At 43.6% G+C, this 121,896-nt stretch overlaps 4 protein-coding genes across 10 annotated transcripts; 3 read left to right on the top strand and 1 right to left on the bottom strand.

Moving 5' to 3' along the window:
• The first annotated feature begins 2,583 nt into the window (after nucleotides 1-2,583).
• RCOR3 (REST corepressor 3) lies at nucleotides 2,584-27,203 on the top strand. Of its 7 annotated transcripts, none has more exons than XM_067293101.1 (12): nucleotides 2,584-2,752; nucleotides 3,394-3,450; nucleotides 7,874-7,951; nucleotides 8,573-8,625; nucleotides 10,357-10,518; nucleotides 10,881-11,005; nucleotides 12,625-12,703; nucleotides 15,434-15,652; nucleotides 17,355-17,432; nucleotides 18,051-18,108; nucleotides 23,625-23,866; nucleotides 24,308-27,203. In XM_067293101.1, the coding sequence occupies exons 1-12, from the start codon at nucleotides 2,611-2,613 to the stop codon at nucleotides 24,650-24,652; spliced, it is 1,638 nt and encodes a 545-aa protein (XP_067149202.1). In that variant the 5' UTR covers nucleotides 2,584-2,610; the 3' UTR covers nucleotides 24,653-27,203. The 7 variants fall into 7 exon arrangements, with proteins under 7 accessions (XP_067149202.1, XP_067149201.1, XP_067149207.1 ...); XM_067293100.1 differs by having other exon boundaries at nucleotides 12,625-12,721; XM_067293106.1 differs by lacking the exon at nucleotides 23,625-23,866 and having other exon boundaries at nucleotides 24,308-24,637.
• Nucleotides 27,204-30,289: 3,086 nt separating this feature from the next.
• TRAF5 (TNF receptor associated factor 5) lies at nucleotides 30,290-57,777 on the top strand. The gene is made up of 11 exons (XM_013949917.2): nucleotides 30,290-30,566; nucleotides 43,482-43,706; nucleotides 45,753-45,810; nucleotides 47,068-47,169; nucleotides 48,784-48,948; nucleotides 49,388-49,465; nucleotides 49,853-49,927; nucleotides 50,203-50,295; nucleotides 51,868-52,008; nucleotides 52,531-52,699; nucleotides 54,102-57,777. The coding sequence occupies exons 2-11, from the start codon at nucleotides 43,492-43,494 to the stop codon at nucleotides 54,677-54,679; spliced, it is 1,674 nt and encodes a 557-aa protein (XP_013805371.1). The 5' UTR covers nucleotides 30,290-30,566; nucleotides 43,482-43,491; the 3' UTR covers nucleotides 54,680-57,777.
• Nucleotides 57,778-58,580: 803 nt separating this feature from the next.
• On the top strand, nucleotides 58,581-68,384 carry LOC106490457 (RNA-binding protein with serine-rich domain 1-like). The gene is made up of 7 exons (XM_067293099.1): nucleotides 58,581-58,637; nucleotides 59,168-59,239; nucleotides 59,477-59,614; nucleotides 63,541-63,593; nucleotides 64,226-64,309; nucleotides 64,532-64,624; nucleotides 66,190-68,384. The coding sequence occupies exons 2-7, from the start codon at nucleotides 59,170-59,172 to the stop codon at nucleotides 66,238-66,240; spliced, it is 489 nt and encodes a 162-aa protein (XP_067149200.1). The 5' UTR covers nucleotides 58,581-58,637; nucleotides 59,168-59,169; the 3' UTR covers nucleotides 66,241-68,384.
• Nucleotides 68,385-73,164: 4,780 nt separating this feature from the next.
• On the bottom strand, nucleotides 73,165-93,424 carry RD3 (RD3 regulator of GUCY2D). Its single transcript, XM_067293098.1, has 3 exons — nucleotides 93,334-93,424; nucleotides 83,534-83,842; nucleotides 73,165-77,288 (listed from the first exon to the last, which is right to left on the bottom strand). The coding sequence occupies exons 2-3, from the start codon at nucleotides 83,827-83,829 to the stop codon at nucleotides 76,991-76,993; spliced, it is 594 nt and encodes a 197-aa protein (XP_067149199.1). The 5' UTR covers nucleotides 83,830-83,842; nucleotides 93,334-93,424; the 3' UTR covers nucleotides 73,165-76,990.
• Nucleotides 93,425-121,896: the final 28,472 nt, after the last annotated feature.

Raw genomic sequence — 121,896 nt, 5'->3', positions numbered from 1 at the left:
AGTTTAGAAAGAAAATTAAGAGTAAAACTATAATTAATCCTGTATTTCCTTAACTGTATTTTTCCTTATACGTCTATTTCCTTATATGTACTTTTACAGCAAATGAAGGACCAATCTCATAAGTAATGTCTACTTTAGCATACAACATGTAATCCAGGAGCACCCAGATACTGAATGTGACAGGGAACCTACAGGAAAAAAAAACTGGAAGACTTCCATACAATTAAAAGCATATTCTGAGGCAAGACAACTTTAAGACTGCATGGGAAAAAAAATCTTACTTACAGGCATTTGCTAACTTTAAGTGCTTGATTTAGTGCATCTATGCTCTTTTAACGTAACCTTCTGAAAACGTAATTTTAACAGTAGCCCTGTGAATAACAAACTAAAACAGGCAAGCTCATAATGCAGACCTCTTCCAAGCTGTATTGACAGGAAATCTTTCTTTCTTTCAGATGCTTACCTTCACAAGGCTTGTTAACAACTTAGTATTCCTGAGAGCTATATTATTAAAATTTCCAGTGGCTTTATCAGTTAAGAGAACAGCGGACAGACCTATGCAATCATAATGCTACATGTATGCCCAAATTTTGCATCCTTAGAAAACGAAGCTAGAAAGCCACAGATTGTTGGTTTTAGTGCTCCCAGAGCTAACCAAGCCAAACTTCCTGCAAGTTTTCTTATTGTGTCTAAAAAGTGCAAACTCTTGTTGCAGATTTTTCTGTGGTTATGGTAAGCGTACTCTCTTACATGAATTCTTTGGTGTCTGTCATAAAGATGCAAGGTCATGTTGCAGGTTTTTTCTCGCTTGCAGAAGCACCTTACAGGTAGTCAGCTACTTTCACAAAGCTTGTAGGAACTTAGTTATCTTTGAGACCTCTCTACCTCTTTGTTACATTTGGGTGAAACAATAAATTCAAAGATTTCTGGGATAAGAAGGGAATCAGACAAGCATACAGGGGGAGATCAGAAATCTTCCACAAGAAACTAGTCTTGAAGAAAAAAATCACATCTTGAATCATCAGCAAAATTCAATCCTTAAATCCACAGTACAGGCCTTTCTTCACTTCAGTTAGTTTTTCCTTGGTAGTAATTGGTTTGTCCATGTAATGAAGAATAGCTAGTGTGTGATGAGGCAAATGGCTTTTTCCCCATCTTTGGGTTTCTGCAGTCTCTTCTCCATATTCCTTACATGCACAATTCTGCAGGGGCTTCCTACGTGTCCTTACTAGTCCTTCCACTCTTTGGGATAGAGGGCAGCAAGCATACAAGAGTCAGTGCTTGTGTTCTCTCATTTTTGATGCTCAGAAAAAAACAGTGCTTCTGAGTTGGGAATATTCTCAGTGCAGAAAGAATGGGGAAGATATATTTTTTTTGCCATATTCTAACAAGCATATGTAAACCAGAGTTTTTCAAAGGTTTAGAATTTGATTATATTTGGGCTGATTTTAAGACAAGTGTCAAAAGGCAGTTCCCTGCAAATGTGGCAATCCACATCAGATTTCAGTCCTGCCATAGAGCACTAGGGACGCTTAAGTGGTCATTCTTCCTTAATCTTACTGTAAGAAGACAGCTGTACCATTCTAGCTAAAACTGTTCAAAAAACCCCCTCAAATTGGGGCAGATGGCCACCAGGACAAGTTCAGAAAGAATAGCTGTATTGTGACAAAGTCAAGTAAAATGGGTTTTGTCAAATACTTAGAACATGAGACTTGACTACAATATATATAGCAATGCTAGCTTTAACAGCTATGTTTATGCTTTTTTCCCTACTTCAGGAAATCAGACAGTCAAGTTATCGCTATATCATTAAAAATACCTTTTAGTAGCTATTTAAAGTATAAACACAACATCATTACATGCATTTGTGTAGTGACAAAACCAAACTAAAGCATTTCAGGTACCATGAGTGTTATCATAGCGGTGACTCAACCTCTATCTGGTGCCCGCCTCAGCGTTTTATCCTGAAACGTGGGTACCGTGACAGGAAATGGGTGGGCACACCTGAGCGCTCAGGAATACAAAGGAGTTGGTTAAAAAGAAAAAAAAATCAGTTCAGTTTAAAACGGCAGAAGCAGCGCAGCGCCCCGCACGCAGCTCCTGTCTCTCGAAGTCCCTGCAGAGCGACCCGCGGCGGGCACCGCCCGCCGGCCTCTCGCCCACCCCCGCCCGCCGCCCCGCTCCAAGGTCACCCGCCGCCCGGCCGCCCGGCGGACCCCACCGCGGACGGACCCCACCGCGCCGCCCCCTCCGCCGGCAGCGGCACCGCTAGCGGCGGCCGCCGGGATCCCTGCGCGGCCGGGGGGGAAATAGTCCCCGCGCCCCTCGCCCCCGCCCGCCGGGAGACCTCCCGCCGCGCCCCGGTGCCCCCGGGGAAGGGATCCTTCCGCCGCCGGCGGCATCCCCGCCTTCTCGGGTAGATCCGGCCGGGCCGGCGCGGAGGGATCCCCGCGGGCCGCGCCGCGCCGGGGGAGGGGGAGGTGCCGGCGCCGCGGCGGCCGGAGGGGAGGGGGGGCGGGAAGGGGGCAACATGGCGGCTCCGTATTAACTTCCCCCCCTGAGCCGCCAGCGCCGCTGCCGCTCTCCCCCGCCCGCCCCCCCAGCCCCGCCATGCCGGGCATGATGGAGAAGGGAGCGGAGTTCTTGGGGGGCAGGAGCCGGGCCGCCACCGGCGGCGCCAAGAGCAGCAGCCCCTCCAACGGGCACTACTCGGAGCCGGAGAGCGGCGGCGGCGACAGTGGCGACGAGCACGGTGCGAGCCTGGCGCCGGCCCCGGGCAGCCCCGCCAGCGGGGGAGGGGGCCGGGCGGGGGGGGAGGGGGCGAGCCGCCTCCCCTCCCCCCCCCCGCCGGCGGGGCGGGGGCGGCGCGGGCGCTGCTGCAGCTGCCGCCGCCGCCGCCGCTGCTCCAGCGCCGGCGGGAGGCGGCGGCGGCTGCCGCTGGCGCGCGTGTGTGCTGCGGCCGGGCCGCTCTGCTCTGCTCTGCTCCGCTCCGCGCGGCGCGGCGCGGGGGGAGGGAGCAGGGCGGGAACGCGCGGCGCGGCCCCGCGGCTGCCGGGCGGCCCCGCGGTGCCTAACGATGGGGAGTGTCTCCCGGGAGCCGCCGCCGCCGTCCCCATTGTTCTGCCGACACGGGCTGCCCCCTCCCCCCCGCCGCCCCCCCCGCCGCCGCCAGCGGCGCGCTTAATCCGCGGCGGGCGGCGGGGAGGCGGCTCGCGAGGCGGCGGCGGCGGCGGCGGGGCTGGTGCGGGGCGGGCGGGCGGGCGGCGGAGCCGGGGCAGCGCCGCGCGGGGCCGCGCCGCGCCGCAGCGCGCCTGAGCCGCTAACCGCCGCGCGCCTTCCTCCCCTGCCCTGCCGTGCCCTGCCCTGCCCTGCCGTGCCCGGCGTGTGCTGCAGATGTAGGAATGAGGGTCGGAGCGGAATACCAGGCGCGCATCCCCGACTTCGAGCCCGGTGAGTGCCGCCGCGGCCCCGCGCCGCGCCCGCCGCCCCGCGCTGCCGGCGGGGGGGGGACGGGGGGGCGGGGGGGTGCTGCCGGCGCCGCCTTTGCTAAGGTTAAAGCTTTTTTTTCCTTTTTTTCCTCATTTTTTTCCTTTTCTTTCTCCCCCCCCTTCCCCTCGAGCCTTTGTGCTCGCCGTTTGGCGCGGTCGCTGGGGGCTCGCAGGGGCAGCATCTGCTCCGTGTGAACTCACGGGGGGAGGCAGGGTGGGAGCATCGCAGCGGGGAAGCTCAGTTGCCAGCACTGGTGTGTGTGTGTGAGCGGCGGGAGGCGGTGAGGCACAACAAGGCGGGATTCTGTCGGTTAATGTTCTTGTCTCTTTCTTTTTTTATTATTCTTTCTTTTTTTTCCTCCTTCCCCCTAATGCATATCATAGCTAGCAAGGTGATTTTTAACGGTATCTTATAGGGGGCGATGGGTGCCCTCAGGAAAGGGTGCGAAGTGACGCGTCCTTCCGGCAGCAGCGCAGGCCTGCCTGCACGTAGAGGTGCTCCGGGAGAAATGTGCCTGGCTGGAAACTCCAGCACCTCCTTTTGCCTGCTGGAGTAGCCGCGGTAGCCCGACTGTTGCAGACAGAGCTGCTCTCCTCCTCCTCCCTCTCCCCCCGCTGCCCCGAGGAATACTGGGTATACTTGCACAGCCTCACTTTTAGTAAGTTAATTGCTAGAGTACTCCTTGGTGTTACTACACTGAGCAGTAAGATTTCTTAGGAGCATTTATCCACCTTGTTATAGTGGTTAGATGAAGCCTATCTACTTTCCTGTTCTCCAAACAGGCTCCAATGGTGTCAGATGGTTTCCTACCGGAAGAGGACTGGGCCAGAGCTCCTCACATAATGCCTCCTAAAGCTGGAGTCCCTGTTGATGGGCACAGGTCCCCACAGGCCACAGAAAAGGCCAGGGGAAAAGAAGGGGGCAGGGTGGGATTAAATGGGCACGTATCTTTGCAGATTTGGCATAAGGGAATGCCTCTCCCCTAGAAAGGAGTGTGCATAGTTTATTACTTTGTACTATTACAAACCATTTCCATATTTTTTTTTTACATTGCCTAAATAAAAATAAACAAATAAAAATGGTAACTTTCAGCATGCAGCCTGGGCTTGTTTTTCCTAAGGGCCACTTAGATTAGAAAAATGCTTAGTATTTCTTTTTCTCTTGATTAAAAGAACACTTTTCAGCCCTTGCAGGCCAGCAGAGCTTCCATAGTCTCAAATTTTGTAAGCTAGGTATGCATCAGTATCATTGCAGTTGTAACTACAGAGCTAATTTTATGCTCTCTTATTTAGAGAGACTTTTTAGAGCTTGTAAGTGTACTCTGGGGAGGAGAAAAACTATTGATGCTCCCCTCTTTCTCTAGTTACTGAGACTAATATATGCTCCTTTACCCTATCAGTACAGTTCCTTAATGGTGGAAGTCTTTCTTTAGGAAGTCTTATTGTATTGTCCTTATTAGTGTGCATATTTTGACTTACTAAGACAAGGTAATAATAACTTTCTATAACAGCTAGATCTTAAAATATGGCTCCATAAAGTGTAAAAATATGTACTGACCATGTTAGTAGGTTGGTTATCTAAGGAGATCTCAGCAAGTAAATGCTTTCATTTGTTTTCTTTCTGATGAACCTTGAGGCATCATCTGTTAGTGTTGGACAGAAAGTGTTCTCCTGTGGTCTTATCACAGACGCACTTAAAAGTTTTTGTAATAAATTATGTAATAGACATTCCATCATGCTTCTAAGTTTACATATGTGGACATAGGCACTATCTGTAATACACTAACTTTAATGTTGCCTGTTGTTTCTTGAAATTGTTCTAGTGCCCCTTTTACCAGATACACTCGAATGGGTGTTTAATTACAGTACTGCAAATACTTTGCAATGGATACTTTATAAGCCCCTTAAAACAAACGGGTGGGAGAAGGGAATCAGTAATGGATGAAACTAGATAGAAGTCTATGATACAAAATCTTCCCTCTGGTACCCATACGGAATAATAAAATGAGTAGAATAAATACTTGTAGGACAAGCCTTTGGTCTCGCTTGGCCGGTGTTTATTGCAGTGAGCAAGGCTCTGCAGTGATACATTGAGGAATAAAATGTTCATGATTAAAGTTGTGACAATAGTAAACTTTAATCTGAACTTGTCTATGAAATAAATTGTTTAAAGAAATGTCAATTGACTTTGTGTCTCTTGGGGGGGGAATGGATTTGGGGTCAAAGCAACAACTAGGAGAAGTTAGTTTAAACATTCTTCTCCCCACCATCTCTTCCACCTTGAACCCCATTTTACAGGCAACTCTTGAGGTGGAGCTTAGTGGAGATAGAATTTTTAATTGCAACTTTATCTTATAGCTATGAGACAAACTTGTTTGCTGTGAAAATGGTTTTAATAAAATAGTCCTAAATCTTCTTAAGTAATTTACCAAGTTAATAGACCATCTCCTGCTTTCCAGATTTTTGTCTCTTCCTGTGTTTTTTTTGTTTGTTTGGTTTTTTAGTGGTACCTTATATTCTTTATTCTTGAGGTGAAAGTGTTTCTCCTTCTGCTTTCTGGCTGTTTGAGCCACTTACAGATGTGGCAGGATGTTACAATATCTGTACCATACTTGTGTGATGCACGCAAGATGACTGCTAGAGAAGTTTTACTGTAGTTGAAATAAAGGAAGAATACAGTCCTAACTCTGGCAGGTCATAGTAGATTTGGAGTTTCCAAAGGCTTTAATGTGAATTTGGCCTATTTAAATGCTTGTTTTCCATTCACTCACTTCTTGGAAGGGGTGGTCAAGAAGAATGTGTTATACTATTTAAGGTCGCTTATGGATTCCATTTCTTTGGGTCCTTTTAATTTTTTTTCTCTCTCTAATCTTCCTACATAAAAATAGGCTTTCCTATATTGAAGTTATTAAATTGTGTGGTAAAGAATTTAATTTTCTTTTCCCCCCACACCATCTGTCCTCGTATTCCTTGATTTTCTCCCCCCTTCCCCCCCCCCAGACTTCCAGTCCTTTATTTTCAAAGTTTAGTTCTTTTTCCTGTTGGTTTCTGTGGTTCTGTTCTTATTCTGAAAGATTCTGGTTAAGCGGAGGACAGGACTTTGTATGTGGGCAACCAACATATTTTTAAATTGCCATTTCTCCCTTTTAAGTCTTAGGCTTCCAGATTTTCATTTTATTCTCAGTACTTTTTATATTTGTATACAGAACAGCATCTTCCCAGCCTACCTAACTTCTTCTAATGTGTAGCCAAAACTTAAAAAGTGTCCATTTGTCATTGCAGTTATTCCATTATGGAAGCAGTTAAGAATGCTTATAAATTATGGGTCATCTTCAGTTAGCCCCACTTTCTAAGTGGTATTGGCAGAGGAGTGAGTGCTGCAGCTGAAGTACGGAAACCCTTTCCTAAGTGGTTCAAAGGTGTATGGCGGGGTGGTGGTGGGAGTCTTGCTATATTTGAGATCTAGCTAATGGTCTTCCTCTTCCTTCCTGGCTTACAGCTCTGCTTTTTTCACATGCTTTAGTTACTATATTGCCTAGTATTTCCAACCACTGGCTCCTATCTGCTGTCCATAATGAGAATGGATTTTGCGGATAAAGATCATGTTGACTTTGAGATACAGGTTTTTTGTTTGTTTGGAGGGTGGGGGAGGGCTGCTGCTGCCCCCTTGAATACCTGGGGCAGGGAGAACAAGAAACGGTTCTCATAAAGATATATCGTGGATCCTACATACGGAGATGGAGGGATCCCTGTAGCTATGGATGCTCCGTGTTGAGGGTAGGATGTTGTCTTACAAGCACACACTTGCCTGTATGCATCCCATCTGTGCTTCGTCACCCTTACTTTCCTTTTAGCCATATGGAGATTCCATCTGAAATGTAATAGTTGTCTGATTCCTGCTGGAAAAATAGGGCTGCTTTGTAAAGGGCTCTTCTGATGGGAGTTGCTTTTGTTAGTGATGTGAACGTGGCACATCATAGAAGAGTGTTGTCACTAAACATAGTAGATCCAGATACTCCTATGGTAGTCATAGTAGTGTTAGAGTACTAACAGACTCTCATAACTGTCTAAGAACTGTTCTAACTCAAGTACACAAATACCTGTAACTTGGCATCCTTGCCAACTTTAGAAATGAACTTTAATGCTCAAATTACAGTAACTAGGATCCTATTTAATGTCAGGTTGCGGTTGTCCCTCATGAGACATCGAATGGCCAAACCTGAACACTACTCTTAAGGAATTATTTATTTATTTATTTATTTTCTCCTCCCTCACCTTATTGATTGGGCTGACCTTCTTAATGTGGCTGACCTTTACTTACTGTCCTGTGAATAGCTGTTCTCTAGGACATATATATAAATACTAAGAATTAACTTTTCTTACAGGTGCTACAAAATACACTGATAAAGATAATGGAGGGATGCTTGTATGGTCTCCATATCATAATATTCCAGATGCCAAGTGTAAGTCTGCTTAGGAGTTTGAATGCTTAAATATAACTGTGAATAATTGCTTCTGATATCTGTTAACTGTTTATTTTACACACAGAGAAGTTGCAAATTAGTAAATTAAAGAACAAAGCTTCCCTTGCATTTATTTTTCATTTAGAGAACTACCGGGAAAGGAAAAGACTACCTTCTCTTATTTTGCAGTTGAAGCGTTTGTTTCAAATCACACAGGCCATGTTGTGTGATTACCAGTGTCTATGAAACCTTTTGGTATTAATAGGAGAACAACACATTTAAACAACGAACACTGTTTAAACACTGTTTAAGAAAAAGCACAAAATCAACTTTTTTCTTTTTTTATAAATGAACCTTTATGGCTTTGATGCAGTAAAACTTTGGAAGAAAACATCCTTTTCACTGAGAATTAACTTGTGTATAAAGTTTATAAGTTTAAACATTGCATTAAAGTCATTGGGCTTATTTACTATGAATACAGCTATGGATATGTTAGACCTAGACCTATGCAATATATTAAGAGAGTGGGAAGACCGTGTCTTCCCATGTTAGATGGCTAATTCTGTGTGACCTTATAGCAGAACAGTACTAAATAATAATTCTGACATTGCTCTGTTACAGTGGATGAATATATTGCAATAGCAAAGGAAAAACATGGATACAATGTGGAACAGGTAAGTGCTATGAAATGAGAGTGCTGATTTGAAGGATTTTTTTTAATGTAAAAGTATAACACAACTCTTTTTTTCCCTTGGTTACCATTAATTAACGCTGTTTCTCTTCAGGCACGGCAGCAAACACTGCAATTAAATGGATCTGCATACAGTTGTGGTCTGGATTCTCTGCAAAAGATTGAGCTCTTTGTTTTCATGACATGCTCAGCTTGTAATGTGCACTTTTGAAAGGTTTGGTATGTTTCTTGGTACACTGGGCATGTCATGCAATTGTGTGTGTATACTTGGCTAAACAATTTCTCAGGCAAGAAGCTTACAAATTTAATATTTAATACTAGAATTCAAATATGGAACAATATTGAACCATTAAGTGCAATAAGGGACAGCATTGGTCTCTTGCATATTAAAAAAAAAAAAAAGCAAGCCAACTTTAAATGACTTTTTTTTTCTCCCCAAAGGTAGAAAAACATTATCAAGATTCTAGGTTTGAGAGTAACAAAAAATCAGAAGTTCACAATTTGTTTTATAACCTTAGTCACCATCCCATAAAAAGCAAAGGGTAAAACTCTACTGGTCTACACTGACTTAGTTCTGTTGCAATCTTTATAATTTAACCAATTTATGTAAAAGTGAGGTTACCTATTCCAAACAATGTTGTTGTGTGATCTTGTTTTGGAGGATGAAAGCTCATAATAGCAAAGACTTACTAGTCAGGTGCTATCGGAGGGAGAGGCTGCCAACATTGACATCTAGAATACCTGCAGTTTGGTGATGTTGGTTTGTGGCTTGGCTTCTGTTAGGGGATAAAGGGAATTGGGACATCTCCCACAAAAAGACTAATTTTCAAAGCAACTTGTGGTAGAAAATATTTGTAGACAGTTCACAGTGGAATAGAAAATATCTCTGCAAGAAGTGCTGCTTGTTTCTTGCCCTTTTAACAAGAGAATAGGTTTGCTGTGTCCAGGTTATTAGAAGATCTGTAATCAGGGGTCTGGAGAGCTGATGAACAACTGGTGATCATGTCCGCACTGCATGGTTGAAACTGAGTGGATTACATTTCCCAATTCCCATGCCAGACTTGGCATCAAATCTGTCATTGATTCCCTGGCAGTAAGTCTAATTAGTCTAAAATTCTTTTAAGAATATTGAGAAATGAAATGATGTAAGAAAATATACTTAAATTTCCATTCCTTATTAGGTACACATGACATGGAAGTGGCCGTGCTGTTATTTGTGGATTGGAGAGTTGTAGAAAGACCACTCTCACTTTGAACTTTCAAACTTGCATTTTGGATGACCCCCTGGCTGCTGAAAAGTATTTTTTTTTCTTTTTTTGAGTGGGCTGATAGTATAGGCCTGAAGGCCTGTAAGGAACTGTGTAGACAATGTATATTTGTAAAGGAAGAAAACAGGTCAGATTTGTGCCTACCAACCTAGTTTATGCTAGTTCAGAAATGCTGCTGCCATGCCAACCTTAAATTGTCTAGATATCATAGCTTTAATAGAGTACAAATGTGCCCACTCTTCATACAGTCCTCAAAGAGAATTTTGTATCCTATAGTACATAGAGACAATGGAGGAAGTCCTAAAATTGTAAATACTTTTTGAGAAGGGATTCTGATAGTCAATCTTAAAAAAAAAAAAAAAAAAAAAAGCTTTTTTCATAATGTAACTTGTTTCAGCATTTTAGAAAGCTGACTAAAAACAAAAAGGGATTATTTCTTTTCAAAGGCTCTCGGCATGTTGTTCTGGCATAAACACAATATTGAGAAGTCCCTTGCGGATCTTCCTAACTTCACTCCTTTCCCTGATGAGTGGACAGTCGAAGATAAGGTCCTATTTGAGCAAGCCTTTAGCTTCCATGGAAAGAGCTTTCACAGGATCCAGCAAATGGTAAAGTAATACTTTGTTTCGAAGCATTAAGCAGTTCAGATGCACTTGGGTCAAAGGTTCCTGTTGGACTAAAGTTTCAATGTTGATTTCTGTGGAAAAGCTTCAGGAAAAATCTAGAATGTAAGACTTAAGTTCATTTCTTCATTTCCTGCAGCTATAGCTTTTCCCCTCTAATGAAAAACCTTCCCCTCCTCTTTTTTCCCCCCTTTTAAATGTGTGTGTGTAATGCATGCTTTTCTCCTTTCTCAGTTATCCACACATTTAAGATATTTGGGTAACGGTGGCTGTAAATAGAGCAGAATTATAATCTTGGATAGAATTTTAATAAAAAATTGTATTAATATGTTAATGAATTCTTCTAGCTTCCAGACAAAACTATTGCAAGCCTTGTAAAATATTACTATTCTTGGAAAAAAACTCGCTCTAGGACAAGTTTGATGGATCGTCAGGCTCGAAAACTAGCTAATAGAAATAATCAAGGTGACAGGTAAGGTTTATGTTCTTAAGCAGCTCTCTCTGCTAGAGACTGAAGTCTTTTTAGGTAGAGATGTTTGAGTAATTTCCAGCCATTATGCTTCAGCATGAACTATGCTTTTTGGTTTGAGCATCTGTGATGTTGTCTTTGCTTTCAGCAGGTGATCTCTGATACGCCTGCTTTAGGAACTATATCTCTCTGGTCAGTATCAGTTGTAATAACACACTAGGCTTTAGTGGATAACTCCAAAAACAAGGGTTTAAAAAACCTGAAATTTGGGGATGTGGCTTAGTTTTATTTGGGAAGTCCAATCCTATATGATTGTGTTGAGTTAGAATGGAGTGTTGCATATTCTCTTAACAGAAACTGCAGTGGGTAGGGTGCGGGGAGGGGAGTGTTTTTGTTATTAGAACTAGAATAGAACTATAACTAAAAGGTCAACCAATATGAAGAGCCGTAGCAATGAAAACGCTAAAATACTGCCTTATAGTGAAACTTTAAGGCACATCTTTATGTAAATCTTATTTTGAGCACATTTAGAACTAATATCTGTCAAAGAGAATGAGAGTTCAAAATAGTGCTAAATTGTCTTGGATAGAAGGGAATGAAGCTTTCCCCTTATTACTGTGAAACTAAAATTATACTGCACTCAGTATACTGGAATATTATCTTAAATGATTCAATGTTTTGAATGTATAAGTAGCATGTTCTTGTTTATATGAGCAGATATGATCTATTTCACATCTACGGAAAACTGCCTAGCCAGAGGAAAAGGGTCTATTTAATTATATGTTACTGAAAAGACAAACTCCTGTAGTCTAAAATTTATATGCTTATTTAGTGACCCTATAATTGGAAAATAATGGAAGAAAATCACTTTGCTTCTAATACAGCTTTTTGGTTTTTGTAATAGCTAGAACTTTTTGACTTTTTTTTTTTTTTTTTTTTTACATTATAGTTAGTCAGAATTACATTGTGTGAATGATTAGATTGGACTAGGCTAAATTAATTCTTCTCTCTTTTTATCTTTTCCTCTGAATTAATTCAGCAGATGATTTCCCTTCTTGCTCTCCCCCTTCCCAATGCTGTAGTTCTTGAGCACTCTAAACTGGTAAAAAAAAAAAACGCAGTCCTGAATTTTCCCATCACGTGTTGTCCCCTTCTGCACCCTGCAGACTGACACAAGGGGTTATTCTGACACCTGGTGCAGTGGTTGAGAATTGGTCTGTTAACAAACTAACCTGGCAAATGTAAGCTTAATTCTAGCCCTGTTCTAGTTGACCATGTAAATGCTCATGCTGGTGCAAGTGGCTGAATTAAAGAAAAGCGAAAATTTTTTCGGTAACAATAGCAGCTATACTGACTTCAGGTGTTTTTAAAACTCCATTTTAGGACTCTTGACTTGTCATAGTAATTGTAAGAATTTAATAAAGGAAATAAGTTTTTTGCAGTTTTCAAGACAGAGCTGCCACAAAAATAGATGTCAAATAGTATAACCATAAAATTTGACTACTTAGAATAGATACTTTAGATACAGATATCTGTATCTTGCCTAGATACATTTATGTTTGGGTTTTTAAAAAAATATAATGACAAAGTAAAATGACCGGCTTATTGTCATTTGTCCTTAGTGATGATGATGTAGAAGAAGCTCATCCAATGGATGGAAATGATAGTGATTATGATCCCAAAAAAGAAGCCAAAAAGGAGGTAACAGATAATTTAATGGTGAATGTCAGTTTGTTTGTTTTCTGTGAATGTATTACTGTGAATAATATAACTTGTAGTAGAAGAGGCTTAACATACACCTATTTGCAGTCTGCTGAAATCACAGGATTCTTAGTTGATCAAGATTTTGACAACTTTTGAATGAAACTAAATTTTACCCTTTATTTTTGCCATTCAGTGTGCATAAATGCATCTCTCATTACTTTTGCTATCTCATAAAAGATCTTAATGCTTTCTAAGAGATGTATGCTATCTCTACCTGGTAAAAATAACATTCCCTCCACCCCTACTGAGTGGGAATTAATGGAAACTGACTTCTTTATACATTTAAAATTTAAATGACATTTTTTTCCAAGTATAACTTATTTTGTTCTTCCAAAGCCATATTGAGGTTTTGCTTTTTAACTCATTTGTGGCTTTATTCGGATGCTTTCTAGTAATAACAATGTACATAAAAACACTTTGCTGTCCTCAGTAGAGCACTTACTGTTAGTTTTACAGATAAGCGCTGTGTTTCAGGTATGTTCAGAGTTTGAGGTTGTTTTTTGTTTGTTTGTTTGGTAAACATTAAGTTATTTATGATCAAGACTAGAAGAACACAGTTTAATGTCCAAATGTTTCATTATTTTCTTAATCGACTTAATACATTTGGGTTTTTCCTAAAATGGAAGAGTTAATGTTCCTTGAAAATGTGAGAGGAGAGATGGTGCAGTTTCAACATCTCTTTATGATCATGAAATGGTATCTAGGATTATTAATACAACTTTGGACTTCTGCCAAAAATGATGCTGAGTAAGAGATTGATAGTATTAGATTCCATTCCCAGTTTTGCAGTGACCTTCAGCATATCACTTTAACTGCCCTAGGAGAGGAAAAAGGACCCCTCTTTTACAAAGAGCTTGAGATTTTTCTTGTTGGGATATGTTGTTTAGAACTTGAAATGGCACAAACTCCAATATGAACCTTTTTACTCCTCCCCCCTCCCCCCCTCAATTCCATGACTGTAACAGTCTTGTAATCTGTTGATTTAATTTGGTGCCTAGCCATTTCTAAGTAATGGCTACCTTTCTCAACTTACTTTCCTTAGTTGTGTGAATCATTACACACAGTCCAGAATGAAAGTAGCATGTTCGTAAACTTCTAGGAACAGGACAAATAGGTTTGCAGTTTCTGACAAGCTATTTGGATCCACATGATATTGTTTTGTGGTCTGATATTTCTGGTAGGTTTTGCATACTTTCACTTCCTAGGCAAAATATAAACTGACTAGGTTACTTGAATGTGTAGCGCAATGGAAACTTTCTCTCACAGGGAAGACTAAAACAAGCCAAACACTAGCCTGGCAAGCTCAAAGCTTGAGAGGATGAGTTCTCTTTAAATCCAGATTGAACAGACAGGAACTGCAGTTTCACACTAAAAAACAATGTCGACCCAAAATACAAATGGTGTAAATAGGCCAGAAGTAAACTTAACCTTGGGATTTTTAGATGTAAAAGATGTAAGGCTCTATATCAACTTTCCACGCAGGAGCAGTAGGAGCAAGTGTCCTAAATGCTTTTAAGATAGCCTTCATGAAGTCTATGGACCGGATTAAGATGTTACATTAGCTGAGAAGAGGATGTGGCAGAAGGTCAAGCTTAGTAGATTAAAATACTGTTTGCTAATCTGTACTAATGCTACAAAACATAATAATAATAATAGCTGCTGCAGTTTGTTTTCTCTTCACTGTGATCAGATGACCACCTCCTCTTAACCTGCATGGATGCCAGGCAGGGAGGAGCAGTAGGGGGGGCTGCTTGAAAAGCAGAGAGCCTGAATCTCATCTCTGTTCTGGTACTTAACAGTGCATTGAACTGAAAAATCCTTATAGGGAAAGTCTTTTGCTTCTCTACTCCTAGTCTCTAGGTAGCCTTCCCAGTTGCTCTACCAGAATCATGTACATGCACACTGAAGACAAAGCTGAAACTTTGAGCGAGGATTTGTCAGGTGTCTGAGATATCAAAAGAGTGTTTATAATGATTTTCTCTCCTCTTTGCTATCCTTTTTCCATTTTGAAAAAGCAAACAACCAAGACTTAACTTTGCTAAATTAGACGGATTTTTATAGGGACTGCAAAAATAAATCTGTGCTATTTCTTCCAAATCTCCAGTCTCCTCCCAAAGCAAATGGCACTTAGCTTTTCAAGGTAGAATGCTTGCAGCAGTGGAAGGTGTCATTTTGCACTCTTGCCACTCTTGACTTTCTCTTTTTTTTTTTTTTCCCTCCCCTGACCTTCACCTGCCCTCTTCTTATTTGACCTGAAATAAATGTGTTAGTTCAAAGTACTGTCAAATCAAGTCATTACTTGGTTTAAAGATGCTGTGTATGTATATTCTTTACCCTCTCAGTACCTCAGAGTTTACTGGTTCCTGCCTTCTTTCATAGTATTCAGACCATGATTTCTGTACCATTGATTGTGTCTTCAGCTATGTTCAAGAAAAAAATTTCTGAAGTTTGGAAAATTTACCTTCCTAGGACTAATGCAGGCCTGCCCAGAGTTGTGTGCTACATCATGTCATCTGTGAGGATTAGTTTGGATCCTACATGGAGAGAAGGATGTTAGCTTAGGTTTTCTTGATTGTAAATATGACATTACAATGCAATGTGATACTTTAATGAAGTTATATGTAAGATCCTGTTATTCTTTAACGGTTTATTTCTTGTGAATTAAAGGGCAGTAATGAGCAGCCTGTTCAGACCAGCAAAATAGGGCTGGGTAGAAGAGATTATCAGAGCTTACAGCATCGCCACCATTCTCAGCGTTCCAAATGCCGTCCACCAAAAGGCATGTACCTGACCCAGGAAGATGTGATAGCAGTTTCCTGTAGTCCCAATGCAGCCAACACAATTCTTAGACAGCTGGATATGGAACTAATCTCATTAAAGCGACAGGTACCATGGGTTATTGGTCTTGTTTTGTTTTCATCTCAGATTGCTCTTGTAAAGTTTTTGAAGCTTTTCTGTGAAGATTCTGAAACTTCTTTAACATGAGTCTTTCTAATTTTGTTCCACAGTGATCACCAAAAATGCTGGACATTAGCTGTTCTTCAGTTTTGTTGTTATATTTGTTCAACTCTTCATCACTCAAAATGACTTCCTTTTAAAAAAAAAATTGTTGAGAGGAGTGTATGATATGAAAACAATGTTGATTTGGGGACAGGGGAAAACTGAGGTCATTTGAGTGTGGTTTTTGTTTGGTTGGTTTTTTACTTTGTGAAAGTATTTACATGAAAAGTGAGAGTGAGACCAATGAAGCAACGGAAGATTTTTATGCTTACAGTTGTAGCTGTTTTCAGGATGGGTTGTCCTATCCTGTGGGATAGGACATCCAGGAAAGCCTGGAGAGGGGAAGAAGAGGGCGCGGGGAAATATGGAGCTAATTATTTCTCTGCTTAAAATGTTGAGCATTCTTACTACATTTAGGAGAACTGCTTTATAGTCTTCACCTTTAAGAGGACTATAACCTGCTTCCTTTGCATAAAGAAGTTAACCTGCGGCACTGGCACTTAAAGTTGAAGCGTAGAATCTGTTCAGCTTCTCAGGACACTGCAGTACATGCATGCTTGCTTTCTAGGAGGGATGTGGCAACAAATTCAAGGCTTATCTGCTGGAATTTCTGCCTCATTATAGACTACTAAGAGCTGCTGTGTTGCAAAATCATGGAATGCACAAAGGATTTCATGGGCTTTTTGCTCCCTTGTATTCTTTTGCAGGAGAAATACGCTTCTTTCTATCACAGCAGGACTTTGGGGCTAAATAGCATAGGTGGGTTTCACTCTTTAGCCTAAGTGTAGGTGAGTTACATCCTTGAGGGTGTGGGAGTGGTTTTTTTGTTTTGTTTTGTTTTTTTCTCTCTCTCCTTTCAGTGATCTCGGAGATGCAGCCTCTAGAATCTCCCACTGAATTGTCTGCTTTTATGTCCATACTTAAAGAACCCTTGTAATAGCTGTGCACCATAGTATGCAAAATTTTCTCACGTGTGTTACCTTATGTGCATTACTTAGCTTTAAATGGTTAATAAATATATTTATGTGCGAGTTAAAAGTTCACTCCTTCTTGTAGACTAAAATATTTTATCTACATATATTACACTATTTCAAGGAAACCCTTTATGGAAATTGCGGTGATATAAGGTCAATAAAAAGTGGTCTGTCAGAAGAAGCTAACTGGAAATAGCTTATAAGTCTTCTCCTCCATCTCCCCCCCCCCCAAGTACTTTTTGGAGAAGGTAGAAGTTTATTTATACAGTACATATCACTTAGAAAGCTAAGAACCAAGCTTTTCTCTAGAGTATTCTGCATTCTTCTTCCAGAATATATATAACATTGTCAAAACTTGCTTTGTATGTCCTTTTAATATTCCTGCAGATAAACTGTTCTTTTGAAAGGCTGGCTTAAATACTTTTTTCTCTCCATAGTAAACTGTGTGTATCTTTTTTTTTTTTTTTTTAACAGTTAAAAGTAGAGAAGCCTTAAACCATAATGTTTCTCTTTCTAACTTAGGAGGTACACTTGTGGCAATCCTAGTGAAGATATATGTGTAAAGTGACCAACTTTCTTTGTGGAGCTGATTAACTTTGTTGTTTTTGACCAAGGTTCAAAATGCTAAGCAAGTAAACAGTGCACTTAAACAGAAAATGGAAGGCGGGATTGAAGAATTCAAACCTCCTGAGGTAAATCAGAATAAATATTAGAACTTGTGGCCTTGCACTTACATTAGTGGGAAACTACAGAAATGTCTTTTGCTGCTGCATAGTGCTTGCATTTCAGCAGCAATTTAAACAGGATCCATTCAAATGTATGCAGTGGTGAGTCTGGCCTCTTTATAAAAAATTAGTAGTAGGTTTTTGTTTTGTCTTATGTTAACTGGATGAGTAAAGAAATGGAGGAAACCATTTGTTTGTTTTAAAGGATTGAATATGAAACATAACAAAAACGCAAAGCACTCCAGACATCAAATTCTAATAGTTTAGATAAATTTAACTATAAATTCAAATTCTGTCTGCATAAAGATCATTAGCTTGTGCATAAGTTAGGATATAGGTGAAACTGAAAAACTGCAATAAAGCAGAGGGGAAAAATATCACTTTAGTTCTAAACTGAAATCCTCTGAATACTACTTCCTCTTCATGAAAGCAGCCCTAAACTTTATGAATTCATGGTTTATTGAGCAAGAGGTTTTTACCTATGTTACAAACTGTAGTGCAACTAAAACACATTCTGATGCTCAGATATTTTACAGCTGTTGAAACATTTTAATGATCTTTGTGCCATTTTTCTAATTTTAATAGTCTAATCAGAAAATCAATGCCCGTTGGACCACAGAAGAGCAGCTTCTTGCAGTACAAGGTATGTTAATAGTAGTAGTGACTTGAAACCTGATGCAAAGGATTTTGAGAGGTGTTCAGGAATGTGTTTACACTTTCCTATAAAATGAAAGCTAAATTTTATCTGGTCTCACAAGAAAGTCACTGGGAAGGCAACAACAAAAAAAAAAAATGGTGAGAATATGTAGCATATAAATTCAAGCAAAATGATATTGGTCTTTCAATTGCTCCTATTAAATCTTAAATAGAGAAGCTAAGCTGGGTTTAACAGCTCTACATAGTACCAAAAAGCCCCTTCATTCATATTCTAAATGACATTAAAAGAATTTCTCTAAAGTGGAAGACTGAAGTAATAGTCGAAATCATAATTTTCAACACTTGTTAAGACACCTCTATATATCCTTAAAGTAGGAAAAAGCAGAAATAACTTTTACAGTTATTTTTCTCTGTTCATGAGGGAATAATAGAGCAGATATCTAGCCAGTGGAGGCCTTTGAGTCTGAAGCCAGATATGGACACTGTACTAATGGTATTATTGGATAAAAATAAAATTTTCCAGGTTATTGATACAGCGAACTTGCAGTTACTCATTTATTTGAAGGAAAACTGACTTTTGTCTTGCCTTAACATGCACTACCTAATCAAGGAAAGCATAAGGGAAATATTTATGAGTCCATTACTGTCTTGAAGTCACTATATGTTGATTTGTTTTTATGGATAATCTTCTCTAAGATAATATAAATCAGCTCTAAGATAATATTAATCATTCACATCTTTATTTTCCTCTATTCTTCACCTGCTTTAAAATTGAAGACTGAATTTTAGTACAAAACCTTCAGTTGGATCAGGGTATCAGTGCAAAATTGTCAAGTGTGTCATACCTGGTAGTTATTAGCCAAGTGACCTATACTTAACCTAAAGTTAGGTTTATTTTGAAGTGTGAAAGGAGATGCTAAAGAAAAGGGTGACTCTGGAATCATGCCTCTTGAATTTGCATGCCTCTGAGACTGGGATCACATCTCCAAACTGTTTGCAGTCTTTCTCTCAGGATGGCTAACTAGCTCACTCTTTTTCAAATGCATCTGAAAGAGGTTTCTACCTTTAGTATCTAGTCTAGTAGATAGACTGCTTGCTGGAGAAGTGGGAATACCCAGCTTCCTTGTGCCTGCCTTAGGATCGAAGGATTCAAACTATCTTGCATCTCCATAGTTTGATTATCAGAGCTGTAACCAAGGATCGGGTTGGGAGGTGATAAGAATGCATTGAGCTCTTGTTAAACTTGTTGAGCTTGTTGTATGCTTGTTAAACTTGTTGTGTAATCAACAAGGTAAATAACAAAACTGGAGAATGGGCAGAAGAGCATGAGGGGTTGGTAATGACTCCCTGGAAAGGAGTTCTAGCTCCTGGTCCCTCCTCTAGGGAATGCTTTCTATTTTGCATAGGTAGTCAGCTTTGGTTCTTAAGGGTGGAATGGGAAGTCAAGACTACTAGAAGACTACTGTTTTCACTGAATTACATGTGCTTCTTACGTGTTTTGGGGTTGGTTTTTTTTTTTTAGTCCCTTTCCTTTGCCACTGCATAAAAGGGGAGAAGCCTTAATACAAGGGACAAAGTGTTCTTATTATCCCTCTCTTACCTATTGTCTGGTCATGGAGTCTCTCTCCTGGATTGTGAGAGTCATAGGTTTAAGCCTCCTGTCCCTCAGGCTGAGGAACACCATGGACTCGGATCTCTCACTTCCAAATATTGCTTGAGCTACTAGGCTAATGTATGAAAGGTCCACAGTGCTTTTTTTTTTTTTTTTTTTTTTGTTCTGACTCTGCTTTTAAAGGAAAGTAGCCATGGTGGCTATGCTGAAGGTCACCATAGTGTTTGTTAGGCTTGAGCATGGGGACATTTAGTTTGTACATTTAAAGTAGGTTTAGTACATCAAATATATTGATACAACCTGGCACATACTTTTAGATACTTGACAATTTTACTGAAATCATAAGCACTAAGCAGGTAGGTTGCGCTTCCATGATTTGTTCACTTGAATTTAAGCATTAAATCCTACTGTGGAATCAGAAAAATTATCTGCAGTAAAATGATTTTGGTGCTCTTTTTTCTAAAATGAAATAATTCTTGTAGTTTCTGCGTGGGTTAATGTGATCTCAGGAGTTTAGTAACTAAAGAGGAGGTAATAAACAAAAATACTAAAATGAAGATGAGTATGTCAAAATTAGTGTGGCTGCCTGCAACAGGGTTATGGACTCAGAGTTGAAGAAGATCACTGGGCCAATCTTTTGCAGTATATTTCACCAGGTTACTGTTAAATTTTATGCCTGAATAGTTACTGAATGTAATGGGCCAGTGTGTCATGTGAGGTGTTTGTGTATAGAAATGTGTACACGCAATCATGTTTTCAAACTAAAATCTCAGCCACATCAAAATTGTAACTGCAAAAGTGTTTCAAGACTTGTTCAAAACAACCAAATTTGAATTGAAAAGCAGTATATTGCTTTCAATTCATTGCAGTGGAAAACAGTTGAGAAATCCAGAGTCTAACACTGTGTGAGCTAGTTGCCAGGAGCACTGTAATCCCATCACAGTGGAGCTGCAGTCATAATCCAGAGGTTGGGGTTAAATAACTATTTCTGTGTCATTGTGGTGCTGCATTATATTGCTTTGTGAACCAGGCTAATGTTTTTGTGTGCGTGTCAGTGTTGGCTGTGCTGCACAGCATTAGACAGGGTAGGCAGTACTATACTTGGATTTATGAGTTTCAGAGTTAGACATCTAAGATGAAACACTGTAATACTGAGCATGCCTGTGTTCAAGTGCACCTCTTACCTGGGCAGAGGTTTGAAGAGCTTGAAGAATCCCCATGATCAGTGCTGGCTTCAAACAAGCTGGGCGAAGCATTCATACATGTGAAATGAGGCTGTGCAGTGTTCTTTTGAACTTCATTGTCAACAACCTAATAAAATTATTCTTATCGATTAGCAGATTAAGCACTTTGGAAATAATTTGGGTAGTGTTCAGCACAGGATTTATGTAAGGATGTGTAATGTGCACCAATTTGAGTTAAAGGGATGATGTGTCCTCTTGCAGATGTGCCAGCACCTTATATATAAAACTTTCATAGACATATATGGAACTTCCTCTGTGTTTCCAATGCAGGTTAAAAGTGTTTTACTACAGTATTGTGTGGAAGTCATTGTGATGATGCTATAGCAGTACTAAACCCTCTGAAAAGAATCCAAAATGAGTAGTGCTGTGTATAGCTGAACTAATGAAGTTTGGTTTTGTCTCGATGTTTCTCATTGTTGGGTTCTCAGTGAAGGCATGATACACTGTCTTCAACCTGTCTGCCTGGAAATAGGCTTAAGACCTTGTCTCTGTCAACTTTAGATGGATTTAGCCATCAGCTTCAGTTGTTTTGCAGGTTAAGGGGAAGAGGGGAGTATAGGCAGAATAATAACAGAAAAGATTGAAATCACTAAAAGTCTGAACTACATTTTTTGAAACAGTGTGCTTTGTTTTGTTGGGCATTTTGTTCATTTGATGAATTCTGCAGGATGGTAGATATGTTGCAGTGGACCCTTAATGATCATTATAAATTAGTGAGGATGGTAATGGTGTGACAATCAAAGGATATTAAAACACTGGAGGGAATGTTCTGTGGGGGCATGCCGCTTTAGAAGAGTATAGCTAGCACTTTGCATGACTGATAATGTGTAGAACCAGACGCCTGTCTCTGCTCTTCCTAGATGTGCTCCCTCCCTCGTGGCACTGTTAGGTCCCTTTGTTTTCTTTCCAAGGTTCTTGCAGTCAGGATGGTTGAATGCCTTTATAGGTGCTAGGAAAAGAGCTAAAGCAATGTAGCCAGCCGTAATTAATCTCTTGATGGTTGAAACATCAGCTTCAGCTACAGAAACTGTTACTATCCTAGAGCTGAATTTTTCTTAAATTGCATGTGTGCATACCACATCATAAGTACCTATTAATGAAGAAAGTAGAAAAGAGCAGAACAAGATGAAGGCCATACTCTTCACAATTCAGTTGAAAAGAAACATGCCTTTCAGATTTGAAATGGCTTTCACCTTCTGAATCCTTTGCTTCACCTTCTTGAAGTGAGGGATGAAATCAGGCATAAATTCCTGCTCCTGTAGTGAAATGGAATGCTTGTCCTCTAAGCTCTATAATATGTCCTGAATGGCTTTAGTCATCAGGAGCTTCGCATAACAAGTCAAATCTTAGTTCACTCATGAATAGCTGAGAGCAAAAAGGAGTCTTCTGTTTATGGAATCTGGAGTGTGTCTTACAGCACTGTAAAATAAATTCATTTAATGTTCTATTTCTTTTAAGCTCCAAACTTTTGGACATTTGTGATGAAAAATGTATTTAGTGTAGCTAAAAGCTGTGTTCTAGGATGCTGGAGAATATGAGAATTATTTTTCTCGTGAGCAGGAGAGGAGGAAATAGACATATACCCTAAATAAAGCTAAGAGAGAACTGATAAATCTAAGGTTGGACTTATAAACTGAAGTTTAATATTACAGAGTTCTGTACTCATTTTTTTCAGTGTTATCATCCACAAAGTTCATTTTGAAATTCCAGAAAGCCCACATTGAGATTTTTGTAAAGGACCAGCAGCGTTTCCTTGTGAAGTGCTTGTAAACAACTGACCTATTGATATCAACATGAAAATGGACAAAAAGAATTATGTAAAGATCTTCTGTCATGCAATTTCTTGCTGGAGAATTCAATTCCTGGAGGCTTGTGCTGGGAACTGTATTGTAAACGGACACCAGTAGCTTATGTTTATTTTCCCCAGGCAGTTGTCCCAAAAAAAAGTTTCATCTACCAAATTTGAATGGTGAATGAAAGCTTTAAAAAGACTTTGGTGAATGGCAGACCCTTTGTAGCCTCAGTACCGCATGTCATAAACGGAGGAGGGAGCAGTACACAGTGACGTACAAAGTGTCCCCCTTGTTCTGCACTTGCTTAGTCCAGCAGCTACTGAACTCTACCAGTCCCACTGACCAGCTGTCATACAGGCTGTTGGCAAAGAAACCATCTCAGCTATGCACAGCTGGCACAGAGGGAACCTGTGGAAGCTGTCAACATCTGTCACTTGACACTTGTAGCATTAGCCCCTGCTACACCTATACACACATGCTCACTCACCTTCCCACTCCCTTCCTGAACTTGTTTCAGGCTTCTGCCCTTTCTCCAAGCACGCTGAAGGATTTTATTTTATGCATTATAGGCCAGATCTGTGTGGTTTTTGGTTGGGAGTCTTGGCGAGTAAGCCAGAATCTTTAAGAAGAGTGGGTAATGACCTTTTAATAAAGTTCTTGATTTGTATGTTGATGGCTATGCAATAAAAAATTATTTTGCTTTAAGGGAAATTGAGGCCTTCTCCTAATTGAGAAGTCCTCCTAATTAGCGAGTCCTTGGTTTGCAGGTCCCATAGGTTCTCTCTATAAATACATCACACGTAGCTGTGTCTGACTGATTCTTCACAGCTATGTTATTTACTTTGCCTTCCAGGTGTCCGCAAATATGGTAAAGATTTTCAAGCTATTGCAGATGTAATTGGCAACAAGACTGTTGGCCAAGTGAAGAACTTCTTTGTAAACTACAGGCGTCGGTTTAACTTAGAGGAGGTATTGCAGGAATGGGAAGCGGAACAAGGAACCCTGGCTTCTAATGGTGATGCTTCTGCTTTAGGGGAGGACACAAAAAATACTTCTAATGTGCCATCAGGAAAGAGCACTGATGAAGAAGATGAGGTGTGTTTTTGTGTACCAGATATAAGTAAGCATGGATTGAGGAATAGCATTGTATTTAGTGATTATAATGTAAGGTTAACAACTGGTGTGGAGTGGCAAAGCACATTCTAAAGAATGATGATGAGCTTGCATAGAGCTTCAGCCAATGTCATTAACCAACTGGGAAAAGGACTGCACCTTTCATAGTGAATAGCTTGTTACTGTTTTATTGTTAAAATACAGTTCTTACTCTAGAAAGAAGACTCTTGCTTCATAAATATTTTTAGTTCTGCTGTCTATAATATTTTGGTTGGTGATTTCTTTTCAGTAACTTCTCAGTTTTTTGGTTTTGTTTTTTTTTTTTAAATACTGTTTCCTGCATAGTGGACAGTGGCAACCCAACTGCATTGTGTTGCGGCTAGGACGGCTGTTTATGCAATCTTGTCTTTGTCCTTCGTGCAGGCACAAAGCACTCCGGCCACTCAGTGTTTAGGCCCTTCACCTCCAGCACAGGCATCTGCTCCAGCACCTACCGCTCCCATGGCAACTTTAAACCAGCCGCCCCCGTTACTTCGTCCAGCGCTTCCTGCTGCTCCTGCTCTCCATCGTCAGCCCCCACCACTTCAACAGCAGGCTCGATTTATCCAGCCAAGGCCAACTCTAAACCAACCCCCCCCGCCTCTCATCCGCCCAGCTAATTCCATGCCTCCTCGTCTAAATCCAAGGCCAGTGTTAACCACAGTTAGTGGCCAGCAGCCACCCTCACTTATTGGAATTCAGACAGAATCGCAGTCCACTCTGCACTGAAGAAATAAAGCAGAATTATGCTAACTCCTACATTTTAATAATTGTATCAATGTCTACTTTTTTTCCAAATAATGAAGGGGAGAAAAGAGCAAGCCTTCACAGGTATCAGACCAGTTTTACAGAGGAGCAAGCTAATAACTAGAAATGGAACCACATCAACAACCATCTGTATAAAAATATTTTTGTGTAGAAGACTTGTACAGCAGAACAATGCCTACAATACAGCTCTCCTCTATATGAATAACTGTTGAAGGAAGCTAACTTCTTAAATGAATAAATGTTCAACACACCAAGATTTTGTTTAACTGATTTTTACTCTATTTATTTTATTACAGTTCTTCGTAGTCAAGTATCTAACTACAGAAAAGTAGTTTGGCAAATCTAGGATTAGATATTTGTAGGAGACCTAAATGTAGGGGGGTTTTTTTGTTTGGTGGTTTTTTGTTGTGTTTTTTTTGTTTGTTTTACTTTCTAGTGCAAAAAATCTAATGGCCTTAGGTTCAGAATTTTGGCCCTGTTTAAATAACAGTAGAAGCATTTCATGCACTTGTAAAATGTAGGTGTTTCTTCATGTTTTTTTCCCAGAACACCTTTTCTTTTTTAGAAAGGTACTTTCTTACTAAATACTCCTCTGAAAGAGTATTCTGAAGACATGATGAGCTATTGTACCAAACATGTTAAATATCTCACATGTGCTCTAATGGTGTAAGTTAACTGAAAACAGGAGTCCAGTTTCCTGCCACAAAACCTCTTGCAGGCTGGGGTGGAGAGAGAGGCAGCAACTTGTGGCACCTGGGGGATGGCAGGCGAGGAACAGTAGCGAGAACCATTATTCTTAAGTACAGCAGAATTTTATTTCTCTGTAAATGACTGTCTACAGTTCATATAGATATTGACAGATCATTGATATCTTGCCTAAGAAGTCATGATAAAAACATAGATGCTGGTGGTGGTAGTAGAATATTGTGGCAATAGGGGCTATCTGCTGCCAACCCAATTTTAGCGTGTTAAATGAGTGTCTGATTTCTGCTATTTCTAGGTGAGTTGATTAGCTGGGTTGAGGTTTTCTGGGCTTTTATTTTTTTAATTTACTAAGTTAAATCTGCATTTGGGTATTAATCATTGCTTCCAATTTTAGAAAATTTAAAGGTTTTTCACTGTATTCATTAAATTGTTCTTGTCTGAAACTTTAATTGTTTAAAAAAAAAAGTTTGATCTGGATCAAGGTTTTGAAAAATACTGCATTTTCAACTGTGTAATAACATTCAGGTTGACTGCCATGCTATTCTAAAAAGTTATTTTTATTTATACCTGAAAGTGTTTGAAAAACATTTTAGATGCATTCTGTTGTTAACTGGATTTGCCCTTGACTAAAACAAGCCCTTATTTGAAGAAGGAATGTGCTGTCCCTAGTCTTTTTCACAGATAAAGTAAACAGTCTAATGATCAGTTTAACAGTTGGCTAAGATACTTCATCTGTGCAAAGGGAAGCTCTCATACCATCAGATGCTATTTCATTTGTAAATCTAAAGTTTGATACTCATGGCCTAAATTGCAGTTAAGGTGTTGACACTGTGTAGTTCAGTTCTTCATTCGGACATATCCTCAAAATCATAAACCTGAGAGATTTTCTTTCCAAACAGCTGACTTTACTGATGTGCTGAAGTCTCATACAAAAAGGTCCTTCTTAAGAGTTTTCTCTTGCATCAAAGTAGATCCTTAGCCGCTATGTAAGCATCAGATGACCTCTCGTCTAAGAAAAGCAGCATTGTAAAACACAAACTGAGAAATTTGTGATCACTGAAACTTGTGTTCTGGGAGTCATGAGTGTCCCCTCAACAACTACGTACAAATCTGGCTGCTCTCCAGACTTTAAAACTGCTGTGAAACCCATCTGGTACATTTTGACATCCTGTCTGAGTATCTCATTTTAATTGTTGACAGTGATAGGATACATCTTCAGTAATTTTTTTTTCTAGCATTGAGTCTCCCAGGTGTGTGTATTGTACCTTTGCTAATTTTTGTCTTGTCTCTTGTCAATAGACTTCAGTATGCACAATGTTGGGTGTTGCAGTAGAGTTGGCCACCACCAACTGCTATAAAACTGTTCAGTACATTGTAATTCAGTTTAATCTTGTTTAAATATTCTATAATTGGGCAAAGGTGCTGTATTTGAAGGGGGGAGGGAGGGTCAAAGATGGGTAGTATTTCTTAATTTACAGACACTGTAGCACACAGTAGGGAACTCCTAGCATTTGTAGTACTAAATAAGTATGTACATAGCAAAATGTCTTTATTGTGTGCTTTGCAGAATATGTGCATACGGTTTGCACGTCCTGTTTTTGGAGGTAGGATTTGTTTTAAGCAGTGTTTGCCTGGAGAGTGATATGCTTGCTGCTTAATCAAAGGATTAAAGTTTTAAAGGAATCTGTGTCTTCTATTTTTATGTACCTTGTAATGGTCTAAAATGTTAGGGCCCTTATACTGTGATTCTCTTCTAAATTCATTTATTTTTTTAAGAATTAGAAATAAAATTATACAATGGTGTTAATTTCAGTGGGGAATTTCTTTTGACATATCTAGTCTCCAGTTTTTGTAATGTAGTAATGAACTCTGACTTCAAAGTTGGCTTAATTTTGTCACTTTAAGAAATGTAAAATGTTTGCACACTAAAGTTTGGCAGAGGACGTGTATCCTACATTGTTAAAAGCTAATGTAACTTTACAGCTTTTTGTACAGTTTATTTTAGTTAATAAAGCAAAACATACTAAAAAAATGGCAGATTTTACAAATGCAAGGCATAACTTGAACTACATGTCTTCTAGGAACAATACTGCAAAACATGGATGTACAAAAAGAAAGTATCAGACTTAATTGTTGCACTTTAAATCAGAATGGGTATGAACTTAAGCAGATATTTCTGCATTAATAAAACAATCACTAAACATTGCACACCACAGTAAAGCAGTTTAATTTGTTTTACAGTTGATCATGAGCAAAAGGAACTATAGTTCTCTCTGTCTGTAGTCTGTTTGTTTTTATACTGTTGGGATTTTTTTTTTAATGATACGGTTTGTATTGTAGAAACTTTGCAGTCCATAGAAAACAAAATGCAAACCAGTAGCTTATATGTGGGGGAATTTATGTATGACTAGATCAGAACTGCAAAGTTTAGGGAAGAGTTTAGGATGAAAGTTACTAGAACAATGTCATGCCTCTTGCTAGGAAAAGAGGGGAATAGACTAAGTTACAAATGGTGGTAGCAGAAATATAGTTGGAGCCAAAAAAAAAAAAAAAAAACCCAAGGCAAAGACAGACTTCTTGAAATTGATAGCTTGCTAGATCTGGATTTCAAAGTGGAAGATGCCATTCAAAAAGGAATGCTATAGAGGAGTTAGCAGTTGTCCCAGCTACACTACAACAGGGCTATCTAAATGCAACTTCATAGTTACAGCAGGAGTGGTAAACCTCCAGCTTCTCCTGAGGCTGAAATAGCTATGCTTCAGCATTTACCTTTCTCTGAGTGAGTTAAAAGCAGGCACTGCCATGACAGATACCTGCTTTAAGATCACAGGAAGTTTTATGTGAGATAAAAAGGAAAAATATATAAACTCTCTAATGCCATTTGTGGCCTGCTGTAGACTTATACTGATGAATACAGATTTTTGATCCCTGATTCAAGCAGAGAGGAGAGAGAAAAGAAAAAATACAGCCAACAGTATCTGGACTATGTAAAAAGGTAGTGCACCTTTCATAAAGGACAACTTTTAAATTGATACTAAAGTAGAACTCCTAAATTTGTCTTCATTTTCATATTCACTGTTAGTGAAGGCTGCCGTTTTTACTTGCCTAAAATCTTTAATCTTAAAGCCCTTTTTTTCTTTAGTACACTGAAATAATCATAGCAGCAAAACCAGTCCACATCTTTTGCTCACTTGAAGTTTTCTCTGGGACTGTCACAGAAATAACCATTGGGACTTAGGTATCATGACTGCTGCTGCTTCAGGGGTATGACTTCATCTTAATACAAAATGTCTTTTGTTATACTCAATCTTGAGAGTCAAATTAAGAGTAAGGTCTCAACCCTGATATTTGATAATCTTTTTGAGCAATCCTCTCCATCACGAAGCTCTGTTCCAGGGGAATTATAATGTTCCTCGATAGAAAGAGGTTCATGAGTACAGAAAATCTCTGTCTTGGGAACTAGATCCCAACTCCAAATAAAATATTCACTTAAAATATTCACTTAAAAGTGGATAAAGTAAATATTTTTAAGTGGAAAGTCTGTTGTTCTGACTGGCGCTCCCCCCTTGTCTTCTCATGCAGGTGGAACCTGGGCTTACCAGGATGTTCCTGAAGACTTAAAGACTTAGAAAGACTCTTTTTGCAAGAGAGAGCGTCTGGAAAGTCGTTTGTTTTAGTCATTGCCCCTAGACTCGCGTTGGACTCCCTAACTCTTAATGCAACATGAACTTACGTGCATGTGAGTGGCAAGTCATTTTACAGAGAGCAAAAGTCAGGTCTTTCCAAAACCATCTTTTTTTTTCAGAGGTCATCTTAAACCAGTTCAGATAATTCTGCCTGTTTCTTTGCGGTCAACCTTACTGCTTTTGTTCATGGGCTAACACGGTGTTTTCCTCAGGGACTGGCATTCCTGGAAGCGGCTTCCCGGAGAAGGCCGGGAGCGAAGCGCAGCGCCAGGTGACGGAGGCGAGCGCTGGAAGAGCGCTGCATCACTGCTGTTGCTGAAGGACCGCCGCGCCGTCTTAGGGTGCTTGGGTCAGAAAATTCCTTCTGTGTGTCAGGAGTCATTAACAAATAACACTGGCCCGTGGTGATCCCCGTGGGACTATCGTCCTGGCAAATTAACGTGACCGGCTGGTTTGGGGAGGGCTTTCGTGCTGGTGTGGCTCACGTCGCCCAAGGCCTGCGGTGAAGGCGAAGGGAGAGGGTCGCTCCCAGCCAGTTTGCCGTGTTCACCAAAGCGGCGGCGGCGGCGCCGCCGGGGACTCCCCGGCCCGGCCCCGCCCCGCCCCGGGGGCTGCCGCGAAACCGAAAGCGCCTCCCGGCGGCGCTGCTGGCGCCGGCGCTTCCCCTCGCCGCGGCCCCCACCCGCCGCCGCCGCGGCCGCGCACGCAGCCGCGCCCCGCGCAGCCGGCGGCGGCCGCAGACCTCCCGCGCCCGGCGGCGGCGGCGGCGGCGGCGGCCAGCCCGGCCCGGCCCGGCCCGGCCCGGAGGCAGCGAGCGCCGGCGCAGGTGCGGCGGCGGCGGCGGGAAACGCCCCCCCGGGCCGGGCCGGGCCGGGCCGGGAGGCGGCGGCGGGGCCGGGGGCGGCGGGAGCGCGGCCAGGCGGGCTGAGGCCGGGGCCGGGGCCGCTTCGCGTGTGAAACCTTTTCCCCCCCGCGCCCTTGCCGCGCCGGTGATGCGCGCGCTGCGCTGCGCTGCGGCGCGCTCTTTTCCCTGAAAAAATGAGGCCTGTGTTTAAAAAAAAAAAAGGGGACCCCCCCCCAGCCCCCCCAGAAACCCCCCTCTGAACTCCGTGCGCCGAGGAGTTTTCTCTTTACGCGTTTTCTTTTCACGCGCCCGCCGTCGCCGTGCTGGCCCACTGCGTGTACAAAGCGGCGTTTGGGTGCGCGGGGCAGGCGCAGGCACAAGCTCTCCCTGCAGCGCCAACGCTGCCCTTTCCCGGCAGCGCTGCGGGGAATGTAGGCCGGCAGCGGGCCCTGAAGGTTTGCGGAGCTGAAATTTGGGAAGATGAGAAGCAAAACCGAGCAAAACAACAGAGGCGGCTCTGATGAACGTCTTTGCAGCTGCTCTGATCCTTCCAAATTGCAGGGAAGCCGTAACAACCATCGCTGCTGGTGGCGACTGGATTCTGCTGCGGGGGAGGAAATCGCTCATCTGCATGTGTGCAGTAAGGCACAAGCAGTTCACCGACTTTTCCCTGATTAACGGCATACTGGGATGGTACTGAGACACCAGGCTTTGACCAAATACTTTCAACACTCTAAGATTTATAAGGGAAAACGGAGAGCTTGCGTTGTTGCACTTCTTGAATTGCTTTGCTAGTGTTAATTCGGCTGCTCATTCCTGATGTCAGCCAAGAACAACTTTCCTCACAATTTCCGTTTTATAAATATGGGATGACTGAAAGATTGCAATGATGCACTAAAAATAACTCACTTGGTGTATTCAGGTCAGGCACGTCTCTAGAATGGCAGCAATTGTATTTTTAAACCATTCTAGCTAACTCTACACAGTGCACCCAGATTTAATGATAAGCAAAAAATTTCCATCCAAAGTGTCCATCACTCTGTTACGCTAGAGTACTGACCTGGATGATGTTTTGCTTGAGTTTGTTCTTCTGTAGACCACGTTGCATTATTGCTTTTTATCTTAGGGTGAGTAATGGTGTTCATGTGTTACGGTGAAGCCAAACCCACAGAGTAACTTCCTTTGCTGTTAGCCTTAATTACGTTTTGTATTGTTGTCACATGGAGGAGTCTTTGTCATGGGTCAGGGCCCCGGTATGCTAAGGGCTGTGCAAAGGCAGAGCAAACCCGCTGTCCTTGGCTGAAGGAGCGTGTAGTTCCCATCGGGAGGGGGAGATATGGATGGACAGAAGAGCAGTAGGAAGCAACAGGACCCTCTGGACCACTGTAACAGTCAGTGGTCATAGCTTATAGGAAGCCCGTTATTTCCAGAGCTTGGCAAAAGAGATCTTAAAGAAGAGATTTGAGTAGAATAGCTTGCTAATATCCCTCTAAAATATCTGTCCTCCTGGTATGCACTTGCTTGACAGTATAGCAAGTAGACAGCAGAGCCTGGTGTCATCATCTGGCCAGAGATGAAACTGGCCCTTTTCAACTGTGGAAGACGGCAGTGGCCAAGTGGGGGTGGACTAGGACAGGCTTTGGAACAAGGAGTTTCTGATGCAGCAGAGAAGGGGGAGGTGCTGAAGGGATGGACAGAGGGTGGTGAGGTGGTTAAACAAGTGGCCTAGAAAAATGATCCCTGCAGCAGCATTCTGGGTGGATAAATAAGTAAAGATTGCATTTCCAGAGAACTGAGTTTTGGAAAATGCAAGGAGGATGGGAGCCTGGAGAAGAATTTTACTTGTATAAATAGACTAGAAATACTGTATCATATGGGGCTATCATGCAGAAAGAGTTGTTTGTGAACATCTAGAGCTTTAAGTCCAAGGCAGAGCCAAAGGTTATGAACCCAAGCGTAATATGGGCTGGCTGTGTCGATTTTAGCTGCCGAGAGAGGGATTGCGTAGAAGGCTGGATGGGGAGGGTTAAGGGCAGCAGGTTAAGTCTGAGTTGATAGACATCCACAGCAGAGCAGAGATATTGGAGGAGAGGCTGAGAGTTTAGCTTGTGCAGAAAGACAGTCTGCAGTAATATGGCAGATTTGTGTGTATTTGACACAGAAATTTTGGCTAGATAGTTGTTAACTGCCAAAAGGTAAGATTCAGAGTAAAATCGGGAAGAAAGAAAAGCTTATGGCAGTCACTGAAACTGCAGAGGGCATGAGGAGGATATACCAAAGGATTAATTACGGAGTTTAGAGAGGATGAGGAAAGGCATCCAAGAGGGGACAAGATTTTAAAAGCTGTTGCTGGCGACTTTGAGAAAAGGAATTTCAAATGAGTGCAAAGAGCAGAAAACAGAGGGGTCTTTATTTCACCCCACATGCCTCATAGTTGGTGTCCTTAAAAGAGGAGCACAGTCGTTAGCTAGCGGGCAAAGCGGAGAGCTGTGAGTGAGGTTGGGTGCTGTTATTCTGTGCTGCATACTGGTGGGGAAGTTCTGCCTGATCACTTCGGTGTGTTGCTGCAGACTTACAGGGCACCTGATTTCCCAGGTTTTGTGCTGTTCTTTGCATTCTTTCTTTAAGCTGATCTATAACACCTTATCTTCTTCAATTCTTCATCTGGCCCTTTGATTATAAATAAATAGACAATATTTATCATCAATGAATAGTTGACTGTGGACTCCTCTCTGTGACCTTCCAGTGAGTCTGTATGCGTTGCAGCATTTCTTGGGCTCCTGATGTTCTTGAGGCGATAACAGCAGTGGTATCGGCAGTTTTTCACAAGCGGCACCTTGTAGACATCCCAGCCTCAGCAGTGCTTACTGGCCTGCCCAGAGCATCGTGCTCACGTGAGGATGCTGCTCTGGGACCCAAACCAGCTTGGTAGGGTATCGCGTGCTCAGGTTGTCCTTGAGCTGTGCCCTGAGGAGCAACAACATCTTCACCTCACCTTTTCTGATCTTTTTCTTTCCAAGTTTCTCCACTAATGACCATGAAGAGTTAATGCTCCCGTGATTAGCCGTGTGCTATCTGCACCAGCGCAGGTGGCAGTGTGCTGCTGTTGCACATTCGCCTTCCCTCTGTCCATGGCAGAGGCAAACCTCTACCCTAGAGGTGTGGAGGTGAGGAAGCTGAGTCATGCGTATTGTTAATAAAAATGGTAGAAAAATTTCCATCGTCGCCACAGCTCGGTCTTGCAACAAGTAAATAAGTGTGTGAGAAACTGTCTGTACCCTAAGCCACAATGGTTTTTGTATGGGACTGCCCAGAGTGCTTTCAAGTGTATTTGTCTGTGTGTGGGGGGGACTGATTAACCTCATTTATGACATTTACATGCAAGGGTTCTGTAAGGGTAAATACGTTGCTCTGTGCTTATTTAGTGAAACATAATATTGAAAAGAAAAAGTTATTTATTATTGGTATTATACAAATCCCTTCTAGTGCCTGAATAAACTTCAAGGAGAGGAACAATCTGCAAACCAGTTTTGCCTAAAGTGGTCACTGTGAGACACAGAGGCCTTCATTGATAAGTCATACATGGTTTTCAGTCGTCTCTATTTTGAGAGGATATATATGGGTTTCAGAAACAAAGTTTCTGCCCAAAACCGTAAATGGATCTGTGCACTTGAAATTGAAATATTGGCCTTACTAAGTATGAAAGAAACAAAAATCACAGGTTTCATTTCTTAATGTTGTCTTAGAGACAGCAGATATAAATGGTTGTGGGACCAATATATTCAATAGAAGATGGTACACAGGGGTATTAGGCACTATCTGTAAAGAAAAAAAGTCATCCTTTTGTCTGCCTCACTGCCACCAACATTAAACCTTGTGTCTTGGCAGCTTTCCGCTGAGGAGTTACAAACCTGGGAACTTGGTGAAGCCTTGATGTGCCTTGAGGTCACTAAAACTGTAGTGGTGCTGTTCACTGCTGGGAGAAATAAAGCAAACTGGTGCCAACCAGGAGAGCAGAGCTGGACGTGACCCACAGCATGTTAGCAGCCTTTTTACGTTGCGTCTCATCCAAGGTCACGGCAAGCCCCTGCCCGAGGGTGGTGCTGCTCCTTAGTCCCGGCGTTGGTTGGGTCCTGCCGGAGCGGCACCGGGAGCGGCCCCGGTTTGCCTCCCAACCGCGGGGCTGGGAGCCCCGGCTGGGGCAGACGAGCTGGGTGCCGGGTGCCATGGGAGGCTGCTGAGCCGGGGGACTGCAGGGCCTGCTCGGAGGAGGGCTGCACAAAACCCCCATTTGTACTGCCGTAATTCTTCAGCGTTATGTTTGATTTCATCTGAAAGACTTCCTTAGCAGAATTTTAGTTTATCCTAGTAATTTGGATGCGAGGTTACTGAAGAAACTGTGACTTTATTCAGAGATTTTTGTACACATGCTGATTAAATTACTCATTAAGACTAATTCAAATGATTAGGAGTGCTGAAAATTGAAACCAAGACTCTCTTAGGCCTTGAATAGGTATTAACAGCAAGCCAACTGAAGTCCCAGATAGCGTATCTATCCCCTTGCACAGGTAGTATCCTCCTTGGAAGGAGAGGTAAAGTTAAAAGGTGACTTACTAGTGCCCATCACTAAGACCCAGTCCTGCAAAGTATGTAATGGCCTACTTATTTGTTAGCAGAGGTGAGGGCTTTGCTTTGGCTCTGATATGCCTCAGTTCAAGAAAGTAAATTTAAAAACAGTAGTCTTACTGCTCTCCGTCTGTTGTCGTACTTCTTTTCAGTAACTTTTCCCTACGTTGTTCTTGTGCCTTTGTTTCTTTTCCTTCATTCGGTTTCCTAAAGGCTGTTCCTGTCTATTTTCTCACTTGCCTTCATCACCTTGAGTGTGCTCTAAATAAACTTTCTAATGTTCCTTGCTGGTTCCTGCCTCCATGCACAGGGTCTTTGGCGCTGTGTGAATAGTGGAGGCCACCAAAGGGTGTGCGTGAACGGTAACGCCAGACTATTGCTTTCTACTCATCTGCAGAGTGAAATTGTTTAAAATTAAGATCCTGCTCCTACTCAACTTCTCCATTTGGGGTTTTCCCCAAAGCTTCCCAGAAGCAGCTGGTGCTTCCTGGAGCTGCACTGGCAGGCGCTGCGCTGGCAGCGGGGCGATCTCCCCCACGCCAAGCTGCCCGGGATCTCTCCCTCCTCTAGAGCACCCAGTTTCATGGAAAGTCCTTGCAAAGTTGGTTTGCTCTTCTGATGTCAACCAGCGCTAAGGTTGTGTACAGGCAACAGCTTGGCCAAGATGCATCCCGAGGACCTGTATTAGTTGCAGACACACATGGAGGTCTTCTGCTTTAAAAAACTTAACCACAGAAGTGGGTTTAGGTTGCATCTAGAAATACAACTGGAATCAGTTTAATTGATCAAGAAGCAACATGCCTTCAAATGATGACCTTTTCTCTTTGTCGGCACTGCACTGACTTAGTGGTGGCTCAGCTGTTCCAGAGCTTTGGGGAAGGTGTGGGGAAAATGCGTGGTAGGTGGCAATGCCTCCTGCGAGGGGAGATTGAACCAGGTTAGAAATGCCCTGGGAACAAGTTTAATTAAAGGGAAAAAAACTGATGAGCTGCATTTTCTACAAGATAGAAACTTTCTTTAGAATACTATTATCTTTGATATCAGGTATCCTATAAAATATTGCTTTTGTAGATATCTTACCTTAGGAAAAAAAAGTTGTTGTGCCTTTTTTTGGTTAGGGGCTTATCTAATTGGCCAAGCAAAGCAAGGCTTTGCAAGGCAATACTCAAGCCGATAGCTTTACTTTCCTTACGCACCAAACAAAATTAAAAGATAAAAATAGAAAGCCAGGGGAGGCGGCAGAGGAGAATAACGAGTGGGTGAGGTTATAAACTGAGCCTGTGGCACTGCAGTAAGGGAAATACATTTTTGCCTGGGGAAAGGAGGCTGACACAGAGAATTTGTGGAGATGAGGACTGCCAGGAATCCTGCGTATGCAGTTAAGTTCAAGCTGTAAAATCAATAGGGAGTGCAAACACTTTAATTATTACAAACCCCAATATAAACATTTTCATAAAGTTGATTTTATCTCACTTGGAAAGTTGTTTTAGATGTAAAATGTCCATGCAGCCTTTAGCGTAAGCTAGTGCAGTATAACTTTACTGTGCTGACTTTAGGTTGAACCAGTGCAGTTTCCTTGTGTAAGCAGTCCCCAGTTTTCCTAAATTGAGTTGATCCACCTGGGTTCATAAGGGCTACATGTGGAGGGATTTTCAGGTTTGGACCTTGGTTTTCCTTTCGTCCTCACGTGTTTCCTGCTGACCATTTATTTTTAATTTGGTCACTCCACTTACTCCTTTTTTGAAAGTGATGCTATTAATGTGAAAACAAGAACTGTGAGAAAAGTTACTGGTAACCTCTTGTTGCTCCAAGAAATGAATTCTGCAGTCACTGCAGCACCTTAAGGGAAACTACTTTTCAATGGCTTGTCAGTTGTCCTAACACTTTGAAACATTTTTAGACATGATCTTTTCAAAGCTACGCTGGGGGATTTCCACTCCCTTGCTGTTTTAAAATGCTCATACTGTTTAACCACAAAGCTTACACTCGCACACTCTCTCTCGCACACGCTCTCATTTTCTGCCCATTAAGGATCAGCTACAGTTTTCAGGTATGGGTCTATCTAAAAGTATCTTGTTAATTGTTGGCAGGAGTCTAATGTTGTTATAATTATTTGTCATTTTTAAATGGCTCTTCGGGTATTAACTGTTGCAAATTGATGTTTGAAAATCGTGCAGGTTTGTTAATACAAGGTTTGAGAATCTGGAGGATCTTAGGCAGAGTTCGTCAGAAGAGACAAATAGCTCCAAGAGTTCGTACGGGTGTATAATGTCAGTGGTGCTGACTGGGAAAAGTTTTAATGTAGAGTTGTGTTGTTGCTAGGGAAGGCAGTAAAACATCCAGGTATTGATAAAGAAGTTTAAAGTGATTGACAAATGAAAGAATTGCTCAATTTTCTGATAGGTTAGTCTGATCAAGGAAGGTCTATGTAAGCATCTTCTTCAGCAGCACCAGTGTTTACCAACTTGAAATGCAGATGTTGAGAAGCTGTTGTGGTTTTTTTTTAATAAGTAGCTAGGTTATGAAGTACCAAGTGTTTCACTGATTTTTTTAATAGCTCTTGAATGTAACCTTTCTGTAGAGTGACTGCGTGGATCTTAGGAACAAAATTATTTTCTAGCTGTGAAATGAGATTATTTTAAGACTTGTTGTACATATTGTTGTAAGATAATATTGTGTTGATTAGATGTAGAGAGATTTCTTGATAATACAATAGGAGTTCATTAATTAATGATTTGGAAATCCATGGAAAATAGCAGATGTAGCGAATAAGCAAGAAGGCCACAAAATCCAAACTACTTCAGCACCAGATACACTATATTAGTTGTATGGATGTATTTTTAAAATTTTTAAATGTTGTGTGTATTATAATGTACTTATGCCTGCAAAAATGATGAAGTCTAGTCTTATGGGAATTTACTGTAATGCTTGGCTGTAAATCTGTGCAAAGAAAACCCTGCAGTCATATTCTCTTTAATGAAAATTTGCTTATGGAGATTAGCAAATTGATGCTTGTTTTACTGTGCTTTTAGAATTAGGTGGTATGGGAATTTGAATGAGATAAAAGTTGCCTATATACAAAAGAAATCAAATTTGGTTCTGCTGCCTTCTGCAGCAACATCCCTTGTGGGTCCCCAGGCAGAGATCCAGTAGGAAATCACTGCTGTTAGAAATGTTCTCCTGGATACCAGCTGGTTGCTGAGCTGTGGTTTTTAAGGGATTAGGCCAATAGCAGAGGTTGCCTTGCTGCCAGGAGTGAGCCCTGCATGCAAATGGGGAGCCTGCTTTGGTGCAACGGGGGATCCTTTTGCTCATGTAAGAGGCCACAAATGTGCGCCCAGAATCCCTCCCCGCTGTGTGTTTTGTTGTCACTGGTCAAAATATCATCACTCCTCCTGCTTTCGAAGGAACAAGGATGATCTCACGGTGACATCAGATGGCATCATCTGTTGTTTTTAGATGACTCAATATAATCTGCTGTATCTTAAATATGTACATGTTTTAAAGTGTATAGATATTTATAGTAGCTCTTTTGAAGACTTTATTACCTTTACAGTTCTGTATGGTAAGTGTTGGGGCTTGTTTGCAGTGCAGTGTTTATGTGGAGGAGCCTTATATTATTAGTAAATCATATAACTGGATTATTTTAGTTCAAAAATACTGGAGACAGCTAATTACCTAGATCATAAGGCAGTTTGGAGAGAGTAATTTTAATGCAAGTTACATTCCCCTCCATCACGTTTCTGTCTGTCAGCTCCCAATGGAGTGAATTGGTCTCAGGTGTCTAAAGTATATTGAATTTTACAAAAATTTTCCCCATTTTGACTAAGAAAGGCTTCCAGTTCTGATATGCCATAAAAGATAGATAATTTTCAAGGGAGGGACAGAGAATCTTCTAAGCCTTGTCCCTACCGAGTACCTTGGAGCAAAGGAAGATCGCTGAGCTAGAAGTGGGAGAGCATGAGTAGAAATCTCTTTCCATGCTCTAATATATGCATTTCCTGGAAACATCATATGCGTGGGAGTCATCACAGTGCTTTCTGCTGAGCCATACTCCAGTTTGGGAAGGTAACCAGGCACGAGCCTCCCTGTACATGGAGAACCAGGCAGGCACTGTGCCAGCACCACCCACCTATTTGCTAGCCAGCAGGACCAGGAGTCCTGTTTTCTTGTCCAAGTGTAGTGACCAAATCCGTGATAACGATTCACGTATTTGCCCTCCTCGGTCTAAAAGACACGGTGGCTTTCAGTGCTTGTGCTTGAGTCTGCCATCCTGGATGTTTTGGTCTATTTTCAGCACAGCATTGCAGCCTGCCTGAGTGGCCGTTGCCCTTGTAGCTCATGCGGTAATCTGATAAGTCTTCTTGGGAGCTTGGTTTCACATGACAGAAAACAGGAAAACATATTCTCTTAAAAAAGAATTACCACATTATAGACATGTTTTTCTCTGCGTGCAGTAAGTACATTTTTGTTGCCCAAACCGTTTCTCTGTCCAGCGTAGTTCAGTGCGATGTAGGTGTTGCACAGCGTTTCTCCTCCCTTGTGACTGCTGGTGGCCCAGATCGGCAGCATCGCTGCTGGGGGGGACGTCACGGGGAGCACCACTGCTGGAGGGGGACTGCTTTAGCGTGGCTGTGAAAAGTGTTCGTATAATGGCTATATTTTAATAAGTGATATCATGCTGATTTTTCTCCTTATTAACACGGTCTGCTTGTGTCTTACGCAGAACAATAAGATAAACTAAATGTGGGCCATTTAAATAGAAAATATTTGGCCTTACCTTGGTGTGGTGGTAGTTAAAACAGGATAGCCCACATTTAAAACAGTTTATTTTTATTATGAAAATTCTCCACCCTGGATTTTTCCCAGTGAGGTTAAAAGCATCTGTATACAACACGTGTATGAGAAGATGTTTCAGGAGTATTCTGCTGTTGGTACAGGCGGGGTTGGGATACTGAAAAGATATGGGGGTGTAACTCTGAGCTGTCTGCACTGTGGGGCTGTTGAGGTCCAACTATGTGGTAGTTATTTGTAAGACCTGGGCTTAGCTTCTAGTGATTCAGACTACTTTTCTAATGTGAGGTCAGAATCGATTCTGTTTTTTTCAGTATATAGAAATCCAGTTTCCTGACGTATAGATTTTCTGTGTCCCCTAAGTCTTTCATTTATTCCATACTTTTCCAGTGGCGTTGCCGTGCAAATCTATTTGTAGCATTGCTGTGTGCGTTGCGCTTCTGCCATGAGCATCCTTATAGAGTAGGAGTCCGCCGCTGTCTGAGACTTTAAGGCAGTATTGCAGTTTGCACGCTGAGCAGCTGTAGCCTATGCAAAGAAGGGGATACCGTGGCTTTGCTCCCGGCAGCGTGGCATGCAGAAGTGAAAGCGTACCTCGCCTCCTGCGCGGGGCAGGCGTCAGCGTCAGCAGGAAGCTGATTCAGTTAACCATGGGCGCTCTTTCTCTCGCAGAGAGCACTTTTTCCTCTGACTGTTTCCCTTTGGTTTTGGTTCAGAGCACGCGGGCGGCCGACGCTTGAAGGCAGAAGGGGAAGAGGAGCTTCTGCAGTCGGCACCGGGTCACACGTACGCGCTCGCACGGGAACCACGCTCCGCCTGTCATGGTTCGGATGACGTCACTCTTGGCGCTGACTTCAGTTGGTTTGTCACAGACGTGTCATTTATATCGACACCTCTGAAATAACGTCGCTGGCCCAACGCACAGTGGTTCTAGCAGGCGATGCACCGGTTTCGGTGCAGCAGCTCCATCCAGCAGTGGCTCCAGCCTCGTGGGCCACAGCGTAACAAAATGGCCCTTTTTCAAGTTATCCCAAACATCTCTAAGTCCCAACACCATCCACGGCCAGTTTGTGTAGGAGGAGCTGGTAATACCTGAAGGTTTAGACTAGAAAATAGCGGGAAGCCCGGGGACAAGGCGCTGCCGTCACCGCAGGGCTCTCCGCTGACCCCGTGAAGGCCGGGGCCCTTGCCAGCCCGTTTCCTCGCGGAAAGCCGCTGCGGGCGCCACGGCAGGAACCAGGAGGCCGGCGCCGGTGCAAACGTCCCAAGCGCTCTGCGCATCCGGACGCTTCCTGGCCTCGACCGTAGCAGCCGGACGCGCGTGGCGCTGGCAGCGCTCTGCCCTGTGCCCGCGAAGCGTCCCTGTCTTGTAACACGACTGCCTGCTCCCTCCACCAGCCGAGGTGGAGCAGGAGCCTCCACTGGGAAAAACGTGTGAGAACGAGCTGCTCAGAGGCTCAATTTTAGCAATAGGGTGTTTTTGGTTTTGGTCGGGGATACGTGTGCACCTTCAAGGTGCTTAGGGAGAGAAAGGCTCTCATTTCAACCAAATGTTTGGAAGGTGTGCAATAAAGAAATGCTTTCTTCAGAAAGAGATAGGAATGAATGTGGTGGATGTAATTAGCAAAGAGATATATAAGTGAGTTTCTGGATGGTATTTTGGGCTGGTAACTGTGTTTATTCTTAACCTATTCCATTTGTTGCCTAAAATACTTACAACATTGTTTACCCCAGCTAGAAGTACATTATACAGTAAAGTAGACCCTGAAAGACAAAAACTGGTAAAACTGGATTTTTGGTGGGGTTTTACACAGTGCAGCATTAACTTGCTAAATCCTTAACGTCAGGAGATCTACATCCTAGAGCGCAGTAGGATTCAAGAAATTGGATACTACGTAAATGAGAAACAGCACTAATAAGAAACAGAAAGGAAATGTGTTTTGGGGCTCTAACTGGCTGTTAACAGGAGCAGTTAGTAGGAAACGTGTCCTATAGGGGGTCTGCTGCTCTGTGGCAATTACTGACTGATCCATCGCTGAGGCAGTGGCACCGTGCGCCGTCGGTGTGTGCTAGGGAGCGCACCGAGGCGCCAGGCTGGCAGCTCCTCCAGGCTGCGTCAGTGCGTCCCTGGCCGATGTGGGAAAAATAAAATTGCTCCTATTTGAGCATCGGAGCATGGGAGACCTGTTTTCAGAGGAGAAGGGGTCAGCCGTTCAGAAATCAAAGGCGAGAAGCGGGCAGTTGTCTCTGGTTGGAAGCAGAAGGCTGTTTGTTGGGAGCGACCGAACGGGGTCGTTTGCAAAGGACCTTCAGGAGCAGGCAGTTCTCCGTGGGGGGATGCATGTGGTTCCTCTGCTTATTTAGCATGCTAATTTTTTATTCTCAAATTAGTTTTGTTAGGGCTCACATCCCTGTGGGCTGCAGACATGCTTGGTTATGCTTGAGTAAATCTGACATTTGCTCTAGTAGAGGGCAGGGGGGTCGCACAAGCTAGGCAGGTAAATACAGTAAAAAACCCAGTGCTGAAGTACAGCAGCATATAAATGTTTGTAGTGAAATTCACTTTGGTGGGTTCTGTGTTTTGGCTTGGTTTTTTTCAGTCACGTCCTTTTGTTTGTCTGCAGGTTTTCCTTGTCCGATATGGGATTTGAAAATAGCAAAGAAAATGTATTTGGGTGCGTGACCCTCAGGTGGTCTGTGGTCTCTGTTACACAGGGTCAGCGCGCTGCTTGCAGGGGTCAGGAGCGCACGCGGGGTCAGTGCTGGCGTGCTGCTGGATGCCAGCCGCAAGGTTGCGGCGGTGACGTGGTGGCCCCGCTGCTCTGGTCGGGCAGGAGATGGCCTCGGTGACCTGGCAGGGCTGAGTCAGGCCTCCCGGAGAGCTGCTGGTCAAGCCAAAGCGACCTGCTTGCCTGGGAGGGAGGGCGGTATGTGCAGGCGAGGACCAGCATACCACGGTACGGCTACAAAAATGAACGCTTCCCCCGTGAAATGATCCGAGAGATAAAATCTTGTCTCCCTGTGCCTCAGTATTTACAAAAATAAAGCACTTCTGTATCACTGGAGCCCTAAAGGCAGGGCTTTAAATGAAGAGTAAATGTTTTAATTGCCTCGCCATAGTGCGCGTCAATAAGGAGTTGTGTTTTGTGCTGTCGCTAGTGAGGTACAGAAAAATGACCAGAAGAGCAGGCTGGGAGTTGCATTTTGCGTGAAGAGCAGGTTGCTGTGGCCGGTGCCTTCAGCTTCAGCTTCTGTACACATCCTGTCAGTAAAAAGTGTCTCCTGAAGGTGAAGCTGTAAGAAATCAGTGGTCAATCTCAAGGTTTGCCACTACGAGGGCTGGAAACACATGTTGTTTTTTCCTACTACAAAACCCACCTTGCATGCCTGTGCTGCGCATGCTCCATCGCGAGCCTTGCTAGGTTGAGAGAAAAGCTTAAGTCACAGTTCTGATTGCAGTCTTGCTTCTTTTTTTTTTTTCCACTACATCTTTCAGACAGGATTAATATAGTCAAGAACTCACACATTTTTGAAAAACAGTATTATAGTTTAGTGCTATAAAGGGGTGAGCACTGGAAAAAGAAAGATGTCAAGTTAAGAGGCTTTGGCTTCTGTTACACCCAAATTGAAGGTAAAAATTTTCTGCTCCCCTTTTTGTATGTTCCTTGCTGTTAACCACAAAGCTGTGCTCTTTTTGAACCAGTGCAATGAATTAGTAAGACCATGTGGGTGGGCTTTACGCTAAGTGTAGGTTTTGCTGGCAGGCACTGGGGCTGAGACTTGACCTCTGCTGTCCCCGGCTAAGTCTGTGGTAGTTTTAACTTTTCTGAGACTAACAGCTGTTGTGTGAAAATTAGGAAAAAGTTCTCTCTTCTGGGGAATAATTTTCAGGTTGTGAAATTTTTTCCAAAATGTGTTTTCATGCTAGTCATGTAATGAAGTGTGCATCATTTTGTAGTTCTCTGAGCTTGTTATTGCTCTTCCATATCTGATGCTGCATTTCCCTCTGAAATCTGTTGAAACCTTCTGTAAATGAAAATCCTCAAATAACGAGCAGTCTGCTGCAAGCTGTAGCTGAGGTGGTTTAACCAACTGCAAATATTTAAAAGGATTCTTCTTGCATTTGCTTTTTCAGTATAGCTTCCATGGCCTGTGACGAATTTACTGGTCTCTCAGACATCTTCACACGCCAAAACTCTGCCAGTGGTGTTTCTCTAGACTTTGAACCCAACGCCGACTACAAGTTTGTCGAAAGCCTGGAGGAGCGGTACAAGTGTGCCTACTGCCACCTAGTCCTGCACAATCCTCACCAGACGGGATGTGGTCACAGATTTTGCCAGCAATGCATTCTTTCTCTGAGGTTAGTACAGATTCTTTCTCTGTTTACAAACTCCCCTTCCTCCCCTGATTAGAAAGAAGCTAGCACCTTCTATAAATCAACTGCAGATGCCGTAATAATAGTAATGGTCTGGTAAAAAGTGCAGGAGTCAGTGGAAAGTCTCTGTTGAACCCAGTCACTGCATACCCAGTGCTTTAAAGATGTCTTTAAAGACCTTACCTGGTGGGGGCAGGGAATATGGGATCACTTTGGTAAGTGCATGGAAGTCAGTGTAAGCAAATTTTTGGTGTAAACTTAATCACGACTGAGTGAGATGCTGTCTAGCGCATCAAGGCTCTCTGTCACTGTACTGTTCAGGTGAGTGTGTTGCATTAAACTCTAATGGTTTTGGTACTGGTGGTTAGATTAAAGCTGTCTGCTTTAGTATAACTTCTTTGATTTTAGTGGAGTTATAAAACTGATGTTTATTTTACCTGATACCATGGTGAGATCACAAGGTTGCTGGCATCCACCTGCTTGGGATTTATCTGCCCATGAAATGTACTTACCCCACAGACCCGTCTGGAAATCCATTACGTGTTGTGTGGTGTATCTGCAGTAGAATTTGGCCCCTGAGGGCTACAGAGAAGTGGAATTATGTAGATGGATTTTACAGTTCACTTTTTATGTATTTTAGATGCTTCATGTTAGCCACTCGCTCTTTCAGGTTTGCCTCCCCATGGACACGCCCTCAGTAAGCGTTTTCTCATACTTGCTGTAGGACTTCTGGGAGCTTTTTAAGACAGGAACCATTTGAACTTATTTTGCTGTCATAATCAGAAATGTACGGCTTGAACTAGGCAAAGGCTGGTCTTAATGCAGACTGTGGGATTTTTCCAGATATGACATTTGTGAGCAACAGATGGCCAGAGAGTGACAAAGTCCTCTTAATTAAAAAACATCTTATTAACACTTGTAGCACAAACTCTGCTTTCTGTTACACTGTTGCAGCTTAATATCCTCTTGGAGCTTTGGGCAGAATTTGGCTTTGTAGTTGCTAGATCAATGCATTTTTGAAGTGCGGTTTGATTTTTAGGGTATCCCACATGAGCGGGATATAGACAGGTCACATTCTTTCCAAGATTTATTTTTACAGAAGTTCAGGGTATGATCTTTTGTTGATTCATAAAGGAAAATACCACTTTGACATGAGCACAGCATGTAAGATTTATTTTAGTGTCGCATTGCTGACAAAGTAACTTGTTATAAAAGTGACTAAAATGTAGGAAACTGAAGATTTTTCTGCATAAATCAAGAAACGGTGGCATATTTCTTCTTGTTTGTACCTACAGGTTCTTATACTTGCTATGAATAGGCTGCATAAAGATTATCTGAAAAAGGAACGCTGCGTATGGAAAATACTCAGATTCTCTAGGGGCTTTGCACAGAACTGTTGATCAAGAGTGCAAAAGTAGGATTTTAATAAGTTTTCTCATATTGCCTTCTTGAAGCACTCATGATACATGCCTTTTTCCTCACTATCCCCTGTATTCAGGATTTTGTATCTCTCACATTGATTTTTCACATAGCAAGACAGTTCTCACTTGTATTCTACCTGTCTGGTACTTATGCAAATGCCCAAATACATGTCTTATGAACACTGGAGGTATGCCTGATTTAGCATTCTGTTCAGTAACTTTTGAGTTCACAGGATGTTTTTTAACCAGGTATATATTTCTTGGATAATTTAACAAACAAGACCATGCATGATTTCTCAAGCTAAGTATCACTGTGGTATAAAGGATCTGTTGACTTTAATAAGAAACATGTGTCAACAGATCCTAAAATAAGAGATACTTAACTTCAGACTTCAAGATATTACTGACCATTTGAAAGGCTTCATAAAGAAAATCCTCCCCCCTTAATCCTTGCAATACTGAAATCAAGCCAAATGCATTATGAGAATTTTCTCACTTGACACTGAAGTGTCTTCTACTGACTCCTACCAGAGTCAGGTTCTAGCGCGGCTCAATTTTGTAAAATAAACCAAATGTTCTGTGAGTTAACATGATTCTTCTTTTGATCTAGAGAACTGAATGCAGTACCCACCTGTCCTGTTGACAAAGAAACAATAAAAATGCATGAGGTAAGTGGCTGTAGTTGCAGTTGCTTCAGTGATCAACATCCTCTTGAAAAAAGCAAGACAGCTAAGAAAAGGTGGCTCTTAGTCTCTTAGTCCTCAGGGGCAGAGCAGCTTTTGTCTTCTCAAGCAATGTTAAGGGAAATAGTGTGTTCAGTGATGTTCTGCAAGAAAGAAAGTATGGATGTGTAGCTAAAGCTTTATTTTATTCCCCATGTTCTGAAGTTAAATCATTTTAGTCCTCTGTATTTCCCATAGAGTAACCAAGAGTTTCATGGAGTTTTAAATCTTCTCTAGTGTTCAATGTTTCTTTTAGTGGAGAGTTTGTTTACTTACTACTTAATCCCCCATCTTGCTGTGGGGGATCTTGTTTATTTGCCTTTGATTTTGACTGGGCTTTAATTTGCTGCCTTAACTCTTTCCAATATACCTCATTAGCCCTGCAGACTTAATTTACTTTTTTTGGTAACTTTTTGGAGCAAAAGACAAGTTCATGCTTCTTATTTTGTAAGCTACAGAATATTTTGGAATGGATTAATTGTCCTTATTTATATGCCAGAGCTTGAAAGGATGCTACCTACTTGATCCTGCCAGAATTTATTTTCCGGTGAAATCATATATATCTCCTTCTTCTCTCTCCTACTCCTGATAGGAAATTGTAGTCTAAATGTCCGTGAAGTTGTTGTTTTTCACTCACTCTCTCCTACCCTGTGCAAATTTTGAGTAATGCAACAGTGAATAGCTTTATAATGCTCCTCATAGGAAGATCTCTACAGAAGACTGAAAGGTTGCTCTGAGAGCTCAGTTTGCCCCTGCTTACACAACGGGCAGCAGTGCTGTTTCTTGGAGGCGATGTAAGGGGTGTCTCAGCATCACCTCTCCATCTCAAACACGCCCTGCTCAAACGTCGGGGTTGCTCGCAGAAAGCTGGTCTGGTCTGACGGGGACTGTTAGCTCAGGCAGGCCCCAGAAGCAGCATGGCAGCTCCTGAGCTGATAATCCTGCTGGATCGGCATCTGTGGAATAACTGTATAGGGAGGAAGAAAAACCCAAAAAACTGTACCTAATAGAAAATTGACAGTAAACATTTTCACTTATATTTTTAGTATACATTTTCAATGTGAATTATCAAGAACCATACCTGTGGTTGTGGAGTCTACACTTTTGTGTTTAAAAGGTTTCTTGTGATGTTTTGCTGTCTTTTTATATTCTTTGTAACATCTTACATAACCTCGTATGAAGACTAGCTTACTTTCTTTACAGGTATTCAAAGACAACTGCTGTAAAAGAGAAGTTCTTAACTTGCAAGTGTTTTGCAAAAATATTCCTGATTGCAACTCAAAAGTAATTCTGGGACGATATCAGGTTAGTTTGCTTGATCAAATTTTGAAGTCTTTGATTTTCATACAAACTCTGATGTGTATTATAAGGTCAACTTCAGTGATTGTCTTCAGAGTTACTGTAGCAATGTGGTTGAGGTGTGTAGATCATTACTTACCTTGTATGTAAGTAAAACATGTCAACAGAAAATATTATAGCTGTAAGTTTGTTCCAGCTTTGCCTTAGGTTATTTAACAAGAACCATTTGCCTTTATCTCACTGTGAATGCATCTGGCTTTTTGTAAGTTCTGGAGGGTCTTAATGGGTGAAATTCTGAAGGTTTTCTTTGCAATAGTGAAAAAAAAATTAATACGGGTTTTTAAATATGCTATAAACAGCAAGGATCACAGAATCACAGAATCACAGAATGGTTGAGGTTGGAAGGGACCTCTGGAGATCATCTAGTCCAACCCCCCCTGCTCAAGCAGGGTCACCTAGAGCATGTTGCACAGGATCGCGTCCAGGCAGCTTTTGAATATCTCCAGAGAAGGAGACTCCACAACCTCTCTGGGCAACCTCTTCCAGTGCTCTGTCACCCTCACAGTGAAAAAGTTTTTCCTCATGTTCAGATGGAACTGTCTGTGTTTCAGTTTGTGCCCATTGCCTCGCGTCCTGTCGCTGGGCACCACTGAAAAGAGTCTGGCTCCATCCTCTCGACACCCTCCCTTCAGATACTTGTACACGTTGATAAGATCTCCTCTCAGCCTTCTCTTCTCCAGGCTAAACAGGCCCAGCTCTCTCAGCCTTTCCTCATAAGAGAGATGCTCCAGTCCCCTAATCATCTTTGTAGCCCTTCGCTGGACTTGCTCCAGTAGTGCCACATCCCTCTTGTACTGGGGAGCCCAGAACTGGACGCAGTACTCTAGATGCGGCCTCACCAGGGCTGAGTAGAGGGGGAGGATCACCTCCCTCCACCTGCTGGCAACACTCTTCCTGATGCACCCCAGGATACCATTGGCCTTCTTGGCCACAAGGGCACATTGCTGCCTCGTGGTTAACTTGGTGTCCACCAGCACTCCCAGGTCCTTCTCTGCAGAGCTGAGGATAATTCAGTCACCTCAGAATGTCTGCACAGTGTAATATAGTGCTAGGGAGGGGGGACCCAAGGTAATTCATCAGATTGATACTCAGCCTAGTGTCATGGCCACACTTCTTGGCAGGGCTTTGGTTCGGAGAAAGCTTCCTAGCCCAGCGCCATCGCAGCTGTGCTGCACCAGTATCCGAGGGGTGAGCTCAGAGATAGCTTTAGCATCGCCATAGCGTACATACAATACTTGTATGCAGTTGGACACCGTGTGATGGATGCTTCATGAAAACTCACAGCTGCTTGCCAAGAGGTACCAGACATTTTGGCTTTTTTTTGTGTGTTAATTGAGTGAAAAGTGGAAATTAAAGAAAGGGCTCTCCAGATTTGCAGGTTCTTTTGCTTACTCTACTTTTGAGACAGTACGAGGAAAGAGCATATGGAGTTTTGTTTGTTACCAAACTGCCAAATGTTTCTATGTGTGTACTAGGCAAGCAAAGATGCAGTGAACCACATTCCTAGCTGTGGTTGGTGTTCATTCCTCTGCGAGTTTAATTTGCTGTTACATGTTGCAGGAGCATCTTCAGCAGTGTTTGTTTGAAAGTGTGCAATGCACTAATGATGGATGTTGCGATCAAGTTCTTCGGAAAGATTTGAAAGATCACTTAAGTCAGCATTGTAAATTTCGAGAAGAAATGTGTCAGTACTGTAATAAATATGTGGTCTTAATCAACATAAAGGTAAGGTCATAAAACATTTCCTGGGAATCTATAGCACATGTTTGCCTCTTAATGTTGTGGAGTGAAAACTTTTCAGCATTGTAATGAGGCTTTACAACTCATGGAACAGAATTTGGCCTACTACCTGAGTGAGAAAACATAATAAATGTGTAAAATAAATAACACCAGTTGCTGTAGCTCTCTTAAGAACAACAATCTGGTATGGGGCTTGCACTTGTATTTTTGTGATTACTTTCTGCATGCCAGAAATTAATAGCTTCCTTTATATATACTACTTTACAAAAATAGAGAATTGTGTGTTACAGGCAAGAATAAATTAATATGTAAATTTTATATATTTGCCTGTTCTTGCTTATAATGTAATGTGTATCATCTTTGCTATGGTGTTTCTTGAGCCTGATACAAATCACTGCCTTTTTTTGTTTCTTTTTTTCCCCAGAATCATGAGGAAAATGATTGTCCTGACTATCCTGTGCCTTGCCTCCAAAACTGTTCACAGATAATTCTGAAAAAGGAGGTACTATAAATTTTTTCACATACCGTAATTCAGCAAACTGCACGCTTCTATGAAAATTGAAACTCATGTCGTAGACCACATTGGCCCATGCCAATAAAACAGATTTAGTCATTTGCTCTAAGTATTTTCTTTGTTTTGTCCTAAAAGTGATATGTTTCATTTTATGAATGAGGTATTCAGTCATTGCAAAATTGGCAATGCCAATTGCAATGCCACTGTATCATCTGGCTTGCTTATTGACTCTGACTACTCATCTTCCTCTTTATGTGATCAGTGGTCTATTGACATTGGCTTTAATTCATGCTTTATGCAGACACTTAGATTTTACCAGTGCGGTAAGTTACTTAATATTTATTTCATTACCACTTTCTTTGTTAATATATGCAGATTGAAAAGCACGAAACTGTGTGTCCTGAGACTGAAGTGGAGTGTCCCTATAAACAGTACGGCTGTCTTGTAAAGGTAGTGTTTTATACATCTTTGTTTGTACTGGGATTGAGATTTGTCTACCAAATCAGTCGGAGTATTTACCAAAATAACCATTTCTGTTCTTTCACAGCTATTTCTAGTATTGACAAAGATACTGCAATAAAGAGTCAGGACTGCCATTCCCTCACTTTCAAAGCACAGAGGAGACATTTTAAACTCTTGCATCAATAACATTTTTTACTAAACAGTTTCAAAAATCTGTTTACCATATTATTAGATTCTTTCACTTTCTCCTCTGCCTCACTAAGGTTAAAAGAGGGAAACTTGCCGAACATGAAAATGGTGCCCTGAGGGAACACATGCTGCAGATTTTAGACAAGAACTCCAGACTGGAAGAACAGGCAAGTCATTTAATTAGCATTCTTCAACAGTTTTTGGCTGTCTGGAGGACAATATGAGATTTTGCATTTGTTGCGTGTTTTAGCTCAACTGCATTTTAAAAGACTACTTTTATCTTCTTTGCACACCTCAAAAGTCAGAATAAGCCCTTCCAGTGAAGTTAATCAATTAGATGGAAACCCTCTTGTTCTCAGGCACATATATTCTCCACGGAGCACAGTGGGAGACTCGCTGCCACCGCTCACCTCATTTGCTTTCTGCCTTTGCTTACAGTGGACACGAGGTTTGCAGATAGAGCGTCTGAAGTCTCAGTGCTTGCTGAGATTGCAAGAACCTACTGAAGAGAAGCCTCTTAAATGCCCAAGTCTTGCCCCCTGCAGAGGCAGCACTAGCTGCTGGCTGTGCCCTCTAGCAGAGTAGGTTGCAAGCACTCTTCCCTGCATGATCATTGCTGCTGCTCCCAACAGGCGACACTGGGCATAGGCCCAATACTGCCAAAGTGAATGCATCCAACTGGTGGTTGACTTACTCTTTTGCTTGTTTATTTTAAACATAAGTGCCCCAAAATGCAACAATTCGGTGATCTACTGTAGTTTTGGAGTCAGTACTCCTCACTTACTCATGTCTTTTACTTGTTAGACCCCAGTACAGAAAAATATGTTATATATGTATACGTTCATATGTACGTATACATACACACAAACACACATACACATATATGCATGTAGGTATATATTATCACAGAACAGAATGTGTCATCTTGATGGAAATGAAAGATATGAGTCTCTTAACACCTATTGCTACACAGAGCTTTTAAGAAATATGGCTACCTTATGGCTTTCTTGGGAAATCTCATCTTTTTTCCACCTGGAAATTCTGTCCAGTTAGAGTTCAAGAATTTTGCACTTCTACTGGGATTACTTGACATCTGTCATCTTGATTATGCTCCGGTGAGCACTAACTCCAATGAGTGACATTGATGTCCAGCAATCCTAGACAGCCCTACTGCCCATGAACACATGCACTATGAGGCTGTTCCCAGGAGATGTCAGACCTACTGTGTATGTGCTGTCGAGCTGAAATTGCATGTGTGCAGTGAGTCCAGAAGGTCCCAAACACACTGCAAGTCCCGTGTGCATGCACTTCCAGCATGGGACATGCACAGGGCACCCACGCTCATGGGAGAGCTGCTCCAGGGAGCCTGTGCGGCATATGCCACGGGCTTACATGTTTTTGTCTGGGAGATCCCCAATATAAATACAATAAATGTTCAGGAGAGACTGTTGCACTCTAAGCTCACCTGCTGCCTAAATCCAAGTTAACATCATAGTGTAGAGAAGCTTTTGGAAATTTTGCTTTGCAACCTGGGCAATAATAAGATTTAAGATGCAGAGTTCAGTACTTACTAGTGCTTATCCATTAATTTTGAATTAATTAGTGCTATCTGTAGTTAAGTTAGAGCATTTGCATGATAAACTTTTCCATTTTTTCCTAGGTAGTCGCATACATTTTAATTTGTTTGCTTTGTATTTTGGCATACCTTCAGTTTTTGCTCTGCTTTTTTCCATCTGTAGATATCTGACCTGTGTAAGAGTCTGGAATGTAAAGAGATTAAAATCCAACAGCTTGCAGAGGCAGTTAAAAAGTGCGAGAAGGAATTCAGACAGTTTACACAGCTGTTTGGAAAAAATAGCAATTTGATGGTAAGCACACAGGTAAGACATTTATTTTACCTTTCTGGCCAGTTGCTTTCTTGCATCCTGGAATGTGTTTATACAGTGATGGCTGTCATTAATAGCAGGATGGTAACAAATACTGTCTCCCAAACACTTCACAAGCTCTTCTTGTTTTTTACAATACAATATTATCTTTTCATTTTATCCAATAAAGAAGTTTGGATATCTGGCTTGGGCAAAAAGCACTGAATATATCCTGCATGGCCAGATCCCCATGGCAATTATGCAGGTGCAAATTTGAATAATTGGTTGAATGAAGTAATGCAGTGTGAATGGAACTGAATCAGGGATGGATTCTCAGTGAGTAAATGCTGAATTAACCATGAGGGAGCATTTGGAGACATTCCAAAGGCAACCTGCACAATATTTTCGCATCTAGCGTGTAGTGGATATTGCTGACATATTAAAGACTTCTTTATCTTATTTCAAATGAAATGACTGATTTTATGAATGTCTCTTGTCTCTGCTTTTCACTCTCTTCCAATGGCATTAATTGGGAAGGCTCTTGCCAGTCACCTGGATAAATCTGCACGACTGGAGTCACAAGTAAAACAGTTAATACAAATGGCAAACCAGCAACCAAGTAAATTAGACTTGCGACCCCTGTTTGACACAATTGAAAATGTAAAACAGAAGATTGCCCTTATGGAGACATATGATCAGCGCTTAGGTATGTTGGGACTTTTGTTTCTTTTCTGCATGGGTTTAGGATTTTTGTGGACTCGGTAGTGGTGTTAGTAGAGGCCTTGATGCTATAGTCAGTTAATTGCAGCTCTTAGCTGGTAATGGCTTTCCTGTTCTTGATTTCTAAGACCAATTGGTGGTAGTGAGTACTCAATCCTCCCACCTTCCCTTATGCCCCAATGTTACCACAGGCCCCAGCTTCCGAATTTCTGTGGCACTGCAGGGTCAGAGAGCTGGGGTTGATTAGGCTGGTGGATTGTGATGGTAGTAGCAGTAGGATCCATAGCCAGGTGTTATTTCTCTCTGATATTCATTGTTACCAGCTGCTATTACAATAAAAAATTAACAGCTGTAGTGGATATTTCTGTCTCCATCTACTTTCTTGCTTCATGTGTGTAATGTGAACCTTGTAAATTAACATCAGCCTTGTAAATTAAATCAACATGTTTGTGAAACATGTCTGTACTTAACCAGAACTCCTTGATTGTTTCAGTGATAACAGTAGCCTTGATACTCAGGGTGGAAGACTGCTTTCGCCTTCCCTTCTTCATGACATAATTGCTTGCATTGCGGCCTGTCCTTTTAACTTCTACTTGCAGAGCTCCTTCTGCAAAAGAGTGGGGTGAAAAATGAAGGCTGAGGTTTGGAAGAGAAGTTAAGAGAATCGGAGAGGAAACCTATTTGTATTCCAGTGGCTATAAGTTACCTCCTACCCCTGCCCCTAAGAAGACTCATTGTAAATCAAAGAGTATCTTGTGGGAGGGGGGAAAATCAGTCAGGTAGGGTGTGGCTTTCAGCATCAGTTTTGCCAGAGTCGGCCTCTGACATGAATCTTTTAAATGGAACAAGCAGCTATTGTAGGCTAGCCTCTATCCTTTACTGTTATAGGTCCAGCAAGACTATGTTCTTCTTCCACTTCTATGGCATTACTTTAGGTTCTCATGTGAGTCAAACCCAGATTTTCACGTGGTTCTTGTTTCAGCCTGATAATGTTAGTGTTTTCCAGGATGGCACTGTAATAAATAACGAGAATGTGAATATGTATATCAAATGAGTCCAAATAAAGAACTCATAACCTTGGAATCTAGATGCAGACTTTGCTTCTCAATGCTATCTCTAGGATGGGAGTATACAATATACAAATGCAGCTTTCTGATACAGACATTCAAGAGTTTGTCTTGACTCAAGCATAATATTGGCAAAAAGCTGAGTGGAGTGGCCTGTGCTACAAAGTTAGTTGTCTCTGAGAAACTCTTGGATGTGATTCCACAGTTTAGTCTTCAGCCTGGAACTTGAGTAATTAAGTATTGTCAGCTCAAGTCTGGTTGCTCTTTGTATCCAGTGTTCTGACAGTTTTATTTAACTGAATGTTTCTCTCTTTTTCCCAGTTGTTTTGGAAGGTCAGTCCAACAAGCATGATCTCCAGATCAATATTCACAAAGCACAGCTCAATAAAAATGAAGAACGATTTAAGCTTTTGGAAGGCACATGTTACAATGGCAAATTAATCTGGAAAATCATGGACTACAAGATGAAGAAAAAAGAAGCAGTGGAAGGCCGTGTCCTCTCTATATTCAGCCAGCCTTTTTACACCAGCCGCTGTGGGTACAGGTTATGTGCAAGAGCCTATCTGAATGGGGATGGCTCAGGAAAGGGAACACACGTCTCTCTCTACTTTGTTGTGATGAGAGGGGAGTTTGACTCACTGCTGCCATGGCCTTTCAAACAAAAAGTTACGCTTATGCTTTTGGACCAAAGCGGGAAAAAAAATCACATTGTGGAAGTCTTCAGAGCCGATCCCAACAGCAGCAGTTTCAAAAGGCCAGATGGAGAAATGAATATTGCCTCTGGATGTCCACGCTTTGTGCCACACACGGTTCTAGAGAACACAAAGAATACCTACATCAAAGATGACACTCTGTTCTTGAAAGTAGTTGTGGATTTAACCGATCTGGAGGAGCTGTGAAAAAATACTTGATAACGTGACTGCTTTAACTATTAAGAAATGCTTTCTTGGTGACTACCAGCCATGCAATAGTGAATTGCCACTAGTCAAGCTATTGATAGTGTTATTGAGGCTTTTGGACTGCATAACAGCTAATGAATTGCCAAAGCATCAGCCTTTCTTTTTTAACTTTTTCACGACTGCGGTTTTAAGGCAGCTAAGTCCAGTTTGATGTTGTGAATGCATTCAAACCAGTGTTTTGACTCAGCTCAGTACATGTTGGGGGTGAATGTTTGGCTCACATCAGAAGACTGGCATTCTGAGATGAATCTCCTCCAGTAAGCCCTTTGGAGCCCAAGCAGGCCTGTGGGTTCCCGTTATTTATACAGAACTGATAGCATGCCCATCATCATAGTGTGCAAGTGCATTTTACTTGTCTGAAATGGAAACATTTCAGTGTTAGCACATTTGAATTAATGTATCGTGATCCCTCAATTGCCTGAGTTTTTGAAGCAGGGAGAATGGCTTCAGCCAGGCAGGGAAAACCTTAGCCAGGGATCTTGCATTCCCTTTTCTTCTTTTCCAGAAAGTCCAGAGGAAGATGCCAATGCCTCTTGCTTTTCTGACCTTGACATTTCAGCTGTATTGACTACCCCAGCTCACAATAGCTTTGTTAATGTCCTTTCTGTTCCTGCCTAGTGCCTTGGGACTGAGTCCAATTGGTGATAAGCATCCACGGTCCCCCCCCATTTGAAGTCGAAAGAAGCTGCATGTGCTTATCACCTCTCAGGATATGGCCATAAGCAGCATACTCAGCCAGCCTGTCAGCTCTTGGCTGCACTGCTGGAAGGAAGGGGATGAAGCTCCAGTATTTTTGCTCCCACACCCATGCAAAAGAAATCTTTTCTGGCCTACCAGCTCTGCAGAACGCAGTAAGAGCTTTGGATATCTGCTTGTGGAAAGTCCCGCATTACATGCACTGTTCCCCTCGGCTAGAAATTTGGGTGTTTGAGGGTGGAGGGAGAAAATGGATTAGGAGATGAGGTTGCTATATGAACCCAGTTCTCCCTGGTAGTGAAGATCTAGTATTTGTTAAAAGGAGAGATAGCTACTGAGTAACTACTGATAGCTGTGAAGTACTTCTGAAGATCTTAATTTTTATTCCAAGTTCCTTCCACAGTACAAGGGAGTGTGTGCATTGTATATGGTTTACTAGAGACAGAATAAAAAAGCCAAGGTCAGGCACTGAGGAACAAGTAACAAAGAATACACGTGCCTTTCAAAAGCCTTATGGGTACCTGTAAGAGGGATCTAATTTTGCACACTCAGCCGTTTTGTTGCTACAAGTGACAGAATTCTGTGCCTCTGTCATCTCCTACAGATCAGGCATTGAAACATCAAACATAATGCATTGCTCCTGCAGGCCAGTGGCAGAGAAACCTGGGATTTTTCAAAAGACAGTAAGAAATTAAGTTGGATTTACAGTAAGAGTATACTAGGCAGACTAAAAATCAAAATGGGGCACAGAATGCAAGGAATAAGGTAGAAAATTCAAGAAGAAGGTAAATGTGCAAAATCTAAAACGTCCAGACTTTCTGTGCAGAATGTTAGTATCAACTGAAATAATACAATTTCAGGATTGATATTAAGATGAAGGCAAAATACCCTATTTTATATCTGAAATCTCATGACTAGGCATTTACTTTCCTATGTGGTTTCTAGGACATAATTCAGACAAATATTTTCAAAATTGGGGGGTGTGGGGGGAAATAAGCCTAAGTTATCCATACTTTCTGGTGAGTTAGTGCATCTCAACACTGTTTCAATTTATGTGGTACTTATGTCCTTTTTGCTGTACAATGTCAGTGTGTACCGGACCACTGTAGGGGTTTTCTGTGTTCCCAGGGACAGGTGGTGAGGGCCAAATTTTATTCTCTTGTGCAGTCCTTATTGACTTTAACAGCCATTGTGTCTGTACAACAGAGAGAATTAGGCCTTGTGTCCACAACACTTTGTTACATAAAGAATAAACTTGTTGTAAAATGGTGTGGCATTGCAGGACATAAATTATGAGTCATTGATGTGGGCTTCATGTTGATTATTACTTTCATATTTGCCATGTAACTTTCAAAGTGGCACAACTTGAATAATAACCACTAATACAGATGGAAATGTTTCCTAGAACTCTTTAATACGTTAAGTGTAAAATACAGAAAGTGATAAAGAACCTGGAGAACTGAGGCAAGAAGGAAACAGCACAGTCTGTATTTAAGGAAATTACTAACCCTCTCTGCCTCCACCACCCCAAATGTAAAATGGGGATAATAATACTTGCAGAAGTGTTAGGAGTCTTTAAATGTTTGTGAAGATTTTTGAGCATGAGAGGAGCTAAGTATTATTAAAACTCCATTTCTAAGTGTTAGTTAAGGTGATGGCATTGTGATGCTGGTAAGTGTTTAGTGTGTTCTTGGACAGATGTTGGAAGCATGTTAATTTTAACCAATCCGTACTGCAGTCTCTCCTCCTCTACTTACCAGCTGGTTTTATTTTTTTGCTGCAAATATTCCTTTTAAAACTTTGAAGCACAAATGACTTATTCCAGGTGATGGAAACATTCCTTTTGAAATACTGCCTGTTTTATAACGAATTAGTTCAGAAAATTAATTTTTTAAAGATGACTTTATTTAAATCAGTTCATTTTATTAAAACAGTTGAGAGTTTTATGTTTAGTTTTTCAGAGTTTTTTACTACTATAAACTGGATTTTAAATAACATCCCATTCCTAATAAAGAAAAATGTTGTATAGCATGAATATTAGTGAAGAAGTTAGGTGTTGCATGAAAAACACCAAAAAACTTTTCAATGATATTGTATTGGGTAAGTAACTGAAAGAGCATACGGTATTCCTACATCAGCACACAATATGTTTTTAATGTATTTATTGATGGATTTGTAATTGTTTGAATATCTCTTACTACAATACAGATGTTTTTATAGCCAAATGTCATAACTGTATATGTAGAATATGTAAGAATAAATAATGTTACCATCTTTCTGGAGTGAGTGTGGCATATACTCCTTTAAGCTGAATTTAAAGGGACCTCTTACAGGAGCGTGGAGTGCTGCATATTTGCATCTGAAATTCTGTTTACAGTCCAAAGAAAAGACACTACTTTCAGTTAAGAATCAATATGCTTCATAAATATTTTGATTTGTGCTTTAATGTCCTAAAGCAGTGCACATGCAAATGAAGGAAATTCTAAACTAGGTCGGACTAATGATCCGTTAGGTCTGGTACTGTGTTCCCCATAGCAACAGCTAGCCCACTGGATGTTTTAGCAGAAGTTTCAACCACGGAATCAAACCAGTGTATTATTTTTGTTTGGAACAGAGTTGAGCTCAGCTGAGATTGGATTTGCTCCAGTTCAGGCCAGTAACAGTATAATCGCTTCCCCTGACCGATTCACGTTTGAGAACATGATATTTAAAAAATGGGAAGGTAAAACTTCGCGGCGTGAGGAGCAAAGTGCTGGCACTCGGCCCGGGAGCAGCGTTAGCGCTGGCGCCTGCTGCTCTGCGGGAGCTCAGGCACCCACCGCCTCGCTGCCGCCGGTTCTCGGCTCCCTAAACGCGACCTCCGTGGTGCCCGGCAGCGCACTGGGTCTGCGGGCACCGAGGTGAGGGCACAGGGCTGCCCGCGACAGCCCGGCGGGAGCACGCGTGGGACGAACGCCGGAGGAGGGAGCGGGGTACCCGGCTGGCTGCAGCCCCAGCTGTTGGGGCCGCAGCCGCCACACGGTAGCGCCAACCGCTGCCCAGCAGCCCCCCGGCAGGGGGGAGGGGGGAGGGGCGCGGCCGTTAACGGCCCTCCCCCCGCCCGAGTCCGTCCGGGTCGCGGCGGCGGAAGCGCCGGCGGCGGAAGCGCCCCCCCGAGAGCGCGAGCTCTTCCGGGTGGCCGGCGGCGGCGGCGGCGGCGGCGGTGAGTGCGAGTGCGAGTGCGAGTGCGAGTGCGGGTCGGGGGCCGCAGCGGGCGCGGGGGGCGGAGCTTCTCCGTCCGCCGGGAGGCGCAGGCGCAGGCGCAGCCCCGGCCGCGGAGCGGGAGCGGGGCCGGGCCCGGCGGGACCCCCGCGGTGCCCTCACGGTCTGTACAGCCCCAAGGGTTTGGCCTGTGATCAAGGAGTGGTCCTAAACGTGAGTCTGTGGTCAATTAATAGTCTTAAATGCAACTTCCGTGCCCAAAACCAACCAACCAAACAAAAAGCAGCTTTACTAACTTCACGTATAGAAAATCGCACAAATCCAGGGTTTTGGCCTCAGATCCCTGATCTATGAGGTGGAGAGCCTGAACCAGGGCTTCACTGTAGCGTGTAATGCGCTTTGTGAGAAATGGCCGTGGTGTTGGTCTTGCAAAGGTTCTCTGGTTTCCTCTGTCTCTGTGCCAGTCTTTTCTTTCTCCCCGCTAAGACTTTTGGAAATGAAGTTGTTGAACGTACTTTTGTCTCCTGCTAGGTATGGATAACAAGAAGGAGGAAAGAAGTAGGTCGCTATGTGCAACATCACAAGAAGAGCTGAAAGTCCGAGGTAGGTGTTTCTCTTTTGCAATGCTATGGTTTTATTTGTGCTATGCTTTACGTGAGTCAACATGTTTGAGTGTGACTTTTATCATTGTCACTGATGGTATTAGACCATGACACACTAGAAGAGATCAAAAAGCCTCCTCAAAAATAGGGGTTCATTGTGTTTAACTTGTATGAAAAGTCATCTTTGTAGACCATAGTTATTAGCATGCTTGTCACTGCTGCCTTGTGTTATCCTAAGGAAAAGAAAAAAGGAAACGAAAACGTAGCAGAAGCAGATCATCATCAATTTCATCCACATCATCTTCTAGTACTTCCACTACATCCACTTCTTCCTCTTCATCACGCTCGTCATTGAGGTCTTCTTCCAGTACCAGAGGTAAGCTGCCACTAGTGTACTTCAGTGTGTACAAATGGTGGTTACCTGTGTTGATGGCATTCTTAGAAACATTTACAGCTTATTTTAAATGTGGCTAAATTGCTACAAAATGATAATTACAAATACTGCATGTTCAGAGTGTTGTCATATAACCTTTGACAGTGTTAATGTACCTCCTTACACACTGTATGCCATGTTCCTGTGTTAATTTAAATGCCTTCAGAAATAAAAGCATTTTCTTTCATTCAAAGAAATGTTACTGTGTAAGAATATACCATATATATTTAAAGCTCTGTGTTTTTTAAATAAAATGAATACAGATCTTTTTCTACTTCACCTCTCTAGACCAGAGTTGAAGTTTTTGTTTGGTCTTACTTTGGTCTTGAAGTTTCAAATATTTAAATATAAGGACTTATGAAAGGTATATTAATACAAATGACTGAGTTCAATGGGAACAAATCCAAGTGTTGCAGGATTAAGACTTTTCATATTAAGCTCCTGCTTACTCAGAGGACTTGGAGTAACTTTGGTCTTTTAAAAAAGATACAATCTGGAAATAAGTGCAGGTTTTCTGTAGGGGTCCAACTCGTGACTTCAAGGGAAATGTAATGCTGATTATATCAAGACTGCATTATTTTAATGTTCTATTTTGAAATATTTTATATCATTGTAGGTAAAGTGAGAAAATTGCCCCTTTTGAATATGATGCATTAAGCTAAACACTGAAGTGTGTTTTTTCTTTTTACTGTGATTGGGAGGAAGATGGTATGAACCACAGTTCTCCTGACTAAAACTCTTTAGCTTCAGGGTCAGATGAAGTTTCACTCTCCCCTACTGGACCTCATATTTGTGATTATAAATTTGTTGCCATATATAACTAAGATTTTCTAATCTTTCTGTAATGCAAGGTTATAGATTGATTATTTCTTGGACGGTGCTTTGGGAATTACATATTTGCTAACATTATTAGCCCAATTAAACCACATTCACTTGTACACAACTCGGTAAAGCTGGAATATAGTAGAGAAGGAAGAAAAGGGAATACTTTTAATGCCATGGATTAACAAAGACTTAGTTCCACTTCTCTTGAAGCGGATTTACTGTCTATACGGAAATATTACTTGTTCTCATACTTCAGTGTCTGATTTGAAGTGTTTGACATTTATTATTTTCTGAAAATGTTCCTATTTGTGCACTTGTACATTACAAGTTCCTGTCTTTTTTAATTAATGTTATGCCATGTGATATGCTCTAAAATTTTTGGAAAAAAATTAAAATGTCATGTCAGGCACTGGCTATGTGAGGATTCTTGGTGTGCTTTCTTGTGCATTGTGTTCTTAGTTTTTGAGACTGTATCATTAGAAATATACTTTTTAATTCAGCAACATTTCTTTGTTATTTGTTTTCCGAAGTATATTTCTGAATGATTATTAAGAAAGTTATCAAGCAGTATCCAGAGGGTTAATGGCACGCAAAAGCAGACGGAGGGTTTTCTTAATGTATAAGCATGGCTGTTCAAGTGCTGCACTGATGATGAGCAATATAGAAGATCACTGTCATATGCTATGATTCTCTTACCCCGACAGTTACTATTTGAGAGTTTGCTTAGCCTTGTCAGCTCTGGCAGTTTTCTAGCATGAAAAATAGCATTTCTGTATTACATTCCAAAACCTTGTTTCTGATATTTTGATATGCCAACCTTGGACATCTTAGTAAAATTTTACATTTTGGCCTCCAACTAGACTAGGCTGAAAAAGCTGAAAAAAAGGCTGAAAAAAAACCCAAAATAAGTCATTCAGAATTTATCAGTCTTTTAGAAGGATGGCAAGAACTATGTATCTGGGGGAAAAAAATCATTCTGAATTAGGCGCAGGTTATCAGTTTGCGTGCTTGGAGATTTGCTAAAACTTCACAGACAAAAATCTTCCATTCACAAGGGAGAGCAGAAGATCTAGGAAAAAAAAAGTCCTACAAGGGCATATTTAAACAAGTCAATTTACTCAGTCTAGAAGAAAAGACATGAGGCAGTCAAGACAGATATGTATGTGCAGGTAGTGGCTGCTATGAAGTGTAAGAGTCTGCCTGTTACTTTCAGGACAAGAAAAAATGACCTTATATTGCAACAGGAAAAATCTGAATTACATTTAGAAAAAACACATCCTAGCAGCAAAATGCTGGAATAGATTGTCTAACCTGCAGTTAAAGACCTTGAATGATAGAAGTTGCCCAGGTCTGATAATGTTGGCTGTAACAGAAGTGCAGCTGACCTTCCTTGGGATAGCAGAATGGAGGTTTCTTCTGGCCTTGTTTTTTATATTTTTCTCTTTTCTTATTTAGAGACTGCAACTGCAACTCTGGCTGTAAAATACTGGGCAGTGTCTGAAAAAACTGAAAGGAGAGTGGGGGAAACTCTTCTGCTTTCTGAATGATATCCCCCACCCGCCTTCTCCAAACTTCCTGGTGATATAGGTTGTATGGAAAATCAAGCTGTCTAATTTGAATGCAGACAAGACATTTCTGGAAGAAAATATATTGGGATATGGAAACTTGGCTGTAGCCTAGTAAAGAGTTGGAGCAGAGAAGGGCATTTTCCTTGGAAGGGGGACAAGCAGGCAGATCAGATGCCAGAATGCGGAGAGGTAGGGTGTCTGAGTACAGAAACTGAGAACCAGTGAGAAGGCAAGATGGGGAGGGATGATGACTCAAAACAAGTGAGCAGAAGGAAAAGTTGGCTGGGCCAGGAAGTCAACAGTTGGGAGCAGGATGGAAACTAACTGCAGCAGAAGTCTAGAGGAGTTGGTCTATGGTTTGTGATCATAAGGACTGTGGCTAGGATCATGGCAGATAAAAACTGAGGCTGGAGGAGATGTGGGTGAAGGAATCAAGCTAGGTGAATGGGCAGAAGTGTCTGTGTTCATCATAGTGTACCACTTGGCAGAGCCTGGAAGGAAAACCAGTGTTCTTGAATGTGCCCCTTTTCCTGATGTTGGCAAATACTTGTAAAAACCCTCTGGTGAGGTATATGCTCCCCTTTGGGCACTTAGTCCAGTCTGTTTCTACCAGGAGACTGAACAGGGTGATAGAATTACGATTCTCATCGTTTCTTTTGACATACTTGTGCTGCATTTGTTGTTAGGAGGCCAAAAGAAGCCTCCTTGCTTGTGCAGCCTTACCTTAGACTTTTCTAACTTTTGAGTCTAGCTGTGCTCCTGTATATTATGTAATGTCTTATCTTTTGCTTGGAATTTATCGTGAAGAAACTGCAGAGCTTGAAGGCAGTCTGTTGGAAGACTAGAAATTGTTTCTCAGTCTCTCTAGGCTTACAGTCCCATACTCAAAGACAGTGCTTCAGAATCAACTTCCTCATGTACCAGTGATAGTGTAAGATGTAAAATGTATGATCAGCTTATAGAATTTTTGGGTTTCTGCTCTACAAAGTTTACACCTTGGAGTTGAAAAGTGAGCTAAGTAAGTATGAAAAAGACTTTTTCATCACCTTAAACAGTGATAATGTTTTCAGTGGCTTGTCAGCCCCTACAATACGTTTTAGTGACTCCTCTCTGAGTTTGGATCCCTGGTTATAACACACTAATGTAAGATGTCATATTGGAGAGATTTGTAATCTGTAAAGCATAGCTACAAAAAGAGAAATTCTGTCTCTAATAATATGATATATTGATATAAGTAATCACAGAGCAAATCGTGTATTTTCAGTGTCCATATTAGACCAGTAAGTGGCAGTAAGTTAATGTGTTGCATTTCTCAGGATTAATTTCAGCCAGTGTTTTATATATTCATCTGAATTAAAGCATTTTCTTCTTACTTCATATAGAATCTTTCTTATGTTTTATGTTCTAGATGCTTTATATGTAAAACCAAATCTCTCTTTCAGAATACTAAAATTACAGGATTTTTTTTAATTTTAGATTCTCCTAAATCCAAATCAAAGAAGAGGAAAAAAGAAAAACACAATAAAAAGGTAAATGTTTGCTGAGAGAAATAAGTAGTTAACTGAACAGAAAATAGATCTTCATAACCTTAAATCTCATGTAAGATTTAATGCTTTTGTCTGTTGCTATGGACATGTGAAGCAGGCTTCTGGAACAATAGCAGATCAACTGATAGATAATTATGGATATACTTGACTGTATGTTAGAACAGAAATAATTTAAGATTCCTTTTGCCAGTCTGTAGATTTGTTTCAGCTAGAATTTAGAGCAGTCTTCAAAGAAAAGAGAAACCTGATCTTCATATTTTAGACAGTTTCTTCTGACAGAAATTCTATATAGTCAGTGAAAGAGAGTAATAGGCTCTCACTGTTTTAATTTTTTTTGATTTCTATAGGACCTTCTGTTCTGGGATTTTACATATTTGGAGTACATTAGAAGAAGAGAGAGAATCAGGGATCATACCATTTTCATTTCTCCAGGTTCTAAGGGTTGCTAACCTTGCTGCACTACTTTCTCTGTACTTCTGTGTATGTGTTCAGCAGTGGTAAGGGCAAGCAGTAGGGGCTGTCTGACTAGCCAGGGCGGTGAAAGGCTACTTGTGGGTTATTTTTATTCCCTTTTGCAACTGTAAACAGTTGAAATATATATCTTATACTTGTAGAAGAGGAAAAAAGAGAACAAAATGAAGAAAAAGAAAGAAAAGAAGAAAAAGAGAGAGAAAGCAGGACCTGTCCAGCTTTCCAAGGTATGCTTGTGTGCATCTAACATCCCATTATATTCCTCATCTACACAGTCTGTCCTGTCATAAAAATGTCTGTAACAACATCAATTTTGTCATCAACAAATGAAAACAATTTTTATTTTTTGGAGAGTTAGACAATAATCTTTTCTATAACTATCACTAAGATTTGTAACATTTCAAAATAAAGCAAAGCTTATTTTCTTCTAATGTGTGATTTCATTTTAGTTCTTTAAAAACAAAAAGAAGAATGAAAACTACAGCATGATAACAGGAAAGAAAATTAAGATGAAAATAAAGAAGTCTAAGAAGGATAAAGAGGTAATGGTTGAAAATAGTCTGTATGTCCCAAAGGACAATCATCTCTTTTTTTTTTTTCTTTTTTTTTTCCTCATATTTGTCTTTTTCAGAAGAATAGATCTTATATTTAAGAGTTTTAAGTTGATTGTAGCTTTTAATGTGGCTATGGTGCCATCTGAGAAATCTAAAATCATTCTTTTGGGCATATATTTTGTGATATGTGAGTGGGCTTGGAATACTCAGGCAGGAATAGATAACCAAAGGATGCCTGTGTAGATACTCAGAATTAGTTTGTCGTGCTTAGCTAATTTGTGGCTTTTCCCATTGATTAACTTGCATCATTTTTACTTGTCCTCCCCTCTTTCCAGTCTCTTGTGATCAGATGTGGTAACTGCCGCTTTCGTCTATTTTTGTCTATGAGTGTGAGACTAGCCATTATTTAGAGAGGAAGAGAAAAAGATGATAGTGTTAGAACCACATGCTCACGCATTCTCTCAAAGCAGTCAAATTTTTTGCTGAGGTCCTCGGGGAACTGGATATCATGAATAGCATTTTGTGCTATTGGTATGGGTGTTTAGACTCAGTGCATAAATAATAGGTAGGCTCTTTTCAGCAGTTTCCACACCTTATAGTGATCTACAAGAGTGTGTCTGATCCTCGTCAGTATATGTAAAGTGTTACTTTGGTGAGGTATCCAGTTTGGATTCTGATTCAGCCATAATAATTCATTCTGTGGTTGCCAAAATACACCTGAGCATTCTAAGTTAAATTTAATCAAAGCTATTTTCAGTGGCATTAAAGTCTGTGTTAAATTATGCTGAATCTGACTTGTTAGCCTTGTCCCAGTAACCTCTTTGTTATAATCTTTCGATGTCAAAGATGTTGTCCCTTTTTTGCTTGGGTTAGGTGGCCATGGTCATGAATGTGCTGAATTGAACATCATCTGTTATTCACAATATTTTAAGATGCAATAGTTGTTTTATAAATTGTGACTTTAAAACACTGGAACCAAGTGTTTTGACTGTTTGGGGCATTTTTTATGGTGCTTCTTTGCATCTTATATGATGCCTAATGGGGTATCTTTAGAAGAGGCCTCAATTCATGGTTCCTTTCTATTATTTGACAAGCTGCTGCTCATGCATCGAAAACCTGATGTTTCCCAGAACACAAGACTTGCTGTGTGTACAGTGTAAGGAAAGGGATGAAAAAGGTGGCAGACCAGAGAAAGTTGACTCAGACACCAGAGAATTGCATCTATTCTGCTTGCGAGCTCCCTCCTGAGCAGGCTGTGAGCTACATGTTGACAACCCAATGGAGCTCTGCAGGGAGCCACTTAGAAATATCATGAAATAGTGACAGTGACAGCTTGTCTCCTACAGCATCTCTTCTGAGTGTCTGTTGCCTTGCACTTGCTCCAGACATGCACACATGTCTAGTAGCTAGTAATATCCAGCCGTTTGAATGTGGTAGCATTTGTTGTACAGCTTGCTGAGTTGTGAAAACCCACACAGAAAGCAGGCTTATGCAGCCTTGGCCCCTTGAGTACAGGTCTTTTGAACCCCTACCTCTACTTTTGTGCTCTGCAGAGAGACCGGAATCGTGCAGAGCTCCTTGAGTTTCTGAACTCTGCCTTATGATGGAAAGAGTGCTGACCAAGGACTTGCTGACCAAGCCAACAATCATCATGCCTAGCAAAACCCTACAGGGAAACTCAGGGAAAAGGGCACCAAGTTGGACAAGACCAGACTCTCCTGCTATGAAGACAATCAGGATGTCCTTTTTAATGACTGAATGAAGAGTAACTGATAACTTGTTAATGAAGATCCATGTCCTCCTTTTGAGATCCTAAGGTAATAGCCAGGCTGTGATGTTTTAAAAGAGCCTAAGCATGTGTCATTGACAATGGTAAGAAATGATACACTGAGGTCCTATAATGTAATTTGTACCCAACTGCATGCAGAATGCACTCTTAATTTCAAATATCTTAATGTTTCTAGTAGCTTAAATGAAACAGAGTATTTGTAAATGTTTATTTGAAAGATGAGACATTTCTATATGTATATTTTTTTTCCCCGGTAGTGGTTTTACTTGTCCTAAAGAGCAAGCTGACCTTTGTAAATAGAATATACTTTTGCATAAATGATTTTTTGAGAGTTCATTCATTAATACATTATTTTCTTTTGGAGTTTAAGATATAATCCTTCTCTGGACAGTTTATTACTCTCTATCACTAGAAAGTGTAACAGTAAAATATTCTGGAGTAATAAAGGTAGCTGAATATTTGTATCCCAAAATAGAAGCAGGAAAGGTGTTTGGTTTTGTTTGCTTATCTGGATCAGCTGTTCAAAGTCAGCATGCACTCACAATATATAGTTTGCTACCACATCTGCAGTTGCAGATATCAAGGCTAAAAACCTTGGAGATCTGGCCTGCCTTTCTGATCCTGTGAGCTGTGTTTCAAATCTTCCTCTGTCTGAGGAGCCTCAAAACATACCACATATCTTAGTCCAGAAGAAAGAGAAAGAGCCATAAGAATGATCCAGAGGCAGGCAGTGACAGTAACCTTCCAGATGTGTTGCTAGTCCACTGTGAGACGAGACTGGTCTGGATATGCAGCTGGACCCCAATATAACATGAGTGTGCGGGTTAGCTTCAATAGTTTGCTCACTGCTTGCTCACTCTTGAATTTTGATTACCCAACAGGCACCTGCGCTGAGTATGTGACATAGTCCCAGTGTGGGAATTCTGCTTGAATTGCTTGTGTAGCAAGTGCTCCTCAAGAACTACAGTTTAGGTACACCTTAAAAAAGGAGTAAAGGATAACTGACAAGAACATGAGGTGTACAGTGGTCAGTGTGGGGGATTTGTTAAAGAGCAAACAAAAAGAAAACTCTTTGTATCTGTGTCTACCTGAGTGCTCTGCGTAAATCTCATTGTTCAAGGGATAATTTTTAAACTACTTGATGTGTGAAACCTTCTGAAGATGCCAAAAGCCTGTCTTTTCTATAGTTTTTGTTGTGAAACATTTTTGTAATTGTTGCAGAGATGTAACTCTTTAGAGACTACAACCAGGATTCCAAAGAGCAGGTGCCTATGTCCTTGATTCATGAAAAGACATAGGTAAAAACTGGCGTTTCCTTGACTTTTATAACCTTGTGATGGAAACATTTTTTTGGAAGCACTCTTCTGAAATGTCAGTAGGGAAAAACAAAAAAGCCCCAAGCTCCTTCTTTGCTTCATGGGATCATGCTTTGGTTCATGCTGCTTTGGTATCTTGTATCTAGAGATGCCAAAACGTCTTGCCCAGATAAGCAGCTCTTATCTCTTGACTTCTCTTAACAAGCTTAATTCCAAACACACTCTTATAAGATACCAACATCCTTGCCATTCCATAGGTTACGTTATATGTAAAACTAGTATTATTTTCTGGACAAAGGAGAAGAAAATGCAGCAAGATGGAAGCTAGTCCAGAAGCAAATAGGAAGTGGGAAATCCAGAAATCTCACTTTATGAAGAACTTCATTGGTTAGAAGGTTCAAACTTAATTGAAATAATCTGCTTTTTGCTGTCTTATTCAGAATTGGTCTGGCTTGTGAAATCTTGTAAAAACTCCTTCAGTATTGGGCTAGTAGGGAAAAGGCAAAGGACCTTTAGTAACCTTTAGTAGCATGATGTGGTTTGTTCTTTTTTTAGTTTAGGTTTTTGGTAATTGCCAACTCTGACTGTACAAAAATGAGTCAGACCTCTTAAGAAAAAAAAAAAAGAACTTGAGAAACTTTTATTTGCTGTTTTGAAGCAGAGGAATTTTATCTGTTTGATTTTGATGTTCTGAGTATGCCCTCGTCATAGTATTTGTATTGAAGTATTTCTGTGTTAGGATTTATTTTTAAGCTAGCATTTCTGTTAGAAAACCAAGCTTTGTAACTTCTGTTGCTCTGATTTGGTTTTATTCTTTCCTGCCCAATAAGGTATGAGTGCTGACTGAAACTTCCCTGTGGTTGTTGCTTTTATAAAACTCCTTTTCTTTCCCACCTTTCTCCATGTGGATTTTGGGTGTCTAAAGAGGGTGTTGCCTCCTTCCTTCCCCCGTTCTTCACCAGAAGCACGGAGATCACAGGGGGCTGCTGTGCATGCAGCTTAGTGGGACTATAGTATCTGAGATTGCTGCTTGGAGCTGGCCAACAGGTACCAGCGTCACTAGCAGGGATAGGCCCATACAGCCAGAAGAACTGTACATGCCTTGTCTGCTCAGGAAAGAATTTCACTTGGGTTGCCTTTTAACTAAAGAATAGCTTCTTAATACTGCTTTAAGTTACTGTTGCAGCTGTTAGAGCCTGAAGCAGATGTGAAGATGACTGTAAGGTAAGAGAGATAGAGGACTCTGAAATACAGCTCTAGAAATGTACATGAGGGAACCATGTAGCAGCACAGGATGTCAACGTGATATGCAAATTGGAGATAGGCCTGTGTGTATATGTATGTGTGTGTATATGTGTGTATGTATATATGTATTTTTTAAACAACAAAAATTCCAGAAACAGAAGTCAGTGTTGAAAAGAAAGATATATTCTGTGAGCTGCTGCTGCCATGACCTTCTTCCTTGACTCCTTTCTTTATAAGTATTCTCTCCCATTATCAACAAGATGTGCCGCAAGCAACAGAACTGATAAAACTTGGTCCCTTGGGATTTGTGCCCTTTGCTCCCTAAGCCCTTGCTACCACACTAGCCCTGCCTCCCACTTGCGCTGTAGTTAGGCAGGCACACATGTATAATGGCTGTTTTGCTACGGTGGGAATGCTCATTTGGACCTCCTGAATCTAGTTGCTAATTGTCATGAAACAAGAAAGGAACCTGATATTTTTTTTAAAGATCTCTCCACCTTAACGTGGTACAAATTAGTAGTGGGCTTAAAAGTTATTGGGGGGGACAGAACACAGTTATGTAACTTTCTTTTCTTTGGGAAAACAGGCTAAACCCCAAACATTAAAGAATGTTTGATGTAAGTAATGAAGTGATTCAGCCCGTTCTTGTGGGCAATGCAGTACTTTGTTACTCTTCTGCTTCCTTTATGATTTGCCTGAACTTGACTCCCTTGCCTGTGCAAAAATGTACAAGAGATCAAAATGACAAAATACTAATAAAATACCATTTTCTCTTGGAGGTACTTGCCTCCATTGAACTAGGATGTATCATCCTGCAGCGCTGAGTGGGGCCTGCATTTTTGCCATCTGTTCAAAACCGAGTACAGTTAAACTTGGAGAAGTTGTGCTGTTTTGATGTTCTTGTACAGTTCATGTTGCAGGAGTATATGAGCTTCCCAGTCATCCACCTAATGACTCCATCTGCAGCAGGGAAAACTTGACTGATTTCTATATCCAGGGGAAAACCCAACGGCAACGAGCCTGACGTAACTTGTGTGAGGCCACCTAGAAGGCCTGCTGAACCAGCTCTGGAGAGGTGCAGATGGGGGCCCTGGCCGCTGGATGGCGCTCTGATGCTTACTGTACGTGTTAAACGTACTCCTCCTGCTCCTGCTGGGTGTATTTTCAAAATTCTTGCTCAGCTCTCAGTGTTGGGAACTCCACTCTTATTTGGGCACTCTATGAAATGGCTGAGTTTTAAGTAGTAGTGGGTTGTCCTGAAAGTATATGAGATCCTGGACACACCTGAATATCCTGCTGTCTGATGCTCATTTATATTTGAAGCTGTAGGATGATGAGCTTTTGAAGAGCTGCTCCTTAATTAAAAATATCGGTAAACACCCAGCTGTATATATCCATATCTGGACAAAATGAGTTGTCAACATTTGTTTTCAGGAGAGATTGTTATTTACTTGGCTGTTGAGAACTGGGTGTGTTTTATTTTTTGTTTGTTGTTTTTTTTCCTGTTTGATTCTGGTCTTGTGAATCACAATTTAAGAAGAAGTGTGCAACTTCCTGACTTTTCTGTGGCGGAGAACAGGGCATGGTGCTGATGGCTCTAAGGAAGCATGTTTTCGGTCTTTTTAAGCAGTGTGAAGAACATTAATTTCCAGTCTGATAAATGTACATTAATTGCAGAGGTACAGTGCTTAAGAAGACAACTGTTCTGATATCATGCCAACTACTGGTTCTACCTTCCAATAAGGTATTAAACACTACAACTAATATCAGTTGTGTTCATTTTGCTCTTCGTTCGTGAGCTATTCTCTAGGTGGCAGTGATGTGGAAGAACGGCAGTGTGAGCCAGGCACTGTGCAAGAGTGAGGAATCTGTATGCATGAGGAAAGGCCAGGTTAGAAAGTTGCTGGCTTTTTTCTGGTTAATCACTGCTTTAAAATGTCCCGGCAGATGGCACTGCTGTCCAGATAGACTGTCAGGGAAAACTTGTTTTTTCCTTTGGACATTGGCTTTGCACTTTCTTATTCTGAAATCCTATGAAGGGTTCAAAACCTGAAAAGACCTAATTATGTGTTGTTTACAGGGCACACTTTACTGCTGGCCTATTAATTTAACCTCATGTGTGCTCATTTCCCTTTTTTGGCTGTGCTGGGAACAGACAATAGCCTCTCATGCCACATCTTGTGTACAGAGGCAGAGGAGAGCATTTAATTTCAAAGCAGTTGAACGACACAGGAGCAATCAGCTGAGCGCTAGTAGGGACCTGGAAGGACCAGCTGTTCTCCTTGCACTGCCCTTACCTGGGACTGCTGAGTTCTTTAGAAACTAAACTGTGATCTTCTCCATCTGTTAAATAATTTCAGAGCTCCAGTGCCAGAATATAAAAACCTGAGGAGTATTTCACTGTCACTGCATCATACCACATCTGGTTATTTAAACTATCTTCAGTCTAAATCAGGTGGAATCTATTGCTTTAGGCAACCTTACACTTCTGAGGATGAGTACTTTGGAAAAGGTACTGTATATGGACCTCGACCTGATGGAGGCCTCCAAGAACATGGCATAATGGTCACTAAATTGTTGTAACAATAATTATGTTTTGAGAGTAGATATTCTGATAGAGAAAACACGCATGCTTTTTCCCATGTTTCTGCAATATCTATCACTGAGCCAGGTTAGATTTATTTGGTTGAGACAAAAGGTAATTGACTAAAATATAGAGGTGAGATACTATGTCAAATACTATAATCTGGTCCAGCTAAGACCCTAGGGATTCATAATTTTATTAATTATACTGTACACAGGTGTTCATGAGTCACTGTATAATTCACTGTGTTTCTTGTAGCACTTTTCCTCACCCTTCTTTGTTATGCTCATGAAGATCTGATCCTGGAAAGAATTTTTTCCTTAGGTTGGGAATATCTTTATGCAGCAACTGCACAGAAAATACATGCCAGGGTCTTTGGGAGACCTGGGTCTGAGGCCCAACTCTCAGGGTCAGCACAGTCTTGTTCTGATGTGAATCAGCTTGAAACCCGGCTTGTCTGAGTGTACAGAGGAACAAGCATTCCCTTGTGCTGACAGCCCACAGTGTGGATGGCAGTACCAGGGAAAGGCAGGCGTGGAGATTGCGATGTCTCTGCCTGGCCCACTGGGGTGGGACTGAGAGGGGCTTAATAGTCCTTCCCCTATGGCAGGCACTGCCAACGGTGTTCGCTGATTCTTGCAGTCTGGTGTGCTTCCCAAAATGCTTTTTTGGGCAAAATCATGGTGCAGTGGTATCCCTTATCTAGGAGGTGAGGCAGAACACAGGAACATGAGCGTGGCTTTCCATTCAAGGCCCAGCCCTCCATAGTTCTCCTCATAAGAGAAGCCTGTAGCAATGTTTCGGGGAAATAGTGTAAGAAACAGGGAGAATGTGCTTGTCCCATAGTATGTTTTCACAGCTTCTGGTGAGGAATGGCTCAAGGCCTGTGCTGTCGGCTGCCTCCTGACCACTGTGGTTAACTTTTACCCTCTGAACTCACCTAGTCCCTTTTGGAACCATTTGTCTGTCTGATCTCCACAATGTGCTGAGTAATGTGATCCACGCTTTGGTGATGCTTTGGGGGGGGGGAATATTTCTTCTTGTTTATCACATGCATGCTTTGCATATACAATGCTTAGCATGAGGAGCCCTGATCCAACTGGGGGCCTCTGCAAATAAGAAGGGGTTCTAGTATCTGGGATCAAGTAGAGAACTCTTAAAAAGTATCAGAAGACAAAAATGTCCATTTTATGACTTATAACTTCTCATTTTGTGGTAATACTGATTAAATTAAGACGTGCTTGGAAGCATGTTAATGAAGACTTTAATTAAAGGTTGCATCTGTAAACCACTTAGCTTCAGAGAATTTCAGACCTTTGCAGTTGTTTAATTTTAGCTATTTATCTCCTTAAATCTTAGGAACTGCTTGTTTCCCTGTGTAGAAGTAGCAGGGTAGAAAGCAGGCAGCTGCATTCGTACCTTGTGGTGAGAGGATGTTTTCTGTTTAGCTGAAGTCCCTTTACCCATTCTTGCCCTCCTCCTTTGATACATACGCAGTTGTGCAGTAGGGCATTGTAACAGCTGTTGTGTTTGGCTAGATGTAGACAGATTATATTTCAAGAGATCTTTAATTAAGAACAACAAATACAAAAACTTGGTTTGTATTTTACAGCTTTGCTTTAATTCTCTTTGATGCTTCATGATGTAATGTATAAACAGTGCAATCGCAGCAGACAGGTATTTCCTGCGAAGCTTACTCCAGTGCCCCAGGGCTTGATGGCGCTGCCCAACTATATGCTGATACTAGTGAAGAACTTCACCTCCTGCACATCCTTGCAGGCTACCATGACCTGTGGGTCAGGCCTGTCAGCAGAAGCAGGGCTGCATAGTCTCTCTCAGGTGAGTAGCGACTCTGAGGAGTTTTAGCCCCTTGAAGGTGAGCAGTGTAGCTGAGGGGCAGTAGAGATATTGTCCTTACTTGTTTGAATGGATAGTAAGTCAAGGGCTGCTTCTTCCCTGGCGTAACAGAATGTCCTTTGGACAGTGTTGTAACACTAGCATCGATGGGGCAACAGCCAGCATGCTGGGTTGACACCAAAATCCTTGCTCAGTTATGAAAGAATAGTTGAGGATTTGGAACAAGTCTTGTTCAGTTCATTCGTTAATGGAGTTGTGCTTCTATTTGATGTCTTATTCTTCTTTAAGAATTAGGACACTGGACTAGCTCTCAGGAGGGGCTAAGCCCAGTAGAATGGAGAGTCACATCCAGGCTGTGTAGGAATGTTTGCCTAAGAGAAGCAGAGCTGTAGAGGAACAGTTGTTGTTGATGATCTGATGTTCAAACTGCACATGTTTCAGACCACTGTTAGTCCAGCATCATGGTCTGTTTGCCTGTATGCCAGCTTCAATGAGTCTTCTGGGTTAGCCTCATCCAAAAGGAATCCAGTATGCATGCTCTGAGCCTGCTTGGTACCATGAACCACAGCTCAGTAAGTGGGGACAATCAGGAGTTGCACGCTCCTGAGCTAAATTTGAATGTTACTATAGCCACACACTATGTGGCATTAGGCCAAGAGAAGCATGGGTAGTTACCTGTCACTGCATGCTTTGGCCAAAGAAACAGTTATAGTTTTGGCTATTGAATTCCTAAGCAAAGTGAGTGCCCCAAGCAAAATGCAGTAGTCATGCACCCCAGCCACCTCCCCTACTGTGCTTCAGTACCTGCTGGTGTGCACACAGTGCAGAGAGGGTCACTATCAGCCTCCAAGGAGCCAGCTACAGACACACATAGTACTCTGACAGGTGTAAAAGAAGCACCAGATAGCATGTAATAAGCATATATTCCCTATACTTTGGTACCTGAGTATCCCTTATGATCACATGCTGCTGTGAGCCAAGTGTAACTTGCAGAAAAGATACAGTGAGTGTGATACTGCTTGAAAGTTTGGATTGAGTTTTATTGAGGAAATAGAAATAATAGGTAAGTCAAGGCATGAATGCTATAGCAGGTACTGCCCCAGCCTGGCTTCTGTATGTGGCTTTGACCAAAGGTCAGATTTGTCTCCTCTTGCTGACTATAAAACAAGAACAGTGTCTATCAGGTGAAAGTTATTAATGAAGTGCACACTATGGTTGTAGGGTGCTCTGATAGTGTCACCCTTCAGGTGATTCCCTTGGCCTTGTGCACTGGTGTAGGGAAGTTAACCGCTCCCAATTCTCCTCAGGAAAGAGTGAGCACATTACAGATGCTGTACAGTAACAGAGCTTTATATCACTGTATCAGAATGACCCTCCTCTCCCAGCAGTCCATCAAATATTGCATCAATACAGTCAATACTGAAGGTGTTGAAATAGAACACAAATGCAAATAAAATAACTAGAGAGCCATAGGGTGAAATTCATGACCCCATCTCAGCCTTCAGTACCATACAGTGTCTTGCAAATAAATAAAAAGATGCTTACCATTTTTTTAAAAAACAAGATTTTTTTGCAAATTGTGGTGATCCCTTGCTTAAAGATCACACAGCTTCTAGATAGCTAAGACTATGCTAAATATGACAAGCTTTTGTTTTTATTTCATGTACACAGTCACATATTACTGCACAAGGACACACGGCTGAAAAACACCAAGCTGACTGTCAGAAGGCTTTAAACTCTCATTGACCTGGAGTTGAAGTAGCCCAGCCCAAACTGGATGCTATATTTGAAAGCCCTGAGTTTTTGATGAAAACTTGCCTCTGCTTGATGTCCATAGGAGGGCTGCTGGCAGCAGTATTTATCAAGGGACTAGAAGCTCCAGCCTGGTGCCAGTGGTAAGGCCACAGGTTCAGGCTTGGCTTGCCCAGAAGAGAAAGAGGAAGAGCCAGAATCCCATAGTCTTAGAGAGCTGTTAAGGATTTGATCTTGATTTTTGTTTTATGCTGTCCTCCCCTACCACTGGAAGAATTTATAGTCTAGGATAGATTTCAAGTGCTGGAATTCATCCCAGAGTTGGCACAGCCTCAAAGAGTTTTATCCTGGCTGTAGTACCCACATGCTGCTGCAAAGATCCCCAGGGAAAGGGGTCAGAAACAGGCAAAAGAACAACAAAGCTAGGGGGTCCTCCAGAAGGCTATATCCCACCGGGATGACTCTCCAAAAGCCAGTCATACAGGGAGATCTTCCTTCCCCACCTCCTGCTGGTCACCACAAAGCATACTTGCTCTTAGGTTCTCTACAGGAACCACAATTTTCAGTGCCATTCCTTTTCCTTTTCTGATGAGAGTTCTCCCTGAGGATGCTGAATTAGATTCTGCTTAGTGGCATTTTCCTGTTTCCTTGAAGCATCATTTTAGAACTGTGCTGGCCTACAGGCTACTCAGTCTGCATTAAAGATTGCATCTCCTGTAATGGTATCAGCTCACTGGCCAGCAGCCTCTGATACACAGAAAAGCTTCCTTCTGAGCACTCATGAGGGAAGGCTTAGGGAACAGACCTTCATCCACTGGAGCCCTTCAGCTGCTCAGAGCAGCAGCTTGTTAAAGTGACCTCAGTTCTTTGGCCTGTACAAAGAGCCTTGCAGGTGAATGCTGATTTCCTTCACCCTTCTCCTCTGTACAGTGATACTGTACTCACAACTCTTTCAAGCTTGGTGATAAATATTAATTTCGGTCCACTGAGTTATTACTGGGACATGGGGTGGAGCACCTAACAACACAGAACACCGAGGACCGAGCAGTGTGCTTGACACAGCACTGATATATGTGCTGGTATATCTACACAGCAAGTTGTTAGATTTCTATCTGCTCTGCACGTGCCAGGTTCGGGGGTGTTTGCCTGCACAAAAAAGAAAATACTCAAGAAACCCGAGCATGCACAAACTGGTTGCTGTGGAGCAATGTTGGTTCTCCATCTCAAAAAGCTTGAGTCTGTTTCTGCTCAGATTTGATTGCTAAATAATTGTCAGCAAAAAATCTGATCAAAAGCAGTGCTGCATTTACATGTGAAAAGTCTCCTGTAGCACTAAGGAAGGTTATTAGTTAGGAAAGTTCAGTTCTAACTCACAGGCCTGATCCTGCAAGCCTTACTCATGCAAGCAGCCTCCTCGCTTTCAGCAAGACTGCTGTAGTCAGCAGCTCTCACTAGTTTGGGCCAAAAGCTTTTATAGATAACTACATCCAGTCTGGGGGAAGGAGGGTGGAAGAGGGAGAAGAGAGACATCATAAAACTAATTCATCTCCCACAAGAAAGCAGTAATAAAAATGAGATAGTGACCCTTGCCCTTAAGGTTACTGAATCCTACTAAATTAAAGGAAAGGCTAGCATGTTTGGTAATAAATTGTGTCACAGACTGCATGCATCAGCAGCAGTTACTATGGACACAGCTTCCAAGAGAGGCAGACAGGAAGAGAGAGCTGGAACAGAGAAAAAATGGCAGAGATAAAAAAGGGTTAACTGGGAGTTTAAAAGACCACTGTCTAAAAACCTTGTTCTGTATAGAGTCAGTAATCCTTGGCATTCCGAAATTCGGGCATGCTCCAAACCCTCCTGGTAGGCGGGGTGCCCCGTTCCACATCCTCAGAGATGGTCTTGATGTCACTGATGAATGGGGAAATCCTGGACCGGGATTTAAACGTTGTTAAGGAGAGGCTGGTTTTGTTCTTTGTGTTCCATTGCCTGGCAAGCTTCTTGGCCTCTTCCTCCTCTTTGATCTTCTCAGCAGCTTCCTGCAGGACGGAGCGGAAGAGCCGTGATATTTCCTGCACTTCTGGTTCATATTCAGTAATGAGTTGCCGGAATCTGAAAGCACAGTCAAGGCACAGCTTTGATTAAAAACATCAAATTAGGGATCACTGCCAAGTCACAGTATTAAGCTTGGAACTTGTACTCCCTTGCAAAATGGGCCTCCCTGGATTGAAGGGGAAAACAACAGCAACAACATGGAGAGGCCATGAAGATATGCTCAAAGTCTCTAAAAATCACAAGAAAACCAGAGAATGTGAGGAAACAGTGGCGTTGTAATTCAGACTGGCAAATAGGTACTTACACATTGATGCTAACCTGAATTGTGCAGAGCCTGGACGAGCAGGAGAATAGGTCTTGTTGAGGGTTAGCACATACAGTGGTAACAGATTTGCGGTATGTCGCAGACATCCTTTCTGCCTTCTGAGGAGGCATTTCAGTAGCATTATTGAAGAGCCAAGAATCCAGTCCTCACAATAGATCTACTTTTCCCTTTGTCCTAATCAGAAGCTTAGACAGATGAGTCCATCAAAACCCAGGTCTTTTCCACATTATTATTATACTGGGGAAAGTGTCTTGAAAGCAACTTTTTTTGCAGAGGTGAATTTGATGACTCATTCCATTACTTTATCTCCATGTGTGTTTTAAAGAGAGATGCTTTCATATTATATATATCTAAGAGTACATCCTCTTCTTTTGTATAGGCAACTGTGCACCCAAAAGACCTCATCACTGCCTCCAGTTTTAGAGGCTGTGTATCATACTGCTGGTTGGTGTCTCCAGATCAGATGGCTGTGTGTCGGGCTATTGCTGGACCTGTGACTAACTCTGGGAACAAGAGGGAAAATGGGTGTAGTGTTCCCCTTAAGCACAGGCCTCTAAAGCTAATGCTCTGTGTTGCTAATAACACTCCTAACCAATATATCTGAAATAAAGAGTTTTCTAAAATCAGGACATTTTCCACCTTCACAACCATCTGTCTGCACTCTACTTAGCTACAGCAGCAAGAATCACGTGGTGAACGCTGCTATTGCAGATGAGCAAATTTACCTCTGACTTTTCAGGACCAACATAAGAACTACTTCATATGGATTTGAGCAGGTCTGAAAACCAAACTGAAAGCAATCCAAAAGACTGTCTGCCAGTTGCCCAAAGAAAGCTACTGTCTTTCAGATGGAGAAGGGAAAGGGCACCTTTTCCCCTCCCCCCAACAGCATGAACTAACTCTTCCCCTTTTAATGCCCACTCAACTCCAGTACAAGCAGGTTTATGTAGGGGACCAGCCACATATGTAGTTTGAAAGGTGTGGATGCAACATATGTTTCTCAGTAGAAAGAGGGGACAGGTTATCAGGGGCTGACGCTATCAGGGGCTAGCTATCCCAGGCCATGTGTCAGAAGATAGAAAGTGTTTGCTGCAGCCACCTACGCATAACTGAAGCTATTCTCCTCAGCTATCAGTGAAAGCCAGTTGATGCACTGGCTGACCCAGTGGTCTTCTCTCTGCACAAAACACACAACATATAAAAACAGTAAAACCACTAGAATCAAAGAATATGGGTTTGTATCCTGCATGCCATACTAGGAAACAAACACCACAGCACTGCTCCATGGAATCAAGCATAGAAAATTGCACAAGTCTCACTTATCTTCTAGCATAGGTTAATGCATGAAATAACAGTTTCAAATCAGGCAACTGCACAAGCTTATCTAAAAATCTAGTAGGGTTTCCCTACTCATCAGAAAAGTATACCTGTTTTATTTGTGAAACAGGATAGAATACTACCAGTAACTAACCTGTAATGTACTATAGAAGTTTAATGTAAATGTCTCAGACGTGACTGTCAACAAACCTTGAGCCAGCACAGCAGCCTGGTGGGTATATACATGCACACATAGGGATGAGTGTGTTCCCTCATCCAGGCTGTGCTTTAATCACAGTTCAAACAAGTTTGTTCTTTAAATTGTGACTCTTCAATTTCCCATAAAGCCATTAGATTTTAAGACTCTGGCTGTGCTTGGCACATATAAGCACATTTTTAAGCACTGTCACCTGCCTACCTTGTTCTCTAGGCCCCCAGTTCAGTAGGTTTCCTCAGTAAGGCCTGAACTTTAAAGACCTGTTAAATCCAATAGAAGTCAGTGGACTTAAACTATATGCTTATAGTAAAGCGCATTCTTGAATGCCTGCCTGAACCGGGAGCTCTAAGTTTAGTCATTCAAAGAAAACGTGGGATGCTTAGTGCTAGTAACTAGCTGCTGACTCCTGAATCTATATTTTGAGCAAGATTTCTGATTATATTGTACAGCTATGAACAGCTTTGCTAGAGAAGGCTACTTGACTCTCAAAGGACTGTGGTATTCACACTAACCACAACACTCAAGATGCATCAGCTCAAGCTCAAAATGGTAAACAAATCCATTTCTGATTTTAGTCATTTGTTTTACATTCAGGCACATTATGAAGCCCACTTCCTCTATACATAATCCTTTACAAAATTACAGTTCTTAGCCTGTGGTATTAATGACATCGCAGATCACCAATATGTGGGTTTGCTTTTCCATATTAGGCTTTTTTATTTGTTTCTCTCTGGGCAGAGAAGGACAGAAGCCAACAGTTTTACTTTTGCTGAAACTGAAAGAAACCAAACAGCCCGCAACAAAAGCTGAACAGAGCTAGATCTCAGAGTCAAGATAGCAAAATCTAGCATTCTGTATTTGCAAGCTGGTAGTCTACTCATTCAGTTTAACCATGGCACTTAGGTACTAAGGGTCTCACCAAAATCATTCATTGTCATTTCCTTCAAATGGCTCAAGGATTTAATTTTAAATATAATCAGCAAGTCTCCAACTCAGTAACCTTTGACTACAGCTGAACTGCACCTGAACATAATTGCTTTGTATGCATGAAGTGAATCAGACTCTCCAGATATTTGATGGAGGAAGTGATGGTATTTGAAGCGTATTTGAATCCTTCTAGAATTTCAAGAGACTAAGAAAAGTTTCAATGGATCCAAAATACAACTTTTACAAAACAGGCAACCTGGATCTGAAAAAAACCTCGCCTTTAAAAAGGACTCCTATCCATCCTCCTCCACATCCAAAGGAAGAAACATGTAGAAATGCTGCCTATCAGTAGATGTGACTGTAGCCACACAAAAGGACAACTTTGATTGATAATCATTTAGTTTTTTGGAGATGAAAGTGACATCTTTGACAACTCATACAAAAATGTTTTGTTCTGGCTTTGACTTGTCGCTGAGAATCTCACAAAAAAGGAGACTCGGCATGACACGAACAGAACAAACTCCGCTGTCTTCTAAAACACACACTACTTGTGTCATTTAAGTATTATATGTTTGCTGAGTAGATCAAAAAGGACATCAGCTCTTCAAATGGCGGAGAGTGAAGGGAAAGGATCAAGCCTGATATGTCAGAGACAGAACCAAGGCCTTCTCCGAAGCACATGCTCTGCATTGGATTTTCCAAATGCAAGATTGTAAATTTTTTTTTTTTGGCAGAAGATTTTACTAAAAGTTGCTAGATATTAGAAGGTCACAGGGTATTCAAGAGGGAACATCAGAAGTGCAGTGATCTTGTGATTAAATACTTAATTGGAAGTCCGAAGATTTTAACTGAATTCCTAACTATCATACTGATCTTGTACAATTTGGGCAAGTTATTAAAATGTCTACATTATCTCACTTTGAGATGGGAATTAATACCAACTTTGACTGTCTTTCAGTTAGATTGCATGCTCCTTCCTTATTCAGTACATGTTCAGTTCCAAGCATGGCTGGTCCCATTCTTTTTCATTGTTTCCAGGTCAGCAATTGAGGATTTCTGAACCACAGACCTCTCAGTTAGAAGGTAGAGAAGGAGAGGAGGGTTCAACTGTTCACTGTGTCTTCCAATAGAAGAAAAAGTGGTTATTGAATAAAACTTGTACATGTTTAAAACAAACAAAACAAAATACAGTTTGCTATAGCAAAACTGTAGTTCAGATGTGGAACTCTGCCACAAGATGCCAAAATGCTAAAAGTTTACACGTGCTCAAAAAAAAAAAAAACTGAAAAAAAACTAATGAAAGAAAAAACCACATAGGGCAATTATATACAGAGGTACCACCTGTGGCTGAGAAAGTCTCTAAGTCACAAGTCACAGTAGGTTGGAGGCTATACAGAAGATATTGTAATCATCCATCCTGTAATATTTGCATGCTTCATTCTTTTCCCTACACAGATGCTACTGTCCACTATCTCAGATACTAGACTGCACATTAGATCAAACAGACCTTTGACCCAATCCAGTTCTGTCATTCTTATGGCTATCACGTTCCTTACTCAGCCACTGAATTGAAATCATAAAGGCAATGCAAGCCTAAGTTTTTTTAACGTGGCTCTGCTAACCACTGAAACTCCATGATATGGAACAACAAGAAACATGTCACTTCTTGAATGATACTGTAATGCAATTTATAATAGCTTATAATGGCAATTTGCAAGAGTCTTTTTTAAAAGATATTTTTGTCCTTTGCCATAGTTATGCCACATGCAGCCCACCAATACTGCTGAGCAGGTTTATGTACTGTTAACAGTAGGTGAATCCTGAACAACACTGAGCAGCTATAAGTTGTGGAAAAACACAAGCACTCTTGTGCGTGATCTGGCTCAGCAAAGCAAAATATTCTTTTCTGAAGCAGAAGATGAACTTTGAGGCCTCCCATCTCCAATGACAAATGCCTGCTCTCATGGAAATACCTGCCTGCCAGACAGGCATCGCTCAGCGCCCCTGAGGAAGGTGAAAATAACCCTGAACCCCAAAGGGTTTATAGTGGCTTGTTTACAGCATGACTTGGAGTTATATAAGCAAATATAAGGCAAGTGCTATTCCCAGCAAACTTTCACAGGAGAGAACTTGGCCACTGAATGATCCCAAATCTCTGATTCTGCCACCATGGCAACCTTTGTAAGAGCCAAATCCTGGTGTCTACTTGCTTCCGAGGTTCAGCCCTGGACAAGACGGGGGTTGGAGAGGGAGCTTTGGCATCTCTGCCAGACCCCACTCTAAGACAGAGGAACAACTGTTCCCAGTGCTCTTAAGAGTTGCGGTTCAGAAGCTGTAGATCTGTTTGTTCAAGGGAAGCCAGGTGCCAGCAGATTGCAGTGAGGGACTGCAGGGTGCTGAGCACCCCTGCATATGTGGCCTGCCAGAATTATCTTCTTAATAGTTCCAACCACAGGACATGCTGAAAAGGGGCAGTGGATAATAAAGGCCCATTTCACTACTTCACTTTGGCTAGGGTGACTTTAGAGTCATTACTCCTCACCTGCACTGGGCTAAGCAAGAAGAGAAACAGTCTTGGTTTTAAATAAATAAGTAAGTAAGTAAGTAAGTAAGTACAGACACCTCTCTCCCTTCCAGTTTGCATGCCTACTGCAGGCTTAGATCTATTTCTGGTCACTGTCATGAAAGGTTACTCAGCCAGCAAGCAGCAATCCCATATCTAGCACTTGGCAGGCTCAACAGCAAGTCCATGAAACTGTGTCAACATCTATACTGCAAAAGACAGAAGCATCTCCTTGCTGTTCAGCCCAACTGCATGCCCCACCTGCATCCTACTGCATGCCAAGAGAGGCCCCAAACATGCACTCCCTCCTTTCCCTGGGAAAACAAGGCTCACAGGCTGAAAAGAGCAATAGCATCTTTTGGTTCCACTGGACACTGTGGGGACACATGCCTGTGTAGACCTGCTGCACAGCTTAAAGGATAGAAGACCCTAGTCAGAGTAGACAAACACTAAAACGGGTTGTCCAGAGGCTGTGGAATCTCCACTTTGGAGATATGCTACACTGGACAGGACAAGGCCCTGAACAACCTGATCTAACTTCGAAGTTGGCCCTACTTTGAGTGGGATGTTGAACCAGATACCTCCAGATGTCCCTTTCAACCTGAATTATTCTAAGATTCTAAGACTGAAGCAACAGCCTTCATGATACTTAATCTGTAACTCTGTTCATCAGGCAAAAAAAACTTTCTCAGGCTGGTCAGAAACATAAAGCACTCGAGCCACTCTCTGGGGGAAGTGGCATTTAGTAGCTTTTTGAAGAAAAGGATACCATATTAAACTGACTTAAAACATTAGATCTCTCTTCTTGCAGAAAGGTATTGTCACAATGTGATTTATGATACAGGATGCCAAGTCTTGGTTCTGTGTTCTAAGAAACTCGCTGTCCCTCCTTGCATACCGCAAGGGGGAGAGGGGGAAAGGAAGAGTGTGTATCATCAGATCTTTTACTGTACCTTAATATGACTGGCCCACAGTAGGAAGGATGTATTTTGGTACACATATCTTCTAGCTGCAGCCGTTCTCCTGGGCTGATATCATAGCTCTGCTTTGGATAGCTGACCAGCCAGCCGTAGTCCACCCCAGTCTTGATCTTGCGATACTCATTCTCCCGCTCTTGCTGCTGCTTCTCTGCCTGCTTGATTTGCCAACTCAGCTCCATCATTAGCGTCTCAACCACCATCTCTGTGGGGTTCCTCTGGGAAATCCGGTTTGAGGGCTCATTCCACCTGAACCAGGATGCCAGTGACATAGTGCCCTGCGTTCTTCATTGGGAGCAGGATTGGGGATGGGGCAGAGAGAAAAAGAACAACATTGCCATGATCAGCACAGTTCAGACAACAATATTCTCCCCCACACCCCTTGAATCTGTTGTTCACCTAAAAGTGCTACTGGATTAGCCACTTGGAACCAGCTGAGCACCTTGAGAAATCTCACCTGTAGCAGCCAGTTTGTGCAGAGGAAGAGGCGAAGCGCACAGGGGCACCATTTCCCTTGAACCTCCAGTCATCACATAATTAAAATGACAGTCACAGTCCCCACATTTGAAGGCAAGCCAAAAGGATACCTGCTCTCTCTAGGTTAGGCCAGGGAAGCACACTCTACCCCAGGGAAGAGCTGAGGCTAGGGCATGACCTCACAGCACCCTGCAAAAATTCAACGTACGGAATCAAGTGTTTACAGGTATTCCTGGGAACCATGTTCCAGCCGGCAGTGGATCCTCGGCAGGGAGGTCAGGATAGACGACCTGGTCTGGATTGCTGCTACCATAACAGAAATGGTAGAGCTCATCTGTACTTAGCCTGCACTGGGAGGAGCAACAGTTGCATTAACGACAAGGTCAGGCAGAGCTTTTAAAATTATTTAGCAAAGGAGTTGCATGCAGAGGGAGAGGCTACACCATCCTCTGCAAACAGAGCCCAACTGTTGGTTATGCTGGAAGAGCACACTTTAGGCACTACCACCAGTGCCAAGGGCTGGGCTGGCTGGGAAGTGGCAGCACACCAAGGTTTACGTTGTTGTTATTTCTAAGAGAGATGTTTCTGCTGCTGGCAATTTATGCAGCACTTAGAAGGCAAAACAAACTGCACCAATCAGCTCAGCAAAGCACTGAATTAACTTCCCTCCCATCCAATCCCTTCATGTAGTCATTTTAAGAGGACAAGGCATGGAACAGAGTTATTAACTATTGCATTTGAATTTAAAGACAATGGAGTCCAAAGCTGGCACTAGGGACCTGAACAGGAGCAAAACAGCACCTGTTTCTTCACACAGCACACTAACGTGCCTTGTTCCTCCCACCCATTAGACACCAGGGAGAAGGGGTGGCACAAATTATGGCTGCAGCTGGGATTACCGAAAGGCTATTCCTAGCAGCAGCCCAATCAGGACATGGCTTCAAAAGTTAACATACAGGCAATGGATTAAAGAGCCTGATTCCGCATGGTCTGAGCAAATTCTTACTACTTAGAGACACAACCACAAAGACAGATATAAGAGGGAGAAAAATATTGCTTTTGATTTATGTCATCTTGGGGCCTAGAGTCTTTAGTCACTGCAAATTACCAGAAGTTCATAACTACCCAGTATTCTCACTAAAGCTGAGAACTAGGAGCTCCTGGACTCCCTAGCGCCAAGAAAACCATTGCCATCTGCACTGGCTGAGAAGGTTGCTTCTGTTGCTTCCGTGCCTTTGCCATTTCACCTTCCAGTAATGCAGCCTTATTTTCTTTCAGAAATGTTCGTATTATGTAAATATGCCACACCATTAAAGGAAAATGCTCCAAACACCCGGATAGTCTGTACAGTGTCTCAAGTCTGAAACAATTTCAAGGTCTACTCCTTAGACTTTTCTAGAATCAGTAAGTTTGGCAAACTGCATGAAAGGACTGGTTTCACCAGTCCAATATCCTACCTCTCACAGCAAGCACTACCTGTTTCTTCAGAAGGAAGACATAAAACACTGAAAACTTCCACAGGACTCAGATCTAGCTGCCTAGGCTTGTAAGGCTGCACCTGCGCTTCTTGGACTGTATGAACAGTAATGCCTTTGCTAGTTTACAGTGCTCATACATGAGGGATCCCTGTAGCAACTGGTTTTTAGCCTTAAGTACCAGATATGATTGCTCTTATGATAGCAGCCATAGTCAGCAGCTGCTGGAAGTCATTCTGCTCTTATCTAATATCTGTGTTCTGCAGGAAGAGCAGCAGCAGGTCCTTTCATTTGCTTTCATCCCCGGGTGACCCCAGCTACCAGCCATCTCTTGCTCTCGCATCATCACAGCGCTTTGCTGCCTGCTGCTGGCTTACTTGCCCAAGACATGTGAGTGAACTCAGGCTGGGACAGCTTCAACTCTGCAGTTCTACCGACCTAAAATGTACCAGGATCTTGTTACATGCCAGCCTCTACTCATCATTACAGGTTTTTAAGGGTGAAGATCCTGAAAGCCTAAGACCTCTTCCTTTGTCTTATCACCCCCTGTGTATAGTATAGGTGAGCCCCCTGCTAGCAAGTGAGCAGCAAAACAGATCACAAACTGTTGCAAAAGGGTTTAAAAGCTTTCTGTCTGTTTTCAGCTCATGTGATAACAGCAATTTATCATAAGCTTTTGCAGGTATCTGACCAATTTACATTATCATTGCTATTTTCATCTGTACCTTCACCTGATGAGGCTGAGCATGCCCTATTACTTGTAGTATTTTACCAGCCAAAGGGTTAGCTTACTCTGCTTTTATTCTGGCTGTGACCTGGTCTCACACTGGTTTAACTCCGCTGACTTCAGTGCCGTTAACCAGGGGTAAGTCAGTATAAAAAAGCACAACTGTGAAACTGAGACTGTTCTACCTCCTCCCAATTATTCCTAGCTCACCAGCTATTTCATTAGAAGAGGGACGAGGGGGTAATTTAGTGGTCAGAACTGGGAAACAGAACAAGGAGGAGGCCTGGGCTCTGACTTGACCCACCCTGGCTTTTACATGGTCCTGAGTTCTTCTTACTGCCATTTTTTTGCCTAGCACTTATGCTGGGTATCAAGGCAGTTCTGCAGAGGACAATCAGTTAGAAAAATATTTCAGATATATTGTCAGAGCACAGCCTGCTGAACCCAAGCTTGGCACTAATGGAGAGCTTTCATAAAACACTGGTGACATGCAGATTAGCTTTTGCAAAAGAACGCGTGTGATATAGGAACATGGATACCACTGATTCTGAATGGGGCTTGCACTTATCTCTCATGTGTTATCTGAAAATCCACTTCCAAATGAGAAGAGTATGAAGTAAGGAAAGCATCTCACCTGCCACTGAAATGGCCTGTTCTCAAACGAAGGAAAATCTTATCCAAGCATTTTATGCACAGTGGCAGCTTGTGCTGGCTGTTCCTAAGGGAGCCTTGTTTGTATGAGATTGTTTCCTTCCCTATCCCTCGTCCATCATCTCCTCCTCCTGGGAGCTGGAAACTGGCCATCTCTATTTAGCAGGATTGACAAGCCACCACTCTTCCCAATACTGGTCCTTGCAGCCTGCAGGAGGTACTATGGGCTCCACTAATTGTAGCTGCTGTTTTCAATTTAAAGTTCACATGCAGGCTAATCATTAAATGACTCAAAATGGCTTTCCTATTAGGGAAGATTCAAAGGACTGTTAGCAGGATGTGGCCAAGTAAGGGGAGGGAAAGGGTTCAGAATTACCTTCTTATTGAGAAAAAGTACAAAAGTGTACTTTGCAAGCATTCATGTTAAAATTATTAAAAGAAAGAAAGAGACACTGCCCCATCTGATATTTATGCTGTACAGCTGGCCAGTTTTCTGGTCCTTCATAACAGGTTAATTTGGGAGCTGACTTTAATCCAGCTGATGAACTGGTCAAGTGTTATTCAAGCAAAATTTTAGGGTGGTTTATTGAAATTCCATCCAGAAGTGTTCTGAGTTTCAAGATTTCTGTGTCATTGACTATACTAGAAGTCAAACCTTCCCTTCACACTGTTGACTACAAGTCTGGCCAACTACCTCACAGGGTTTTAAGCATCCTTTTACCTTAGTTACATGAAAGCCTGGAATTTCTGGCTTCCCTCTCACACACAGCCTCTGAGGGTTTCCTTCAATTTTTAGTGATTTTTGGTACCTTTGAAGCTTTCTCAAGTAAAAGTTTCCTTTTTGCTTTAGTTATAAAGGAACTTTTTGCTCTTTCCAAATCTCATTTCTCAACATTGCCAACAATTCCTGCATTTGTTTTCTTCCCACCTCCTCTAGAGCGTTCTCCACTCTGTTCTCACCATATGCTCTGTACTACTACCCCACTTCTTCCACCTCTCCCCTTTAGCTTCACCCGTATTTCCCCCTGTGCTTTCCACTTCTTGCTCCAGAGACTGCAAAAAGGAGTCAGCAGTAGTATCAAGGTCTGCTTGGCTTACTCAGTTTCTCACCTTCCCAAAACAGGATTGCAGCCTTTCCTAGCTCTTTTACTAACAAAGGGAATATTTTTTCTGTAACTTGCTCTCTGGCTATTGTTTGGTCAACTGGAGGCTGTTCATATAACCAGAGAGACATCAATCTCCTTCAAGCAGGATCACCACTTGCTAAGACTTGTTACATCAGGGCTGCTTTCTGGTAAGCCATGAGTAAACCAGCAGCACCTGCTTCCCTTGTAGAAACTGAACTTCTGAGAATGAGGAATTCCCTTTCCATTGATCCTTCTTATGGTTTCTAGCTTCCAAAGTCCTCCAGGACTGGAAAGGAGTAGGCAGAGAGTGGGATCTGCATTTGTGAAGAGTGAGAATACAGACTGACTCTCTATAAAGGTATGTTCTCAGTTTGACAGGTCTCCCGTGGTTTGCCTTTCTCTTAGCAGTCTGTTAATCCAGGAGTACTACTGATAATCCTTACTGACTGACAGTAGTCCTAGGGGTATGTCAGCTGTGCCAGGGCAGAGGGAGAAAAGTCTTGAGGGCTTGGACGAGTAGGAGTCTAATCCAAAGTCTGGTGATGTCAGCGGAGATATTGTCATTCATTTCAGTTGGCTATAGATAGAGTCCCAGGAAATCCACTGTCAGCCAGGCAAAGCATGCCGACAAATTGGGCTGAGGAGCTAGGAAATACCTTCTCTCCCATCTTGTGGGTGGTAGTTTCTCACTACTTGCAGCAGAGAGCAGAGAGAGAGAGAATTTGTTCATGCAGGATACCCACTCAACCTTTTTCCCCACATACCAGATCACAGAGTAACAAATAAGGAAGATGATTTCTAAAAGAACTGGGACAAGCCCCATCCCCAAATTGTGCTGATAATCTGAGCCACTTTTTAAAGGAGCTGGAGTCACAGGAAAAACAGAAGATGTGAAACTGTAGGTCATATGAAAATAATGAATTAGTTTTTATTTTCTTCTTTGGTAAAGTTTGGATTACATCACTCAGAAGAGTCAGAAACCCAGTGTCCTCTGGACAGCAAAGGGTATCTAATCATCTCTCTACACTGTAACTCAAAGGCAGATTAAAGCTGTTTTGGCTACACCCATCTCAGAAGTTTGTATGTGATAACTGATGCAACCAGCTTCTCAGGCAAAATGTGTTGTCAGGGCTGTGCTGCTAGCTATACCTGCGTGAGGCAGTGTAAGTAGTGACAGCATCATAGATGAATCCCAAATTCCATTTTTCTTGTGATAAAGATATTCTAATTTTGTTCCAAACAAAGAATCTTAGCACAGTTCTAATTAAGAAACTGCTGTCAACACCTTCCCAATTTTATTTATATAACCCACCATAACCTTGTAATAGAATCCCTGCTCTCTGTTCTCCACCACTTTTCTGCAAAGTTAGTTATTGTTATCCTTTGCATACAGAGGTTTACCTTCCCAGGGCCCAAAGAACGCTACTTCCCCTCTGGCTGGAATCTCCCTTATTGTTTGGCAATGTGGAAGGCTACGGTGTTTACAATTACTTGCCGTGCTATTGTAATCTCAGTGGAAATTATGACCTTAGATTGAGAGCCCACACCTATCCCCCTGCCTTGCTGGGTGACAATTAGCACTGAAAAGCATTTGATAGAGCTTTTCAATCAAGACACTTAAAAACAATGCAAATATTCTGATAGTAATGCAACAGCACTCCTCATTCTGAACTGCCAAATAGAGAGAATTCTTGGGGACGCTCAGCGGTCTGCTTTTAGACCACATCAGAGAATGTATTCCACTTTATGAGCATACTTGTTCTCTTGTTTTGAAGGACACAAGCTATTTGTGGACAAAGAATTTTCACGGTGGTTAATATATATCCAAGGATATGACCCTGTTTCAAGTAGCAGGGAGTTTTGAATAACAGAAGAGTAGGGGATCAGGCCAATGCTTTAAACGAAACATTATTTATTGTCAAGTCTTCATGGCTGCAGGTGTTAAAGGATGACAAATAGAGCCTGACAGCAATGTCTAAGAGAGAGCTAACGGGGGCAGGGACACTGTGGCACCCAGCAGGCACTCACATGCCAGGTAATGCTGACCCCCCCCCTTGCTTAGGGCTAGACCAGCCTGCTGCAGGCTGATGGTTCCTGCTGCTGTGTTAGTTTGCTTCTGAATGACAGGAACTCTCGGAGATGTGCGAGGTGCACGCTGCCATTCTGCATACAGTCTGATTTTCATATTCTATACGATTTTTTCTCCACTAGACTCTGCACTCTCAGCATTATAGAAATGGGCTGGCTCTTTGTCTGGTGTAATTGCCACAGAGTTATGAGTCACTTAAGCCATTTATGAATGTGCTCGATGGTTAAAAAATAAAAAAAAAAAAAAAATCAGCTTTTAGGTAGCATAACAGAAGGGCAGCCAGAGCATATCAAGCTGCAGGAGGTGCTGCAAGATAAAAGAGAACTAAAAGTGATACCATTTCTACCAAAGGAACATTTGAGTGGCCTTTTGAAACTACCACAGTGGTTATGGCATACATAGTTACGTCACATTTTATACAGTTCTGAAATCTGAAGAGATTTCTTTGTAATGAAACTCTTTAAAATTGAGAATACAAGTAAAATGTTGCCCTGACTTCCCTTACATTTGTGTAGTTTCTAATACATTCTTTGAGCATCAGTCTTTTAGATAAGAAATATTTCTGGTGCATTTCACATCTGTACTTAGAACAAGTACAAGCTGAAGAAACAAGAACTTGGCCTGAACTGGGCTCAGATGTCAGTGAGAAAGCTATTTTTAAATGACCAATCAAAACAACATAGGAAGAAAATGTAGCTGATCAAAACTGGTATGGCTTCATGATCTTCAGTGTGGCTGGACTAATATAAAACAGATTCCCTTCACTGAAAAAATAAATAAATAAAAGAGCTGTGTTGATTAACTCCAGGTGAAAACCCAGCCTACAGATCTTGAAGGAAAAGTGAAGGTACAGCCCAAGAGCCTAGAGCTCTCGTTATGCCTGGGACTTGCTACAGAAGATAATCTTCATGTTATCTGCAGTAGCAAAAGGGTGGGCGTTTTTCAAATCTGCTTACGGAGCATAGTAGCATTTTACAGTTTGCCTACTTACCAGAGCAAATAAGTTCCATCTGCTGAGCACCAGGACTATTTCTATGCCAAATTCCCACTCATGTTTTAAACAATAAATATTTTCTAATACCAACCATAAAAATATCATATAAGAGTTACACTAGACTGTTACTTAAACCTACCAAAGCCAGGAAGTTAAAACTCACACTGATCTGCTCTGTTTTTTTGCTCAGACATGGCTACCTTGCTGTGGTGGTACATCAAACACATCTTCAATACTATACCCTAGTTTGATCTCCGCAGGCTGCAAAGTCAAGCTTTCAGCAGTATAAAGGGACCTAAAGTATTCTTCACCAGTCATGTAAATGAGAGATCACAAGTAATAGGGGCACAGAGCTTTCCTGTTATTAAAACTACACAAACCACAAAATGCTACCATAAAGCAACAATAAACATCTGATGCAGGTCTTCAACAAAAAATGATTTCAAAATTAAAACTCAGAGAGATCCCTGGCTCACCCTTTTCTATTCTACTATTATACTCTGTTATTAAAAGTGCAATAATGTCACAAATTTTGGAGTTTCTAATATTGTCATTCACAGTAGATACTTATATCTGTAGAATTATATGAGCTTAAAAATGTACGAGCTTGAAATTCAGACCCAAAAGCACATTATCACCAGCTGTCAGGTCCGCTGAAGTATTTCTTATTTATGTATTGTGGCATGGACCAGACTAAGTTCTGTGAAAAAGGGTAGGGAAGATGTGCATTCCTCATTCAGTTTGAGGTCTGATTCTGCTGTGAAAGCGAGAGTAACTCACTGCATCATAAGGTGAGAATCCATTTTAACAGATGCCTATATATTTCTGTTCAGTGATGAATCTTGGTTACAGTATCTATCAGAAAGAGCATTTACTGGAGAGCCTCAACATCTCAGTCTTAACTCACAGCAGCACTATTAACTTATGTGGGAGTTCTGCTCATACTGGAGAATACTAGGATCAGTGTTGAAGTTTGGTCCTTGTGACAGAAGTTACTTAAAAATACCCATTTTAGTGCTCATAAGAAGAATGCTAGACTTACAGTATGAAAACTTAAGCCTCTCTTCATAGAGATCACATACAGCATAGGGAGCAACAGGCAGAGCTCTGGGAAACCTTGTGCTTCCCATCTGCAACAGCTGTGTGACCCACCTACTGCCCATCCGCAGGCAGCAGCCATCCAAGGAGCCACCAGCACTGCTGCTGCCTTGAGCCAGACCTTAATTAATGTGGTAGCACTAAGGGATGTAGAAGTGCAGTCCATTCCTCACTCACACTGCCATAAATCCAAAGTTATCTGACTGACCTTAGCAGTACCACTCAGAGGGTCACTAAGTTCTGGACTTCAGCACAGACACTTAGCAGGGCAGGTGTCAGATTGGAGACAGGCTGCACAAACCACGCTTTCCTCCTAATTTCCTCCTCTTTACGCAACCAGTTACCCAACACAAAGCCGCTGGGAGAGCTGCCCACGTGCCCTGGCCCCCTGCCTGCCCGCCCACCCACCCTGCTCACCTTGGCGGCCGTGTGCCCAGGCAGACCCACACCGCAGCGAGCAACCAGGGAGAGGCCTGGTGCAGAGTCAAGCCCTCGCAACGGGCACGGCAAACTTAAACCCCCGTTGGGATGTGGATTAGACCTGGTGACCAGCATTTAAAAGGATAACAGCTGAGCTTGCAGCTGATTTTCCTTCGCGCTGTCGGGGCTCGGTCCAGTACCGCTAAAACATACAGCAACCTGCCAAGAAGGTGACGCCCACTGACTTGGCCGGACTTTGGTATCTGTTTAAAAATCCCCCCCCCAAACTGAGAACTTTGTGGGGTGTTCACATCCGAAGCCGAGCCGATACTCGGAGGAGATGAACGCGTTTGCAGGATTTGGGCTCTACAGAGCCGTTAAGCCGGGCTCGCTCTTCTGCCGCCGCCGCCCGGTGCCGGGGCGGCCGTTGGCGCTAACGGCTCTAGACCCGGCGGGGGGCGCGCAGCGCGCGCAACCGCCCGCTCCCTCACGGGGCAGCGCCCCGTCGCGCCGGGCCCCGGGCTCGCCCCGCCGGCGCCGCCACCCGATTTAGCTGCCCCAGGTCGCCCCCGCGCAGCGGGACAAGCCCCCCGCACCCTCCTCTCCCCTCTCGAGGGCGAAGCCGCCGGCCTCTTCCCAGAAAGGGCCGGGAAACACGGCAGTGCCCTCCGCTGCGCGCCACCCCGGCCCCGCCGCGGCCGCGCGCCCCGCGCCTTACCGCGGCCACCCGCTCCCGTCCCGCCGCCGCCGCCGAAGGAGCGGCCGCGCCGCGCCGGGCAGCGCCGCCTCACGCCGCCGCTCCGCCGAAGTTGAGCGGAGCCGCCGCTCGCCGCCCTGCGCCGGCGGCTTCAGGCGGGCTGAGGCGCTCCCCGCCGCCCGCCGCCGTTGCCACGGCGACCGCGCGAAACCGCTGTGGCCCCGCGGCGGCGGCGAGCGCCTCTGGGGCGGGCGGGAGCGGGAGCGGGAGCGGGCCCCCGCCGCAGGGCCAGAGCGGGACTCGCTGACCTGGGGCCGCCCTGGCTGGCGCTGCCGCTGCCCCGCTCTGATTTTTGAAGCCCTCCTCCGAGTGCGTTTGCCACACACCAAGTGCAGGACTTACCTCTGTCGATTGGATGTGCAGTGGCAGTGCCTGGGATTTTTAGGGTAAATGGATTTTTTATTTTTTTTTGCCGTGGTGTGTACAGTAATAAACAGCAATAGCTGTACAAGGTCCCACAGGCTTCTGTCTCAGGCACAGAGATTTTATTTGGGGTTTGGGAGGATGAAGAATGGCGAGGTGTTGGCACAGTCGGGAGAAAGGTGCCGGGGCTGGAAGGACATGGGAAACATGCTGGCATGGCCAAAGAGGATGCGAGGGAGCTGGCGTAAATGGTCACAGGTGGGAAGGTGAGGGACAGGCAGTGTTGGAGGGTGACACTTCGTCTGAGAAATAAGCGCACTGTAGGAACGGGTTTGGGCAGTGGGAACAAAGGAAAGGGTAAATTTTGGAAATATTAAGTGGTTGTATTTAGTAAGAGGTCAATAAAGAGAGGAGTCAAAAATGACCTGGAGACCTGAGAACCAGGCAGTTCAGTGGGGTTGCGGAGGGTGAGGAGCAAGGCCGCCCGCAGCACTCAGCGCCTTCCTTCCACCCACAGGCTGCTGGAGCCGCATCCGTAAAGCCAAACACAGAAAAAGATGGCCGGTCCTTGCCCTGTCTCTGCTCCATGCCGCGGCTCAGGTGGGGTGTGAAAACTGAGCAGAGCCCTCCCCATGGTCACTGACCAAACCCCACCGGCTTCAAGGGGGGTTGAGCTGCACTAAGGAGTTGCAGAGCTGAGGCCTTGATTAAGGAGAGCACAGGCGCTGTGACACTATTTAAGCTCATGTGAAACCTAAGCATGTTTGTAAAGTCAGGTCCATACTGAAAAGCTTTGCTAAATCATGGCCAAAATTCTGGTGCGGTATTTACACAGCAGATACACAGCCAAAGGACAGTGGAGATTCAGTCCATTTAAGTATGTACGGTATCTGCATAAATCAAAACAGAGGGAAGGAGGAACCTAAATTTCCAAACAGACTGGCTAAACAATTACAAGTTACAAAGAGATTAGAAGCATTTTCTGCTCTAATTATTTGTGGAGGATTATACGTCTGTCTTCAGCTTCAATCCTAGCCCAGCAGACTCCCCAGTATATAGAAATTTATAGCATTGTGTGTATGCTCTGTTCAACACAGGATTGTTGGGCTTTCATTAACAGACACCTTCAATGGCTAAGAACCTTTATATTTTCATCCATTAAAACCTATTTCAAAAGTCATCAACTCTGACTAATGTAGAAAAAACTCAGTCTTGGGAACACTTAGGTACCAGGTAAATGAGCTGTTATATTTTCAGCACAGTGGATTCCTAAGAAATTCCTGCCATGACTCACAAAAAACAATGACTGGGGAACATCTTCAGGAGCATTTATTTGGAAATATATATGCTTCAGAACAGAAAAATCATTCATCTGTCCTATACCTAATTTAGCAGTAGGAACCAAGGATTCTTATATTGTTGTACTGAAATGACTTAGCTAATCAGTCAAAGTCATATCAGCAGTTGCTTAGTAGCACTACTCTGCTAACATAGATGGAGTAAAGCTTTATTTAGCAGCATGTTTTTGCAGATATGCCATGACTGTCTTAAGCAAGTAAGTTGTAGTACTGCCCATTTGCGATTGTTGTTTTCCATCATTTATCAAATTCTGCCCTGACTCGCCAGTGCCTCCATGATATTAGCTGCAGTACCTTCATGCTCCAGTGTCAAACTCATAGACTTCTGGCACTGGCACTAAAGATGGACTTCTTCAGTCAGTAGTAATCATCTGACCATTATTTTCTGCATGGGTCCAACCACAAGCAAATACCCTTCACTTAATCACTGACAGAAAAACAAGTATTTTGTAGTAGGGTTATACTGGGCCTGCTGTTTTTGGTTAATTTACCAAAGTGTGTCAGTGAGTGTAATGGGACTCACAGAAGGAGCATTGCCATTCTCAAAGGCTTAAGACCTAGCTTGGAAATGTGCCGCTTTCATAGTTATTTGTCATATTTTTGTAGTGCTTGTTTTTCCTCAGCAAAGCAGTTTTTCATTCACAGGGAAGATCTTCTTCCTGCTGTTCACTTCAGATCCAGTCAGCCCACCCACACAAAAGTGCACTATGAGGAAAAAGAGAAAGTTCATTCAGTCTTTAACAGCAGTCCCCAGCCTTTTCATAGCTGAGGCTCATTTGAGGAAAAACTGGCAATGTTACTGTGTCTCTTGTACTGAATCTCTCTTTCTCCCCCCTCATTGTGGGGCTGTCCCTTCTTCCCTCCACATGCTATTTTTGGGTGCCGCCATGAGATGCAGAGACATACAAGCTAGGGGGCTGTGCAGCATGTGTCCATCGAGGCTTTAATGCTTGGGTTCGATATGTGAGCTGCTGTGGGCTGTCACCTCACCCAAGAGGCATCCCATCTGAAACTGCTGATCCAGAGGGTTAAAAAAATTCAGCTCAGCAAATATTCTGCAGTATTCTGGGTCACTAAAAGAGGTAGATACTTGGATATTGCATCCCAGAATGCAGCTGGATGAAGAACGGGTGTACGGACCTTCTCAGGAAAACCTGTTAGATGGGGAGATGTCTGCTACAAAGAACCTGATACTCCAAAAGGGACTCTTGTCTTTTGATAAACATATTATAATGTTCTTGCAAGGGCAGCTCTCAAGTGAACTGCCTTTCTCCTCTCACCTTATATCAGCTCCTGAGTTGATCCTTGAGTCCGATCAGACTCTGATGCTGTTCTTTTGCTCTCCTTCCCTCTTTTAGGAGAAAATGATAGGTGCTATGGTTAACTAAAACCTAGAGATCCTGAAGTCATAGAAAACAGAATCATGAGGCTCTAAAATACCAGGAATGGAAAGAGATCACTTAAAAGGAATATTAACTACAGTAACAGAAAGAAATTCAGGAAAGAGAAGGTAGGCAGATGCTGTGGCTTCAGAAAAAAGATTTGTATCATGGGTAGATATTTTTTGAGACAATGAGTCCCAAAACTCAAGCATTTCAAAGGACTCTGGAAAAGCACTAGACAATGTTTGCTTCACTGTCAGAGAGGTGGCATGAATTACCTGCGAGGAGCATCCACCACTAACCGCCGTGTCACTAGGAGGTCAACGCATACAAGCCTTTCTTTGCTGCATCCACTGCCCACCCAATGCTGCCAGCATTAACTGCATATTGCTACTGATAAAGTGTAGCCAGCAAAGGAAGGTTGGATGTACCCTGATCCCTGCGTACTTCAGAGCACCTTTAACCCTGGTGCACTGAGTGTAGTTAGCTGTGGCCCTCAAAAACATTTGTACTTGTGCATATTATCCAGAGCACAATACTTCCCAGCCATGACATATCCCCTTCTCTCTGAGTTATCCTGTAAGCCGGGGTTCAGAGCGTGGACTGCAGCAGCTGGCAGAACCAGTGATATTTTTACCACTGTGCATCAGAGCTAAGCTGCACCAGAAAATCTGATGGGCGTTTTTTAAAATGTTGTTGCTTCTTTCTTGCCTTTCTCTTCACCGTTATGAAGAGTCCTTTAGCAGAGGCATAGTTTTCTGTTTAACTGCTGGTTATCTTAACCGAGCAACTTAACCGAGCAAATATTAGTTCCAAATTTTTATCACTATCAGTGAAAATGATGAAGTGTCATGAAATATTCAGCCAAAAAACAGATGTAGAGAGGCAAGCTGAGCAGCAAAAATTACAACACAGATGGTCATGATAAATTAATTGAAGACACTGGGCTGCAGGGTGTGAGATGCAAAAAAATGCTATGGAGTCTAAAAGTAGACAGATGTCTAAAATATCTGTGATTATGCGCTTAATTGCACTCCTTATGATTGCTTGATTCCAAATTTCCTAATGTACACTATTAACAAATAATAATCTCGAAAGGACACTATCAAGGTTGTTGGCTTTTAAAATGACCATGTCTCAAAAGTTGACACAGTCCACAATGTCACCCTTACAGAGGGTAATAATTTTCTAAGCATTGATTTTCTTTATACTATAAAAATTCCTTTATTACTAAAGACATAAATGTGTTCACACCATATTTGCAGAGTTTTTTCCTCTGTCTTACCCAAATATGCATTATTTCATCTTACACCATTTGATGCAAAGCTAACTGAGAGCAACTGACAGATTTTCACTAGCTCCAGTGGGCTTTGAATTGCTCTGTTTTGGATCTGTTCAGTTTGACAGGAATTTTGCCTTTAAATTCAACAGGACCAAGACCTTGCCCATGCTCTGTTCAAGCTTGTTCTAGAGTCTACTGAAATCAGTGGAGGGATTTCAGCTTGGGACTTGGGAAGGAATTCTACAAAATATATATATATTGCTAATGCTGTAGTTTGTTTTAATACAAATGCAAAGCATATAGGGAATCTAATTGTTGCTGCATACAGTGTATAACCTAATTAAATCACTTTATGGGATGTACAGTATTGCACAAGAAATATTAACTTTAACAGATACATCTCTTACAGGAGAGATCAGTGAGATGAAAGCAGACATGGATACTTGTAAGATGGCTTTTGGGATTTGAGACTGGAGGACAAGACAGTGGAGAGAGTCTCTGGAGACGAGAACTAAAAACTCAAATAAGCCCCACTGGGTCACACTGTTTGTGTAGTGCCTCAGAAAGCAAGTCATGCCAGCTCTTCTCTTTCGGAGGCAGAGCGAGCCCCCTGGAGCATGCCTGTATCCTCAGTGGGTCTTACAAATGCTTCTTTTAAATACTTGAGAAAAGATGCAGGGTATAAAATCTCCCCATCACTACATTGTAAGACCTTAAAACCTGCATCCCACAGTTAGGGAGGTGGGATCACTGCTTCCCAATTGCCAGCACCTGCTTAAGAATAAAGGTTTCTGTGACAGTGGCACTCTGGAGAGGCGCACTCGTCTGGCTTTTGAATCAAGCCCACATTCCCTGGGATATCACTTACATCCACAGCTTGTTTCCTGGGCCACCCAGCACCTAGAAATTGGAATTGCACCGGAATTAAACAGGATTTAACGCTGCATTTGGCCACCCCCTTGCACTGCTCCTCCAACCTGTCAAGCACTTGCACGCTGGCTAGGGGCACCAAATACCCAAATACCTTTCGGCACAGCTGGAAGCAAAAGCTGGTGTACTGTATTGCTTACAGCCGCTTGGCCCTGGGGAGGCCTTGTCCTTCAGGGACGCTGCTCCCCCCTTTCCCACTGCGAGGGAAGGGCAGGGGTTGCCTTTCACCCGCGGACGGAGGAGGATCCTGCAGCAGGAGCAGCTCTGCTCTGGCTCGGCTGTGCTGGGGGAAGCAGGGAGCAGTGGCAGCAATTTACCCCTTCTTGCACATCAGGTCTTTGACAGATTAACTGAGTGCATTGCATCTGCAGCCTCCTGACTGCATATTTAAGGCCTGGAGAGCCTGAGTAATGGAGGGAGCAGGGGAGGCTTGAGCTGCTCCTTGTGAGTCACAGACAAGCCTTAATGAGATGGGCTCGCAAGGCAAGGGTAAGAACTGGGGAACCCCGGTGTGAGTTGGGCTTTTCAGATCATATCAAGTTTATTCTCTTTAAAATGTGAATTTTTAAGATAAATCTTTTGCTTCCTGAACATAACTCCTTCATTCAAACCCCCATTTCCCAAAGGAAATGTAGCATTACACACCCACAGACCTGTATTTCTTTCAGCGTGGGAGGTCAACGTTTGAAACTCCAGTCCCACAAACTTGGAGATTTATTCTAAATCTAGAGACTTTTTTTTTTTAATTGCATTTAAATTCAGCTAAACGATTGTTGTCTACTCATGGCCAGCTCCAGGCCACCCCATTCATCCATTACCCAACATTACACCAGGACAGTCGGCAACCAAGGACAGCACATGCCGCAGGGGAGCTTCACAAGGGAAGGTGTTAACTGTAGTGATTTAGCAGCAGCACATGTTTTCAGTCTCTTAAGCAGACAGTGATCTATGGAAGCAGATGCATCTAGTAAATCACATTCGCAGCACGTAGACATTCAGTTCAGTCAGTCCCGAGCCTCTCTGCCCAGGAGTGAGCGGCAGCACCCTGCTGCGCTGTGGTCCAGTAAAACTCCATACCTGCTGCATGAGGCAGCAAGTGCAGGAGAGTGTGCAGATGCTGTTGGTCAGCAGCTCTCAAGATATATCTGAAACAGGCCAGGCTCGGTATAGATGAGATCTTCAAATTTGATACTTATCTGCCACCCCACCCTTCTGTATGACAGAAATCTTTTTGAGCCTGCCAATAAAATGTTCTACACTGTAACTCAAAATATTAATTATTTGCCAAGCTAGTGCTCGTTTTTGTGGCCATATCGTTGCAGCCCTTGGGCTTCTGTTGTGATTCTAAATGGTTAAGCAAGCTGTATACCAGGAGGAGTAATCTGCTGTAATACACCGTGGTCTGATGCACGTACCTAAATTGGAGAGTTACTTAAGCTTTAATCCCCGAGAAATCAGTGATTACCCACAGGACACAAATGGAGGGCTGTTTATAGTATAGTTGCTAGACAACAGTGTGCTGTTTAAAGTGTATTTGTCCCAAGATTAATCACACTGCAGAGTCTGACAACTTTTCCAACCACCTGTGTGTGGAAGAAAAAAAGTTTAAAACATCTATTTGGTCAGAAGAGAATGGAGTGTCAAAATTATTACTTGGCATTTGGAGTGACATCAAGAAACACTGACCATGTTGCAGAATATAGAGGAATGGGCTCTTAAGGCTTCTTGGAGAGGACTCGGAGAAGTGTGGTGGAGGACTACGGCCAGGCCCCTGCCACCCCCATCCCTCGCATACACTGGCTAGCTACTGGCTAGCACAACTGGTGTTTCCTTACTTACTGCAGTCCTGTCACACTGAGTTTTGCCTCTTCTTACCTTTTTTGTTGTCTCTTTGACCATATTGTTTTTTTTTCATTTGACCCAGTAAAGAAAATGAAGCAAGGGAGAAACTGGGAGGGCATGTGTGTGAAAGGAGCAGAGGGACAGGAAACCCAGCAGAGGCTCAGAAAAGAGGTATTTTCCTGATCTGGCCTTCAATCCTGTTTTCATTTTAAGAAGCAAGTGTCTGGATTATATAGTCTTTACAATATATGGCCTCTGTGTTGCTTGGCAACTTTCTGAAATAATTTTGGTTTTAGAAGAAAAGGAGCTGTTGTTCAAAGTGTACGTGAGTGCTTCAAAGTCCAATCCTCTTACATTATTTTCTCAAAGTCAGTGCTCTTTTGTTTCTTCCTAGCATATGTCAACAAGACTGCCACTTTCCCTTTCATTTCTGCAAAGTCTGCCTAGGACTCTGCAGGCCCATTGTGGCTGCAATGCCCTCTTATGGCCTCTTTTTTCACACGGAGAAATTCAGCAAGTTTGTGCCACTGTCACACGATATGTGCAGAACAAAAAGCCTGTCCCTCCAGGCCTTATTCTTGCTGCCCACTGACATTGGGGGACTATTCAAGTGGCAAAAGCATAGTCCCTCAAATAAGTGTTTAGGGTAAACCTAAGGATGAGGCTCCCTGTTTCCATATAAAGGCAGGACCAGCTCTGGGCCAAGGCAAAGCAGACACCAGTGAGGTTGCACAGGCTCCAGAACACGCAGGGCTGGGGGAACCGGGGGTCGCCTCACCTGCCTCCTGCTCTGGGACACATTGAGGCATGTGGAGGCCGTCCCTGACAGGTCTTTGTCTACGATGTTCTTAAACCCCAGCGGCAGGGATCCCGTGGCCTCCCCTGGTAACTAACTGCGCTTCATTACTTTCACAGCAACAAAAATTTTCTTAGTATCTGGCATAAGTTCTCCTTCACACAAATTAACTTGATATGTCCTTGTCTCATACCAAGTAGACAGGGAGAACTGCCACAGCATCATGCTCATGAAATGTATTTCTCTTGTGACATACTATGATCCCGAGGTCTTATTTTGCAGTGCTTCTGCCACTTTTATATCTGTGCATTCCTAAATATATCATTTTGTCTTTGTCATTATTAAATTTCACTCTAGGCTGTTTCCTCAGTTAGTCCAGATCATTTTTAACTCAGGCCCTCACTCTGGGTGCTTTCAGTCCTTCCTGGCAAGCAAGTCATTGAAAAATGTTATATTCTCCAGTCAGTCTCACTGGACACCAATAAAAATATCCAGTAGAGCCAGGCTCACAGCAAATCCCTGTGAAACCTTACTTGAAATTACCTCCTACACTGAGATAAGGGGACCAGAGATAACTCTGAGAGCAATTTTTCAACCATCATGCCTTTGTTATGGAGTTTCATCTGCGCCACAGTGTCCCTAGTGCACCATTAACTTTCCAGTTGCTGCACAGACGTCTGCCCAACCAAGAGCAGGATTTGGCCTGCACATTACTAAGATTTGCTGCTCTGGTCCATGCTGCTTCACAGCCATCAAGATGAAGACAATCTATTCTTAGCCTGAGGAACAGCGTTAGTGTGCTGCACTGAGAGAAAAGCAGAGGAATATCTCCCTCAAAGCATGGACTTTTTGTGAGACAATGGCAGTCAGGGCCAGCCGTAACTCCCAGATCAGCCATTTAGACATATATACATAAAGCCTCCAAAGTACATGACATGCATCCTCCAAAGCTGAAGCTATTACTTGTTTGCAAATTTGGAGAAAGGTTTGACCCTGGATTATCTGCGTGAACTTGGAGGGGCAAATGGGAATCAATACCAACTTCACTGAAGATTTCCTCCCCATAGGTGGGCCAGGCAAATATAGCCACTGTACTGGAGAATTTTGTTTCTTTTCTATGATTACTGTCTCAGCAAGAAAATGCAGAGAATGCAGGCAATCTGATTTTGCAAGATATCTGATTTTGCAAGATACTGAGCTCAGTGTGTATCTTACCTACTGGGAAATCTCAGAAGTTAAGAGGGATCTTTGTACCTCATGTATGGTACTACCCCATTGTGAAAAATACCAGTGAAGGGGATCATTTGTTGAAATAAAGGCACTGAAGCTGCTGAAAACCTGAGGACTGAGTGATCAGACAGTACTGAGAGCAAGTGCAGAGGCAATCTGGAGAGAAAATGTAAAAGCAAGAAGTTTCTTTCATATGCAAAAGCTGTCCACCCCCTTATATCATGAAAAGACAAGCATTCCCTTGTGGAAGTTAGCAAAAAAAAAAAAAAAAAAAAAAAAAAAAAAGAATATCTCTGTTCAACATTGCATTCAAGTAATTCTCTGTAAAGAGATAGTCCTTGTCCCAGAGAACTCACATCCTTTACAACATAACCAGCAGAAGAGTGGGCAAAGGGCATGAGGGAAAGCAGCAAACGTAGGTCCCAGCCCATCTCCTGTCTAGCCACTATCAGCTGGGATAGTTTTGAAGGCTTCATGAAGAAAAGAGCACATAAGGAGCTTTTTAGAGAAAATTACAGTTCCATGGTTTTCTTCAGTAAACCTTTCCCTGAAATGCATGTATTGATGCTTAGAACCCAAAGCATCGATTCTTCCCTCTCACTTCTCCCCCCCCCCACACACACACATTATATACTGACCATACATGTTTATGGCAATCAGAATAGACAACTACATACCAGAAGGCCAAGAATTTGGCTCGCTAAGTGCCTTTGGGAAATCACTTGGCCTCTCCACAGAATTACAGAGGAAAAATGGGGTTGAAAATGCAGCAGCGAGTACAGTCCTCGGTCATCTCTGTGAGGGTCACACTTCACGCTCCCTGTTTCCAGTACAGCCAGCTGCCTTGCTTGCAGTCAAGAGAGAAAGGCCAGCAGCTGAACAGGGCATGGAGCCAGAGCCATGCTCCCAGCCCCCCGGAGGTGATGGAGGCCCTTCGTGGAAGTGGTGCGCACAGACCGGCACAGCTTCTCCTGCTGCTCCGGCTGCTCGGAGGCAGATGCGACCGTCCCGCTAGCCCCAGCCTGGCACGCGGGGCCCGCACTGCATTCACACCAGTTACTCTCTGAACTCACAGCTAACCTGGAAAGAGGAGCAGAGAAAAAGCAGGAACTCGCCGCCCTGGGGAGACTCCGCTGAGCAAAGCCGTGAGGCAAGGAATGATTTTAAAAATGAAAGCCCCCTTTCTTTCCTGAATACTGATATTACTATGAAATGGTAAGAGCCGGTCTGCTCAGAGCTTGCCTACATGGAGAAAGATACTGGCTGTCTAATTTCAGAATAGCTGCTATAAGGCTTATTCTGCTCTTCGACTGCCTTTTCCCAATTCTCGGAAATAGTATATTCCATAATAGTCAGTGCTGGCTATTTTTTTCATGTAGACAAGCCTCAAGTGCTAGCAAACGATGAAATGGGGGCCTGAGTGATCAGGCTATTCTCTTGAAAAGAGAGGGCTAGAAGCTGCTGCTCTCTGAGGACCCTGCTTTCATGGTAGGTAGCAGAGCACAGAAATGCCCCTGGAAAATTAGTGATAAAAAGGAAAATGCAAAACAAATGACCTGTTCCTCTTCCAGTTGCTTATTGCTAAAGTAAAATTGCCTATCAGCAAGGAGGCAATTAACACGCAGTGCCACGTCCGTGCCCACCAGTTTGTATCGTCTTCCTTCTGCGAGTACAATACAGGTCAGCTTCCTGCTGGCTTGGATCAGCTTTCTTTGACAGTCTGAGTGCTTTTTAATAGGAAAGTGCACACACAACTGTAATGAGGAGGTAAAATGTATCTTCTAGAGTGGGATTTTAGTGGCAAAAAAAGCCACAAGCTACAATACTCCAGATAGATAGAGGTTCAGCCTTGGCTTTCCCTCTTGTTGCCTTTACAGGGCACCAGAAATCAAAGCGGGCCAGCGGTGGTCTCTGCGGAGGCCGCGGGAGCTCGCAGGGCCCTCAGAGGAGAAGCAGGCCGTGGGTCAGCAGCAGCAGATCGACTCCTTGGGTTGTGGTGCCCACAGCTGGCCTCTTTGGAACGTAGCACGTCTTCCTCGCTGCCAGGCCTCTTGTGACACCGGCCTTTGTCTGCTGCCCAGGGATGTGAGAGGCTCCAGCCAGTCCCTGCATCAGTCCAGACAGCTGAGCCAGGGTGGGGGAACAAGCCTTTGCACGGCTTGTCTTGCCCTGGTTTTCTGACGTGCTTATGAACATACGGCAGTCACAAAGTGGCAGTCTTCATATCTTGCATAGAAATACCAACCCCAACCTTTCCACTGCCTTTATGGGGACACCGCTCTTCAGCCGCTCTGCTTTCCTCCTTCTTGGTCTTCCATAGCCTACGACTCTCTGCCTCCCAGTAAGCTGGAGACAAACAAAGGCAACCTTGGGATCTGAGCTGAGTTAGGGTATGGACAGCTCCTATTCCTCCTCGGAGCTGAGCTCTACACACTCGCAAGGCGCATGGTGCAGAGAGCCTCTGGAGCCAGCCTTGGGCACACGCGCCGACTGGCCGTCTCGCAGGAATGGTGGGCTCTGCGCAGCTACGAAGCCCCTGCATTTAGAGCAGTGCTGCATGGCCCTTTGCACAAGGAGCAGGTGGAGAAATGGTCCTTGCAATGTTTCCTTGCTGACCTAGTATAGAGGAGCAGACAGGCCAAAATAAACAATGCAGCAGCAGTTAGTACTCTGTTGTGAAAGAGTGTGTACGTGTATGAGAGAGACTGACACCCACCCTGGAAGGTGAAACAGTGGATGTGGCGCCTTAATATCTGACTCATTTGATGGGGTACATTCCTGATGGCTACAATTCACTAACTTTTACCCTGAAGGACTTGTTGTTCAGCTTAGGGTAAATCACCACAGTTCTATTGACTTCACCCTGTTCACATCAGCTGAGGATCTAACCACACGCTCATCACAGCAGTCTGACTTGCAATGCCTGCCCCTCTCTCTACGCCAATTTCAGCCCTGCTCTGAGCAAATCAGCTGTGTCTCACAGCCTCAGGCTTTACACTGGAGATGAGCTCAAAGCAGAAGGCCGGATTTTAACCTATCTTGGCTTACAGGGAGCTTGAGGCCTAGGGTGGAATAAAAACTTCTTTGCTGAGGTCCCTTTCTGCTGCAAATATTTATCCAGCACATTCCTGATGCTTGGGGAGATAATGACAGAAGATGAGAACAATTATTATCTCTGCAGAGCAGCTTATCATGATTCACGAAACACAACTCAGCCAGGATGAACACAGTCCCGTACCAGGAGCTCAGATATGAGGAAGCTGAAAGGGAGAACTGCTGATGTGCTCTCTGTGACGGAGCACTGAGCTATAGGGGGATTAGGTCTGTAATGTCTGAGTCCAGCGTTGCAGAAACTGCCTGTCCTTTGCAGAACAATTCATTAACTCTACTGAAAGGCTTTGCTATGGATTTGGAAAGGGCCACACAGAGTGGCCAAAAATTCACACTGACTCATGGGCCCAATACTTGGTGTTGAACTGGCATTTTTAATATACTATGGAAAGAAAGCTGGTAGGTGGAAGTGGAGGAAATTATGCAAAGAAAAAGTTCATATGTTCCTCCTCACGATAACAGCAAGTCTGACTTCACGTGACACCCCATCGCTGTCCACAGTGCACCTTTGGTAGCTGAATGGAGTGCATGCATAGGGAGGAAGCAGAAATAACATACAGGTGCTTCTCTCCTTTGGAGCAGGAAGGTTTTTCCATCGATTACAGCAAGTGTTAGTGCGAGTTCATCCAGTTCTTTAACTCAAACTACTAGCTCATGCTTATAGCCCTGAAAGTCCTGGGTTCAAAGCCCTGGCAGCACATGCAAGACTGATCACCTGTGGGGTGTTAGGTGCCTAATCTGCATGTGCTACAAGTCCTTCAGTGGGACCTGCTGACTGTGCAGCCTCCATGCCAGCCTTGGGGAGCCCTTTGCCATCAGAGGTGCTGAGTGCAGCTGGGGAGGAAGGCAGGACAACACTGCCGCTCTGTTAGGCGATGCTATCAAATACGCAGGTGGTACAACTCTGCCAGGACCCACAAGACAGAGACCTGGAGAGAGGGGAAGGCAGACTGGGCATTGGCTCAACTGGGTATTCCTGATACCAACACTGCTGCCAGCTGTGCCATAGCAATGGGTACTCAAAAAATGGCTGAGGCACTAGCATGAAAGAAACACTAAGTTGTGGTATGCTGAGGTGTTCACTGAGCTTGTAGAAGCACTTCCTTTTTTTTTCCTGTAACGCCACTGGTGCCTGTCAGACAAAGACGGATAAATGCATGATATCAAATGTAATGAAGTCATAACACAAGCGAGAAATGCTGTTTTCAGCAGAAACAGGCTGGTCAACTCTCACAGGGATTTTCAGCATCCTGATTCAGATGACTATGTGACAAGATTTACCTGCACATTTTTTCCTGAAGGCATTTTCTGGCTATTGGAGCTATTATTTGGCTCAGGGGGTGGTGTATTTATTCTTTATGGAAGCTGTCCTGAAGACCAGACTTCTTTTTAGTTACAGAACAGGTACCATATGGGCAGCTTCTCACCTGCCATCTGCTCCAGCATGATTTGGCGGGACCAGCAGCAGAGGCAGCAATCATTCAATTTGCACTGACACTTAGTCCTTGAGGTTTCTGCTGATTGCCTATAGCAGTCCGGGAAGTCTTACTTGCAATATGCACAACTATCCGATAAGAATAGGATTAAGACCATCTGTCTAGTTAACGGCACAGATTCTTAAATGGTGCTTATGTGCTGCAGATGCAGGTGGCTCCTCGGAGGTCAGCAGAAGTATAGCAATTTATGTCAGCCAAGGATGTGGTCACTTCTCTGAACCTATACTCACAGAGGCAGTGCTACAGCATGCTGCTTGGCAGAGGGTGTGGGAGCCTTTTACACAGCCGACGGTGGTGTGACTGCTGGGATAATGTTTTGGCAGAGGTCAATCAGCGCTTACCAAGTGATGTGCAACGTGAGAGATGACACTGAGTGTGCAGCTGGCACCCAGTGTGTTGCTTACCCAGTGGTTTAGAAATGTGAAGTCCTGGAATCTGTAATGAGCAATTCTTCCGTAGTAACATGAAAATATGGGTGTGCTCTCAGCATAGTTTGGGATGATTTTATGAACATGTCTAGGAAAGGAGGTAGGCGGCATAAACTTTCCACACAGCAATTTTGGGAACTGATTACATGCATTTAGCTATCCTCTCAGACTTTGGAGTGAGTGATAGGACTCATGTCTCTGGGGTAAACTGTATTTCAGGCTCTAGCGGGGTCAGGAGCTGTGCTGCAGGAACTGAATGGCACTAAGGCTCAGCACCAGGGAATTCGTCTCTCAGGTCAGTGAAAAAAGAAAGAAATAGAAATGGCAAAGATAGAGTGTAATCTCAGTGCTGCAGTTTGCAGTGGTACAACTGTGAAGCACCTTGTTTTAGAGGTCCCAGAAGGCAACAGAAACAGCAGGAAACCAAGAACCCCTGCTGTACTCTATTACCAGGGCTCACTCCCACTTAGCCTGCTGTGCACAAGCCCACAAACATGCACCAGGGTTTTTTAAAACACATATTTAGCAATCATCTTGAAAGAGATGAAACGTAAGGGCCACAGACATCTATTTTCAGAAAGTGTATCATTAGGAAACTTAGGCAGGAAAAGGTGCTCAGCTAGAATATGTTCCAATACCTTTAAAATTCAAAAACCAGTGCTCCCATTGCCTTACTAGCAGACTTCAGATTAGGCACTTACTCATGCATTGGCCCAAGGGAGGTGTTCAGGACCCTTCAGAAAAATGGTTGTCAAAAGCCAACCCCTCCGGTCTCCCTGCAACCCGGCTGCAGGAGGTTAGGCTGGGCACTGCTACTGCCAGGAGACCTCCGCTCTGCTGCCTGCACACAGCTGAAACACCACCGGGGCCAGTGCCACCACCATCCTGTTATATTAGGAGATCGGTTTGGTCTAATGAAACTGTTCATGTTGAAAGCAGCTCCCTGCATGCAGCTGCATCTGCTGCCCAGCGTGACAGGACCCCCAAGTCCCCACTCCAGGTGGGCGAGGAGATCACCACCATGACAGTGGTCACCGTCCCGCCGGCACGGGCTGCATTCGACCACGCTGGCAGCTGAGCTGAAGTCTCTGCTATGGCCCATGAGGCCATCAGGAGACATCGCTGCGCTGTGCAGCGAAGCTGCCCTGGCAAGTACACTGCCATCGCCCCGGTCTGGAGCCACCACGGTACCGCGCCAGCTGGTGGGGATGGGCTCAGCCACCTGCAAGCAACAGAGGCACAAACTCCAGCTCCTCCTGCGTCAAGACACAATTATGGAAAGAAACTTTCCATCCCTTTCTTTAAAATATTTCTGACAGAGTGTCTAAAGGGTTTCATATAACTTAGGAAAACGGCAATGTCATTACCCAGCAGCAGGACCATCCGGAGCTTTTCGAGGTGCTGGTAACATTGCCTTCACTGAATAAACAAACTGTTATTCTCACTGGAGCATAAATCTAAAAACACTGGCAGATGTATGGAGGTGTAAAAAGCAGAATGAGAGGGATGAGTCACTGCTCACCCTGAAGGCTTGTAATGGGCGGGCAGGGGAGTCCCTAAAGTGACGGCTCTGAGCTCAGACTGGCTTTGGTGGTAGATGAGATGCTTTTCATTCATTCATATCACTGCTTTTGCATCCTCTGACTCTAGTGCAAGTCTCAAGGCTCACTGAGAAAGAGTCCAAAATTGTATTTTCAAGGAGAGAGGCATTATTTTAGACACCAGTGCCTTTCAACTGCAGTCATTGCAGTCTCTGGAAGAAAAATGCTTTCAAACCAGAGAGGAGCCAAGCTCCTCACACTCTGAGGGAGTCTGAGATCACATATGGGATGATTTCTGAGAGCAAAGATGATCTGTGGTGAGCTTTGACATCTCTTCCTCGATAGCAAACAGGAAAGGCCAGGAGTGAGCAGCCTTTCCTGAGACAGCTCAGATTAGAGGTGACAATAAGCAAAATGGCCCCAAACCTTGATGATCCCTGCCTATCGGTAGCATACATCCTCCACGTTGCTTAACTTAATTGACAGTTTCTGCTGAAAGAAGCCCAGCAAATATGACAAAGGTCAAAAGTGAACCACCTAGGGAAGGGAAGAGGAAGGATTTGACCCTGGCCAGTACTCACTATCAGCAGCACTGAAGACATACAACAACTTTTAACTGAATAGGAGTATATACTGCATTATTAGAACCAGGGCAGTTTTACTATAAGATAATGCATCTCCTGCACAACGAACAGATTTTTAGCTATTTTAAAATTTCCACTGATTTTTTTGAATGTGGCAGGTCTAAGTATCAAGACATCCCACCCTCATATAGCCTGCTTCCACCCACTGGTAAAAAACATGGTTCACAGTTATGTTTGAGCCTGCAACTACAGTTAGGAGCAGCTATTTAACATGAACTGCTAGAAACAACTTAAAGCTCAGATTTCATCACCAGGCACCAACTGTGCCTGAACACACAAGTACAGGTAACAGGTTACTAATGTTGCGTCCTCGAGCACTGCTGTGATAGGAATTGATGTGATGGCAAATACGGATCAGCTTTGCTGAGAAGAGGGATGGCCTACCCGTAGGAATGGTCACCGCCGTTAATGCTGGATTATACCTGCTTAGACCTAGCCTGTAGACTTGCACATGGGGACTGCTTGGAGATTACACTGTGGGTAAGATTCAGTTCACTTGGCATGTATTTTTTGGCCCTAGTGAGGTGAAGTACAGAAATTTCAACCTGGGGAGGAAAAGCACGGCCAGGCTAGAGCTAGAGCTAGAAACTACTGGTGAAATCTTAAAATTAGCATTAAGCAGGAGGACTGTCTGAAAAATCAGAATGGCAATTTGTGGACTTAAGATATAAAACTGAAAGTGCTAGAATTTCTATCGGATGAAGTGCTTCAGCTGTTTTTGGACAGGACCTGTATGTCAGCTGTGCATCAGGCAACACAAGCGTGCACAGAGTTTTCCAGCTAAGGCAGCTAAGCCTAGAAACAAATCCAGTTCTAGACTCTCCCTGGGCTTTTCACTCTCCATTTAACCCTGATGGCTCAAAGATGAAACCTGAGAAACTTTAGGACAAGCAAACCACCAAAGGAATACAATCTCAGGGGGCGTTTAGCTGAGTGATCAACCAAAGGCAGTCATTAGTCGAGCAGATGGGAGCAGTGTGGGTATCTCCATGAATCATTAGGGAAAAAAATTCCTCCAGGATCAAAATAGCCAAATCAAATGTGAACAGGAAGACTCGGAGCCACCTTAACGCAAATGAAAACACTGGCCAAGTTTGACAGGTCACCTGGGGTGTCTGTACTTGTGGCCAGACCTTCAAATTGGTACCAACAACTGTGCACTTGCGTGAGACCATTGCACGTGCTGTTTGGTACCCACCGCTGGTGCCCAGAAGAAATGGGATTTACATATGCAAAACCCAGGTTTCAGTGGCATTGCATGGTGCTTTGCTGGTCCCCAGTGACTTTAGCCCATTCCTTCTTTCCCCTTGTCCTCGGATCTCTGCAATCTCCTGGCGGCTGTGCAGGGCTAACTCCCTCCATCCACGCAGGGCCTTTATCACCTCCGCCACCCGCTGCTGACCCTCCCTTCACGCTCCCTCTGACCTGTTGTGGCCTCACTCTTGCCTCTGTTATCACAGACTTAGGTTCAGTGTCAGTGAGGTCGGCTTCTTCTCATGTCCTCTCTTGCCAACTTAACTGGCCAGGTGGGTCGTGAAGCTGGGGTTACTACCCAAATAACACTGCCTCCCACCCGTTCGGAAAGGCTCCCTTGGGCTGGGGGCAGGGCCCGTTTAAGGGAGATGAGGGCTGGACCGGTTTGGGGGCCCGATCACTACCGCTCAAATTCCACGCACGCGCTGCGAAGTATTTTAGTGGAAATTAAAAGCTTTGCAGAAGGACAGCTTGAATCTCAAGTGAACGACAGAAAAATGACAGCGTAATTTTATGTTTCATTTTTAGCAGCATTATTCTGATGTGTAGGATAATAGTTAACTGATTTAACTAGGTTCTTGCTTCAGGTAGCAAAGGCAGAACAAAGAGAATTACTCCTTTCCCCCCCCCCCACTTTGTCATTATAATCAATAAGCAACATTCATCTCCTTAGCTAGAATTCCATATATAAACTTGTAATTGTCAGTGTACCTGATAATAAGAATAGCTGTGGTTAAAAACAATAGATAGCACGATAAATATGCATTTTGTTGGGTTTGTGTGGCAACAAATAATTTTAAATTCCTTGTAATTTCAGTCTCCCTCAGGCTGGCCGGACACACTGTGTGATGTGCAATCCTCCAGGATGCCCAAAATCTTGCAGGAACCAAGCTGAACGCAGGCAGAGGTGCCAGCAGCTCTCCTGGGCCACCAGGTGCGGAGGGCAGCGCCAGGGTGCCCAGAAGGGGCAGGCTGCCCAGGGAGGGGGCAGGCAGCCTTCCTCAGCCAGCACGAGAGCAAGAAAAACCTTGCTTTCGACCCCCCCCTCCCTGGGAAAGCCCGAGCACTCACATGGTTCAGAGGTAATCCTTCCCTGTTATCCCTTTATTATATCCCATCAAGATTTCCCAGCACAAATACGCGCCCTCATGACACAGGCTGGATGGCCGCAATTCCTCTTAGCAGGTCTTGCAGCTCAGCTACTGCAGCACTCGCAGCCTCGGTGGAGGGGACCAGGGCGTCATGTCCACCTCAGAGCACCCTCCGCGCCAGCTGCGCGCCCAACCAGGGCTCTCTGGCGACTTCCCAAGTCTCTAACTCGTACGCAGCCAACGCATGCTGCTGCCGGGTTCCCAAAGGGCCTCAAATTGGCAGGAAAATAGCTTGTGCTCCTCTGAACCCTGGTAGAAGCTGCCTCCCCTTCTTCCAATCACCTAAAACATGTCAACAGCTCTCCTAATAACATTTTAAAACTCGGAAGATCAATGATGAAGAACTCTTGCTTTTTTATGGTGGAAAGATGCTTGTGAGTCAGTGAATAATAATTATTATCCTGATTACGAAATGGCTGTATGTTTGCATTCATTTCTCCTGATCATCTAGCCCTGTGTGTCAATCCAGACCAGATCCTGATGAGCACCATGAGCATAACAGCACTGCCTAGGCTGGACTGGGTAGGGTTTTAGGGGCAGGAACTTCATCTGCTAAATTACGTGAGGAGGGGGATCGGGCTCTGACCTCAGCTATGACAAATATAAGCCCTCTAGACTCAAATTCCCTCAGAGTTCAGGAAAAGCCTGAGTCTGACACATGTTTCTAAAGGTGAGGTGTGTGGTGCAGTGAGGGAACGGCCCGTTAGCTCTTACTCCACGTCCCCTGGCCAGCCCTTTCTGTGCAGCCATCTATCGCTTGTCTTTTCTGCGTGGTGTGAGACGCCTTTGGTGGCAAATGCTCTGTCACGCAGTGTCTCAGCACTACCACAACAGCAGTGTCATTTCTAAGTGCCGCCAGAGCACGAGCAGCCATGGTACACAAGTGAGGAGAGGAAAGCAGGGTTCATCTAATGCCAGGAGAACAGGCTCCAAGCAGCTCTTTCCCGCTCTTCTTTTCCTGACTTTTGTCTTTGAAGTTTTCCTTCATGTCTGCACAGACCCGTTTCTGCTGTCAGGATCAGGTGCTGCCCCCACACTCCTCAGCTGCTCTTGCACCTCAGCAGCTCTGCTGCAGCCAGCCTTACAAGGCAAAACTGCTAGATAAAGCTGCCCAGGCAGAGAGGAAACAAACTGACTGCAGCAGTGACAGATTTCTTTTTTTTTTCTCCTAATCAAACAAACAAACAAAAGATTGAGCATGCATTTGATCTCCAAAGGTCATTCTTTTAGGGTGAGGGGCACTGCTAGGGTGCACACCTTTACTTTGCTTTACAGTGATGGATTGAAAACCCCCTGCCATTGCTGCTCTGCCGTGCGGAGCATGGGAAATAGGAGAGAAACACAATATTCCTTGATCCTCTGATCTCATGTAATCTGGCTAGCTAGCCTCCTGCAGCAATTTCGCCCGTGGCCTGCCGCACAAAGCGTGCCCTCATTACCCTGGGCCTGCTTAACTCGGCTCTCCCTTAATTTGCACTAGCAGCAGCATTACATGAATTGCTTACTTGTTAGTGATGGCTCTCTTAAGTAAGCAAATGGGATGACATCACCCAGCAGCAAAATACCAGCTGCTCAGAGAGGGAGGGAGGGAAGGGGTGAACACCCGCCTGCCTGCGTGCGTGGGTGCTCAGAGGTGGGTTGAGCCACAGCTGCATGGCAAAGCCCAGTCCTTCCAGGAGCGGTGACACAGGGTCAGAGGATAATTCAGGCTGGAAGGGACCTCAGGAGGTCTCTAGCCCAGCCTCCAGCTCAGAGCAGGGTCAGTGATGAGACCAGACCAGGTTGCTCAGGGCTTTATCCAGCTGGGTCTTGAAAACCTCCAAGGGTGGAGACTGGGCAACTGCCTCTCCGGGCAACCTGCTCCAATGCTTGACTCTCCTCACGGGGAAATAGTTTTCGTTCTATCTAGTCTGAACTTCTCTTTTTCAATTTATGGTTACTTGGCCAATTATAAAACTGGTTTAAAATACTCCTATACACAAAAAATCATGTAGATGTATTCAAATCAATCCACATTCTACCCACAGCTTTGTTCATAGCAGCCCAAGCTTTCTCCAGCCTTTAATAAGCTTGTTATACAATATTTGTTGTACACAGCATCCATTAACTTATCTGTGGGAGGGCAGGAGTTTGTTCATCTCTAAAATACCTCAAGTGAGCAAGGCCATATGCATAAGGCGCACTGCAGCTAAAATGACTGCGCAGCTTATGCTTTGTCCAGATGCTCTGTTACTCCCTTCACGCTGCAGAAATCTAGTGCTCGCGCATTGCTCACCACCTCCCTCCATCCCACGGCATAGCCTGCTAAACTTCAGCAGGCGGGAGAGGAGGGTGGCAAAGGCAGGAGTGAGCTGCAGGAGGCCGGAGGGACAGTCTGGGGGAAGATGAGTGTAAGACACTCTCCAGAGACTCTCATCGGAGTGTGCTTGGGAAATTTGGTGTAGGGTGTGCCTTTGCCTGCTGTGCAGCTCCTGAACCTCCCAGATGTGAGGAGCGTGGCTCTGGCACAGCTCCTGCCAGATGTTTCTCCCCAGAAAGCCTCTTCCTTTCTGGCAGGATCTGCCACCCAGCTCAGCTCTCCCCTCAGAAATGGGTGGTCTCACGCTTGGTGCTGGCCAACAGCAGAGACATCACCCTTGCCAGAAGCCACACGAAGTCTCCCAAGTGCTCAGTGCCTGGGACTGGCCTCCAGCAGGAATAAGCTGTGATCTGGGAGCAGATGTTGAGACCCCTCCAAGCCACTACCTCTCTGCAAGCCTTCACCCCCCAGGACCTCATTTTGCACTTCACGGCAGGGGAAGCAAGTGGGATCACTTCCTTGAAACACTGCCTTGAAAATGAGTCCTGGGTTATTCTTGAGAACTGGGTTTCCATTGTGTCTATCTAAGGAGACATCTGTAGCCATTTAGCTGAGGATAGCATGCTCCCACAATTAACTTACCTGTGGGAATAGGGCCAACGTGTCCATAACAAGCAGCTTGGGGCTTCGGGAGCCCTGCTGGGCTCCAGGCTGCTTTTGAGAGCTGCTGCAATGTTCACAGAAGGAAACTGCATCCACCTGCCACATTCAGAAATCATCTAGCAAACTGACAGCTGGTGAAGAGGAGGGAGTGAAGAAAGGCGGCAGCAAGAACTGAAGCAAGTGATGCTTGTTAATACCCACCTGTGAGAGGGGAGCTTTGCATGAGCTGGGTTTGGTGGTGTACTCTGTGACAGGGATAGTGCCAGCTTGCTTTTTGGGGCCCAGATGTCTTTAAAACTAATTCAGGTGAGAATGGTCCTGCCAAGCCTCAGGACTGATCTTTTACTATTGTAGTTTTATACATAGGCTAGTTCCTCATTTGACATGTAATAGAAGCAAATACTTCCACCTGCACTGAAACAGCTATTTCCAACTCCAAAATCAAGGAGCAAATCAAAATCCACTCATTCTCCACCCCTGCACATAAAATGAGCTTTAAAAACTGTCAGATTTAAAATAAAAAAAATCAAACATGGGCTATTTTAATTCTTTTTTGATTTTGAGCCTCTTGGGTGGGTTCAATTTTTATGTTTTGAAGCTTCTTTCTAGAAAGATGAGTTCTAGAAGTTTTTCTTTCTTTTTTTTTTTTAACCAAAAAGCAAGACTCTCACAGAATTTCATAATTTCAGCGGTGTGAAAAGGGAGAACAAGAAATTCTGAGACCTTGCACAGGAACAATAGCGGGTCGTACTCCCACAGCTCGTATCACTTGTACTGAGACCTGGCTGTATGGGGGGGGGTAGTCCTTTAAACCAAGTAATGCTTCATGAAAGGCAAAGGGCCAGTGGATGAAGCAAAGCCACAGGAACCTTAAGGAAGGGAAGAAGGTTACAGCTTAGCTAGTCTGGCTGTCACCACTTAAATTGAGGGCTGCTAGAAGCAGGGGGTGATGCACCTGGGGACAGACTGCCGTTTGCTTGCATTTTTATATGCTGTCCCTGTTTGCTACTAGCCCGTGTCCTATTGCCAGCTCTAATGATGGCTCCCAGCTGCCTGGCCATGACGCCAGGCAATGCCACGGCGCAGCACCAGGGGACGCAGAAGTGGGTGCGTGGCCGAGATGTCACACCACCACGCAGTCATGCAGCGTGCCGTTAGAAGGGAGCGTGCTGGGGCCTCGCAGCAGTGCAGTGCAGCGTCACAGCGCACGGGAGGCGAGGGCAGCAGCGTGGCATGCCAGGGGATGGCCTGGGGGCGCTGCAAAACCCAGCCACGACGTGTTGGGGTTGGATTTTGCTCCAGTAGTGTGCCAGGATGGCCGCGCTGCTCCCCGGGCTCTCGCTGCGCTGTGCTAGCCTCGCCACCCGCTTTCGAGGCCGCCTGCAACAGCCGAGGCAGGCAGACACCCGCACCAGAAGCGCAGGGGTGGCAGGGCGCCACGTGGCCAGCAGCTACCCAGGTTGCTGGCAGCACCGACCAAGGCTCAGCCCGACTGCGGGGCTGCACCGCTGAGCGCGTGGGGGGCACGCGAAAGGCGTGCTGGGTGCATTTGTCTAGGGAGACCTGCTTTAAAGTTCAGACGGAGGGTCATAAGGATGCACTTGGCAGAGGTGTAGCTCTCCTGCATCTTGCCTGGCAAGGAAGGTACTGGGCTGTGCCGGCCACACCAGCACCCTAAGCAAACAGCCATTGCAGGCTCATTACCACACCATGGATTAGCCTGACAGGTGATCTTCCCTTTTTAATAAGCGCCTGTAAATCCCAGGCCACCCCCCAAGAAAGACTGTGACCTTGTGCTTGCAATGTGATCTGAGTACCTATGCCGGGATGCCTGGACACAGATATGCAAACAAGAGAGGGGTGCTGGAGATCAAATATGTGCAGGAAATACTGGGCCTTTCCCTTCAAAGCTACCTCAGGTGTGTGAGTAGTATCAGAGGGCAGGAGCCTGCCGCAACACTGTTGTTCAGCGTATGTCCTGCTGTATGAAATTCTTGTCCGTCACCTTGATTTAGGTCTGGTAACTTGTCCAAACTGGAGGAGAAAATGGATTTCTGTGGGAAATCTCGAGCATCATAAAGAAGCAGATGAAATCTTCAAGCTGCAAAAGACTGTGCTTGAAATATTAATACTGACAGAAAGCAAAATGCAGGGGAAAGTGTGTCCTTCCTGGGGGCTGCAGAACTCAGCCTCCCCATGCCCAGAGAAAAGGACGCAGCACATGCAGGCAGCTACAAATGAGAGCCACCAAAATAGCATTAACTGCTCTGGGACTGCTTTCTGGTAGTGTAAATAGTCCCATCTGTAGCCAGAGAGCTGTGATTATTTTACCACGTCTGGTGTAAATAATTATCAGCAGGCAACCTGAGGATTGCCAGATGTGTCTTAGCCAAGAGAAATGTTAGGGCTGAGTTTCCCAGTGCCACCAGCACTTGCAAGGCACAGCAGGGCCCCCGGACAGCAGAAAGGTGGTAGCAGCTGCATGGGCGTTTGTAGGGGCTGGAAGCTGGCCAGCCAGAAGCTGCTCTAAAGGCTGCAATAGGACAGAAGTGAAAATCAATAATAATACTAATAAATCAGACAGCAATCATTTCCACTCAGCCCGGCTTTGCCTCAAGCTTGGATTAGTCCCCCTTGGTGAAAGAAAAGAAAAAAGAGAAAAACACCTTTCCAGGAGAATCCCCTGAGCCGCAGGGCGCCCCGGCCACCCACCCTGCCCGGGCCAGCAGTGACACCGCGCGGTGGGCGCCGGCACCCGCACCGCACCCGCACCGCATCCGCACCGCATCCGCACCACATCTGCACCGCATCCGCACCACATCCACGCCAGCAACGCCCCCCAAGCCAGGGCCGAGCAGGGAGCCCCCTCACCTGTAATCACGCCTGCCCTGCTTTTCCCCAGCCTCAGCCCCCGCCGTCCCCAGTCGACTCACTCTCCTGGGATGCTTTAAATGAGATTCTGGTTTCTTCAGGCCAGGGACAACCATTTATCCTGTCTCGTACGAGCCGTACCGCACCGGGGCTCGAGCAGCATGGCACCTGCAGGCGTAATTACAGGCCTGATGATAAATACCTGTTGTAATGTTGGTCTCCTCCGTGCAGGCCGCCATGCTGCAATGTATTCAAACTCGCTGATTGTTTTTAAAAAGCAGGCGTGTACTCTGGGCCTGACGAAAGGCTGCCCTAGTTTCTGCCCTGGGTCGCGTTAGGCTCTTTGGGCATGAAATACCGAAGAGCAATGGTATCCCTCAAGCCCGATGCACTGCGTGGCTCCAGCTCCCCCTGTCTTCCACGAGAGAGCTGAGACGCCCGCACCACATGGCACTTCAGCACATCACGGGGGTACGCTATTCACCCAGAGGTCAAAGTTAGACTCTCCATTAGTAACCCCACTTATTCGTCTGATGTAGGGAGGGGAGCTGGAGCAGTCTTTTCGTTTAACTTTGTGACTGCAGCACTGCTGGAAGGCCAGCAGTCTGGTGGTGCCCAGGATAGCTGATGTGCTGTGTTGCTTTCTCCTAATTTTATTATGAACAAGCATGTGGTAAGTGCTGGTGCCTGATGGCATGATGTGAATGATCACTCGCCGCACTGTCCTTCCAGACACCCATTACAATTACAAAAGAGGACAAGATGACTCCTCTCTGTCTCTCAGATTAGCATATGTCAAGTCAAGCTGGTCACCCCAGCTGTGTAGATCTGTACAGAATATATATCAGCACATCTCGAATTGCTGTTCTGCAATGGCGGCTCCCTGCATGTTCCCCGCCTGCCTCGCAGGAGAGCGGCACAAGAGCCGCCAGGATCCCTGGGAGCAGCCCGGCGCTCGCAAACGCTGCCAGTGTGCAACACTGCCGTGGAATTGGGCCAGAGACACAAAACTGCCAAGACTGGGATCCTGGGTCTTCCCCAAAGTGATTCTGGAGCTTTGGTTGAAAGGTGGGTCTTTGGCTGTGGAGAGAGGACCAAAAATGTCACTGCCCACTCATGTCCCGTTGGCAGATCACTGCGGGAAGGCCTGGGGGCACGCTGAGGCCCTGGCCCATGCAGGGGGAGGACAGTCCCTCTTTGGTGTACACCTCCACCACACCAGCAATCCTCCTTGGAGCTCAGAGGCTGACAGGGCTGCATATGCCTCTGCTCAAGCCCCCTTAATGTGAGTCATCCCACCCTGGAGGTGAGTCACCATCACACTCCCAGAGCTAAATCTCAGAAATACGTCCCCTCCTTCTGCTCACTCTGTCCTTTGAATACTAATCATTTCTTCTTATTAAGTCTCTACAGGGACCTCGGATGCTCATTTTCAAGCCCACTCAAAAACATGGGTTGGAAAATGCAGAACGCATCCACACCTGGCACTGTGCAGATGCCTGTTTGAATGCTGGAGACAGCTACAGAAGAGCCTGTTCTCCGAACATCTCCAAGATCAGAGGGAGCTGGGCCTCTGATCTGCTGAGCAAACAGCAGTTGCATAAATTGAAACTGCCTCAGGCTTGCCGGAGTAAACTCACACACCCAGTGCATCCTGGAGTTCGGGCGTTTCAGAGAAGAAAAGCGTGGAAATCTCCTTGTCTGCTAGGGCCAGTTCAGCTGCTCCACCTTTTTCAACTCTCCGCTGGCAGGTTGTCATCCCTCCTCCTTGCCTCTTGCACCGTCCTCCCCTGCCATGCACTCTGGGCATGTTTCCAGGCTCCAGCTGGAGAATACTGACTTGATTAGATTTGATTCGTAAAGGCATTTCACAACACTTGTTCACCTAAATGAAATAAAAGTCCTGGATCTGCGGACCATAATTAATGGCAGAATAGATCCTTTTGAAGCAAACTACTGGTAAGTCACCAAATTCTAAATAATACAGTTTCCTGCCAAAATCCCCTGCTGGAGAAAAAGTTCATATAAGTTCAGCTGCGCAACCCATGATTTCCTGAAAAAGCAGGTGACATCTTTTTGGCTTTTGTATCCCTTAAAGATACAGGTTCACATTTCAATTTTATTGTAGTAAGCTCTCATGAGGTATGCAGGAGGCTTTAGCTACCTCTTCAGGCCTCAGACGAGCATAGCAACATGTTACAGAGGATCCCACCAAGGATGAGGGAAACACTGTTTCTCCTGCTCTTTCACCACTGGTTCTTTTTGCTTGGACTCCCAACTGATGTGCCCATCATGCACACTAGGAACACGAGCAAAAGGCCAACATACAGCAGCAATATTAAATTCCCAATAACCTCTGCTCTAGCCCACCTGGGAGGGGAAGACCTCACGGCCTAGTTCCATGCTGGGGTATCTTTATCATGCTGAAAATCAACTTTTTTTTTACCTAGCTTTTTTTAAAGTAGCTGCAGATAGGTGGAAATGAGCTGGCTCCTTCTTTATGCAAACTAGGAGCCTTTAATGATTAAAGATGAATTAACAGCGTGGCTAGGCACACCAGCCTCGCCATCTGAAATCATGTTCAGTCCCACTTCTCGCAGCATGCTGCTCATCTCAGCCATTTAAGAGGATGCCACTGGAACTACTTAAAAAAAAAAACAAAAAAAAAACCAGAACATGCTGCACAAGGAGAAAAGCAGTGGTGACATAATAAAATCCTTCCTGGGTGCTCAGGGAGGAAGACAGAGTTTGCCGTGCTGGAAGGAGGAGTTGGCAGTGGCAGCAGCAGGTCCCCAAGTGCTGGTTGTCCCAGGGCCCAGGTCAGCCTCTGTGGCCAGGTTAAGCTGTGACCCCCTGTGAAAAGCTCTCAGATGCTGGGGCTGGGCTGGACTTGGCTCAAGCCCTTCTGGCAGCTTCATACTGAAAGGAAACCACAGTGGGGACATGTTCAGTTTCCTCTTCGTGTGCCCACTTAAACCATTCCAGAAAATAATCTCTACCAAATGTATTTTTTTCAGAAAGCGCACAAAGCCTCTCTGTGAATCTGAACAACAATGCGCTCATTAAAAACTTCCTGTTATGCTGCAATGAAAGTACTGCTGAGGAATGGGGAAGAAAAGGGGGGACAGTGAAGAGCACAAAAATAAATTGATGGAGAAAGGGATCCCATCAGCCACGCCACTGGGGATGGAGGTGCTTCAGGCTTGCTGGAAAATGCTCAAAGGCCAAGAGAGAGCTACCACCGAGCAGAGGAAAGGATGCAGAGCTGTGTTTCATTGGCCTTGGACACTCCTCACATGATGGAAAGGCACCTGAGGGACTGCATCATGGGTACCGAGGAGACCGTGGTTCAGGCGGACATCTGAGAAGCAGAGGAGACAGGCCCAAAGCTCAGCCCTGCTCTTGTGAGCTCTCAGCCTTGCCCTGGAGGTGGAGGTGCTCCACGTTGCGTTGGCCACAACACGAGGCTGTGCCCTCGCGGCGGCCGCAACGCCCGTACCCAGGCGCTGGGGCTTCCTGGTGGCCGTGCACACCTCTGCTGCTGGAGCCTCGTCCCCCCGAGCCCCTGCTGCTCCTCTTGTGGGCAAAGGAAGGAGGGAAACTGCTTCCCAAAGTGGAAAAACACACTGTTGCTCTTGGGGGGACCAAGGCTGTTGGCGTGCTTGACCCGCACCGCCATGGCCGGCTGCAGTGAGCAGCTCTGGTGGGATTTCCCATGTCCCCCAGGGAAGCACGGCCCCGTCGGGCTGCTGCCGGCCCCCAGCTTGCCGGGTAGGTCCAGTGCACTGTACTGCAACATGAAATGGGAGGAAATGTTCTGGACATATCAAAATCATTATTTTAACTGGAAATTTAAGCAAAGTTGAGACCATTGTGCAAAATG

This window comes from Apteryx mantelli, chromosome 3 (assembly GCF_036417845.1).
Source record: "Apteryx mantelli isolate bAptMan1 chromosome 3, bAptMan1.hap1, whole genome shotgun sequence".
Lineage (NCBI taxonomy): Eukaryota > Metazoa > Chordata > Aves > Apterygiformes > Apterygidae > Apteryx > Apteryx mantelli.
Note: the sequence above shows the minus strand (reverse complement) of the source record. Positions and strands in the feature narration are given on the sequence as shown.

Excerpts from the sequence above, each read along its gene's own strand:
- TRAF5 (XM_013949917.2), top strand. The coding sequence starts at position 43,492 with ATGGCCTGTGACGAATTTACTGGTCTCTCAGACATCTTCACACGCCAA. Across the intron at positions 50,296-51,867 it reads ACTCCAGACTGGAAGAACAG|ATATCTGACCTGTGTAAGAG; the intron begins GCAAGTCATTTA and ends TTCCATCTGTAG. Across the intron at positions 52,700-54,101 it reads GACATATGATCAGCGCTTAG|TTGTTTTGGAAGGTCAGTCC; the intron begins GTATGTTGGGAC and ends TCTTTTTCCCAG.
- RCOR3 (XM_067293100.1), top strand. The coding sequence starts at position 2,611 with ATGCCGGGCATGATGGAGAAGGGAGCGGAGTTCTTGGGGGGCAGGAGC. Across the intron at positions 2,753-3,393 it reads CGACAGTGGCGACGAGCACG|ATGTAGGAATGAGGGTCGGA; the intron begins GTGCGAGCCTGG and ends CGTGTGCTGCAG. Across the intron at positions 3,451-7,873 it reads CATCCCCGACTTCGAGCCCG|GTGCTACAAAATACACTGAT; the intron begins GTGAGTGCCGCC and ends CTTTTCTTACAG.
- RD3 (XM_067293098.1), bottom strand. The coding sequence starts at position 83,829 with ATGTCACTGGCATCCTGGTTCAGGTGGAATGAGCCCTCAAACCGGATT. Across the intron at positions 77,289-83,533 it reads TGTGGGCCAGTCATATTAAG|ATTCCGGCAACTCATTACTG; the intron begins GTACAGTAAAAG and ends CTGTGCTTTCAG.
- LOC106490457 (XM_067293099.1), top strand. The coding sequence starts at position 59,170 with ATGGATAACAAGAAGGAGGAAAGAAGTAGGTCGCTATGTGCAACATCA. Across the intron at positions 64,310-64,531 it reads GACCTGTCCAGCTTTCCAAG|TTCTTTAAAAACAAAAAGAA; the intron begins GTATGCTTGTGT and ends ATTTCATTTTAG. Across the intron at positions 64,625-66,189 it reads AGTCTAAGAAGGATAAAGAG|AGAGACCGGAATCGTGCAGA; the intron begins GTAATGGTTGAA and ends TGTGCTCTGCAG.